The sequence below is a fragment of the Rhinopithecus roxellana genome, chromosome 11, assembly GCF_007565055.1.
Source record: "Rhinopithecus roxellana isolate Shanxi Qingling chromosome 11, ASM756505v1, whole genome shotgun sequence".
Taxonomy (NCBI): Eukaryota; Metazoa; Chordata; class Mammalia; order Primates; family Cercopithecidae; genus Rhinopithecus; species Rhinopithecus roxellana.
Window position 1 is genome coordinate 123,476,256 of NC_044559.1, and position 144,179 is coordinate 123,620,434.

The window sequence follows — 144,179 nt, forward strand, 5'->3', positions numbered from 1 at the left end:
CATTCGCAAATCAATAAACGCAATCCAGCATATAAACAGAACCAAAGACAAGAACCACATGATTATCTCAATAGATGCAGAAAAGGCTTTTGACAAAATTCAACAGCCCTTCATGCTAAAAACGCTCAATAAATTCGGTATTGATGGAACGTACCTCAAAATAATAAGAGCTATTTATGACAAACCCACAGCTAATATCATACTGAATGGGCAAAAACTGGAAAAATTCCCTTTGAAAAATGGCACAAGACAGGGATGCCCTCTCTCACCACTCCTATTCAACATAATGTTGGAAGTTCTGGCTAGGGCAATCAGGCAAGAGAAAGAAATCAAGGGTATCCAGTTAGGAAAAGAAGAAGTCAAATTGTCCCTGTTTGCAGATGACATGATTGTATATTTAGAAAACCCCATTGTCTCAGCCCAAAATCTCCTTAAGCTGATAAGCAACTTCGGCAAAGTCTCAAGATACAAAATTAATGTGCAAAAATCACAAGCATTCTTATACACCAGTAACAGACAAACAGAGAGCCAAATCATGAATGAATTTCCATTCACAATTGCTTCAAAGAGAATAAAATACCTAGGAATCCAACTTACAAGGGATGTAAAGGACCTCTTCAAGGAGAACTACAAACCACTGCTCAGTGAAATCAAAGAGGACACAAACAAATGGAAGAACATACCATGCTCATGGATAGGAAGAATCAATATTGTGAAAATGGCCGTACTGCCCAAGGTAATTTATAGATTCAATGCCATCCCCATCAAGCTACCAATGAGTTTCTTCACAGAATTGGAAAAAACTGCTTTAAAGTTCATATGGAACCAAAAAAGAGCCCGCATTGCCAAGACAATCCTAAGTCAAAAGAACAAAGCTGGAGGCATCACGCTACCTGACTTCAAAGTATACTACAAGGCTACAGTAACCAAAACAGCATGGTACTGGTACCAAAACAGAGATATAGACCAATGGAACAGAACAGACTCCTCAGAAAGAATACCACACATCTACAGCCATCTGATCTTTGACAAACCTGAGAGAAACAAGAAATGGGGAAAGGATTCCCTACTTAATAAATGGTACTGGGAAAATTGGCTAGCCATAAGTAGAAAGCTGAAACTGGATCCTTTCCTTACTCCTTATACGAAAATTAATTCAAGATGGATTAGAGACTTAAATGTTAGACCTAATACCATAAAAACCCTAGAAGAAAACCTAGGTAGTACCATTCAGGACATAGGCATGGGCAAGGACTTCATGTCTAAAACACCAAAAGCAACGGCAGCAAAAGCCAAAATTGACAAATGGGATCTAATTAAACTAAAGAGCTTCTACACAGCAAAAGAAACTACCATCAGAGTGAACAGGCAACCTACAGAATGGGAGAAAATTTTTGCAATCTACTCATCTGACAAAAGGCTAATATCCAGAATCTACAAAGAACTCAAACAAATATACAAGAATAAAACAAACAACCCCATCAAAAAGTGGGCAAAACATATGAACAGACATTTCTCAAAAGAAGACATTCATACAGCCAACAGACACATAAAAAAATGCTCATCATCACTCGCCATCAGAGAAATGCAAATCAAAACCACAATGAGATACCATCTCACACCAGTTAGAACGGCAATCATTAAAAAGTCAGGAAACAATAGGTGCTGGAGAGGATGTGGAGAAATAGGAACACTTTTACACTGTTGGTTGGATTGTAAACTAGTTCAACCATTATGGAAAACAGTATGGCGATTCCTCAAGGATCTAGAACTAGATGTACCATATGACCCAGCCATCCCACTACTGGGTATATACCCAAAGGATTATAAATCATGCTGCTATAAAGACACATGCACACATATGTTTATTGCAGCACTATTCACAATAGCAAAGACTTGGAATCAACCCAAATATCCATCAGCGACAGACTGGATTAAGAAAAGGTGGCACATATACACCATGGAATATTATGCAGCCATAAAAAAGGATGAGTTTGCATCCTTTGTAGGGACATGGATGTAGCTGGAAACCATCATCTTTAGCAAACTATCAGAAGAACAGAAAACCAAACACCGCATGTTCTCACTCATAGGTGGGAACTGAACAATGACATCACTTGGACTCGGGAAGGCGAACATCACACATCGGGGCCTATCATGGGGAGGGCGGAGGGGGGAGGGATTGCATTGGGAGTTATACCTGATATAAATGATGAATTGATGGGTGCTGACGAGTTGATGTGTGCAGCACACCAACATGGCACAAGTATACATATGGAACAAACCTGCACGTTATGCACATGTACCTAGAACTTAAAGTATAATAAAAAAAAATTAATTTAAAAAGAGAATATATACTATCAAGTAATTAAGAGGAAAATATAGACTTGAAAGTTTATCTATTATTTTAACTATTTCTCATGTTCTTCTCTCCTTCAGAAGGATCTGGTATCATTTCCTTTAAGCATGACAAACGTCTTTTAGCACTTTTACAACTGGAATATTTCTTGAAATTTAGCATTGCTAGTTCTGCTGGAAATAAACTCCCTTCATTTCTTTCATCTGAAAATATTTTTGTGTAGTTATTATTCCTATTAAGAACATTTTATCTGGATATAAAATTCTGGGTTGACAGATTTTTTTCGTTTTCTTTCACCACCTTACATATGTTATTTCACTAACTTCTGGACTCTATTGTTTGATGAAGTCATCAGTCATTTGAATAATTGCTTCCTTATATATAATGTATCATTTTTCTCTGTTTTGAAGACTTTCCCTTCAGCTTTGGTTTTCATCAGTTTGACTGTAATGTGCTTAGACATGTCAATTTATTCTACAATTTATTGAAATTCTTGAAACTGTAAATTTGTATCTTTTATCAAATTTGGAAACTTTTCTAGCATTATGATTTTTTTTTTTTTTTTTTTTTTTTTTTTTTTTTTTTTTTTTTTTTTTTTTTTGAGAGAGGCCCTCACTCTGTCACCCAGAGCAATCACAGCTCACTGCAGCCTCGACCTCCCAGGCTCAGGCGATTCTCCCACCTCAGCCTCCTGAGTAGCTGAGACTACAGACATGCGCCACCATGCTTGGCTAATTTTTTGTGTTTTTGGTGGAGATTGTGTCTCGCCATGTTGCCCAGGCTGGTCTTGAACTCCTGAGCTCAAGCAATCCACCCATCTCAGCCTCCCAAAGTTCTGCAATTACAGGTGTGAGCAAACACACCCAGCACATTTTCTTTAAGTAATTTTATCTGCCCATTATCTCTCTCCTATACTTCTGGGACCCCAGTTATGCATATGTTAGACAGCATTATTTCTCCACAGTTCTCTGGGGCTCTGTTCATTTTTTCCTCGTCTTTTTTCTCTCTGTTCTTCATATTGTGTAGTTTCTATTGATCAATCATTAAGATAACTACAATTGCCTGTCATCTCCATTCAATTGTTAAGACTGTCTAGTGAATTTTTAATTTAATATTTTTTTAGTTCTAGAATTTCCGTATTTCTGAATTCTTATTCTTCTGCTGAAATTTTTTCTCCCTTTGTCCATTCTGAGCATATTTTCTTTTACAGCATTGAGCATTTTTATAGCTGCTCCTTTATACAGTTTGCCTGATAATTTCAACAGCCAGTAATGGTCTCTGTTGATTTTCTTTCCCTAGAGAATGGGTCACATATACCTGAATCTTTGCAATCAAATAATATTGGATTTTATCCTGGACATTGTGAATATTATGTTATGGAATCTCTGAGTTTTATCACTAGTCTTTCAAAGAGTATGAATTGTTTGGGTTAGTTTACAAGGCAATTAATATAACTAGACTCAAAATTAAATCTCTGTGTTTCATAGCAATTCAAACCTCAGTTCACTTCTTGTATTGTTAGTTGAGCTTCTCAGAGTCTGCCTCATAGAGAGAGATATATATATATGTATACATGGCTCAAGTGTTAACCAAGATTTGGGCAGAGTTTATACAAACAATTTGGAGATTCCCTTTCTGGCTCTCTGCTGAGATTCCGCCTTAACGCCACAGAGACTGTTGTTGCCTAAATTTTTCCTCTGGTTATTCATGCTAGAAATACTACAGATTTTCTCTTGGAATTTTAGCTGCCTCACATGCTGCAGAATCCCCTCAGTTGCCTAAAAATGAGACGCTCATCTAGAGTCATTGCCTTCTTTCAAGCATCAACTCCTTTTCTTAATAGTCCTGCTTTGGTTCACCTTCCAGTGCCTTCTAGTGTTGCCTTTGTTTTCTCTTTTTGCTTTATTTAATTTTCCTTTTCTTTTGTTTGTCTGTTCAATGTGGATAGTTATTAAAGGTGAAAGCTCAGTCTGATAGGAGCTTACTTGGCTATTAGAAGAAGAACAAATATTTTTAAAAACTTACGAATCGAATGTATAAAAGAGTACAGTAAGGTGCTAGATACAAAGTCAACATCACTTTATTTTATACCAGTAATAGCCACTTAAAACATAATATAAAATATAATTTTTTAAATTCCCACAGAAAATTCCTATCAAAATTAGAAATAGCTGATATTAATCTAACAAACAAAAATATCTAAGAACTTTATAAAAAATAATTATTAACAGACATACAAGAATTTCAGAATAAATGAGAGAGCAACTACATTTATAGATAGAAAAACTCAGAGTAAAGGTACAAGTTCTTTGAAAATTAATCTATAAATGTAAAGCCATTCTGATTAAAAGCCCCAAAGAGGTTTTCATTGACAAGCTGCTCCTTAAACTCATATGGAGAACAAATGTCAAGAGCTAGAACAACAATTTATGATGTAAAATACCAAGACATTTTAGGAAGTTACATGTTCTATAGTAATGAAATCTACAAGCAAACCCATGGAAGACAATAGAGAGTACAGAAAGAGAACCACACATATATGAAAACTAGACATACAGAAAAAGTGACAATGTAAATTAAGGGAAGGATAAAGGATGAAAAACTTAAATGGTACTAGAACGATTGATTATTCATAAGGAAAATAGAGTAAAATTACATCCATACACAAAAATAAATTCAGTTGGATTCAAGACCTAAAAGTGAAGTATCAGACTCTTAAAAATTTAGAAAATAATACGAGAAATATCTTAGGATAACATCTTGGGTAATGATTTTTTAAACTAGACAACGAAAAACACAAACTATAAATGGAAACATGACATTCTTTCACTAAATTAAAAGCTAAAGCTTATTGTATGTCAAAAAACGTCATAAACAAGATAAATCACCAACCTGAAGAAGGTATTTACTGTGCATACATACCTTTGTTTATTACATCGTATAATTTTCATTATGTTTGAAATACAATATTTCAACACAATCACTTTGAAGATCGTTCCATTGCTGTTCGCTTCTCTTAGAAGAAAGACAAAAGCCTCAAGCTGCTCTTCTTCCAGCTGTTTTCTTTCCAGACTCAGTTCCCCACTGTCCGTGATTTTTCTTCTCTCAAGGCCTTCACATAAGTTGAGCTATTCCTTCTAATAAAAACACCTGCCTCTACGCTTCACTTAGTGAACTCCTCTTCCACCATCAAGCTCAAATGTAATCCTGCCATAACGATTTTTCTTGTCCATCCACCATAACACAAGTTAGACCCCTGTTACAAACTCTCATACACTGTGAACTTCTCTTTCATTGTCAAAAATGTTAACCTTAATTATGTGTGTATTTTTTTAATGTCTGCTCTGTAAATTTCAGGAAAGCAAATAAAATGTCTGTATTATTCACCACTTAATCTAGCACAAGGCTTGACACATAGTGTATGCCCAGTTGATGTATTGGGGAATAAAGGGCAATAGAGGAAAGAGAAAGAGGGAGAAGAAGGGAGGGAAGGAGGAGAGAGGGGAAAAGGAAAGAAAGAAGGAAAGAAAGGAGGGAAGAAGAGAGGGAAGAAAGGAAAGAGGGAGGAAGGGAAGTTGAGTTCTGGTCATTATGAACTGGTGGTTGGGGGTGATGAGGTTGAAGTGGGAGTCCAAAAGAAGTGGAAGAGGAGAGACAAAGATGAAGCAAGATTATACCCAAGATAGCTTCAATTTCTTTAAATCTATATTGAAAGGAGCTTGGGGGCTGATTTCTATTGGCATTGGCCTACACTCAATTTTCCAGTGTTCTGTTATCTACAATTTCTGACCTGTAATTGTATACTTCCATCAGCAGCCCAGTTGCAGGAAGTCATGAATAAGAGTTCCTGCTAAATTGGCCCCTTGTGTATTAGTCATTATTTTAACATTCACTGTAACAACATATTCAATAGTGTATCTGTATATTTAAAACGGGGAAAGGAGTCATTCTCTGTTAATACCAGGCATTAGTTCTGCAAATGAAGCAATTAATTTAAGTGGATCAGAGTTTTTAAAGATTGGATCTACCAAAACAAACACTCATCAACACTTTCACACACCAATACTTATGCTCATAGTCACACTCACACACACACACACACACCCCTTTTAATTTGTTACTAATGCAGTAAATACCTATTAGAAGATAAACCTAAAGAACGCTATTCCTGAAGGGTTTAAAATTCGTTTTGTATTTTGAAATAAGAGGACAAAGGTGATAACGGTGATGATGATGATGATGATGATGATAAATGTTGACACAGAATAATGACTAATATTTAGTGCGTGTTTACTATGTGCCAGGCATTACACAAAGTACTTTACATGCAATAATTGTCTTACATAATCCTTACAAGGCCTTATGAAATAAATAATGTTATTACTCCCTTTTACACTTGAGAAAAGTAAAGTATTCTTACCCAAAAGTTATCTAACATTAAAGCCTATGATATGCCTAGCCACTTGGCTGTCTCACCTGCCACCACCACATCCCCAAAATTGTGTCACACATGTCCACATACCACATGGCACAAATATACATGCACACACACACACCTTAAAGTTCATTTTCACAAATATATAGTGGAAGCCAGTTGTAGAAAAACTTTCATTCAAATGCTTAAAAATAAAAGCATTCACAGTAAACACAGATCGTCATACTGAATTCCCCAAACTGCAGAATGATTAATCTAATTTCCTCCTCCACGTTTTAATTCTGAACAGATGGCCACAGAAACTGTTTAGCCTAGTTGGTTAGTATCTATTTTCCAGACAATTCAAAGTCCTGACAGATGCTTGAGCCTAAACATCATGAATTTATAAACGAACCTCCCACTCCCAATTTTTTGGGCATTACAAAACACCATACCTGACATAGTTGGTGTGTTTATTTTAAAATAAATTGAGTTGAGGTTTGTCATAGCAATAACACATTAAATGACAATTTCAGTTATGGTGACCACATGATTGACAAAAATAAATGGAGATCAGCAACCCATATCTGAGAAAGAAAACTAATATGATATATTTCCCATGAGAATTTAGAGGCCTTCCAGATGGAAATAGCTTGTTTTCTAGAACTGGATAAGAGTTCAAGTGCCCCAAGTGAGTACTGAATGTCCAGAATTCTCAAACAACCTTCACTACCTTAGAATGCCCAATTTGAATGGCATCTTGAGCTCAGATGGATTTTAAAAGCAAGACAGGTATCTGTCTTTGCATATTGAAACAGAAAAGCATAATTGAAATATTTGTAACACAAAGAAATAATCAATGATTGAGATGACACATACCCCATTTACCCTGATGTGATTATTACACATTGTATACCTATATCAGAATATGTCATGCACCCCACAAATATATACACCTACTATGCACCCATGAACATTATTTAAAAATTTTTAAAAGAGGGCCAGGTGCAGTGACTTATGCCTGTAATCCCAGCACTTTGGGAGGCCGAGAAGGGTGGATCACGAGGTCAGGAGATAGAGACTATCCTGGCTAACACGGTGAAACCCCATCTCCACTAAAAATACAAAAAATTAGCTGGGTGTGGTGTCAGGTACCTGTAGTCCCAGCAACTTGGGAGGCTGAGGCAGGAGAATGACATGAACCTGGGTGGCAGAGTTGCAGAGAGCTAAGATCGTGCCACTGCAGTCTAGCCTGGGCAACAGTGTGAGACTCTGCCTCAAAAAAAAAAAAAAAGAAAAGAAAAAGAAAAGAAAAAAATGTAAAAGAAATATCGAAGAAAAAATAAACAGAATTTTAGAAGTAAAAGGGAATTTTTTTCTTGCCTTAGGTAGAATTGGAGCAAACAAAAACTGATATTAAATGTGGGACAAAAATAAATAATTAAATGAAAGAAAAATCAAAATATTTCCATGATTATTTTTTTACTTTTTTTAAACTATACTTTAAGTTCTAGGGTACCTGTGCATAATGTGCAGGTTTGTTACATATGTATATTTGTGCCACGTTGGTGTGCTGCACCCATCAACTCGTCAGCACCCATCAATTCATCATTTATATCATGTATAACTCCCCAATGCAATCCCTCCCCCCTCCCCCCTCCCCATGATAGGCCCCAGTGTGTGATGTTCCCCTTCCCGAGTCCAAGTGATCTCATTGTTCACTTCCCACCTATGAGTGAGAACATGCGGTGTCTGGTTTTCTCTTCTTGTGATAGTTTGCTAAGAATGATGGTATCCAGCTGCATCCATGTCCCTACAAAGGACGCAAACTCATCCTTTTTTATGGCTGCATAGTATTCCATGGTGTATATGTGCCACCTTTTCTTAATCCAGTCTGTCACAGATGGACATTTGGGTTGATTCCAAGTCTTTGCTATTGTGAATAGTGCTGCAATAAACATACGTGTGCATGTGTCTTTGTAGTAGAATAATTTATAATCCTTTGGGTATATACCCAGTAGTGGGATGGCTGGGTCATATGGTACATCTAGTTCTAGATCCTTGAGGAATTGCCATACTGTTTTCCATAATGGTTGAACTAGTTTACAATCCCACCAACAGTGTAAAAGTGTTCCTATTTCTCCACATCCTCTCCAACACCTGTTGTTTCCTGACTTCTTAATGATTGCCATTCTAACTGGTGTGAGATGGTATCTCATTGTGGTTTTGATTTGCATTTCTCTGATGGCGAGTGATGATGAGCATTTTTTCATGTGTCTGTTGGCTGTATGAATGTCTTCTTTTGAGAAATGTCTGTTCATATCCTTTCCCCACTTTTTGATGGGGTTGTTTGTTTTTTTCTTGTATATTTGTTTGAGTTCTTTGTAGATTCTGGATATTAGCCCTTTGTCAGATGAGTAGATTGCAAAAATTTTCTTCCATTCTGTAGGTTGCCTGTTCACTCTGATGGTAGTTTCTTTTGCTGTGCAGAAGCTCTTTAGTTTAATTAGATCCCATTTGTCAATTTTGGCTTTTGCTGCCGTTGCTTTTGGTGTTTTAGACATGAAGTCCTTGCCCATGCCTATGTCCTGAATGGTACTACCTAGGTTTTCTTATAGGGTTTTTATGGTATTAGGTCTAACATTTAAGTCTCTAATCCACCTTGAATTAATCTTCGTATAAGGAATAAAGAAAGGATCCAGTTTCAGCTTTCTACTTATGGCTAGCCAATTTTCCCAGTACCATTTATTAAATAGGGAATCCTTTCCCCATTTCTTGTTTCTCTCAGGTTTGTCAAAGATCAGATGGCTGTAGATGTGTGGTATTATTTCTGAGGACTCTGTTCTGTTCTATTGGTCTATAGCTCTGTTTTGGTAGCAGTACCATGCTGTTTTGGTTACTATAGCCTTGTAGTATAGTTTGAAGTCAGGTAGCGTGACACCTCCAGCTTTGTCCTTTTGGCTTAGGATTGTCTTGGCAATGCGGGCTCTTTTTTGGTTCCATATGAACTTTAAAGCAGTTTTTTCCAATTCTGTGAAGAAACTCATTGGTAGCTTGATGGGGATGGCATTGAATCTATAAATAACCTTGGGCAGTATGGCCATTTTCACAATATTGATTCTTCCTATCCATGAGCATGGTATGTTCTTCCATTTGTTTGTGTCCTCTTTGATTTCACTGAGCAGTGGTTTGTAGTTCTCCTTGAAGAGGTCCTTTACATCCCCTGTAAGTTGGATTCCTAGGTATTTTATTCTCTTTGAAACAATTGTGAATGGAAGTTCATTCCTGACTTGGCTCTCTGCTTGTCTGTTACTGGTGTATAAGAATGCTTGTGATTTTTGCACATTAATTTTGTATCCTGAGACTTTGCCGAAGTTGCTTATCAGCTTAAGGAGATTTTGGGCTGAGACAATGGGGTTTTCTAAATATACAATCATGTCATCTGCAAACAGGGACAATTTGACTTCCTCTTTTCCTAACTGAATACCCTTGATTTCTTTCTCTTGCCTGATTGCCCTAGCCAGAACTTCCAACACTATGTTGAAGAGGAGTGGTGAGAGAGGGCATCCCTGTCTTGTACCAGTTTTCAAAGGGAATTTTTCCAGTTTTTGCCCATTCAGAATGATATTAGCTGTGGGTTTGTCATAAATAGCTCTTATTATTTTGAGGTATGTTCCATCAATACCGAATTTATTGAGCGTTTTTAGCATGAAGGGCTGTTGAATTTTCTCAAAAGCCTTTTCTGCATCTATTGAGATAATCATGTGGTTCTTGACTTTGGTTCTGTTTATATGCTGGATTACGTTTATTGATTTGCGAATGTTGAACCAGCCCTGCATCCCAGGGATGAAGCCCACTTGATCATGGTGGATAAGCTTTTTGATGTGCTGCTGAATCCGGTTTGCCAGTATTTTATTGAGGATTTTTGCATCGATGTTCATCAGGGATATTGGTCTAAAATTTTCTTTTTTTGTTGTGTCTCTGCCAGGCTTTGGTATCAGGATGATGTTGGCCTCATAAAATGAGTTAGGGAGGATTCCCTCTTTTTCAATTGATTGGAAGAGTTTCAGAAGGAATGGTACCAGCTCCTCCTTGTACCTCTGGTAGAATTCAGCTTTGAATCCATCTGGTCCTGGACTTTTTTTGGTGGGTAGGCTACTAATAGTTGCCTCAATTTCAGAGCCTGCTATTGGTCTATTCAGGGATTCAACTTCTTCCTGTTTTAGTCTTGGGAGAGTGTAAGTGTCCAGGAAATTATCCATTTCTTCTAGATTTTCTAGTTGATTTGCGTAGAGGTGTTTATAGTCTTCTCTGATGGTAGTTTGTATTTCTGTGGGGTCGGTGGTGATATCCCTTTTATCATTTTTTATTGCGTCTATTTGATTCTTCTCTCTTTTCTTCTTTATTAGTCTTGCTAGCAGTCTGTCAATTTTGTTGATCTTTTCAAAAAACCAACTCCTGGATTCATTGATTTTTTGGAGGGCTTTTTGTGTCTCTATCTCCTTCAGTTCTGCTCTGATCTTAGTTATTTCTTGCCTTCTGCTAGCTTTTGAATGTGTTTGCTCTTGCTTCTCCAGTTCTTTTAATTGTGATGTTAGAGTGTCAATTTTAGATCTTTCCTGCTTTCTCTTGTGGGCATTTAGTGCTATAAATTTCCCTCTACACACTGCTTTAAATGTGTCCCAGAGATTCTGGTATGTTGTATCTTTGTTCTCATTGGTTTCCAAGAACATCTTTATTTCTGCCTTCATTTCGTTATGTACCCAGTAGTCATTCAGGAGCAGATTGTTCAGTTTCCATGTAGTTGAGCAGTTTTGATTGAGTTTCTTAGTCCTGAGTTCTAGTTTGATTGCACTGTGGTCTGAGAGACAGTTTGTTATAATTTCTGTTCTTTTACATTTGCTGAGGAGTGCTTTACTTCCAATTATGTGGTCAATTTTGGAATAAGTGCGATGTGGTGCTGAGAAGAATGTATATTCTGTTGATTTGGAGTGGAGAGTTCTATAGATGTCTATTAGGTCCACTTGGTGCAGAGATGAGTTCAATTCCTGGATATCCTTGTTAACTTTCTGTCTCGTTGATCTGTCTAATGTTGACAGCGGAGTGTTGAAGTCTCCCATTATTATTGTATGGGAGTCTAAGTCTCTTTGTAAGTCTCTAAGGACTTGCTTTATGAATCTGGGTGCTCCTGTATTGGGTGCATATATATTTAGGATAGTTAGCTCTTCCTGTTGAATTGATCCCTTTACCATTATGTAATGGCCTTCTTTGTCTCTTTTGATCTTTGATGGTTTAAAGTCTGTTTTATCAGAGACTAGGATTGCAACCCCTGCTTTTTTTTGTTCTCCATTTGCTTGGTAGATCTTCCTCCATCCCTTTATTTTCAGCCTATGTATGTCTCTGCATGTGAGATGGGTCTCCTGAATACAGCAGACTGATGGGTCTTGACTCTTTATCCAGTTTGCCAGTTTGTGTCTTTTAATTGGAGCATTTAGTCCATTAACATTTAAGGTTAATATTGTTATGTGTGAACTTGATCCTGCCATTATGATATTAACTGGTTATTTTGCTCGTTAGTTGATGCAGTTTCTTCCTAGCCTCGATGGTCTTTACATTTTGGCATGTTTTTGCAATGGCTGGTACCGGTTAGTTCCTTTCCATGTTTAGGGCTTCCTTCAGGGTCTCTTGTAAGGCAGGCCTGGTGTTGACAAAATCTCTAAGCATTTGCTTATCTGTAAAGGATTTTATTTCTCCTTCACTTATGAAACTTAGTTTGGCTGGATATGAAATTCTGGGTTGAAAATTCTTTTCTTTAAGAACGTTGAATATTGGCCCCCACTCTCTTCTGGCTTGTAGAGTTTCTGCCGAGAGGTCTGCTGTTAGTCTGATGGGCTTCCCTTTGTGGGTAACCCAACCTTTCTCTCTGGCTGCCCTTAAGATTTTTTCCTTCATTTCAACTTTGGTGAATCTGGCAATTATGTGTCTTGGAGTTGCTCTTCTGGAGGAGTATCTTTGTGGCGTTCTCTGTATTTCCTGAATTTGAATGTTGGCCTGCCCTACTAGGTTGGGGAAGTTCTCCTGGATGATATCCTGAAGAGTGTTTTCCAACTTGGTTCCATTTTCCCCCTCACTTTCAGGCACCCCAATCAGACGTAGATTTGGTCTTTTTACATAATCCCATACTTCTTGCAGGCTTTGTTCATTTCTTTTTCTTCTTTTTTCTTTTGGTTTCTCTTCTCGCTTCATTTCATTCATTTCATCCTCAATCGCTGATACTCTTTCTTCCAGTTGATCGAGTCGGTTACTGAAGCTTGTGCGTTTGTCACTTATTTCTCGTGTCATGGTGTTCATCTTTGTCATTTCGTTTATGACCTTCTGTGCATTAATTAGTCTAGTTGTCAATTCTTCCACTCTTTTTTCAAGATTTTTAGTTTCTTTGCACTGGGTATGTAATTCCTCCTTTAGCTCTGAGAAGTTTCATGGACTGAAGACTTCTTCTCTCATCTCGTCAAAGTCATTCTCTGACCACCTTCGATCCGTTGCTGGTGATGGGCTGCGCCCCTTTGCAGGGGGAGATGCGCTCTTATTTTTTGAATTTCCAGCTTTTCTGCCCTGCTTTTTCCCCATCTTTGTGGTTTTATCTGTCTCTGGTCTTTGATGATGGTGACGTACTGATGGGGTTTTGGTATAGGTGTCCTTCCTGTTTGATAGTTTTCCTTCTGACAGTCAGGACCCTCAGCTATAGGTCTGTTGGAGATTGCTTGAGGTCCACTCCAGACCCTGTTTGCCTGGGTATCAGCAGCAGAGTTTGCAGAAGATAGAATATTGCTGAACAGCGAGTGTACCTGTCTGATTCTTCCTTTGGAAGCTTCCTCTTAGGGGTATACTCCACCCTGTGAGGTGTGGGGTGTCAGACTGTCCCTAGTGGAGGATGTCTCCCAGTGAGGCTACTCAGGGGTCAGTGACCCACTTGAGCAGGCAGTCTGTCCCGTCTCAGATCTCAACCTCCGTGTTGGGAGATCCACTGCTCTCTTCAAAGCTGTCAGACAGAGTCGTTCGCGTCTGCTCAGGCCTCTGCTGTTTCCCCTGTTGTTTTTTTAGCTGAGCCCTGCCCCCAGAGGTGGAGTCTATAGAGACAGGCAGGTTTCCTTGAGCTGCTGTGAGCTCCACCCAGTTCGAGCTTCCCAGCGGCTTTGTTTACCTACTTAAGCCTCAGCAATGGCGGGCGCCCCTCCCCCAGCCTCGCTGCTGCCTTGCGGTTAGATCGCGGCAGACTGCAGTGTTAACAATGAGGGAGGCTCCGTGGGCGTGGGACCCTCCTGGCCAGGTGAGGGATATATTCTTCTGGTGTGCCCGTTTGCTTAGAGCGCGGTATTGGGGTGGGAGTTACCCGATTTTCCAGGTGTTGTGTGTCTCAGTTCCCCTGGCTAGGAAAAGGGATACCCTTCCCCCTTGCACTTCCCAGGTGAGGCGATGCCTCGCCCTGCTTCAGCTCTCGCTGGTCAGGCTGCAGCAACTGACCAGCACCGATTGTCCGCCACTCCCTAGTGAGATGACCCCAGTACCTCAGTTGAAGATGCAGAAATCACCGGTCTTCTGAGTCGCTCGCGCTGGGAGTTGGAGACTGGAGCTGTTCCTATTCGGCCATCTTGCTCCGCCCCCTTCCATGATTTTTAAATATATCTTTTCTCTTTTTTGTTTCTCTCCCCTCCACACCTTTACCAGAAAAAACAAACTCTTATCTGGAAAGAGGGGCAAGTGGGACCCTAATTAACCACCATCAATTCTTAGATCTCAGATACAGTGATGAATACTTCCAAGCCAGAGGCAGTGACTTTACTGTCAAACAAAGAATGGCATTCCCAGCGTCATTTTCTGGCAGCTTCTGATGCTCATCACTGTAATATGGAACTCTGCAATAGGACAGGAAGAGGTAGACAGAGAGAGACTTAATCTTCCCTAATCTTCCCCTTTGTTAGCTCCTTGATCTTGGACAAGTCACTAATCTGAGTCTCTGCTTCTTTGGCTATAAAATAAGAGCAACCCTACCTATCTGATAACAAATGGAAACACCTAGAATAACACTAGACAGGCACACAGTACACTGTCAGCAACAGTGCATAGTTCATGCAAGTAGAGTCAATTCAAGGAATAGAGTTTTGAGGGTCAACGGAGAATATTGTCACAAAATCAAAGCATTTTAGAATCAGAAAACCTTTAGACCATTCTAGTACAATCCCTTCATGTTTAGGAAGAGGAAACTGAGAATCTTACCATCCGTTAGCATCTTTTAATACTTAATGGAAGCACAGACTTAAAATGATAGCCATTTAAAAAAAAAAAAAAAAAAAAAGCTATTTCTGAAAAAAATGGTCCTAACACACAGTAAAGTCCCCAGTGGACAGGGCCAAGCCAGAGCTCAATATATTTCTAGTGGAAGAATGACTTCATAGAAAGACTTTGCCAATACAAACCTTATAGTCTGCAGTTTCTCAGGAGAACTCAAGGTCAGCCCATTGTTTTTAACATAGGCATCTGGCCACTTGGCTCCCACTTAACTGGCACTAAAATAGGGGTTCTTTTTTCCAGTGGCTGATTTCCAGTCTTTCCCGTCAGAGCCCCAGTTATTACAACTATATATAAAAATGTCACTTATTCCCAGTGCTGAATTTTAATCTTTCTAAGTTGGTCCTGCTCCTGAGAAATTAAGGAGTAGTACATGAAGAGAAGCAATGGACATCCTATTTCCTTCTAGGCATGCCATCGGTCATCAAATAATAGAGTCTATGAGTTGGAGCTTATTCCAACCTCCCAGTCCTTGAAAGAATCCCACCTATAACATGAGCAACTTGGTTATGCCATCCTAGAATATATCTGAGTTCAGGCATTCTTGGTGTCACAAAGACATTCTTTCCACTTTCCGATGGTCCTGTTTCACAGAAAGATTTATTTTTCTTTTTCCCTAAAATCTACCTCTCGAGAGAACTTCTCCCTATAGTTAGTTCCTGGTTCTTCCCCTGGAGCTACAGCTTGTACCCTGATGTATTAATCATAGTTTTTTGTTTTTATATTTTATGATGTTTTGACCTCTTGGGGGAACTAGTTGGGTAAGACAGACTGACCCCCTCCTCTGGGTTAGCTAATTCCTCAGGCGATAAATGACTGACCTGTGTGAGTGCCTTTCATACACAAAGCAACCAATCTAAAGTCTATACCCCAACCACCTCCTGTATCTAACACATACCAGGCCAATATTTTCCCTGTCTGAAATCAATGCAGGGCCAGGTACCAAACAACTAGGGACAGCCCCTCTGCCCCCAAACCCACTGGCGTCATTCAAACTAGCCTATGTTAAGCTTTTTCCCCTGCCCTGCCATGACTATTCCACAGAAAACACAATGAAGATTGGCCCATGCTCTCTCCTCGCTCTTCTCCACCTCCTGTCCAACACTGGCCTTCCCCCATGTGGCCCTGTGTGACCTGCCATGCCCCTCCTCTTGGGAAGTAGAAGCAATGAAAATCTTTCCATGACATAAGCTGCTCAGTGACCTCTATAAATTAAAATCAATGTGTCTTCCAGCACTTTGGGATGCCACGCTGGGAGAATTGCTTGAGTTCGGGAGTTCAAGACCAGCCTGGGCATAACAGCAAGACCCCACCTTTATGAAAATGAACACAGCAAGATCCCACCTCTACAAAAATGAAACACAACTAGCCTGCTGTGGTGCTGTAGGTCTGTGGTCCCAGCTACTTGGGAGACTGAGGCGGGAGGATTCCTTGAGCCTGGGAGGTCAAAGCTGCAGTGAGTCATGACGGAGCCACTGCACTCCAGTCTGGGTGACACAGTGAGATTCTGTCTCAAAAAATAAATAAATACATAAATAAATAAAATTGATTTGTGTGATCAGTGAAATGCCTGAAAACCCATTGAAAGCAGTTACCCAGTTTTTCCAAAGCTTTCTTCTGTGCCCTTAACCCGTATCCTTTATCACCTCCCTCAAGACTCTCGAGTCATCCCTAATCCGTCTATCTCAGAGCTGGCTGTTCAGAACTGAGCCCAGTCCTTCATATAGGATCTGACTATTTTAGAACACTAAGACACTCTCAACTTTGCCAACCTGGGCAATATGCTTTTATTCATTTAGCCATTCTATTTTTCAATAGCTCATTTACACCACTGGTGAAAACGAAGTTGATTTTTAACAAAAACCTTCACTCCGTTTCACATGAACATTTATTTTGCCTAACTTCCCCAATCCTTTCTTGCACTGATTGCTTGAATGTTAAATTCATCATTATCTTGATAAAATGTGCAGTTACCTACAAGGACTAGATATCTCTACTATAGTATTTATTATTAATATTATTATTATTATTATTTGAGAGACAGATTCTCACTTTGTTGCCCAGGCTGATATCGAACTCCTGGCCTCAAGCAATCCTTCTGACTTGGACTCCCAAAGTGCTGAACTGCAGACATGAGCCACCATGCTAGCCGTATTTATTATCCATATTTATTATTCTTAGTAACAACTGTGATGACAGTAATAATAATAATAGCTAAAAGGTGTTGGGTGCTACTATGCTAAGTATCTGACATGGCCTATCCTATTAAATTCTATTATAAGTACTAATATTATCCCATTTTCTAAATAAGAACATTGAGAATTCTAGAGACTAAGTGTAACTAGCTCGAGATTGTACAAATTAGTGTTAGAACAGGGATTCGAATGCAGGCTTAAATGCACATCTTGTTAATTGCATCTTATTTTAGTTGTTGATGTGTGGATCTCCCAGTTAAAATTGTAGAATCCCCAATATATTATGTACCCACTCCCAAGGAGCTAAATTGTGAGTGCTCAGATACGTATTTTCACTGGATTCTATATTAAATATTGATAGTTTCATCAATCTTGTTGGCTATTCCACCTAGATTTCCACAAATGTCTTCTTTGTCTTCATGCAGCCATTAGTAGTATTCGAAAGATATGAAACTCTATAAGATTCCCCTGAGAACCTCTGCTCTTTGGGATAATATTGGTGACTTTTGATATATGGTTGTTCACAAGCTATGGATCTTTCTAACTAGATCCCTTCTTTTGACATTTCTCCCTACATATAACAAGTGTTTCCTGGGTGTCAGCTGTCATTATTGTCATTATTTCCACCTGAACACTCACATTCTACCATGAGAGAATTTTTCCAGTTATTTATTAAATCATGATTACATCAAGTTTACAGCAATCCACTACTCTAACAGTAATCACTTTATCAAAGAATAATGAAAAAAAAAAAAAAAAAAAAAAACAGAGGAAAGGAGTGTGCTTCCTTTTCTTTGTTCACCAATGCAGGCTCACAAGAATCCACCATTTCTATTCTGAGCACTCTCTAATGCATTTAATAATGTATTACAACCTCAGATTGATGCAGATTATGATTAACTTCACAAGAATAATTTTTCCACCATTCTAATGAAGGCACACTCCAATAGTGCTTTGCAATCTATGAAACAGTAAATACTCCAGTAGTGCCTTGCACTATTATATTCCAATAATGCTTTGCAATTTACCCAAAAGAAATCTTGCAGGAAATATGATGGTGCAATGACTCCCCTGCCTGAAGGGGTCATTTACTGTGCCTCCTTGATTCGAAAGATGAAAGCAATAAAATAGATATTTGCATGCACAAGATTTTACATTCTTTTCAATATTCTTATACCTGCAACTTTTGATCTGGAAAATCTCTCCTAAAGATATCTTTTAACTGCAGCATTCAACACGGAAAAGATTGCAGAAAGCCTTCCAAGAGCTATAAAAATAGAATTCGTAACATTTGGCTTGTAGAGAGGGCTGTGTGTTTACCAGCTTTGAGGTAGAGTGGTACGCAGCAGCTCTATGCATTTTCTCACGGGGCATGGTTTCAAAGCCCTTCCTTCCTGTGCGCCCCCAAACCTGTTTGCAGCAGTCTCTCTCCTCCACAGTACTTGCCACAGGTAGTTAAGTGTGAATAATGACAACCAAAAAAAAAGAAAGAAACAAAACTAAATTCCCATTACTAAAGAAAAACTCAAGTTAGCCCTCTGGGGGAGAAGCTCACAAGGATTAATTATATTGTAGGGGTTGATATCTCTCTTCGTTTCCCTTTCCAGCAGTTTTGCAAATACATTTTTCCACAGTTTTAAAGAAATGTTAAGAACTCCCAAGTTCCACAACCAGAAAATCCTGACAGTCTCTGATAGCTGAATAATGGATGAAGCTCCACTGTTTACTTAGCAGGAGAAAAAAAAGAGAGAATGATAGAGAAGTCCAGATAAAGTGCAGGAATCTGACATCCTCTTGTGCTGAACAATGGTGAGAAGAATATCTTAGTTTATTTTTTGTTTTGTTTTTTTTTTTTGTCCACGTGCAAAATGTATATGGAAACAACAGTTCAGTATGGGGTTTATTATTATTTCACGCCTGTACCTAAGAGTTCATCGGGCGATTCTCTTCTGTGTCAATGTGATTGCTTCCTTCAGTAATGGGCTGAGACCTGGAACACAGATTACTAAGCATTTCCATCCCAACAACTCCACTCCATCCCCTACTCCACTGTCACTCCAGAGAACTTTCCCTAAGATACCGCATAATTTTCCCAGCCAGGAAACACTCCAATATTACCACATATTCATTTATTGAAAAGTTGATTAAAACATGAAAGTATAATTAGTAAAGTTGAAGGTTTTCTTTGCAATAACGTTCAGTATTTCACGGCAGATTAATTCACATTCCTACACTCCTTTGTAGGGTCAACCACACCAAGTCAGTCAAGTCAAAAGCTGTGGGGGTGTTTGTCTTCTGAGAGAACCCTCCCCATGAAATCTCCCACAATGCCTGTCACTGGTACCTAAAATTCCACCATTAGAGATTCACTCTTTTGGTTCTGGCGGCATTTTAATCCCTAGGGGTCCTATTAAAATGCAAAAACTCTGAGAAGAATAACAGCATTGAAAGCTATTATTAACTGACAGCAAGGAGGCCCTGGGGAATTGGACACAGGATAGAGCCTGAGGAACAACTCCAGGAAATCGGGACGCGAGCAAGGAAGGTAGGATGGCAGCAAAAAACAAACTTTATCTACTTCGCCATTTTGTAGGGGCAAGGCAGCCCCACTTCTGATATTCTGTACACTAAGGAAATTCCATTCAAGGTGAGATGATGGACACAATGCGAGCAATTTATTTTCGGTTGTGCTAAAGGAGAAAATCAACAGTGACACATAATAGTATTTATGCAGAACTCTGACTTCAGTGCAGCATGTTTAATCAGCATGTTGCCCCTGGACTTTCTCCTCCAGTGCCTTGAAGTAGTCACTTGGGCTTGTCAAGGGTTGTGTCTAAATCATATGATTATAAGCTCATGTTCTTCTATTCCCTCACCCTCTTTAGAGAGAACGATATGGAACTTTTCTTTTTCTGCTTGCTTTTAAAATTGTACATTTCACATACATTGGGAATGTTTCTGTAGAAAACGTGGAAGTGACTTAAACTAATAAGGTGTCTCCAGAAGAGAAGAACTAGGAGTCTACAGAAGCTGACTTTGTGGATTTCAGAAAATCTGCCTGTATCTGATAAGGCGCTGATTGGCAGCAGCAGAAGTTGGTCCCAGAGTCATCTCTCTCCCTTGCAGAGATGCTTCCTACCTTGAAAAGTCATATGGACACTAAAAGCTTTAAAAATGCAAAGAAAAGATTGAATTTCTGTTGTTATTGTGTGGTGGTGATATGTGTATATCTGCATATATGCATATGTACGTGTGTGTATTGAAAAATGAAAATGCACAATGGGAAAAGTTGCACCTTGAATTTCCCCTGGAAAGATAATATAAAGCATTTAAAGGTGTTATGATTTTAGGGAGAAAAGAATAGGTTGAGGCAATAAGTTTCCACACTTTTCTTATGTACCTGAAACAAGAAGTTCCGGAGGTATTTTGGTGTTTTATTATCATTGCCATTGTTGTCATTTTTATGGTATATAGACAGAACGATTTAACCCAAACCTCAAAGAATGTCAAACTCCAAGGCTTCTCAGTGAAGGCTGCCCAGGGTCAAGTCACAGAATCAGGATTACAAATTACTTCTGGCCAGAAGGAGAGAATTATGGTGCAGAAAATAAATTCCTGGGGAAACAAAGTAAGTAGGCCTTTAGAAAATTGCAGATTTGAGAAGAAAGAATAGATGTATTTTTTTAAATCCTGCTTCACCTGGTGTCTTCATCGTACGTGAATAACTGTGTAACTGTACTTCATTAAGGATCAGTTGATGGTTATACTATTTTAACGAAGAGCTATACTTTTGTAGAGAAAGCTTAATCAAGATTATCTTTAATCTGTCACTCATTTCAGTTATCTGAACCTGATTCAGTATCTGTATCTCCACTTGCTGCATTACACCATAACTGGCCTTCATGAAACAGGATGTGCTCCATTTCCAATGCTCCAGAAGCACAAAACTCAAAACTCAGATGTATCTGAGAAAAATCCAGCAAAATTCTAGCCAATATAAGGATTTGGAAGACTGCACACTACAAGAAAAAACAGAAAATGAATATCCTTCAAACCACAGGTCAATAGCTTCATCTACATGCATCTGCAAAACAGCAGCTCATTTTCCCCCTGAACAGCATTTAGTGGCTTTATGTCATGCTCTACTCTTTCCAGGGTAAGGAAGGAGAAGCAAAGACCCAGGAATCTCCTTAAGTTGGCTTCCATAGCCACTTCTGAAAGAAGTAAATAAGGAACGCAGTGTCTGGGGATTGTCAATATTTTGATCACAGATATGAAGGTGCATGAGAATGCACATGCGTATTGGGTGTGTTTTATGATTTTAAAGTCAGTATCACTGGTTGCTGATAACAGTCACAACCATTCCTACAATCAACAAATATTGATTACCTATTAGGTGCTAAGGAATGTGCTAGATATTAGTAAGAAGACAAAAATGAGAGGGAATTTCTGCCATTTAGCCTAGGTGAGGAAATAATTCCATAAAAATAATTACTGGGGCCAGGTGCGGTGGCTCACGTCTGTAATTCCAGCACTTTGGGAAGCTGAGGTGGGTGGATCAGGAGTTTGAGACCAGCCTTGTCAATATGGTAAAACCCCATCTCTACTGAAAATACAAAAATTAGCCAGACTTGGTGGCACACGCCTGTAATCCCAGTTACTTGGGAGGCTGAGGCAGGAGAATCACTTGAACCTGGGAGGCAGAGGTTGCAGTGAGCTGAGATCAAGCCACTGCACTCCAGCCTGGGTGACAAAGCGAGACTCCATCTCAAAAAAAATAACAATAATAATAATAATAATTACTGGCCGGGCATGGTGGCTTACATCTATAATCTCAGTACTCTGGGATGCCCACGCAGGAGAATCACCTGAGGTCAGGAATTTGAGACCTGCCTGGGCAACACAGCAAATCCTCATCTCTACAAAAATTCTTTTAAAAAATTAGCTAGGTGTGGCCAGGAGCGGTGGCTCATGCCTATAATCCCAGCATTTTGGGAGGCCAATGCAGGCAGATCACCTGAGGTCAGGAGTTTGAAACCAGCCTGGCTGATACGGTAAAACCCCATCTCTACTAAAAATACAAAATTCCCTGGGCATGGTGGCAGGTGCCTGTAATCCCAGCTACTTGGGAGGCTGAGGCAGGAGAATCACTTGAATCCAGGAGGTGGAGGCTGCAGTGAGCTGGGATTGCACCACTGCACTCCAGCCTAGGCAACAGAGTGAGACTCTGTCTCAAAAAATAAATAAATAAATAAATAAAAATTAGCTGGGTGTGGTGGTTTGTGCCGATATTCCCAGCTACTTAGGAGGCTGGAGCAGGAGGACTGCTGAAGCCCAGGAGTTCAAGGCTACAGTGACTGTGATCACATCACTGCATTCCAGCCTAGGCAACAGAGCAAGAGACTGTCTTAAAAATAATAAAAATTTAAAATAATTACAGCACAAGGTATTAAGTGTTATAGTAGATGTATGATGGAGTGCAATTTATAAGTTTTGAAAGCTGTCACTATCAAAATTATAACTATACATTGTGGTTAATCTTTTCAATAATATATGAGTAATTACCATTTAATGAAGAGTCACAACGTGACAAGCATGCACATAGTATCTCTCCTACTCTTTGCAGCTCCCCACAAGATAAGTACTACAGTAGAGCTGAGGAAACTGAGGCTCAGGGGTGAGCTAATTTTTCATAATCACACAGCTATTGGTTACCAGAGTCTGGTGGGGTGGGGTGAAATAGGAAAATCTTGGTCGAAAGGGACAATGTTTCCATTAGATCAGAGGAATACATTTTTTGGGGTCTACTGCACGGCATGGTGGCTATAGTTAATCATAATGTGTTGTATATTTCAAAATGCTAATAGAGTAGATTTTAAATGCTCTCATCATAAAAAACAGAGAAGCATATGAGGTGATAGACATGTTAATTAATTTGATTTCGTTATTCCGTAACATTTAAATACGTGAATAAATACATATAACAAAACATCACAGTGTGCACTGTAAATATACAGGCATACCTCACTTTATTGCACTTCACAAGATACTGTGTTTTTTACAAATTGAAGGCTTGTGGTAACCCTGCAACAAGCAAATCCACCAGCACCATTTTTTTTTAAAACATGTGCTTATTTTGTGTCTCTGTTTCAGCATTTTTTGACAACAAAGTATTTTTAAATGAAGGCATGCACATTGCTTTATAAGACATGATGCTATTGCACACTTAATAGACTATAGTGTAAATATAACTTTCACAATGCATTGGGAAGCCAAAAACGTGTGCAACGTGCTTTATTATGATGTTCTTTTTATTGTGGTGATCTGGAACCAACCCTGAAATATCTCCAAGATATGACTATATGCAACTAATACTTGTCAATTAAAAATTAAACAAATTAGATTAAAAATCACATAGCTGTGAAGGAGCTGATATCTAAACCCAAGTCAGCCTGACAATGGCCATGAGCTTAACCACCAGGCCACACTAGTACCAAATCCTAAAACTGAAAATTGCGCCCACTGTCTGTAGCACAAACTTTTTAACCTATTTGAAATGGACGCATTAGATCTCCAAAGAGATGCCTCTGGTACCTCAAAAAGAAAACAATCTTAAGCAACTAAAATAAAAAGTCAGCAAACTTCAGCAAAGTATCCCACTGGAGAGCCATGTGCAGGGAAATATTTTGAGGTCATATAGGAGACAGTAATCTTTGTTTGGGGGCCAAAACACACTTCCCTAGTGAGGCTGCAGGATAGACATAAATAATCCAGCCCGGAGAAAGGTCACCTCTAAGGCTATAGCCGGGGTTAGCAGTGACAGCTTGAAAACCAATTGCTCTGAAAATCTGCAGCAAGTCTGGCCAAGTACCACAGGGAGAGTGGTGCTGAAAGCAGATAAGACTTAACTCCTCTGCAGAAGGCACCAACCTTGAACCTTATTGTTGCCCAGTAAATTTCATTAGGCATCACATACTACTCCCTGCAGCAAGGGAAACGGTGGAGCCGACAAGTGCGCTCCTGGAGGGACAGGAAACACAGGCCATGGGGCACACAGAGAGGTCACAAGACCACGGGGCAGCAGGCAGGAATCAATAGCACCGAGCAGAGTCCAGGGGGATCAGTGACCCCTAGACTTCGTGGCAGCTTAGCAAACTTGATTAACAGTGCACGTGGGATTTGCCCAGGGCTGTGCAGGCAGTCACAGACACCAACTTTTAGAGAAGCAGAAGCATAACAGAGCTGTAGAAGGAATCGTTTCTGAGCCAGGAAGCTTGGCAAGGGCAAACCATTTGGTCACCTACGTATGATGTGAGGGGCCCAGGAAAGCATTCTTCGTGATTCCCCAAGATCTGAAATGACCATTATCTATTCTCTGCGTTAGATTGTTCTTCTGCTCTCTGTTAATCTATCTTTATCTGTTTTATTATGAGAAATTTCAAACATATACAAAATTGGAGAGACTAGTGTAGTAAACCTCCATGTACATATCACCCAGCTTCAACATGTATTAACTAACAGCCAAACTTGATCATCTCAACCTCCACCTATCCTTTCCCTCCCCTGTCCCATGCACACTGTACTGGATAGGTATGAGACAAATCGTAGCTATAGTAGAATTAAATTTGCAATACTTCTGTTTGAATCTATAAAAGGACTTCTTTTTAAAACATGCCATATTATTATCACAGCAAAACTAATTGGACAATGGGCTCATTAGTACACTGGGTTTGACTGAGGGAAAGAGTCTCTGAGCTTGAGGCTATGACAATTGAAATTTCTAAAACTGAAAAGTAAAGAGAAAAAATACTGAAAAGAAGAGAATAGAATATTCTAGAGTTTTGTCACAACCACAAAAGGTGTAGCATGCCCACAATGGGAATACTACCATGCAGGGAAGAATGACAGAAACAGAAAGAAAATATTCAAATCTTTAATGACTAAGAATGTCTCTAAATTAATGTCATGCACCACACCACAGACCCAGGAAATTCAGAGACTACCAAGTAGGATAAATCCCCTTAAAAACTACACATAGGCATATTATATTCAAATTTCCTAAAATCAAAGATATAGAAAAAAATCTTAAAAAAAGAAAGGAAAAAGAAAGTCTTACCTCTGAAGGAAAAAAGATAAGAATTGTATCAATCTCTCCCAAGATAAAAGCAAGCAAGAAGAGAGTGGAGAAAAAAGAAGAAGAGAGTAGAGTGAAATATTTAAAGTGTTGAGAGAAATAAAAAACTATCAATTTAGAATTCTGTACTCTGTGAAATTATCCTTGAAAAGTGAAGGGAGAAATAATTCCTCAAGCAAATAAAAATTGAGAGAATTTGTTGGCAGTAGACCTGCCTTGCAAGGCAACATTAAAATAAGTCCTCCATCTCTTCATCCCTCTCCTCTCTCCAACCTCTAATGGCAACCACTAATCTTTTTACTTTAAAGTAAAATTTTATTTTACTATAAATAATAAATATTTATTACAAATAGGCAGAGCATAGAAACTACAAAAAGAGCAAACTGAATTCAAACTAAGCAGAAGAAAAGACATAATAAAAATTAGAGCAGAAATCAATGAACTTGAAAATAGGAAATCAATAGGGAAAGTCAACAAAACCAGGAGATGAGTCTTTGAAGAAACTGATAAAATTGATAAGCCTCCACCCAGGCTAACTAAAGAAAAAAAAGAGAAAATACAAATTACTAGGATCAGAAATGAATGACAGAGCATCACTACAGATCCCATGAACATTAAAAGAGTAATAAAAGAATACTATGAGCAATTCTATGCCCACAAATTTGATAACCTAGATGAAATGGACCAATTCCTTGAAAGACAAAATTGCCAAAACTCATATAAGAAGAAACAAACAATTTAAATAGGCCTGTATCTGTTAAAGAAATTAAATTGATGATAACTAATCTTACAAAACAGAAAGCACTAGGTTCAAATGGGTTCATTGGTGAGTTCTACCAAACACAGAAGGAAAAAATTTATACCCATATTCCACAATCTCTTCCAGAAGAAACAAAGAAAATAATTCCTAACTCATTCTATGAGATCAGCATTAGCCTATGTTAAAACCAGTCAAAGACATTACAAGAAAAGCCATCACATTACACAGACCAATATCTCCCATTAACATAGAGACAAAAGTCCTCAAAACAATGTTAACAAATCAAATCCAACAAGGTAGAAAAGTAATTTTACACCATGACCAAGTGGAATTTATCTCAGTTATGCAAGGTTGATTCAACAATCAAAAATCAATGAATGTAATCCATTGCATCAATAGGCTAAAGAACAGAAGTCACGTGATGATATTAATAGATGCAGAAAAAGCATTTGACGAGATCCAACACACACTCATGATAGAAACTCTCAGCAAACTAGGAATAGAGGGGAACTCCCCCTTTGTAGACAAATAATATCTACAAAATACCTACAGCTGACATCATATTTAATGGTAATAAACTCGAAGTTTTTCCAGTAAGAACAGGAACAAGGGGAGAATGTCCCCTCTCATTACTCTTTTCAAAATCTGACTGGAAGTCCTAGCTAATGCAATAAGACAAGAAAAGTAAATACAAGTTATATACATTGAGATAGAAGAAATAAAACTGTGTTTGCAGATGACATAATTTTCTATGTAGAAACTCTGAAAGAATTGACAAAGAAGCTTTGAAACCAAGAGTGATTATAGCCAGGTAGCAGGATACAAAGTTAAAATACAAAAGTCAATTACTTTTCTATATACCAGCAATGAACGAATGAAACTTGAAATTACAAATGCATTACCATTTCATTAGCACCTCTCAAAATGAAATACTTAGGTATAAATCTAACAAAATATGTATAATATCTATGTGAGGAAAACTATGAAACCCTGATGAAATATATTAAATATGAACTAAATAAATGGAGAGACATTTCATGTTCACAAATTAGAAGACTCAATACTATCAAATTGTCAGTTCTTTCCAACTTGAGGTATAGATTGAACACAATCCCAGTCAAAGCTTTGTAAGTTATTTTGTGGATACTGACAAACTGATTTTAAGGTCTGTATGGAGCAACAAGAGACCCAGAATAGCCAACTCAATATTGATGGAGAAGAACAAAGTTGGAGGATTGGCAGCATCCAACTTCAACAATTACCATAAAGCTACAGTAATCAAGATAGTTTGGTATTGGCAAAAGAGTAGATAAATAGATCAATGAAACAAAATAGAGGGCCCAAAAATAGATCCATATAGTCAGCTGGTCTTTGACAAGCAAAGGTAACGCAAAAGAGCAAAAATCATCTTTTTGATAAATGGTGCTGTCACAATGGAACAGTCTCATGCAAAATAAACAAATCTAGACACAGACTTAACAGCCCTCACAAACATTAACTCAAAATGTAATATAAACCTAAATGTAAAATACGAAACTATGAAACTCCTAGAAGACAACAAAGGAGAAAATCTGGGTGACCTTGGGTATGGTGATGTGTTTTCACATACAGTAGCAGTCCGATCTAGATTGATAGATACTTGAGTTGTTTCCAGTATTTTGCTACTGCAAATGATGTTTCAGTGAGTAGCCTTATGAATATATTTTCTTTCTTTCCTTTTAAAATTTTTCTTGGATTGTTATTGTCATCATTTCTGGGATACAAATAGCCCTCAGAAAATGCAATCTCTATTAAAATACCAATGACATTCTTCACAGAAATAGAAAGAATAATCCTAAAATTCATACGGAACCACAAAAAAACCAGAATAACTAAAGCCATCCTAAGCAAAAATAACAGAACAGGAAAAAATCACATTACCTGACTTCAAATTATACCACAGAGTTATTTTAACCCAAACAGCAAGGTCCTGGCATAAAAACAGACACACAGACCAATGGAACAGAATAGAGAATTCAGAAATAAATCCATACATCTACAGTGAAGGCACTTTTGACAAAGATACCAAGAACATGCATTGGGGAAACAACAGTCTCTTCAATAAATGGTGCTGGAAAAACTCAATATCTATATGCAGAAGAATGAAACTAAACCCCTATCTCTCACCTTATTCAAAAATCAAATAAAAATAAATTAAACACTTAAATCTATGACCTCAAACTATGACACTACTACAAGAAAACTTTGGGGAAACTCTCCAGGACAGTGGTCTAGGCAAAGATTTCTTGACTAATAACTCAAAAGCACAGGTCACCAAAGCAAACATGGACAAATGAGATTACATAAAGTTAAAAAGTTTCTGCATAGCAAAGGAAACAATCAACAAAGTGAAGAGACAACCCACAGAATGGGAGAGCATATTTGCAAACTATCCATTTTACAAAAACATTAATAACCAGAATATGTAAGGAGCTCAAACAATTCAACAGGAAAAATAATAATCCCATTAAAAATGGGCCAAACATCTGAATAGACATTTCTCAAAAGAAGACATACAAATGGCAAACAGGCATATGCAAAGTTGCTCAACATCATTGATCAGCAGAGAAATGCAAATCAAAACTACAATGAGATATCATCTTACCCCAGTTAAAATGGCTTTTATCCAAAAATAGACAATAGCAAATGCTGTCAAGGGTGTAGAGAAAAGGGAACCTTCATACACTGTTGGTGGAAATGTAAATTACTACAGCCACTAAGGAGAACAGTTTGGCAGTTCCCCTAAAAATTAAAAATAGAGCTACCATAAGATCCAGCAATCCCACTAATAGGTATATACCCAAAAGAAATTAGTATATTGACGAGATATATGCATGTCCATGTTTACTGCAGAACTCTCCACAGTAGCCAAGATTTGGAAACAGCCTAAGTGTCCATCAACAGAAGAATAGATAAAGAAAATGTGGTACATAATGACAATGGAGTACTATAAAAAAAGAATAAAAAGCCATAGAAAAAATGAGATCCTGTCATTTGCAACAACACTGATGGAACTGGAGGACATTACGTTAAGTTAAATAAGCCAAACACAGAAAGTCAAACTCCACATGTTCTCCCCAATTCGTGGGAGCTAAAAATTGAAACAATTAAATTCATGGAGATAGAAAGTAGAATGATGGTTACCAGGGGCTACGAAGGGTAGTGGAGTGGCAGAGGGAGTGAGGATGGTTAATGGGGACAAAAATGTAGTTAGATGGAATTAGTAAGATCTAGTATTTGATAACACAACAGGATGCTTACAATCAACAATAATTTACTGTACATTTTTAAATAACCAAAAGAATATGGACGTGGTGATGTGCACTTGTAGGCCCAGCTACTCAGGAGACTGAGGCAGGGGGATTGCTTGAGCCTAGGATTTGGAGGCAACAGTGAGCTATGATTGCACCATTGCACTCCAGCCTGGGCGACAGAGTGAGACCCTGTCTCGGAAAACATAAACAAAAACAGCTTTTAAGTGAGCAATATGACCAAGCAACTTTTATTCTCGAGGAGGAATAACCCAATTCCTGACCAAAGTCTACCAGATACTGAGTGCCAGGCTGGCTTCGGATCCTTTGTATTCTGTCATGAGAACACTTGTTTATCTTCCAAGACTGACCTGAGCATGAGGTGAGGTTTCTCCCTGATTTCCACTAATTTATAGACACTTGAAACCATAGCTTTTTCTAGCATGGCTGGGTTTAAATTCTATTGCCTATTTCTGCTATGTTGTTGTCATGGCAACCTTCCCATTATAAACCTGGGCACTCAGGGAAGGAGTTGCTTACATCTGGAGGGAGAAGCCTATTAAACTAGACAAGTGAGGAATGACTCTGGCCTGGGCAGAGTGGTGGGGGAAGAAAAGGGGCGGCTAAGGGGCTGGAGGCAGGGAACAGCTGTGAGTATCCTCCCACAGAGAGATGGATGTTTTTAGACTTCCTCTCTTCAGAAAGTCCATTTCTCAGCACTGCCAAGGCTCTCCACCACTCGTCCCATATAACCAACTGCCACAGCTCACCCTTGAACCTCCACAAATACCCCTTCCCTTTCCACTACAGTCATTTCTCTTTAGTCCCTCGGAAACCCTCTGCTTCAGCCAAAGCTATGTTTGGCCCCCAAACGTTGCTTGCCTCTTGCTACAGCCAAGTTTTGGTCCACATTTGACCCAAGTGACTTTCACAGCTTCTCTCTGCCCTTCACTTTCTAAACATAGAGAATAATTCACCCTCTTCAGGAAGCCCAATTCACCTAATCACAACACACCATTGTCCCTCATTGGAGACTATGATGGCAACTGCCACATAAAAGTGTGTTATTTACAGACACCCCATACCCCTTTGTCCTCTTAGGCAGGACCAGAAACTGTGCACAAATCCGAGCTTCCGAATGTCAGTATGCCTGTCCCTATGTGTGAAAATATATCCATCTTCTGGGTATCTTTTGCAATATATTCAAGGACAAATACCACTTTTCAACTAGCCATGACTTTAGAATGCCCACTTCAGGACTTCTCTCCACTGGCTGCCATGCTCTTCCCCAAGGCTTACAGGGCTGTCTCCTTGTCATTCAGGATGATGTTCAAAGAGCATCCCCTTATAAAAGTTTTCTCTTGCTTTCCAGTTTAAAGAAACCTCCCAGTCATTCTAACCGACATCACCCTGTTTTGTTTTTATGATAACACCCATGATTTCTTAGGTACTATTGCATTATTTCTCTCTCTCTTTTTTTTATTTTTTTACTTATTTATTTATTTATTTGAGATGGAGTCTTGCTCTGTCTCCCAGGCTGGAGTGCATTGGTGCTATCTTGGCTCACTGCAACCTCTGCCTCCCAGATTCAAGCAATTCTCCTGTCTCAGCCGCCTGAGTAACTGGGACTACAGGTGCACACCACCACACCTGGTTGATTTTGTATTTTTAGTAGAGACAGTGTTTCACCATATTGGTCAGGCTGGTCTCAAACTCTTGACCTCAGGCGACCCACCCAATTAGGCCTCCCAAAGTGCTGGGATTACGGGCATGAGCCACCGCACCTAGCCCATTATTTCTTTATTATCTCCGTTTCTGCATTGGAATGCAAGACTCATAAGAGAAAGCAGCTTATCTGTCCTGCTTACAACTTGTCCCTGGAATAATGTCTGGTATATATTACATAATCAATAAGTATCTATTGGTAAATCAGTAAGTTCACATTCTAAGAATGCAGTTGTGATTATTCTTTATTTATTCCACTCCTCATTTACAAATAAAAGAACTACCTGGTAGCATGGAAAGTTTTCTAATTTGCTTTTGGAAGGTTCTGCTCCTTTGTCATTGCTGTAGTGATGCCAGGGCAGCAGCGTCCTCAGAGCTCTTGACACAGGCTTTCTTCCATGCACCCTTCGAAACCACCCCCTTGTATAGAGAGTAGCTAATTGATGTACCTCATTGCAAAAGGCAGTGAACTTCAAAATGTTTAATAGCTTTGTGGGTTTTACTGGGGAATAAATGGATATTTACAGGCTATCACAGAGCATTTTCTAATTTAGTCTCCTCAGTGATCATATGAAGTAGAAATAGCATACTCCTGAATGATGGAAAATGGAACCCTCAAAAGGTCTAAATGCTGGGATCAGGCCCAGTATGGTGACTCACACCTGGAATCCCAGCACTTTGGGAGATTGAGGTGGGAGGATCGCTTGAGGTCAGGAGCTCAAGACTAACCTGGGCAATTAGTGAGACTCTGTATGGAAAAAAAAACAACTTTAAAAAATATTTGGCCAGGCGCAGTGGCTCATGCCTGTAATCCCAGCACTTTGGGAGGCCGAGGAGGGTGAATCACCTGAGGTCAGGAATTCAAAACCCGCCTGGCCAGCATGGTGAAACCCCATCTCTACTAAAAATACAAACATTAGCCAGACGTGGTGGTGGGCACCTGTAATCCCAGCTACTCGGAGGCTGAGGCAGGAGAATTGCTTAAACCCAGGAGACAGAGGTTGCAGTGAGCTGAGATCACACCATTGCATTCCGGCCTAGGCAACGAAAGTGAAACTCCTTCTAAAAAAAAACAAAAAAAACGCAGTATTTAAAATTAGCCAGGCGTTTGGCATGCACCTGTAATCTTAGTTACTTGGAGGCTGAGACAAGAGGATCACATGAGCCCAAGAGTTGGAGGCTGCAATGAGCTATAATCATGCCACTGCATACTCCAGTCTATGCAACAGGGTGAGCTCTGTCAAACAAACAAAAAATGTTCAGGTCATATGAGTAGTAAGTGGTCAGAGCTGCATTCAAACCTGGGTCTTTTAATTTCATATTAACCATACATCCTTTCTCATCTCCTAACACCAGTTTCTAAGAGGGAATGTCGTATCGTGAAAACAGGCCTAGACCAGAAGCAGGAAAATCTCTCCTCTTTCAAAGCTCAGCTTGCCATTTGCCGGCCATGCTACCCACAGCAGCTTCTCCTCCTATAAAGTTGGGATAACAAAAAACTTTTCCTCCCTGCCAATCTCCTCTGGTGACTGGGATGAGCACACAAGATGATGTACATCAAGACATGACACTCCCAGCAAACAATATCATCCCAGTAGATCCTTGTGGACTGGCTGCCACGTGACGGCTTTAGCTTCACGTTTACTTTGCTTCACGTTTACTCCCGAATCTGCTAAATCGCCCGCAGGTGAGAAATGCAATGAGGTCATGAGTTTGTTGGCTGAGAGTGGTGGTGAGAGAAGAAACCTCTTCTGGAAGAATAAAAATGTACATAGCAACTAACGCTCAGGGCTTGTTGCCATTTGAAGTGAATATTAGCTTGCATTGTCTTGGCAAGTCCTAGAGAGACATTTCGCCTTGAGCACAGGAGTTAAAGGTGGCATGCTTCAGCTAGCACATTTCAGCAGGTTTAACACAACAAACCCACAGGAAACCAACCAGCCCCAAAGGGGACTGAGCGCACAGCTCTGCATCCCCGTGACTGACAGTTCATACTCACTGTGGCAAACTGCTGGAGGAGACTCAGGGAATCCGTCCCTTCTCCGGCTGAGGATTCGGATCTGACAGGTCCAATGACCCAGGATCACCCTTTCCTCCTCCCTGATCAAGTTTTTCAGAGAAACTATGAGAGAAAAAAAATCCCTAGAATAATTTTTCACAGACTCCATCTCAAAATTGTAACTAAACTAAAACAAAAGCCAATCATAAAAAAGCTAAACATTTTTTTCATTTTGGTTGAATTAGAAGGATTTGTGTTATGACCTAGATAAGAGGCTCTTCTATATTTTTTCCTTTGACTTAAGACACTATTCAAATGAGACTTTTAATATCCTATCCTAAGAAGCCTTGGACACATCTATAATTTATATTATGATTTTTGAGAGGTTTCACCTGAAGGGAGTGTGGAAACCATCAGTGCTCTGTCGAGCTCTCCTTGAAAATGCTTTCCATTACTAATAGATAGAACCTCTTTTTCTTATTATTTATACAAGACTTTCTTTGATTTCCTGCTTGTGACACTTTGGAATGAAAAACTGGTGACTGCATTAATTAAAAACAAAGATGAGATGGCTTATTTTTTTTCTCTCCAGAAAATCCTAGCCAGAGTCCCTGCAAGCAGACCTCAGTGTGAGTCTGCAGCCTGCAGGGCCAAACGTTGAGGTTTCTGTCATTTGATCTGATACAAGCTTAAGTACTGATTACAACCATTTTTGTTGGGGTGTGTGTGTGTGTGTGTGTGTGTGTGTGTGTGTGTGTATGAAAGACAGGGTCTCATTCTATTGCCCAATCCGGAGTGCAGTGGTACCATAATAGCTCACTGCAGCCTTGAACTTCCGGGCTCAGGCGATTCTCCCACCTCACCCTCCCAAGTAACTGGGACTACAGGCTATGCCAGGATCCCAGGCTATTTTCTTTTTAAAATTTTTGTAGGCCAGGCGTGGTAGCTCACATCTGTAATCCCAGCACTTTGGGAGGCCGAGGCGGGCGGATCAAAAGGTCAAGAGATTGAGGCCATCCTGGCCAACATGGTAAAATCCCGTCTCTACTAAAAATACAAAAAATTAGCTGGGTATGGTGGCGGGTGCCTGTAGTCCCAGCTACTTGGGAGGCTGGGGCAGGAGAATCGCTTGAACCCGGGAGGAGGAGATTGCAGTGAGCTGAGATAGTGCCACTGCACTCCAGCCTAGTCACAGAGTGAGTCTCCGTCTCAAAAAAAAAAAAAAAAAAAAAAAAAATTTATAGAAATGTGGGCAACTATGTTGTCCACACTGGTCTCAAACTCCTGGCCCCGAGCATTACTCCCACCTTGGTGTGCTGAAGCACTGGAATTATAGGCGGGAGCCACTGGGCCCGGCAGAACCATTATTAATTGGAGAGTAAGATGAAGCCGAGAAACAGAGGCAGGTGAAGGTGGCAGTTTGATAAGTCATCTCAAAATTCAAAGAGGAAAGGAAATTTTGTCTGCCTCCTTGACCTCCTAGTTCCTTTCGCTCTTCTCCCCTCCCCTACCCTAGTCAAAATGCATGATCAGACGTGAGAAAAAAGAGAGACTTAGAAGAGAACAGGGTGAGGGCTTCTGCAGCAGCAAAGTGACTAAGGAATAGTCTGTGCTCCAGTTTTCACTATGTGAAGGAATAGCCCAGGTGTTTGGGGGACAGCAGCAACTGGATGCAAATCCTGAAACCAGGAGGTCCTGACCAGGGTCGGTGGCTCATGCCTATAATCCCAACATTTTGGGAGGCCAAGGAAAGAAGATCACTTGAGGCCAGGTGTTTGAGAACAGCCTGAGCAACATAGCAAGACCCCATCTCTACAAAAAGTAGAAAAATTTGCTGGGCATGGTGGCATGCTCTGTAGTCCCAGGTATTCGGGAAGCTGAGGTGGGAGGACAGCTCTAGCCCAGAAGTTCAATGCTGCCGTTAACCATGATGGCGTCACTGAACTCTAGCCTGGGCAACAGAGCAAGACTCTATCTCTACTTAAAAAATAAATTAAATTAAATAAAGAAGTCCCATCTCCCTCAGAAAACCACCCACCAGTAAATGATAATACCCACACACAGGAGATGAACAGGAGCTTTCAGCTGTTCAGCTGTATCATCCCACACAAATTCTCCTTCATTCAGTTTGTTCAGTAGGAGACTTTTGCAGTTGCGAGGATAAGGAAATGGTCAGCTTGTGCAAGAATCCCCTGTATGAGAAAGAAAAGACACAATACTAGAATTTGAATTTTCCATCTGAGTCAGATCTCTTTCTTACCTCTCTGACACATTTAACTGAGTAACTGTCATGAAGCAAAAAAAGAAAAGAAAAGAAAAGAAATACTAGACTTGATCTCTATTGTTAAAGAGCCTCCTGATCTGTCAGGGCGTCATCTGGCTGTGAGTTACAGCTGTAATATCTCAGTGCAATGGCTGGGATGTTATGTAAGGGCAATGAGCTTATGCCTGCATTCTAGGGATAATCAGCTCTCACCTGCTCTCTAGAATGCCCAGCCCAGAGGCGGTCAGCAGTACTTAATCAGAAAGGGCCACACACTGGGTGAAGTGCATTGGTTCTGTGTCCCCAGTGAAATCTCATCTCGAATTATAATCCACATGTGTTGGGGGAGGGGTCTGGTGGGAGGTGATTGAATCATGGGGGCTGATTTCCCCCTTGCTGTTCTTGTGATAGTGAGTGAGTTCTCAGGAGACCTGGTTGTTTGAAAGTGTGTGACACTTTCCCCTTCACTCTCTCTCCTGCTCCGCCATGGTAAGATGTGCTTGCTTCCCCATGCCTCCTGCCATTATTGTAAGTTTCCTGAGGCCTCCTAGTCATGCTTCCTATTAAACCTGCAGAACTGTGAGTCAATTAAACCACTTTTCTTCATAAATTACCCAGTCTCGGGTAGTTCTGTATAGCAGTGTGAAAACAGACTAATACACTGGGCCACCAAATATAAGTTCATCTGTTATCATTATCACCATCAAAAATTCACATTTTGCAAGTCAATAGGGCAGTTCCTCAAAAAATTAAAATTAAATTACCACATGACCCAGCCATCCCACTTCTGGATATTTACCCAAATGAATTGAAAACAGTGTCACAAAGAGATATTCAAACACCCGTGTTCATAGCAGCTATATATATAATAAGCCAAAACATAGAGCAACTCAAGTGTCCATCAAAGGATGAGTGGATAAACAAAAGGTGGTATATACAAGTGATGGAATTCAGCATTAAAAAGGTAGAAAATTATAACACCTGCCACAATAGGAATGAACTTTGAGGACATTATCCCAAGTGAAATGGGACAAGCACAAAAGGACAAGTATTGTCTGATTCCACTTAATGAAGTAGTGAAAGTCATCAACTTCATAGACAGAAAGTAGAATGATGATTGTCAGGTGTTCAGGGGAGAGGGAATGGGGAGTTATTGTTTAATGGGAACAGAGTTTTCATTTTGCAAGATGAAAAGAGTTCTGAAGATAGATGGTAGTGATGGTTGCACAACAATGTAAATGTATTCAATGCTATTAAACCACACACTTACAACAATTAAGATGGTACATTTTCCAGCCTGGCCAACATGGCGAAACCCCATCTCTACTAAAAATACAAAATTTAGCTGGGCATGGTGGTATGGGCCTGTAGCCCCAGTTACTTGGGAGGATGAGGCACAGGGTTCGGGAGGTGGAGGCTGCAGTGAGCCGAGATGGTACCACTGCACTCCAGCCTGGATGACAACATAAGACTCTGTCAAAAAAAAAGATAGTAAATTGTATGTTTCATGTATTTAACCTCAATTTTTAAAATTTTTAAAAAGCCCCATAGCAAGGGTATGAAGGAATAGCCATCCCTCACCACTTCCAACATCTTAGGTGGCTCTTGACTAAAATTAAGCTACACACCACACAGAGAGGCAGATTCAATGTGAAGCCAATGACATTTCAAAGCCTCTCCCTAATATGGACCTCTTCTCGGGCTCTGCACTTAATTTTCTAGTCATAGTTTTCTGGTTTTGGTCTTTAGAAGGGCCTCTAAATTAAATGTATTCAAGCCAAACAGTCCCTAGCTAGACCCCTGACTTGAAAATGACTAAAAGCTTATGGTCCCTTCAAAACAGGTCACCTGGAAGGAGCCATTCGGTTGTTCTCAGCGTATTTCCTTCCCACCTCTTCTCTCTTCCTTCTCTGCACCCCAGGGTCTGTTTTTCCCTTCCCAACATGTGAGAGGACAAGTGGGGAAATGCAACCTCATTCCAGGCAAGATCCTCTGCACCATGTTGCTAGACAAGATGTCCCCTCCAGGATGAGACAGGAGGTGAACAGAAGGCCCTGCAGAGGAAGAACCCTGGAGAGGAGTGCTGGGTTCTCCAGAAGAGAGAGAAGATGAAATCTGCCAGCACAAGACAGGGAGTGCAACCGAAGGAGTCAAAGGAGAAAGCCGTCTTGTGGCATGGAAACCCGCGCCCCCAGTGATGACCAGCATAGGTGCCTTGCCCCGGCTCAGGGGGGGGAGCTTGGGCGCCTTGTGAGGCAATGAGGGATGTAGGGAGAACCTGACCATGGTGAACACAGATTCAACTTATAAAGTGTTTCCCTAAGTGTCAGACATGGCATTGCCACTTTACATGTAGATCAAAATAGTAAAGAATACTTCAAAGTAGCATCCCTTGGTGTAATAAAGAAATCAACCCAAATGCCCATCAATCAATGAGTGGATAAAAAAAAAACTGTAGATAAAAAAACTGGCCTGTAGTCCCAGCTACTCAGGAGGTTGAGGTGGGAGGATCACTTGAGCCCAGGAGTTCAAGGATGCAGTGAGCTGTGATCATACCACTGCATGCCAGTCTGGGTGACAGAGCAAGAGCTTATTGGAAAAAAAAAAAAAGAGAGAGAGGGAGAGCAAGAAGAAAGAGAAAGAGAGAAAGAGAGAGAGGGAAGAAAAGAAAGGAGAAAGAAAGAAAGAGAGAAAGAGAGAGGGAGAGAGGGAGGAATGGAGGGAGGGAGGGAGGGAGGAAGGAGGGAGGGAGGGAGGGAGGGAGGGAAGGAAGGAAGGAAGGAAGGAAGGAAGGAAGGAAGGAAGGAAGGAAGGAAGGAAGGAAGGAAGGAAGGAAGGAAGGAAGGAAGGAAGGAAATGAAATGAAAGGACTAGCAGAAATCCAGGCTTTGTAAGCAGGTCTGTAAACTCCCCTCCTGTTGCTTACTAGCTGTGGTATCTGGAGAAAGTGGTCAAAATTTCAGAGCTTCAGTTTATCTTCCACAAACGGAGGAAACAGTTATTATTTTTAGGATTGTTTTATGTCTTAAGTGGGAATAATACATATGATGTGTCTGCCCGTAGCGGCTACATGGTACCAGTCATTACTACTAATATTCCAATAGTCTAGAATATTCTGCTTCTGGAAGCAGCACCAGCAGAAACTGATCAGGGTAAGGAAGGTCATGGTAGCAGAAAAGAGCATTTTACTCTCCACAGTTGAGTCATTCAATCTTTCCATTAGGCATTATTTCATTATATCACAAGCCCAGAACCTTTTTACGGGGCTAGGAAAACTCTATTAAGTATTTTTAGGTAAAAAGCAGACTTGTGTTCTTCTAATATTAGATTGCCATAATCAGTCTCTGGAACCAAATGTGTGTCTTTTCCCACCAGGCAGCTTCATTTCAGCTTTTGCAGGCTAGGACCTGCCCAAGGCTCCTGGCCATCCTCACTTACAACCCTGGTCTCTGGTGGGTGTCGATTTTATGCTAGAAATTCTTCATACACTACGCCTTTCCCATCCTCTGTGTGGGCTTGGCCGCCTGGGATTCCACAAACAGTTGTCTGGGCCTAGGTTATGACCAGGAAACAACACACCAGACAGAAGAGTAAAGGCAACTTCTCACCTCCCTGCCAGCCCAGGAAGGTGGAGACAAGTCCCACCAAGAGTCCCCCAGCCCTAAGGCCAGTCTACCTTATCCCACCCCCATGTTCTCCCGGAGGTAGAAAATGAAAGCATGGACTGTGGGTGACAGGTCTGGGTTCAAGCCCTAGGTGCTCCGTTAAAACTATTTAAAGCTATGTGATTTTCGCCAAACAGCATAAGCTCTCTGATACCCATTTACCTCGTTGTAAAATGAAAAAAAAAAAAAAAAAGAAAAACCGATACATATGCCATTGGGTTCCAGCAAGGATTAAAAAATCTGTAATATGCTTGATAAATACTAGGTATCTAGAAAACATGGTATCCATGGTAGCATTTATTATAAAGAGTGTTCCATACTCTTCCACAAGCGATGCTTGACTTCTCAGTTCCTTCTAATGTGGTTTTCACACCAAGCAAGGCATCACAATGCAGATGTGTGAGGCACTGCCAGGGACAAGATGGGGCCAGCCAGGGAGCCACGTACCATGAGCACCGCATGGGGGATTAGAGAACTGGCATGGGAGTGGGAGTGCAGGAAGGATGACAAGAAGAGCAGAGGGCGCCTTTTGTCTGGGGTTGGTTACAGTCACTGTCACCACATGCAATCCTGCTGGAACAGCACAGACTGAAATACCAAGTATTTCCATTTCAGCTTGACAAGCAATAGTTGCACAACTAGCAAAACTGGCTTCATAATGTGGCCTGTGGAGAAAGAACTGTTCTCTCTTTTTCTGCTCTGTAAAAATGTGTTGTGTGTTATTTACCAACTCCAGGCAGCACAACCAGCATTGCAGAGCTCTGACAGTCCCTGTCAAGGCTGCCTATTCTATGGCAGCATCATCTTATTCTTTTTCTCCCTTTTGTGCCCAAACTTGCATCTCAAACTCAAGGTAAAAGCCTAACCGCCTATATTCTACCAGAGGCAGCCGCAGTAATGGGAATCTGCCTTGCTCACTTTTAATATTTTCTCAAGTTCAAGGCAACACTCTTTTTTTCTGGCTACTTCTCTGAAATAATTTGAAAATTGATTTCTTTTCCTTTTGCCTTTCCCAGGGTCAGCCTTTTCCCAGCATCCGTGCATATTGAAGAGGATAGGGATGTTCCTGGCTTGTCCTCTCTTGCCTTTGTGATTTCTTTCTGCTTGGGCCACAGAGAGCTTTGCAGGAGAGCAAAGATGGAATCATTTTCTCCCTTTTTTTTTTCAACTTCACCCACTGAATATTCATTAGGTGATGGATTCTACCTCAACCATTAGCCAAGGGAATATAAATAGTTTGCAGCCAGCTCTCTGCCACGGATAGGTTTCCAAACCATTGTGAGGTAGAGTTTTTCCTACCGGGTGAGGTTCAGACAAGCAGCTGTGATTTCCCCATAGTCCCGTGCTCAGAGCAGATGCCTGTCAAACCAGCCCCCAGTAAGCAGCAAGAGTGATCTCACTTCCTTTCCCTAAAGGTAACTGTCCTCATTACTCTTATTACTGAGCTGAATGAACCTTGGGTGCATAATAGAATTTTCTTTAAAATATTCATCATCTGACAGCTGATATTTCAGCCATATTCCACTTGAAGACTACATTGGGGGAAGGAAGCTGAGCAGCAGTGCTCAATTAACTCGGTATTTTGCTCACTTTCTGAAACTACTTTTCAAGTCCAAGCCATTAAAAATGCATGGGACTGTGCAATGTGGTACTCTCCTGTGAGCTCCCAGAGCAGGACAGAGGTGGCCACCAAAGCCGCTGCTCTGCCTACGTAGGCAGCAGTGGCTCGAGGAATCAGGGGTTTCTCCCGCCAGGGAAAAATGGAAAATGCCCCACTGCCTCCGCTTTCCTGACCTCCCCAAGTACCTTGCTGTGTGCAAAAAGAATGAATGCATATTCCTTAGCCCCTTATGGGTCTTCCGATTGGGTAGGCCAGTTTTTTGTGTGGTTTCCAGGTTGAAAGGAAGCGGTGAGCAGGTATGCAAGCACACACTGGAAACATGGCAAGTGGGAAACAGTGAAGACAGACACACTTGGACTCAATCCCAGTGTTGCCACTTACTTCATGATCCTCAGTTTCCTCATCTGTCAGATACACTGATGTGGTTTAGATCTGTGTCTCCACCAAATGTCATGTCAAATTGTAATCCCCAGTGTTGGAGATGGGGCCTGGTGGGAGGTGATTGGATCATAAGGGCGGATATTTCCCTTGACACTGTGCCCCAGTAGTGAGTGAATTCTTGTGAGATCTGGTTGTTTAAAAATATGTAGTGCCTCCCCAGTTTTTCGCTCCAGCCATGTAAGATGTGCCTGTTTTCCCCTTCTCTTTCTATCATGATTGTAAGTTTCCTAAGGCCTCCCAAGAAGCAGAAGCCACCATGCTTCCTGTACAGCCTGCAGAACCATGAGCCAATTAAGGCACTTTTCTTTATAAATTACCCTGTCTCAGGTATGTCTTTCTAGCAATGTGAGAATGAACTAATACATCCACACAGAGTGACAGTGCAAGGATTGGGAAGAGCATAGATAATCTGTATTGAGCAGCCTCTGTCACATTATTGATGCTAAATAATTGGCCTCCAATACCCCATCATGGGGAGGGTTCTCAGCCACATCTGAGACCTCATGCTTTAGGCTGCACTGCCATAGGCTGCATCCCCTATTACAGTTGTAGCCCCCTGAGGGCAAGGCCCAGGTCCTGTCTTATTCATGTCTATCCTCAGTATTTGACCTGTATCTGGTACATAATAGATGTTCAATAAGACTTCTATGAGATAATTACATTACATGTGATTGTAATTACTCTATTGGAATGTGATATGGTTTGGCTGTGTCCCCACTCAAATCTCATCTTGAATTGTAGCTCCCACAATTCCCACATATTGTGGGAGAGGCCTGCTGGGAGATAATTGAATCATGGGGGCCGTTTCCCCTCTACTGTTCTCATGGTAGTGAATAAGTCTCACGAGATCTGATGGTTTTATAAGAGGAAATCACTTTTGATTGACTCTCATTCTCTTCTCTTGTGTGCCACCATGTGAGATGTGCCTTTCACCTTCCACCATGATTTTAAGACCTCTTCAGCCACATGGAACTGTGAGTCCATTAAATCTCTTTCTTTTGTAAATTGCCCTGTCTCAGGTATGTCTTTATCAGCAGCGTGAAAATGACTAGTGCAGAATCATTCTTAATTCACATGCTATTATAGTGATATATTATAATTAATCACTAATAACTTCTTAATTGTTTTAACTTTTGAATGTATAAGAATTATTAGGAAGTGAGCAGAAGTGCTAACATAATCATTTTTCAGCAAAATTTCAAGAGGAAACTCACAAAAATAAGTTGGCCTTTTAATTACAATTGCTGCCAGGCAAGCAGGAATTGCACTTCAGAGGAGAGCAATGGAAAACAAAAACTGAACCTTTGGACATGGGCTAAAAACAAGCTTGATAATTGCATCCTTGGTACCCATGGACATTTGCCCGTAGCCCCTAAACCATTCCGTAATTTGAAAATGTTCGGTTTGTTTGCCATTTCTCAGTTTGCTGAGGTTGATTTTGTCTCCACATCCAAATGTTCAGAATCTTATTCAACCTGATCCAAACCACTCTGGTCTAGAAATAGGTCTTGATATCCAGCCAGCCTGGGTTTTTATGCAATATTTCCAGTACTTCTGCTTTCAAAACAAGGTGATGGAAAGAAAACACCAGACAAGCCCTACTGTTGTATTCCAGAACTTTCCCAGTTCAGTCTGGAAACTTTGGGCCTTCTTCAGAGAATTGTTGTGAGATACAACCAAGAAAAATAAAAATAATATGACCTTATCCTTGTATAACACCCAATGGTTTATGTATAGCTGACATTTACTCAGCTCATTGTTTTCACACACATTGACACCTCCAAAGAGGGAAATTATAGTAAGTTCCAAGCTGAGGGTCTTGGTTTTCTTGGGACTTCCACATTGCTGTCTTACTCATCTAGGGCCTGGGAACAACAGGTAAGGGGAGCTTCGCCATGCGGAAGCTGGGGCAAGGATGGCAGCACTCCTAGGCTCACACAGTCCACAAGCAACAGAGCTGGGACTAGAACCCATCAGGTCTGGACTCCTTCCATGTACCATGTGAATTCTATATCTGCTGTGAACATCATCATGCAATAAATAACATCACAATACTCAGTGTTTGTTAACATTAATTATGGAAGCATAGGTGTACCATATGTCACTAAAATAGGTAGCCTGCTTATGTCAACTTCTAGTGTATTTCTAAACCATTACAGTAGCATTTTCTTTTTTTTTTTTTTTTTTTTTTTTGAGGCAGGGTCTCTGTCACCCAGGTTGGAGTGCAGTGACAGAACAGCTCACTACAGCCTTGACCTCCAGGGCTCAGGCAATCCTCTCACGTCAGCTTCCTGAGTACCTGGGACTGTAGGCATGCACCACCACACCTGGCTAATTTTTTAATTTTTTGTAGAGACAGGGTCTCACTGTGTTGCCCAGGCTGGTCTCAAACTCCTGAGGTCAAGGAATCCTCCTGCCTAAGCCTCCCAAAGTACTGGGATTACAGGCATGAGCCACCATGTCTGGCCTACAGTTGCATTTTGTGAGCACCATGTAGTGAAACTGAAGTTCCACAGTGTTGATGCTATGTCTGCATCCTTGCACTAGATAATAACTAACAATTTATTAATATATTGACTACAAATTAAGCAAGTGAATGAGGATGAAAAGAGTTGATTTATTCAAGGCCTTGAGAAGTCTAAACGATTATCTGAGAGGCAGCATAATATGGTGGATCATCATAGCCTCCAGAGCCAGACTGTCTGGGTTTCCACCTTTCATTTACTGGCTGGTTGTAGCAGTTACTTAAACCCTCTGTGTGCCTGTTTCCTCATTTGTAAGACAGAGATACTAACCTACTCATCTCTAGTAGCAGAGATAGCCTACTTCATGTAGGTGCTATATTAATTGAATTAACCTATGTAAAGACTTGAAATAGTCCTTGGCACCCAGCAAGCACAATATAAGCCTTTGCTATTGTTATTGACTACATTGATCATCTAAATGACTAACTGCTGCCTTCTCATTTTATGCCATGTAGATATAATGCTCGTGTGTATATATTTTGTGTCCCCAGTGAGACTATACATTCCCTGAGGGCAGGGGAAGCTTGTTATTAAATTGGTCACCCACAATACTTCATAGGTGGTAGACTCATTAGTAGCTGGTCAATAAACACTAATGGAAACTGTAAACCCATTTTAAATTCTTATGCTGCCCCAAAACAACTCAAAAATCTCTGATGATTTCTGTTGCCTAGGGATCAAGTCTGATCTCAGCCAGGCAGCCAACTCTGTCTTCAAGTTCATGACCTGATGCTTCTTCAGGCCCCACTGTCATTGTGTCCCAACTGATTCTCTTGCCACACCCCAAGCAGGGGTGGGAATGCCCACCTTGACACCTTTGCTTGTTTTTATTCATTTTCAGGAACACCCTTCCTTTTGTGCTTCGCTCATCCACATCACGTACCCTCTTCAAAGCCCACTTGACCTCTCTGCTCACAGAGGATGCTTCCCAACTCCCCAAGTCAAGTGGTCATCTTCCTCATTTCTTGACTCCTCTAGATTATAACTGCAACCCATTGGAAATGTCTCATATCCAGGCTTAACTATTGGTCAAAATCTTATGTATGGCCTCATCGTATTTATTCATAGCTGATTACCTCCTTGATTCGTTATAAACTCTGGGAGGTCACAGATGCTGCTGATCTGCCTCATCCTCTTGAATCCCCAGCACAGCATCTGACACATGCTGGGTTGTCAGTATATTCCTTATCTCTTGTGTAACAAATCACCCCCAAACTGGGCTGCTGAGAACAAACATAATCACTCACGACCTCTCCCAGCGTCTGTGTGTCGGGAGCTCAGAAGCAGCTCGTCTGGTGGTGGTTCTGGCCCAGTGACTCTCTTGAGGTTGCAACAGATGTCAGCCAGGGCCACAGGGACCTGGAGACGCCACTCGGGCTGGAGGAGCCGCTTCCGAGGTAGCTCACACACCCCGCTGGCTGGCAAGTCAGTGCTGGCTGTTGGCAGGAGCCTCTGTGTTTCCCACGTGGGCCTCCCCAGAGGGCTGCTGGAGAGTTCTCTGAGCAGAAGGCTGGCTGGCTACCTCCCTTCCCCTCCCACCCCAGAGTGAGGAATGCAAAAAAACACCGAGGCCAAAGCTGAGATGCCTTTTATGACCTTACTTTGTAAGTCACACGTGTCTAGGTGTCTGGCTTTTAGAGTCAAGAGATAATTGCTTTTTGTTAAGTGTCATCTTCATGAGTTCATATGCTCTTTGAAGGAAAAAAACGACATCCCCTTCTTCCAGTATCTAGCACTGTGCTTTGTATCCAATAAGCACTCAGATGTTGAATATATTTGCAATTAATGAAAGGATATTTGCTGGTAAATACCATCAATATCTTCATAATCAATCAAATCATGACTTAGTCTTTAGGTTTTCATCAGACAATTATTGTAGTCAGATGAATAATGTTTAAGGAAACGAATTCCAGTCTTCAAAATTCTTTAAACAAGCTGAGAAATGTGACAGACACCACCAGGAACAATTAGAAGATAATCTCCTGTAGCTACTGAGCATAACGCTTTGTGATTTTCTGATTTAAGTGTTATGTCTACATGTTTGAGGTTTTCATTTGCTTTTCTTGGCATAGCCTCACTGTTTCTAGACCACCAGTGCTCCTAAAGACCAAAATTAATTGCTAGTTTTATAGTTTTATATGTCTAAATGATAGGGATGCCAGATTGTGTCAAAATGAAAACACATCCAAATTTAATGAAGTTCAAAGGAAGAAATGTTTATTTATGGATTAAAGTCTAAAATGATCTGTTGCTTGTAGTTACTGAAATAGTGACAGCTCTTCTTAGCAGGGGGAGGGAGGGTGAGCAGAAAAGAGCCACGGAGAAAGCTCTTCTGTGAGCCTGAGAGTGGAATCCACAACAACCCACGTTCCTGGGTCTTTTCACACCAGCTGAGACCACATATGATATACAAATGAAGTCATGAAGAAAAGGGGAACCTCTGGAAAGGAGGCAGAGGTTTTATTATCTCAGCTCATCACAATATCTGCACAGCCGTGTCCGGACATGTCTTCAGGAGCAGAGCATACTTAACCTCCTTGGGGCACAGTTTTGCTGGTTGTTGAACCTCAGTGGTATCATTAGACATCCTCAGAGTTGTTGGAATAAAGGGCACAAAGAATCTATCCTACTAGGTCACCAAAGAGACTTATTTCCACGTCCTTTATGACCACCAAGTCCCTGTGCACATGTTGCCTGAGATAAAACCACTGGGTACCATGTTTGCTGGGGCAGAAAGAACTGACCAGCTTTTGTATTTGAGCAGAAGTTTTAGAACTCATCTCTACAGCTTTTCATTGTTTCCAAGGACTTAAGTGCATCTTAACAAATATTTCTTCCATCACAAGATAGATCAACATCTAATTACAGTGATTTTATTCAGTAAGATACTTCAATTACATTCGTCGTTTTTGTTCAATCTAAAAGGGCTCTAATTCTAGAAGTTGTGAATATGGCACAATGATTTGTCATTTAACAGTTAGATGGATATTTTGTAACAGAAAATATCTGTTACTTTTCAATTCATCCAAACTCTACATCAGCTTTCTTTGAAATAAACTGCAGTTTGGATACAGTAGAAAGAACATTAGCTCTGGAGTCAGAAAATCCAAGTCTAAACCCCAAGTTTCCTACTTATTTTCTGTGTGATCATGATTTATTCATTAACTTCTCAGAGTTTCATCTCAGTTTTATAATATGTAAAGCAAAGATAATCTCATTGCCCTCTGTACTTCACAAGGTTGCTGTGAAAATCAAAATCTTTGCTGTACGTATGTGAAAGCCCCTAGTAAACAGAAGAGTTTTACAAGAAGGAGGTATATTAATATTTTTATCTTGCACATAAAAATACTAAAGTACAGTACTTCCACTCACAGCCAGCATGTCCTCTGTTTCACCTTCTACCACTACCAGCAGCAGTGCCAAAAAACTAAGTCTTCGTGTTAACTAATCTGTTATAAACATCTGATTTCATGGACAGAAATTGTCTGTGGGTCAAATCGTGTGTCCTGGTATTGATTGTCGGCTACTGACACCCCTTCAAAACCTGCCCATAACACCACTAACCATCTGAAAAAGCAGGAATGCTTTGTCTCGCAGCTCCAATTATAATCCCAAGTGGTGTGAGATGAAGCTTCTTCTAGCCCCCTTTTTCCTCCATATCTCAATATCCTCCATATCTCAATAATTTCATGCAGCTTTTAGATGGATTTTACTATGGTAAAGACAAAATGGTTTTAAGAGAAAAATGGACCTGATGTCTACCAACAAAAAGGACAGCTTAACCAAAAACAATACTAGGATCAAAAGTCAGGTTTTAGGCTGTACCATGTTCATTGTCTGAATTCAAGAAATTCAATAACTCCACCCCAGTGGTTAGTTGGGTTACTTGACGGCACATTGTGTAGCTAATTCCCAGCACAGGAAGGCAGGAGTGCTCAGGATCAAATGTTCCGCAGGAATCATGGCGAGATTCTTTCATGATTAAGCTGGCCAACTGGCAATGCTTACCATTAACATTTTCCAGGGCCAAGTCATCTCTTCCACAATCTATGGCATGAACAGTGGGGTTTTAACTAAAGAGGCAGATCCAAAGTCAATGTCACCCAGCCCTGTTCCATACTGGGATGACAAGGGCTTCTGAAGCAAGAAAGTATTCGGCTAGGGTTCCTCATCTTTCACAAAGAAATATCAGCTTTGCTACCTGTGTGTCTGGTGTCTGATAAATTAAGATACCCCTTCAATCAACAGCAGAGGCTCTGCCCACTAGGCATTTGCCAAAGAAATCTTGCCAAGCTTGAAATCTCCACTCTTGGTATTGCTAAAAGCCCATGGAGACAACCATAATTCAGAGAGGAACTGCTCCAAGTCTCTTAAACAGTGATCCACATAATACATTCCTTTTAAAATTTAGTACCAAGAAAAAGTCTGCTTCTCCTGACAAATTTTCTTGTTTTTTTAATCAAGCAAATAGAAGTAAAACCACATTTCCGTCTTTTATACTTCTATAAATTTTTATTTTAATTCCATTCTACCTTCTCTGTGGTGTTTAGTTTTCATTAAGTTTTCCTAATGGGTGTAAACATACACACACACACACACACACACACACACACATATAAACACAGACACACATATAAACATAAACACATAAACACAGATACACACACGCATACATAAACATACACATACACACACACATAAACACACACACATACATAAACACACACATACACATACATAAACACACACACATGCATAAACACACACATACATACACACATATAAACACAAACATACACACGTATATATAAACATACACATACACACAGGCATACATACACATATACATACAAACAGACATACACATACACACAGACATACACATACATAACCACACACACACACATACATACATACACACATACACACACATATCATGATCATCATTTAAGTCAAGTAATTTTTAGAAGTAAAAGATAAATTACAAATAAATGGATCTTACCAATTCTAAACCTTTGCCAAACATGGTATAGCAAGGCCTGAACACATAAAACCAACGCATACGTTATCAGGTTAAAAACATCCTCTATATCTTCTTAAAGCAAACTCTTAGCCCTAGAATCTGAGGAATTCCTGTTCGTCACTCAGAAATCATGTCTGGAGTTTTCATCTCCGAGGAGCTCTTCAGCTCCCCAGAACTCCAGGCTCAGCTGGAGCCCTGCCCTATAGTCAGTGGAGTCTCATAACCCTGACTGCTCCTTGCTACGACCCGTGAGCCTCCTGAGATCAGAAATCATTTCTCATCTCTGAAGTCCTACCATCTAGCATAAGGTCTTGCATATCATAAAAATATTTAAAACATTTATGGAATAAATGGGAAAATGCACCACTTCTCTTAACAAGAAGAAGCCACTTTACAGAGAATATAATAGATCAAAAGCTGAAAATCTGGTTTTAAAACTTAAATTTTATTTTCTTCTTGATAATGTTTGCAAAAAATGTGTATTGAGTATATTTAAGGTATACAACATGATGTTAAGGGATACACATAGGTAGTAAAAAGGCTAATAAAGTGAAGCAAATTAATACCTCCATGATCTCACATAGTTACTCTTTTTATTGTTTTTGTGGCAAGAGCCGCTAAAATCTACTCATTTGGCATGAATCCCCTCCACGGTGCAATTGTATTACCTATTGTCCTCGTGTTGTACATTAGATCTGTAGACTTGTTCATCCTACAGATATGCTACGTCATATCCTCTGACCCACATCTCCCCACTTCCTACCTCCTCTACCATCACCAAAAGAGTCTCCTTATCTCCACACCCTCCCAACACTTGCTATATTCTGATGTTTGATTATAGCCATCCTAACAGGTATGAGGCAGTGTCTTATGGTGGTCTTGATTTGCATTTCCCTGATGATTAATGCAAATCAAATGTTGAGCACTTTTTCATATACTACTGACAATTTGTATGTTTTCTTTAGAAAAATGTCTACTCAGGTCTTTCACTTACATTGTAATTGGGTTGTTTCTCCACTGTTGAGTTGTATGAGTTTTTTCATAAATTTTGAATATTAAACCCTTATCAGATACATGGTGTATTAGTTCATTTTCACACTGTTATAAAAAACTGCCTGAGACTGGGTAATTTATCAAGAAAAGAGGTTTAATTGACTCACAGATCTGCATGACTGGGGAGGCCTCAGGAAATTTACAGTCATGGCAGAAGGGGAAGCAGGCACATCTTACATGGTGGCCGGTGAGAGAGGGAGAGAGATAGAGAACATGAGAAAGGGGAAGGGTCCCTAATAAAACCACCAGATCTAGTGAGAATTCACTATCATGAGAACAGTTTGGGGGAAACCACCCCCATGATCCAGTCATGCCCCCAACTCGACACCTGGGAATTACAATTTGAGATGAGATTTGGGTGGGGACACAGAACCAAACCATATCACATGGTTTACAAATATTTTTTCCCAATTCATAGGTTGTCATTTCATTTTGCTGATTGTTTCGTTTGCTATGCAGAAGCTTTTTAGTTTAAAATATTCTGATTATTTATTTTTGTTTTTGTGACCTGAGTTTTTGGTATGATATCCAAAATATTATTGTCAAGTTCAATGTCTAGGAGATTTTCCCCTATATTCTCTTCTAAGAGTTTTATAGTTTCTTGCTTTGTATTTAGGTATTTTGTCCATAAGTTGATTTTTGGTACAGTAGAAGATAAGGGTCCAATTTTATTCTTTTGCATTCAGAAATCCAGTTTAACTGGCACCATTTATTGAAGAAACTATTCTTTCTCATTGTGTCCTCTTAGTGCCCATGTCAAAAACTGGTTGGTTGTATATGTTTGGATTTATTTCTAGGCTTTCTATTTTCTTCCACTGGGCTTTCTATTTTCTTCCACTGGTCTTTGTGTCTATTTTATGCCAGCACCATACTGTTTTGATTACCATAGCTTCAAAATATAATTTTAAATCCAGAATTATGATGCCTCCAACTTTGTCTTTCTTTTTTAGATTTTTTTTTTTTTTTTTTTTTGCCATTCAGAGTCTTTCATAACATATCAGACTGGTTCAACATACACAACTCAATCAATGTGATACATCACATTAACAGAATGGAAGGAAAAAACACATGATTATCTCATTAGACATAGAAAAAGTATTTGACAAAGTCCAACATCCTTTCTTGGTAAAAATTCTCAACAATGTAGGTATGAAAGGAAAATCCCTCAACACAATAGAGGCCATTTGTTTAAAAACCCACAGCTTACATCATAATCAATGGCTAAAAACTGAAAACTTTTTCACTAAGATCTGGTACAAGGGAAAATTAGCCAGTTCTACTGAACATGGTACTGGAAGTACTAGCAAGAGAAATTAGAAAACCAAAAGAAATAAAAGGCATCCAAATCAGAAATCCTATATACATATATATATATAGAGAGAGAGAGAGAGAGTGAGAGAGAGAGAGAGAAAGAGAGAGAGACAGAGAGAGAGAGAGAGAGAGAGAGAGAGAGAGAGAGAGAGAGAGATTCCACACAAAAAAAAAACTATTAGAACTGGTAAGTGAATTCAGTAAACTTGCAGGATACAAAATCAACATACAAAACTCAGTAGTGTTTTAATACACAAATGATGATTAACTAAAAGAAAACCAAGAAAACAATCTCATATATAATAGTATTAAAAAATACCTAAGAATAAATTTACCCCAAAAATGAAAGATTTGTATGCTGAAACTATAAAACATTGATGAGAGAAATTGAAGAAGACAGAAATAAATGAAAAGATATTCAGTGCTCATGAATCAGAAAAATTAATATTAAAATTTCCATACTACCCAAAGCAATACACAGGTTTACCACAATCCTTATCAAAATCCCAATGACATTCTTCACGGAAATAGAAAACACAATGCTAAAATTAGTATTGAAGCTTAAACTATTAAATTAACTTAAAATTTAATGAAATAAGCCCTGTTGTGTAATGTTCAAACATCAATCTCAATATTAAGTGGTACACTCTTGAAATATTTTGAAACTGACACTATCACTACACCTACCTGCATTAGTAAAAGATATAAGGTAAGAGCTCTCTAACTAGAAAACAATGCATTTTTAAACAGATTGTCCTTTTAATTTGGGAAATATTCCAAAAATTACAGAATATTACAACAGTACTGCAGAAACTAAATAAAATTTTTCTTTGAGACAGATTTAACCTCACCTCAATGAAAATTTAAAGACCTAATGTTGGACAAATGTAGTCTAAACTGCAATATAGAATTACCCAGGTGATCATAATATTAACCAGAAAAAATAGAAGAAATTTGGATCATAAGGAAGGACAAACGAGGAGCAAATGGGCCATGGGAGAAGAGTGAGATGGGTCATAAAATGAGAAGGTGAGATGCTAAGATTCTGCTTCTTTTCCCAAGCTTTGATATTAGGTTGGTACAAAAGTAATTGTGGTTTTTGCATTACTTTCTTTTTTTTTTTCTTTTTTTAAATTATACTTTAAGTTCTAGTGTACATGTGCACAAAGTGCAGGTTTGTTACATATGTATACATGTGCCACGTTGGTGTGCTGCACCCATTAACTCATCATTTACATTAGATATATCTCCTAATGCTATCCCTCCCCCCTCCCCCAACCCCAAGACAGGCCCTGGTGTGTGATGTTCCCCATCTTGTGTCCAAGTGTTCTCATTGTTCAGTCCCCACCTACGAGTGAGAACATGTGGTGTTTGGTTTTCTGTCCTTGCGACCGTTTGCTCAGAATGATGGTTTCCAGCTTCATCCATGTCCCTAATAGTATTCCATGGTATATATGTACCACCTTTTCTTAATCCAGTCTATCATTGATGGACATTTGGGTTGTGAATAGCACCACAATAAACATACATGTGCATGTGTCTTTATAGCAGCATGATTTATAATCCTTGGGGTATATACCCAGTAATGGCATCACTGGGTCAAATGGTATTTCTAGTTCTAGATCCTTGAGGAATCGCCACACTATCTTCCACAATGGTTGAACTAGTTTACAGTCCCACCAACAGTGTAAAAGTGTTCCTGTTTGTCCACATGCTCTCCAGCACCTGTTGTTTCCTGATTTTTTAATGATTGCCATTCTAACTGGTGTGAGATGGTATCTCATTGTGGTTTTGATTTGCATTTCTCTGATGGTCAGTGATGATGAGCATTTTTTCATGTGTCTGTTGGCTGCATAAATGTCTTCTTTTGAGAAGTGACTGTTCATATCTTTCAAGCCCACTTTTTGATGGTGTTGTTTGATTTTTCTTGTACCTTTGTTTAAGTTATTTGTAGGTTCTGGATATTAGCCCTTTGTCAGATGGATAGATTGTAAAAATGTTCTCCCATTCTGTAGGTTGCCTGTTACTCTGATGGTAGTTTCTTTTGCTGTGCAGAAGCTCCTTAGTTTAATTAGATACCACTTGTCAATTTTGGCTTTTGTTGCCATTGTTTTTGGTGTTTTAGTCATGAACTCCTTGCCCATGCCTATGGCATGAATGGTATTGCCTCAGTTTTCTTCTAGGGTTTTTATGGTTTTAGGTCTAATATTTAAGTCTTTAATCCATCTTGAATTAATTTTTGCATAAGGTGTAAGAAAGTTTCAGCTTTCTACATATGGCTAGTCAATTTTCCCAGCACCATTTATTAAATAGGGAATCCTTTCCCCATTTCTTGTGTTTGTCAGGTTTGTCAAAGATCAGACGGTTGTAGATGTGTGGTATTATTTCTGAGGGCTCTGTTCTGTTCCATTGGTCTATATCTCTGTTTTGGTGCCAGTACCATGTTGTTTTGGTTACTATAGCCTTGTAGTATAGTTTGAAGTCAGGCAGCGTGATGCCTCCAGCTTTGTTCTTTTAGCTTAGAATTGTCTTGGCAATATGGGCTCTTTTTTGGTTCCATATGAACTTTAAAGTAGTTTTTTCCACTTCTGTGAAGAAAGTCAGTGGTAGCTTGATGGGGATGGCATTGAATCTATAAATTACCTAGGACAGTATGGCCATTTCACTATATGGATTCTTCCTATCTATGAACATGGAATGTTCTTCCATTTGTTTGTGTCCTCTTTTATTTCATTGAGCAGTAGTTTGTAGTTCTCCTTGAAGTCCTTCATGCTAAAAACCCTCAATAAACTAGGTATTGATAGGACATATCTCAAAATAATAAGAGCTATTTATGACAAACCCACAGCCAATATCATACTGAATGGGCAAAAACTGGAAGCATTCCCTTTGAAAACTGGCACAAGACAGGGATGCCCACTTTAACCACTCCTATCAACACAGTGTTGGAAGTGCCGGCCAGGGCAATCAGGCAGGACAAAGAAATAAAGGGTATTCAGTTAGGAAAAGAGGAAGTCAAATTGTCCCTGTTTGCAGATGACACGACTGTATATTTAGAAAACCCCATCATCTCGGCCCAAAATCTCCTTAAGCTAATAAGCAACTTCAGCAAAGTCTCAGGATACAAAATAAATGTGCAAAAATCACAAGCATTCCTATACACCAATAACAGAGAGCCAAGTCATGAGTGAACTCCCATTCACAATTGCTTCAAAGAGAATAAAATACTTAGGAATCCAACTTACAAGGGATGTGAAGGTTTTTGCCATTACTTTAATGACAAAAACCGCAGTCACTTTTGCACCAACTTTGATATTAAGAGCATCAACAGACGCATCTATACACATCCACAAAAGCACGCTTCCTCACATCTCCTTGCTCATGAAAGCTCACTTTGCCTTTTTGAGATTTAGTTGCTATTCTCACAACTTCAGTGTTCCTGAAGTTCAAGTCTACATCATGAGATAAATGGAAGAGATGAATTTTCTGCCACTTTATTCACTGTGTTGTTATCAATGTGTCCTTCAAGTGCGCCACTTTTGTGGAGGGAGTCAAGGGAACTGAAATCGAACCTGTCTGGAGTCTGCTAAGGGTGTGGAGTCAGAGCTCAGAGGCTGAGAACTGCCACTTATCAACAGAAAGGGTGGTAACTGGAAGTGGGTGGGCTCAGAGACCACCGCACATGGTGTATCACAATGTCTTCCAGAGCAGATGACTGCAGACAGCTGAGATCCAAATTACACACTCTTTTAGATATTTTGTGCAATTATGCACAGCCTTTCATACATGTACGTATGTCTACTTATATGTGTGAGGTGAGAAAGAGCCTTTAAAGTTTCATTTTTCTTTAGCTGAACTGAATTTATATAAAAGAAGACGTAGAAGCTGGCAAAAAGATGAAGTGGGAAACGTTGACCATATTAATGGCAGAGGAGTTTTTCCTGCTGAATTTGATTAGCTGCACTGAATTGATGTAAAAGAAGACCTAGAAACTGACAAAAAGATGAGACGGGAAAAGTTGACAATGTTAGTGGCACAGGAGTTTTCCTCCAGAATTTAAGCTCTTATCCCTGAAATAAAATAGGGAAAACACCATACCGCTTATATATCTGGCTCTGAAAGCATTGCCTTTTCTCTTTCTTTCTCTTGCTACATCTACTTGCTTTCCCTTTCTGCCCTGCTCATACACTATCACCACCAACACCACACACACACACACACACACACATTTTACCAAAATCTTCCTGATTTTCTTTGTTGGTCCATTGAGTGTCCTATAAACAGCATGCAGCTGCTTGAGAAAAATGCACACAGCTTTGGAGAGTGAAACTAGAAGGAACAAACTGTGTGGGGTGTGTGTGTGTAGATGTATATGCTGTGTGTGCATGTGTTTGTGTGTGTATTTGTGCATTGTGTAAATGCCCGTGTGCACATTTATGTGTGTGCATGCATGTGTGTATATGAATGTGTGTGTCTATGCATGTGTGTACATGTATGCATGAATACATGTGTGTATGTGCATGTGTTCAGGCAGCATAATCAGAAGACAGGGAGAAAAAGGGAAGCAAGAGAAAGAGATTGCCTACATACCTAAGGAATTACTGACTTAAATGGAATCAGCTCTTTCAATAACCCATCTACCCACTCCCCACAACAAAAGCAAAGTCAAATACAATTAGGGATGGAGGAATGCCTTTTTATCTAAGGGAGGAAGCATAAAACAAAAAGTAAGCAAGCTAAGAAAAATAGACCTCTACCTCAATTTTTTTTCACCAAATCCAAAACATACTGCCTATAACATTGGCAGTTTACAATGGCAATTAACATCAATCCTAGGGTCTAATTAACCTCAATCAACAAGTCTAAGTAGGTTAATTAAATAGGATTTGGCTAAGCATGAAGCACAAAAATACAGCTGTCTCATTTAAATGTGATTTACTAAGGAAAGTCATCATTTACCAAAGTTTTTCTCTTTCTTTTCACACAGCAAAGCATAATGGGTGGTGGGGTTGTGGACAAGTGGGGAAGTCATACAGAGACTGATTCTTTGGGGGTTTCTTTGGTAATAGCCAGTCCCACATAACTTAAATATTATCTCCTGGTTATCTGCACTCATCTCAAGCTCATCTTCTTTATGAAGCATCAACTCATCCCTTTGTTGTTTCACTCATGTCCCACCCACCCCCACCTCCTTATGTTATAAATTCCCTCAGGATACAGAGCCTATGTGATTCATCCTTGTCTTCTTAAAATCATCAAGCGTAGTGCTTTGTGAGTAGTAAGTACCCAATTAATAGTTCCTTTAATTGGATTTTCAGCAAAATGCACTTTTTTCTCACCACAACCCCAATCATAATTTGGATTTCTGGGTTTTAGGATAAGACTGTCCAGGCCAGCTAGGCATAGTGGCTCATGTCTATAATCCCAGCATTTTGGGAGGCAGAGACAGGAGCATTGCTGGAGGCCAGCAGTTCAAGACCAGCCTGGACAACAAAGTGAGACCCGTCATCTCCTCAAAAAATAATATTAACAAATTAGCTGGGTGTGGGGGCATAAGCCTATAGTCCCAGCTACTTGGGAGGCTGAGGTGGGAGGATAGATTGACCCCAGGAGTTTGAGGTTATAGTGAGCCATGATGGTGCTACTGCACTGTACTCCAGCCTGGGTGACAAAGCAAGACTCTGTGTCTAAAAAAAAAGCAAAGAAGTAAACAAAGACTGCCCAGGCCCTCCATGGAGGGTGGCATCCCAATCACACGATGTAGCCTTTCTCATCCTTTCCTTTCCTCAGTGCCCTTTTCACTACCCTGCAATTGTCCCCTCTGCATAATCCATCTTTCACCATGGTGTGGTCCAGGCCAACTTCATCGATTGTTGTATCAAAAGCCCTGAATGTGCTACTTTCAAAAGTACTCAACCGTGTCCACATTAGGACTATCATGCACAGAGGCCACCACTTGGGTCCTGTATTAGTTCATTCTCATGCTGCTAATAAAGACATACCAGAGACTGGATAATTTATAAAAGAAAGACGTTTAATTGACTCACAGTTTCGCAGGGCTGGTGAGGCCTCAGGAAACTTACAATCATGGTGGAAGAGGAAGCAAACACGTCCTTCTTCACATGATGGCAGGAAGGAAAAGTGCAGAGCGAAGTCAGGGAAGCCCCTTATGAAACCGTCAGAGCTCATGAGAACTCACTCACTATCATGAGAACAGTGTGAAAGTAACTGCCCCATGATTCAATTACCTCCCACAGGGTCCCTCTCACAACACGTGGGAATTATGGGAACTAGAGTTCAAGATGAGATTTGGGTGGAGACACAGCCAAACCATATCAGGTCCCAAGGCCACACTGGCCAATTCTCATTCCACATCCATTCCATGATTATTCAATGTCTACTGGAAAAGTGTGCCTAGATGAATACATGATTTTTTTAAAGTATTTCAAGTTGCATAAGCATAGCTACCTTCTCAATCTCAGACCCAAGTCTGACAGGTGACAGTCTGAGAGGTGACAATCTATAGAAGATCCCTCCTGGGCCTGAGTGCTGAGATCACAGAATCGAGATTGGAAAGAACCTTTGAAATCTGCCGGTTCAACTTTCTCATTTTACACATGTGGAATAATCCTGTGACCCGGTCACACCACTGGGGAGACAGAAGTCAGAGTCACTGACAATAGCCCAGAGCTCCTTCTCTGCCCTTGTTGATCCTCGGTTGACAGGGAGCTGCCATCACCCCATCAGGAATGAGAGCTCAGTGTCACACAGCTAGCTATGGCTCCATTGGATACACACAACTGCAGAGTCCAGCTGAATTATGAGGCATTCATCAGGGATTTGCTGTTATCTATTCCCAGGCTAGAAAGGGGGAGCACCACTCTATATGGAGACCACCATCCTATATGAATCACCAACTCAGGACCAGAGATGGTGCTAGGCACTTATTTGCATGTCTAATCTGTTTTTGTTTTTGTTTTTCAGAAACAGTATCTCACTTTGTTGCTCAGCTGGTCTTGAACTCCTGGCTTCAAGTGATCCTCCTGCCTCAGTCTCCCAAAGTGCTGGGATTATAGGTATGAGCCACCACGTCTGGCCCATTATCATATTTAATCTTAATGAGAAATTTTTTTTTAAATCATTTAAATTCTTAGTTTTAGGCTTGAAAGCTAAGGCTCAATTTTGGTTTTCAAAACACAGACTTTCAAATTATACATTTTTCACACCAGTTGAGCTAGAAAATCAGGCAAGTTAGGTTAAAGATGATATGGGCAGTCCTGTCTAGAACTTTGGCTGACTAACTCATGAGCTACTTATCTTAGACAAAATAGCTGCACACTCTCTCTCTCTCTCCAATCTCATCTTCCACTGCCTGCTACACATTGATACTTGCTTTTTCCTTTGTTTTTAAGCAGACCCTGTCTAAAACTGCTCTTATCATATGGTGCCTAGAACTGCTTCTCTTCTTAATTCTTCCATGTCTGGTCACTCAGGTGACCCCACCCTCTGGTCACTCAGGAGGGAAGCTCAGAGTCATCGCCAACTACTGCCCTCACCTGCAATTCTGCTGCCACCTGCAAGATCCATCTCCTATTCTACAGTCACTGCCTGGGGAAGACCCCACCCTAGGTCAAGCATATCTTCCCCAACTCCAGCCTGTCAACCAAGACCAGTTCTTCATTTCATAGACAGTTTTCAACCTAAATATTACATCCCTGGCCAGCAATGTCTAACAAAACTTTCTGTGATGATAGAAATGTTCTATATCTGTTCAGTTCAATATGGTAGCCACTGGACATATGTGGTTGTTGAGTACTTGAAATGTGACTTGTGTGACTATAGAACCGAATTTTTGGTTCCTTTTTTGTTTGTTTGTTTTTGTTTTTGCTATTTTATCTTGGGTTTAATGGATTTAAATCTAAGTAGCCCCAAGTGGCTAGTTGCAGCTATATTGGATAGCACCATTCTAGGCAAAGGTATCACTCTCTGGAACATGCCTTGCTTGTTCTCTATCCTTACATTTCCATAAAAGCAGGAACGGTGCCATTTTGTTCACTGCTGCAACCCCAGGGCTTAGATAAGGGCTTGACATGTGGTAGGCGCCCAAGACATATTTTTAATGAACAAATTTAATCTGTCTCTTCCACCTGTCCAACTCTTTCCAATGTTCAAACTTTGATACTGTTTACATTTTGCAAAAAAATCAAAAGCATGTGACATTATGTAGCTCATTTGGCTTATGAAATAGTGGTATGTTTGATGTATTCTCACATGCTCATTTGCTTTATATTTTCTCATTTATTGAGGGAAGAGGTCAGGTCATGTGGCCTTTGGATCCCACCACACCAAATGCTGGACATCATAGATAGCTGGGCTTGCTCACCCTCGGATGCATGAACAGACTGCTTCTCTCATTTAGTTCCCTCACTGAGGTCTAAGGGCACCAACACCGCACTTTCTTCCCACCTCAGGCTTATCCTAATCCCCTGATCCTGTGGACTCTGCAGATACTTCTTCCAGGTCTGATTTCTCAGATGACAAAGGTGAACCTTAGCTGGTCTCAGTGTAGCAGTGGCTTCTCTTTTATAGCAGCTAGAGACATTCTTGGCCATACTTTGTCCTGATGCCCAAGAAAGCAGAAGAATGGTATACAGAGAAGTCCAGCAATGTGCACGTTACAAGAGCCATGGCCCCTCTCTTATTAATGGTGTGACCTTGACTGAGTTTCTCCAGCTTCAGAATCTAAATCATCAGAGTTGCCATCCCTGACTCCCAGGGCTGATGCAACAAATGTCTGTGAAAGTATCTTTAAAGTATAAAATCCTGGACAAATGCAAAATAGTTAAGTTGGCACACAGCTGAGTCACTGAGATTTTAGGCAAATTATGAGTGTAATGCATCTAGTTCATTCATTCAATATTTACTGAGCAAAAGCATCATCCTGGTCAGTGGGTTAACCTCATTGAGTAAGACCAATGCGGTTCTAGACTCAAAGAGCATCATTCCAGTACTGGAGACAATTTTAAACCATACGCATAAGAAAGCGTGTCACACTGTGGCATGAAAGGCAATGCAGGGTCGTCCATGCAAGGATGAGTGCTGGAGGAGGCATGAACTAGATGCAGCTGGTGGGGCAAATAGGACGGTAGGTGCAAAGGCCCTGAGGTGGGAAGGAAGCTGGACACTTGAAGCAGAAGTCAGGGTGGTGGATGCAAGAGAGGCAGGTCTGGGGATAGGTGGCAGGTGAGGCTGAAGGGAAGGCCAGGACCAGGCCAGGGGAGCTCTTTAGATGGAGATTTTATCCCACGAGCAATGGAAACCACTGGAGAGTTCGAAGAAGGCAATGGTATATGCAGATTGACATCTCTAAGATTCCCCTGTGAGCACTGTGGAGAGCAGATTGGGAGTGAGCAAGAGAAAACAGAGAGAACAGCTAGGTGGCTCTCACAGTGCCCTGGGCAAGAGATGGTCTCGATTCAACCAGCAGAGACAATAGAGTGTAGAGATGGATGTATAGATTCAACAGCTACTTAATGAGTAAAATCAACACTCCTTGATTGATTGCCTGTGAATGAAAGTGAAAGAAAGAAATAATAATAGCCATAATAAAGCCCAAAGCAACATATCACCTACCATGGGTGTGTATTGTTCAGTTATCACTACCTCCATGTTACAGATGAAGGCATGAGAGATTAATTAACTCACCCCTGTCCCAGAAGGAGTAAGTTGTAGAGCTGAGATTGGAATCCACACAGGTTGGCTTCAGAGTGTCTGAAGACTGTACAAGCCTCTTGTAACAAGGATGATGCCTGACTTTCTCCCTTCCAGTGCTAGGCACTGTGATAGGAACATCGTAGGGAGATGAGATATGAGGGTCTGAAGGGAAGACCATCCTAAGTACATCTTTGGAGGTGCAATCCCTGTAAGATGTTCGGTAAGCAGCTGGACACACCAGTCCAGCTGGAGTGCAGAAAAATATTCTGGACTGAGGATACAGAGAGTTGTCTACATCTGGATAATTGAAGACCTTGTATTAGATTGGGGTTCGGCAAACAATGGCCCAGAGGCCATATTCAGCCTATCACCTGTTCTTGTAAATAAAGTTTTATTGGAACACAGCTAAGACCATTTTTGTACCTACCATCTATAGCTGCTTTCTTCCTACAATGGCAGAGGTGAAGAGTGGCAACACGGACCACATGACCCACATATTTTCAATACTTACTGTCTGACCATTTACAAAAATTACTGGCCAACCCTGGTTTAGATGAAGTCACGCAGACAGAGGGAGACAATATATGAAAAGGGAATTTAACCACCACAGTTAAAGGCAAGATAGGAAAGAAATAACTGCAAAGGGGGAGTGGGAAGGACGGAGAAGTATAAAAAAGAAAAAAGGAGCAAAGACGGAAGACAGGAAATGGCATCAGAGGAGGCAAGGAAAGAGTGTTACAGAAAGAGGGAGTGGTCCACTGCATTAAATGCCTCTCAAAGGTCAGGAAAGATTATTGGAAACTCCCCAAAAGATTCACCAACATGGTGATTACAGGTAAATCTGGTGTTTCAGTTCAGGGCACTGTTGGGGCTGGAGGCTGGATTGAGGCAGGTGGAGGAGAAAGAAGAAAGTGAGATCGCAGCAGCACCATGCGTATGTGATGTGGGTGCTGAGCCAGAGGAAGAGGCAAGGCAGTGGCTAAGAGATGAGGGCATGGTGGGTATTCAGTTGAATCAAAATAGTTTTGTTCTTAAGCTTAAAATGGATCTGATTAACTCTCTTACAATCAAAGTAAGCTTGTCAGTTTTTAGATGGTCATTAAGTCAACACCAGATGCAGAGAATTTTCCACTTTGTAATCAGTGTGCAGTACTCAGTTTCACTTGATCGAGTGCAAATAGAGAATTTCACTAAATGAATATGAAATCATAGCTTATAATTATACCTACAGATGGTAAGTTTCAAGTTGCTGGTGCTTACTCTGTGTTTGCACCATCCCAAGTGCGTACATTTATTTACATCTCACAATAACTCCGTGAAGTCTATATCATCACCTTCCTCACTGTATCAATAAAGGATCTGAGGCACAGAGAGGTCAGTCAGGTGACTTACCCAAGGTCAAACAGTATTTAGTAAAGGAGTGAGAGGTCAAGTCCAGTCCATCTATAATATACTTTTCTGGTAAAAGAATGGGACAAATTTTACATCTTCAGCTGCATTTAAATTAAACCTACATGTGCATAACATATTACGGTTCTCAGGGTGCATGCATATTGGACCTTCTTATAGTTTTGTGGAGGCAAACTGCATCAATATTGCTACGCTCTTACTATGATCGTGCACAGATGCAGAAACTGAGGCTCACAAAGGCCAATTATCCCAACTAAGATCACAGGTCAGTCAGTGACACCGCCTGGACCAGAAGCTAAGTTTTCTGACCAGTGGTCTGGTTCCCTGTCTACAGCTCATTGTCTTCAGGGAAAGGTATCAATGTTCCAATATTTGCAAACTAACAAAACATCTCTGCACCTTCAATGCTCTAATTCCAGGGACCAAGTATACTGCTTCATTCACTTTCCCAAGATCTTTCAAGAAAAAATATAGTCTGAATTTTCAGATTGCTTGACACTGGCAGAGTGAAATGGTTTGCTAAGCTCTTCTAAAAATGACTCACCAGTAGCTAGTTTAAGTACTGTAACTTTATGTGCTACTCTTATGAGATATTTTTTCTTCTCAGTATATAAAATGTTTACTTAAGGGTATGTTGTTTTCTTCTTCTTCTTCTTCTTCTTCTCCTCCTCTTCCTCCTCTTCCTCCTCCTCCTCCTCCTTCTCCTCCTTCTTCTGTTTTTTTGGTTTGGTTTGTTTTGGGGGTGCTTTTTTTTTGAGACAGAATCTCTTTGTGTTGACCAGGCTGGAGTGCAGTGGCACCATCATGGCTAACTGTGGCCTCGACCTCCCAGGCTCAAGTGATCTTCCTGCCTTGGCCTCCTAAAGTGCTGGGATTACAAGAGTGAGTCACTGCACTCAGCCCCTTTAAATATGATACTAACAAAATATCTTCAAATTACAACTTCCAAGTCAGTGATCTTGAATAAAGCTATAGTGACATTTTCATTTTGTTAGTAACATGTTTTCCTCTGTTTTAACATTTTGCCTATGTAGGCAAGAGCTAAGTGTCTCATATATCTCCAAAGGCAATTTACCATGCAATTCCTTTTTATCTTCGCCCAAACTCAGCCAGAATGAAAAGATGTTTTCTCAGAATAATTCTGGGGTTCTACAAGAGTATGTGAGGAAGGCCTCTTAGCTTGGCCCTATTCCACAGCTTGCTCAACATGGTACTAACCTGGTTTTCCCGGTCCTCCTGAAGCACGTTCCAGGCCCATGTTCTGGGAAATGCAAGAAGGTAGAGTGCTACTTCAACCACGGCAGTGCTTCAAAAGCTTGTATTATCAAGCATTGCTGCCTGCTCCCAAATTAAAGGTAAGGAGTCCCTCAATACAGGAATGCTTGTGCAATCTATACCTTGCGGCTTCTCTGCAATGTTTCAGGTTCATACATTAACAGTCTTCCCTTTTTTTTTTTTTTCTGAGACAGAGTCTAACTGTCACCCAGGCTGGAGTGCAGTGGCACGATCTTGGCTCACTGCAACTTCCTGCCTCAGCCTCCTGAGTAGCTGCGATTACAGGCACCTGACACCATGCCTGGCTAATTTTTGTATTTTTAGTAGAGACAGGATTTCACCATGTTGGCCAGGCTGGTCTCGAACTCCTGACCTCAGATGATCCACTCTCTTCAGCCTCCCAAAGTGCTGGGATTACAGGCGTGAGCTACCACGCCCAGCCAACAGTCTTCACTTTAAACTTCAGTGTGCAAAGACCTATGGTGCAAAGACCAAAAAAGTGTGAAAGACCTTCATGAAAAGACTGTTCACACTTTATGGAAAGATCTGAAATTAAACCGAAGAACAATAAGAAGATATCAGGCTCCACACAAGAAGATTAATACTTTAAATGTATCTCTTCTGTCAAAGTCCACATATTAAAATAAATGCTAAATGATACCTGTAGGCACATAGCACTTTATAGTTCTCAAAGCAGATGCTTGTTTGAGCTGCAAACACTTTGGGAAGAGTAGGTTTTCCACAGATAGATGCTGTTATCATCTTACTATCTTCATTTCACCAATGAAGAAACAGGCTGTGAATGCTATTTTATTTGCCAGAAATCAGTGGGTGAGTAAGTAATACAGCCAAAATAAAATCAGAGTATTGATCAAAGTTCCAAAATTGTGTTATTACTTTTGTTTGATTGGTTTGATTTTACTTGAATAGTGATTATAAAATTCATCTAGTAAAACAACTGGCCAAAAAATTTCTGGTAAAAAATGAGGAGGACTTTTCAAAACATAAAAGAAAGCTACAAATTATTGCTACAAATTAAAACAGTGTGGAGGCTGGCTGTGGTGGCTCATGCCTGTAAGCCTAGCACTCTGGGAGGCTGAGACAGCTTGAGCCCTGGGGTTCAAGGCTGCAGTGAGCTATGATCATGCCACTGCACTCCAGCCTGGGCAACAGAGGAAGACCCTATCTCTAAATAAATAGATAGATAAAACAGTGTGGAAATGGTTTCAGAATACCTAAATCATTTTAGGTTTACCATGGATGTGGTGGTGCATGAAGTAGAATAGAAAGTCCAAAAACAGTTAATTTTGAAATTTTTGTAGCATAATAGCCTTATTTAGAATTAGTGGCAAAATGTTGAATTAATTGTTCAATAATTAGGTTTGGGACAATGCAATAATCATATTTTTTAAGTTAGATTATTATCCACACAATACAGAATACATTCAAAATAAATTAAAGATTTTAATGTAAAACACAAAATTACAGGAGTACTAGAAAAATTTTAAGTGGAATACATTATAGCCTTTGGGTGCAAAGAACCTTTCTTAGCATGACATCAAAGCTAGAAGTCACGAGAAAAAATATTCTTATAGGAATAATTGTACAATTGTTACATTTGTACTATTTGATATCAGTTGCCAAATTGTTTTAATGTTAATGACATGTAAAATGCTTAACATATTGTTTTGCATGATTTTTTTTTTTTTTTTTTTTTTTTTTTTGAGACCAACTCTCGCTCTGTCACCAGGCTGGAGTGCAGTAGCATGATCTCAGCTCACTGCAACCTCCGCTTCCTGGGTTCAAGCTATTCCCCTGCCTCAGCCTCCTGAGTAGCTGGGACTACAGGCACGTGCCACCTCGCCCAGCTAATTTTTTTTTTTTTTTTTTTTTGTATTTTAGTAGACAGGGGATTTCACCATGTTGGCCAGGATGGTCTCGATCTCCTGACCTCATGATCCGCCCACCTCGGCCTCCCAGAGTGCTAGGATTACAGGTATGACCCCCCCGTGCCCGGTCTTTGCATGATTTTTTAAAAGCAGCATACAAAACTGTTTACTTCGTATTTTATGTTATTTTGAGAATGTAAATTAAAATACCTACAAGAAGAAACTATGAAAAATATCAGTAGTTACCTCTGGGTAGTAAGATTGTGACTCGTTTTTATTCTGTTATCTGTATGTAGTTTTTAAATATTTCTTATATTTGTAATTTTTATAGACAAAGAAGAATAAAATAAATACAATGAAATTAATAATTGTGTAAAATTTGCTATTTATTTCAGAGTTTTCTTGCCTATTAAATACTTATTTTTGTAAATAATAATGAGTTATCCTCAGCCAAATATGTAGTACCCAACTTTGACATCCTTCTCCTCTCTGTCTTGCCACTTTGGCCCCTCTTTAAGCCAGCTGTTAGTAAACATTCATTTTCTGTTAGACTGTAGATCAATGTTCAAATGCAGTAAGCCCTGAGTATCTGTGAGTCCTAAGAAAGGTTTGGTGTTACCTGTACCTTCCCCTATCAGGGGCAAACAAAGCTTTCTTTGTAGCCATCAGCATCAGCTAAGTGCTCTTACACGTTCTGACTTAAGACAGCGTGGAGCTTTCTGAAGGGTAAAGACAATGCGTAGCCTTTAGAGGCTTATGTCTTCACCTTCTGCAAAGTCCAATAAAACGAAAACGGGAGAATGAAAATGGTACCATTCAAACTAAAGCAGGAAAGGGGACATCAGTGGGTGTGAAATTTCAGCAAAATTTAGATGAAATACTGGACAGAACAGGGAAACTTGCCTCTGTGAAATGCCTGCCTATGGAGACCAATGGGAGCCAAAACTAGCAGGCAGGCAGTTAGCAGACCACTTAGAAAAGAGCTATCTTGTTCAGCAGAATACCAGACAGACTCAGGAATTGGCAGCATCAAAAACAAGCAGCATCAAGCCATGTTGGGACCCGGCCTCCACTCTCCTCCCAGAACACTGTTATTCAAGTGCCCAATCCACCCCCTCCCACCCAAGTAGGAAGATGCTGTGTTTTGTTTTTATTTTCTCATGGAAAAGTTAAATGAGAGAAGCTAGGGATTTGGAAGTCCCAGCCTTAGCTTAAAGCCAAGGTGAATCATGAGACTGGAAACAGAGGTGTTTATTCAAACTGTGCATATAGCGTGATTACATCCTTGGCCCTTGGCAAAAACAGCCTCCTGGTCACCCAGACATTTCTGCAGAAACTGACTAGCTGCCGAGAAGGACCTCCACATTCTGATTTGTGGAATTCTTCCAACAAAACAGCCAGCTCCCCACCACTTAACCCAAAATGAAGTTTTCTAGTTGGTAATCCCCATCCAAGTTCACAGAAGATATTAAGAAAAAGAAAACAACATGAGGAAGAGCCCAAAATAAAGAAAAAATGAAGTCAAAAGAGATCACAGTAATGCAGGAGCTAAAAGAAGAAACACAACACATTCTATTGCACCCATAAAACAAGAACAAGTTGTTATAGTAAAAGAAAAATCAGAAAACAAAGAATTCCTGAAAAGTAGAAATATCGAAGACATTTTAAAAATCCAAAATGTGGTTGGGATATAGGATAGAAGAAATCTACACACAGAGAACAGAAAATGAATATTCAATAAATATTAACTGCAAACATCTCACGTTCCAGGCAGTGTTTCAGGTGGTGGGAATACAAAGTGAACAAAATGGAAAGAAATCTCTGCCCTCATGGAAGTGACATTCCATGAAAAGAAGTGAAATATATGAGAAAAATAAGGTAGTAAAGGACAAATACAGGTGACCCAATACCCTGGAAAATATGAATTCCAGAAAAAACAGAGAACAGAGAGATGGAATGAAACTGTCAAAGAAATAGTACAAGAAAATTTTCAGAACAAAAGCATACAATTCACTAAATTGAAAGAATTAAACAAATGTCTGTCACAACCAAAGAAAAAAGATACACATAACAACAGATCAGAAATCCAAAGATGGACATACCTAAACAACACACCTAAAGATCTAGATCTAAACATAAGTTACATGCAAAGAAAAAGAATTAGAATTCTCAGTAGAAATAGCAAACACTGTAAGATGCCAGATTGAGGCCCAATATATTATGGAGAAAATTTTTTTAACCTAGATACCTATAACTAGTCAAATTGTTAAGTCAATTGTGAGAACAGAATAAAGACATATTCAGATGTTCGAGTACTCAAACAATTTAGCTTCCATTAACTCTTTGTACATTGCTACTGGAGAATATTGTCCAGGATATTAGACAAGAAATATCCTTGTCTAGCTTTCCTATAGGAGAGCTTCAAAATAAGTTCAAGGCTAATGGTGGTGTGGAAGTCCAGAATTACAAAGAATCTAAATTAAAATAAGGTGAAGGGTCCAAGTCATATAATTGTGGATGTTATAATACAGACTTGAATGTGAATGAAGCTCCAGACAATGTAGTCATAAATTTGCAGCAATAATCCATATGGCACGTCAAAAGCCCAGACCTGCTCTGAAGAGGACAAATCCATTAAAAAGATCATTATTATGTAACAATCTTGAAAATGCCAAGCTAAGAAGTCATCTTCCCGGCCAAGTGTGATATATATATATATGTGTGTGTGTGTGTGTGTGTGTATATATATATATATATCAGAGACTCTAGTGTTAAAAAGAAAGAGGTGGATTGACATGTATGTATGGAACAATCTCCAGACATATTGGTACGTGAAAAAAAGCAAAGTGTAGAATCCTTGCTTAGAACACCAACATTCATGCTATAAAAGTGAAAGGCACATTTAGAAATATGTTTGTAACTACAGAGAATACCACTGAAGAAAATTCAAGAAACATGGTAGTTTTCTCTGAGGAAGAGAACCAGGAAACTGGGAGACAGAAGTGGAAGAATTATTTAGTCTCATGGAATTTCTTTACCATACACATGTTTATCTAATCAAAAATTGATTCATTAAATTTATAAACAAAGTTAATGTCTACACTATAAACAGAGTTCAGGAGACTAAGAGAGAAACAGTCTTAGATAATCCCATCATACATCCTAAGAATTTTTAAAAATTTCTCTCCCACCTCAGAATTACTCAAAAAGTCTCATGTATTTTCTCCAAGTCATTTTCTATTTAGTTACTAAAAATCTGGTTTACAAAACGATGTGTACATGTAACTTAACGATGTGCACATGTAACTTAACGATGTGTACATGTAACTTAACGATGTGCACATGTAACTTAACGATGTGTACATGTAACTTAACGATGTGCACATGTAACTTAACGATGTGTACATGTAACTTAACGATGTGTACATGTAACTTAAAAGTGCAACTTTTAACCTTATCGCTTCCACATCATTACTAGCTGGTTTATTTTATCAGTCTCAATTAATATTACCTGCATTTAGATACATGTTTATACTTACATTTGCTTGCAAATTTTATTTATTCATTATTCTTCAAAACACTCTCATGGGTTACTTTATTACTATCTATGTTAAAGAGAAGAAAATAAGATATTAGACAGTAAGTTAATTTCCCATTATGATGAATGAAGTCAGGACAATGAAGCACTTAATTGGGATCTAGAAATGTTGGGTTTTGTCGTATCATTAAATTGCATAGCCTTGAAAATGAGCCAGACTTTCCAAATATCAGGCTCCTGGCAAATGTTCAGCAGCATCTACTGCACAGAACACAGAATAGAAAAACATGAGAAAAACGTTTGTAGCTTGGTTTCTTCCTCCCTAAGAAAAATGTCTTTGGGGAGAAATAAGACCCATGGAAGTAATTACGTGAAATGAAGCTCCATGCAATTAGTTTCAACTAAATAATATGGTAAAAAATGTAAAAAGAACTTAAAAAAATTTGCCAGTTGCAGTGCTTAGAAAAGGTTTTGTTGGGGGCGGAGCAAGATGGCTGAATAGGAACAGCTCCAGTCTCCAACTCCCAGCGCGAGCGACACAGAAGACCGGTGATTTCTGCATTTTCAACTGAGGTACTGGGGTCATCTCACTAGGGAGTGCCGGACAATCGGTGCTGGTCAGCTGCTACAGCCTGACCAGCGAGAGCTGAAGCAGGGCGAGGCATCGCCTCACCTGGAAGTGCAAGGGGGAAGGGAATTCGTTTTCCTAGCCAGGGGAACTGACACACAACACCTGGAAAATCGGGTAACTCCCACCCCAATAAGGCGCTTTAAGCAAAGAGGCACACCAGGAGAATATATCCCACGCCTGGCCGGGAGGGTCCCACGCCCACGGAGCCTCCCTCACTGCTAACACAGCAGTCTGCGGCAATCTATCCGCAAGGCAGCAGCGAGGCTGGGGGAGGGGCGCCCGCCATTGCTGAGGCTTAAGTAGGTAAACAAAGCCGCTGGGAAGCTCGAACTGGGTGGAGCTCACAGCAGCTCAAGGAAGCCTGCCTGTCTCTGTAGACTCCAGCTCTGGGGACAGCGCACAGCTGAAGACCAACAGGGGAAACAGCGGGGGCGGTGCAGACACGAATGACTCTGTCTGACAGCTTTGGGGAGAGCTGTGGATCTCCCAACTCGGAGGTTGAGATCTGAGAACAGACAGACTGCCTGCTCAGGTGTGTCCCTGACCCCTGAGTAGCCTGGCTGGGAGAAATCCCCCACTAAGGGCAGTCTGACACCCCACACCTCACAGGGTGGAGGACACCCCTGAGAGGAAACTTCCAAAGGAAGAATCAGACAGGTACACTCGCTGTTCAGCAATATTCTATCTTCGGCAACCTCTGCTGCTGATACCCAGGCAAACAGGGTCGGGAGTGGACCTCAAGCAATCTCCAACAGACCAACAGACAGTCCTTCTGACTGTCAGAAGGAAAACTATCAAACAGGAAGGACACCTATACCAAAACCCCATCAGTACGTCACCACCATCAAAGACCAGAGACAGATAAAACCACAAAGATGGGGAAGAAGCAGGGCAGAAAAGCTGGAAATTCAAAAAATAAGAGCGCATCTCCCCCTACAAAGGAGCGCAGCCCATCGTCAGCAACGGATCAAAGCTGGTCAGAGAATGACTTTGACGAGATGAGAGAAGAAGGCTTCAGTCCATCAAACTTATCAGAGCTAAAGGAGGAATTACGTACCCAGCGCAAAGAAACTAAAAATCTTGAAAAAAGAGTGGAAGAATTGACAGCTAGACTAATTAATGCAGAGAAGATCATAAACGAAATGACAAAGATGAAAACCATGACACGAGAAATATGTGACAAATGCACAAGCTTCAGTAACCGACTCGATCAACTGGAAGAAAGAGTATCAGCGATTGAAGATCAAATGAATGAAATGAAGCGAGAAGAGAAACCAAAAGAAAAAAGAAGAAAAAGAAATGAACAAAGCCTGCAAGAAGTATGGGATTATGTAAAAAGACCAAATCTACGTCTGATTGGGGTGCCTGAAAGTGAGGGGGAAAATGGAACCAAGTTGGAAAACACTCTTCAGGATATCATCCAGGAGAACTTCCCCAACCTAGTAGGGCAGGCCAACATTCAAATTCAGGAAATACAGAGAACGCCACAAAGATACTCCTCCAGAAGAGCAACTCCAAGACACATAATTGCCAGATTCACCAAAGTTGAAATGAAGGAAAAAATCTTAAGGGCAGCCAGAGAGAAAGGTCGGGTTACCCACAAAGGGAAGCCCATCAGACTAACAGCAGATCTCTCGGCAGAAACTCTACAAGCCAGAAGAGAGTGGGGGCCAATATTCAACGTTCTTAAAGAAAAGAATTTTCAACCCAGAATTTCATATCCAGCCAAACTAAGTTTCATCAGTGAAGGAGAAATAAAATCCTTTACAGATAAGCAAATGCTTAGAGATTTTGTCACCACCAGGCCTGCCTTACAAGAGACCCTGAAGGAAGCCCTAAACATGGAAAGGAACAACCGGTACCAGCCATTGCAAAAACATGCCAAAATGTAAAGACCATCGAGGCTAGGAAGAAACTGCATCAACTAACGAGCAAAATAACCAGTTAATATCATAATGGCAGGATCAAGTTCACACATAACAATATTAACCTTATATGTTAATGGACTAAATGCTCCAATTAAAAGACACAGACTGGCAAACTGGATAAAGAGTCAAGACCCATCAGTCTGCTGTATTCAGGAGACCCATCTCACATGCAGAGACATACATAGGCTGAAAATAAAAGGATGGAGGAAGATCTACCAAGCAAATGGAGAACAAAAAAAAGCAGGGGTTGCAATCCTAGTCTCTGATAAAACAGACTTTAAACCATCAAAGATCAAAAGAGACAAAGAAGGCCATTACATAATGGTAAAGGGATCAATTCAACAGGAAGAGCTAACTATCCTAAATATATATGCACCAAATACAGGGGCACCCAGATTCATAAAGCAAGTCCTTAGAGACTTACAAAGAGACTTAGACTCCCATACAATAATAATGGGAGACTTCAACACTCCGCTGTCAACATTAGACAGATCAACGAGACAGAAAGTTAACAAGGATATCCAGGAATTGAACTCATCTCTGCACCAAGCGGACCTAATAGACATCTATAGAACTCTCCACCCCAAATCAACAGAATATACATTCTTCTCAGCACCACATCGCACTTATTCCAAAATTGACCACATAATTGGAAGTAAAGCACTCCTCAGCAAATGTAAAAGAACAGAAATTATAACAAACTGTCTCTCAGACCACAGTGCAATCAAACTAGAACTCAGGACTAAGAAACTCAATCAAAACCTTTCAACTACATGGAAACTGAACAACCTGCTCCTGAATGACTACTGGGTACATAACAAAATGAAAGCAGAAATAAAGATGTTCTTTGAAACCAATGAGAACAAAGATACAACATACCAGAATCTCTGGGACACATTTAAAGCAGTGTGTAGAGGGAAATTTATAGCACTAAATGCCCACAAGAGAAAGCAGGAAAGATCTAAAATTGACACTCTAACATCACAATTAAAAGAACTAGAGAGGCAAGAGCAAACACATTCAAAAGCTAGCAGAAGGCAAGAAATAACTAAGATCAGAGCCGAACTGAAGGAGATAGAGACACAAAAAACCCTCCAAAAAATCAATGAATCCAGGAGTTGGTTTTTTGAAAAGATCAACAAAATTGACAGACCGCTAGCAAGGCTAATAAAGAAGAAAAGAGAGAGGAATCAAATAGATGCAATAAAAAATGATAAAGGGGATATCACCACTGACCCCACAGAAATACAAACTACCATCAGAGAATACTATAAATGCCTCTACGCAAATCAACTAGAAAATCTAGAAGAAATGGATAATTTCCTGGACACTTACACTCTCCCAAGGCTAAACCAGGAAGAAGTTGAATCCCTGAATAGACCAATAGCAGACTCTGAAATTGAGGCAACAATTAATAGCCTACCCACCAAAAAAAGTCCAGGACCAGATGGATTCACAGCTGAATTCTACCAGAGGTACAAGGAGGAGCTGGTACCATTCCTTCTGAAACTATTCCAATCAATAGAAAAAGAGGGAATCCTCCCTAACTCATTTTATGAGGCCAACATCATCCTGATACCAAAGCCTGGCAGAGACACAACAAAAAAACAGAATTTTAGACCAATATCCCTGATGAACATTGATGCAAAAATTCTCAATAAAATACTGGCAAACCGGATTCAGCAGCACATCAAAAAGCTTATCCAGCATAATCAAGTGGGCTTCATCCCTGGGATGCAGGGCTGGTTCAACATTCGCAAATCAATAAACGTAATCCAGCATATAAACAGAACCAAAGACAAGAACCACATGATTGTCTCAATAGATGCAGAAAAGGCTTTTGACAAAATTCAACAGCCCTTCATGCTAAAAACGCTCAATAAATTCGGTATTGATGGAACGTACCTCAAAATAATAAGAGCTATTTATGACAAACCCACAGCTAATATCATTCTGAATGGGCAAAAACTGGAAAAATTCCCTTTGAAAACTGGCACAAGACAGGGATGCCCTCTCTCACCACTCCTATTCAACATAGTGTTGGAAGTTCTGGCTAGGGCAATCAGGCAAGAGAAAGAAATCAAGGGTATCCAGTTAGGAAAAGAAGAAGTCAAATTGTCCCTGTTTGCAGATGACATGATTGTATATTTAGAAAACCCCATCGTCTCAGCCCAAAATCTCCTTAAGCTGATAAGCAACTTCAGCAAAGTCTCAGGATACAAAATTAATGTGCAAAACTCACAAGCATTCTTATACACCAGTAACAGACAAGCAGAGAGCCAAATCAGGAATGAACTTCCATTCACAATTGCTTCAAAGAGAATAAAATACCTAGGAATCCAGCTTACAAGGGATGTAAAGGACCTCTTCAAGGAGAACTACAAACCACTGCTCAGTGAAATCAAAGAGGACACAAACAAATGGAAGAACATACCATGCTCATGGATAGGAAGAATCAATATCGTGAAAATGGCCATACTGCCCAAGGTTATTTATAGATTCAATGCCATCCCCATCAAGCTACCAATGAGTTTCTTCACAGAATTGGAAAAAACTGCTTTAAAGTTCATATGGAACCAAAAAAGAGCCCGCATTGCCAAGACAATCCTAAGTCAAAAGGACAAAGCTGGAGGCGTCACGCTACCTGACTTCGAACTATACTACAAGGCTACAGTAACCAAAACAGCATGGTACTGGTACCAAAACAGAGATATAGACCAATGGAACAGAACAGAGTCCTCAGAAATAATACCGCACATCTACAGCCATCTGATCTTTGACAAACCTGAGAGAAACAAGAAATGGGGAAAGGATTCCCTATTTAATAAATGGTGCTGGGAAAACTGGCTAGCCATAAGTAGAAAGCTGAAACTGGATCCTTTCCTTACCCCTTATACGAAGATTAATTCAAGATGGATTAGAGACTTAAATGTTAGACCTAATACCATAAAAACCCTAGAAGAAAATCTAGGTAGTACCATTCAGGACATAGGCATGGGCAAGGACTTCATGTCTAAAACACCAAAAGCAACGGCAGCAAAAGCCAAAATTGACAAATGGGATCTAATTAAAGAGCTTTTGCACAGCAAAAGAAACTACCATCAGAGTGAACAGGCAACCTACAGAATGGGAGAAAATTTTTGCAACCTACTCATCTGACAAAGGGCTAATATCCAGAATCTACAAAGAACTCAAACAAATATACAAGAAAAAAACAAACAACCCCATCAAAAAGTGGGGAAAGGATATGAACAGACATTTCTCAAAAGAAGATATTCATACAGCCAACAGACAAATGAAAAAATGCTCATCATCACTCGCCATCAGAGAAATGCAAATCAAAACCACAATGAGATACCATCTCACACCAGTTAGAATGGCAATCATTAAGAAGTCAGGAAACAACAGGTGTTGGAGAGGATGTGGAGAAATAGGAACACTTTTACACTGTTGGTGGGATTGTAAACTAGTTCAACCATTATGGAAAACAGTATGGCAATTCCTCAAGGATCTAGAACTAGATGTACCATATGACCCAGCCATCCCACTACTGGGTATATACCCAAAGGATTATAAATTATTCTACTACAAAGACACATGTACACGTATGTTTATTGCGGCACTATTCACAATAGCAAAGACTTGGAATCAACCCAAATGTCCATCTGTGACAGACTGGATTAAGAAAATGTGGCACATATACACCATGGAATACTATGCAGCCATAAAAAAAGGATGAGTTTGCGTCCTTTGTAGGGACATGGATGCAGCTGGAAACCATCATTCTTAGCAAACTATCACAAGAAGAGAAAACCAAACACCGCATGTTCTCACTCATAGGTGGGAAGTGAACAATGAGATCACTTGGACTCGGGAAGGGGAACATCACGCACTGGGGCCTATTATGGGGAGTGGGGAGGGGGGAGGAAGGAGGGATTGCATTGGGGAGTTATACATGATATAAGTGATGAATTGATGGGTGCTGACGAGTTGATGGGTACAGCACACCAACATGGCATAAGTATACATATGTAACAAACCTGCACATTATGCACATGTACCCTAGAACTTAAAGTATAATAAAAAAAATAAAAAAATAAAGAAAAGAAAAGGTTTTGTTAAGGGGAGAGGATGTAAGCCAATATGGAAGAGTGGATGAGATTTTTTATTAAACAGATGATCTAAGTATCCAATGTAATTTAAATAAGAAACAGTTTACATAAGTTTACCTTGGCCATATTGTTTCATCCACTTAATGACCTAATTAGATCATTCGCCATCACTCATCATTTTGTGGCAAGGAGTTGTTAGAAAATTCCTTCTATTCCCCTTCACTCATCACTCTTCTCTTTCCCTGCTCTCACTCTCTTTCCCATTCTTTTTTCTGTCCCCTTACCTCCCCTTGACAAAATAAATGGATCAACTGTAAAGTTATTTTTGAAAAATTTGAGGATGTTATCCTTGCACATTCTATTACAGGCTTTTGCGTGGACAGAGACAGAAGTAAAGGTCCAACTACAAGTTCCACAGGTCTTCCACGTTCCATTATCCATTTCAACGGACTTTTTTCACCCTGAATTTCACATGGTGTGTCAGCTTGAATTCTTCCAAGTTTATGGTGGAGAGCACGTGGAACCATGACATGGGGAAGGACCTTTCCTTCCCTGGCCTGCAAATGTGTTCAGAATTTCCTGCTTGATTCAGGGACCTGCATTAACATATTCCATCTGCCCAAAGCGAGCCCTTTGTGGAAGCATGAAGACATCAGTTACCCAACTTACCTCGGCTTCCACCTGTCCAGGGGGCCTAATTGAGAGAAAGCCATTGACAGCATCATCAAGGGTGCTGGTGTGTCAGGCAGGACATCACAAATCCCTCAACTCTCAGACAGGTTTTGCTCTCTCCTTCTGGCTATGGTCCTGCATCCTGCTCTCCTAAAGCAAACACTCTCTTTACTTAAACAGATTCATTCTACATCTAGTTGCTGCCTGTCTCAGTAGCCATTTTCCATGACGTACAGCTGTGCTTCATCAGACCCCATGGCATTTCTGCCCCAACCCAATCACATCAATTCACCACTAGATTCCTAGTCCTCACATGTTGTTAGAGCTGTCTAGGGAGACACAGCATCCTACTGTTGAGAAGTTACTCCAGAAAGTTCTTGGTGTTTTTCTCCTGCCTTTCTTTGTATATGACAATATACCTCTGCCTAATGCTGAAGACGCTTTTTCCAGAAATTCATCTGCTATATGTGACAATTCTTAAACAAACAGTCTTTTGATTGTCTCAATACTACCACTGCTTTCTTAATGATTCCTGGTACTGGGGGTGATTTGGGAGATGGATATTAGGGCCAAGGGTGAGAAATGCTGAAATTCTGCCCTCTCAATGTTATGACAGCATTTCCAAGGAAGCACTCTCACAAGGAACTCCAGCCCGTGGGAAGACAGGGTGCTCCTTTATTGCCATCTGGGCTTGAAACCCACACCCAAGGCTGGGCCTCTTTGCAACCTCAGGCTGGAGCTCTCAGCTTAGGCTCAGGCTCCAAGCAGGGTCTTTCCTTTCTCTTCCAAATCCCAGTCCTGAAAGGGACAGACCACAGCTACCAGCAGCATTCCCAGACCTCAAACCCACACTCGAGAAATGAGAGGAGGGCCAGAGGCTGGCAACTTCCAACAAAGAGAGGTGGCTTACGGGGCCTTGCCTTTTAAAGCATGGTAACCTTGTCTACTTGTAAAATAGCCAATCATGGTCTTGGGGTGTGACAAATTAGTCAGTGACCCTCCATTCAGGGAAGGGAATTGGGAGGCAGGAGGAGACTCAGAACTTGCCTCTCCCTTTTGCAACTTTGAATCACTTTACAATACGTGGTATGTGTGTGATCAGTTTCTCCCCAGCAATCGCAAGCCTCCTGAGAGCAAGAGCGCACATATGTCCTTTGGAGGTTTTGTTTTTTGGGTTTTGGTGTTTTTTTGTTTTTTGTGGGTTTTTTTTTGTGAGACCGAATTTCACTCTTGTTGCCCAGGCGAGAGTGCAGTGGCGTGGCTCACTGTAACCTCCACCTCCTGGGTTCAAACAATGCTCCTGCCTCAGACTCCCAAATGCTGGGATTACAGGTGCATGCCACCACGCCCGGCTGATTTTTTTTTTTTTTTTTTTTTTTTAGTGGAGACGGGGTTTCACCATGTTGGCCAGGCTGGTCTCAAACTCCTAACCTCAGGTGATCCACCCACCTGGGCCTTCCAAAGTGCTAGGATTATAGGCGTTAGCCACCGCACCCAGCCTCCTTGGAGTGTTTGAATTCTCGGAAGCTACTTTGGCCTTCCTGATCTCAGCTCCCCTTCTTTGAGTCAACGTCTCATTTGGTAACATCCTGCTGCAGCAGCAGGATCCTGTGGCAGTTTTGCCTGGATGGTCTCGGGCTAAAGGAGACTTCCTGAAAATAATTCAGAACACAGCCGCCCTCCTCATCAGGCTCCTGCTGGTACGTGGAGCCCCAGCAAAGTTGTAAATCCTCTGGTTCCCATGAAACCCAGCACTGGTCATCTCCTGTTGCCTTCAACAAGCAAAAGAATACAAAATTTAATGGGCCAGTAATTTGAGATATCCTTGAATTTAAAAATCACAATAAAAACAAATTAAGACAAGAAAGCAAGCATCATTTCACCCAAAATGATCACAACCTGAATATATTTAGCAGTTGGCAGAAAGATGGCTCATTTGTGGGGCAGAGATCCACGTTCAAGTTCTAGTTCTAGTTCATCTACTAATTAGCTATTTGATCTCAGGCAACTTGGTTCACTTGGACGTCCATCTCTTCATCTGTAAATGAGGACGTGCAAAGTCTAAGGCCACTTTCATTCTCATAAATTTACTAAGTTTAGAAACATTTAAGACTTTTAGCTAGAAGTGTGATAAAACAATTGATTTGCACATTTGTGCATTTATAAAAGTAAATTGGTCTTTAAGGTGCACAGTCTTGGCTATCAGGAGTAAAACAGTCCCTTCATCACTTTACTCAGATAACGTTAAAAATATTCAAAGTGTACAAGGGGCATTTTTGTGTGAATAATTTTGATTTAGTTTTCTTTTTTAAAATAGGAAAGTCAAGTGGTGGGAAACACTGGTAATGTGAAACTAAGATCAAGGCCAATAACAACATTATGATTCTGACTGTAACCTTAAGTCACCCACAAGCCACGTCAGTGCTCACTGGAGTACAGTATCTAAGAAGCACACATTTCACACAATGATGGAAATTCACACAAGTGCACACATATGAACTTCTGCATTTCTGCCCTTGTTAAGGTTATTTAACATAGTTAATCTATTCTATAATTCAGAGGAAGTTGCATTTGACAAATGTACTTGTGCAACATACGTCTGGAGAGGTTCATTTGGAAGAGAGAGGGAAACGCCTTTCTACCTAAATATTGCACCAACCCAGAATAACTTGTTATATTTTCTCCCAAAGAATGATAGGTTATCAAGTTTAATCTATAATAAAAGTATCCAGCTTCTATCAAAAACAGTTACCTGATTCAAAAAATATATATTTCATCCGCTTTAAACATTGTCCAGGCAAATCATCGGTGGAAAGCGGGGTATGGTTAGGGGTCACCGACTTTACCATGAAGCTGCTTTATTCTTAGCTGCCTTCTGCTGCCAGAGCCTTTGACAGCTGACATATTTCCATCATTGCTGCAGGGAGAAATCATGAAGTGCCATCCAAAGAGACTCGAGGAAGTGCAAAGTGACAGCAGGGAGAGCAAACATTGTCACACAGGCTCATAGAGGCAACGGCTCTGCAGGAGTGGAGGAGTTCTAGCAACTTCTCTGCGTTTCAGTGGCACGCACGCAGCGAGTTAGAGGTATGGACTGTATTAGGAATTAAATTGTTCCCACCGCTGCTCTGCTCCTCTAGGCCACAATCACGTTGGAGGATTATTTTGAAATTTTACTTCCACAGCAAGCTCTATCTGGGGAAGGCAAATGTGCAGAAGAGAGAGGCTTCATTCAAAATCTGCACAATCAGTAAGAAAAACAGAGAGCAGAATCTGAGACTAGCTCAGGGAAATGTGCAGTTAAACAATATGAAAATAGAGGCTGGGTGAGATGGCTCATGCCTGTAATCCCAGAACTTCGGGAGACCAGAGCAAGGGGAGTGCTTGGGGCTAGGAGATTGAGGCCAGCCTGGGCAACACAGTGAGACCCCATCTTTACCAAAAAGACAAAAATAAGCCAGGTGTGGTGACAAGCACCTGTAGTCCCAGCTACTCAGGAGGCTGAGGCAGGAGGACCATTTGAGCTCAGGAGTTTGAGGCTGCAGTGGGCTGTGATTATGTCACTGCACTCCAGCCTGGGTGACAGAGCAAAACTCTGTCTCTGAAGAAAAAACAGAGAGTATGGAAATAGGGTAGGAAATATTTCACCTCTGATGAGATTTCAGGACAAATGACTGGAAAGTAACAAGAAGATTACAGTTTGGGTGAAGGGAACCAGTGGAGGTGGCTGGGAGTTCCAGCACAGTCACCGTGTGACCCAAATGTCTCTTGAGAACTCCAATTCTAAAAAAAACAAAGGCTGTAACGGACACATAGATCTCAAATTTTAGAACAACGTAAAGCATAATATGGTGGAGAAAAACAGAAGAGCTTTGTTAGACCTACCTGTGTTCAAATCTTTTTCCAAGCTTGTGCAAACCCAGACAAGTCCTGAAAACTCCCTGAGCCTCAGTTTCCTCATCTACAAAATGGTGGTGATCATCCTGCCTTTTAGGTCTGACGGGCATTGAAGATGATGCAACATGCAGGGCTTTGAGTTAGCTCTCAGGAAAGAGCAGTGATTATTATTTTATTGCAGAAACCACCAGGGGACGGCAAATGCTTAGCGAGGAAGGTGGTGTTTGCCTCGGCTGATGCTCTGTGGTGACGTGAACAAGACTCTGGGATTTGAGGGAGGCCACCTGACGCCTGGCAGACATCGAAACCACTCCCAAGGCCCATGTGTCTGGCAAACTCTTTTCCCCTCTCAGCATTGAAAATGGTATTGTTCCCTGGTCCAGCACAACCCACAGCTATACATCAGTTTCCTGCAAGGTGAGTCATGGTAATGTGAGAGCGTGGGGCACACAGCCCATGACAGAAATTATGTCAACTGCATTTCCTTCTCCAAAACAGATTAGGAGTCTCGGTGGCACTGATCCATTCAAACTCATTCTTCATGCTGGATGTCACGCACACACTGATGGCCCCTGAGACGCAGAGCCAAGCCCAGGGAGCCACTGGCTTTGTCATTTGCACAACTGACCTACCTCGGCCCTTGGAGGAGGGGTGTGGCCAGGGGTGTTGTTCTCTGAGGGATCTGTTGATTTTCTATCCAGTCAGGGACTGCTGTTCTAGGCTTCCTACCACTTAATCTCAGTTTAGTCTCTCAAGGATTTTTACTCTATGGACATCCCTGTGGAACTAGCCTTCATGGGAATCAGAGTTGCTGCATAGCGACGGATAGACAAGCCTCCCTGAAAAGCTGCCAGCCCAGGCTGGGGCTTTGATAGCAGAAGAGGAGGCTGGAGACCGAGAGCCTGGGAGCCAGGCTCCGCTCCCTCCACCATGAAGGGCCTCTGTCCAATCTATGTGAATTTGAGAACAGCAGCCATTCAGGCAACCAGGAGTTTACATCCAAATGAGTCTTTCCACGACCTCAATAGCATCCCCAGGCACAGTCCTGCAGCAGCACCATTCAGAGGCCAAGGGTCCTACACCCTGGGCTGAGAGTCCCCAGACACGGACTTTGCTTCCTGCTGCCCTCCTTCCTAGACCAGGCTCCAGCAGGGAGAGCTGTGCTGTTGTCCACGCTTGGGCCTCAGCTCGCCAACAGGAAACTGTCTGGTTTTAGAGGAATGCAGTCACAATAGGCCACCGCCTGACCAGCTTCTTCCCAGATGAGACTTTCAACAGCTACCTCTTGTAGCGGTGGCAACTGCCCCCCTTTAAGGCTTTCATGTCACCTTCCCCTGTACTCCTGCCCTTCACAGACAGGTCTTACCCAGGTAAGCCTTTCCACGTCACCCCCAAACAAGCCCAACCCCTGGTCTGTTTCCCTGGAGGCTTTCTCACATCCCTCCTGTATCACCTGGCTCCTGCTAGACAACGTGTTCCTGGAGGGCAAGGTCTGAATCATGATTTTTCTGTGAGCCTTTACACGTGGCATAGTCCCCAAATTAAAAGTTAAAATTTCTTTGTTAACTTTTTTTTTCGGAGACTGGATCTCACTCTGTCACCCAGGCTGATGTACAGTGGTGCCGTCATAGCTCACTGTAGCCTCCAACTCCAGGGTTCAAGCAATCCTCTGACCTCAGCCTCCCAGGTAGCTGGGACTACAGGTGTAACCCATCACAACTGGCTGTAGGTATTTTAATTTGCATTCTCAAAATAGCGTAGAATATGGAGTGAACAGTTTTGTATGCTGCTTTTGCATGATTTTTATCATGTAAAATTATATACTAAGCATTTTACATGTCATTAACAGTAAAACTATTTGGCAACTGACATCTTTGAATGACTATCTGTGTACAATCATTCCTATAAGAATATTTTTTCTCACAATTTCTAGCTTTGATGTAATGCTAAGAAAGGCCCTTTGTACCCAAAGGCTATAACGTATTTCTCTTAAAATTTTCCTAGTACTCCTATAGTTTTGTGTTTTACATTAAAATCAGCCTCCAAAAGTGCCGGAATTACAGGCATGAGCCACTGTGCCTGGCCAAAATTTAAAATGTATTAAGGATCTAATATGTAGTTGACATTCTACACATTTGAAAGATGCCATTCTCATGATAATCATTTAAATTTCATCATCAGCATTTTACAACTCTGCTTTTAGGGAAGACCTAGAGCCATTAAGTAATTTGAGATTTTGTGGATAATAATCTAACTTTAAAAATATGATTATCCCATTGTTCCAAACCTAATTATTGAGTAATTAATTCATCATTTTGTCACTAATTCTAAATAGGGCTATTATCATATGAAAATTTAAAAGTCAACTATGTTGCCCAGGCTGGTCTTGAGCTCCTGTACTCAAGCAGTCCTCCCTCCTCAGTCTCCAAAACTGCTGGCATTACAGACATGAGCCAGTGTGCCTGGCCAAAATTTAAAATTTATTAAGCATCTAGTATTTAGTTGACATTCTACATATTTCAAAGATGCCATTGTTATGATGATCATTTAAATATCATCATCCCCATTTTACAAAATCACTTTTAGGGAAAACCTAGAAGGAGTAAGAAACTTGTGCAAGGCTAGGCGCCGTGGCTCATGCCAGTAATCCCAGCATGTTGGGAGGTTGAGGTGGCTGGATCAGCTGAGGTCAGGAGTTCAAGATCAGCCTGGCCAACATGGTGAAACCCCCCTCTACCAAAAATACAAAAATTAGCCTGACTTGGTGGCAGGTGCCTGTAATCCCAGCTACTGGAGAGACTGAGGCAGGAGAAACGCTTGAACCTGGGAGGTGGAGGTTGCAGTGAGCTGAGATCATGCCATTGCACTCCAACCTGGGCAACAAGAGCAAAACTTTCTCTCAAAAATATTAAAAAAAAAAAAAAAAAAAAAAAAAACTTGTGCAAAATCACATTCGTGATCAACTGATTCCAGAGAAGGATGTTGCCATTAACAGCCTTAATTACACATAGTAGGTGCTCAGTAAGTGGCTAAGTTGAGAATTGGATGCAAAAATACATTCAAACGTTATCTCCCTGCCATACACTCTGCATCTCATTTAATATAAATTTTCTCAATTTTAGAGAAATATGCAAAGGGACTGAAATGGCTGAGATATGGTTACATAATGACTTTTCAACAATGTCAGGTACAAGGTTTTTCTTAATGTTGATGAACAGCTTTCTCTCTCACAGAGGAATAAACAAGTGGGAACAGTTGTTCATTGAAGCAGGAAAAAATCACTCTCAAGGAGCTTGACCACTGAAGTGAGATGTGAGATTTTGGAGTCTCCATCTCCCGAGATTTTTGTAACACAGAGTGGAGAAACCAGCAGTCCTGAATGGATGAGTCATCCAGCAGGTCCTGGTGTCCATGGGGCTTAAGCTGTGTGCTCATAAGCGGCCGCCTATGAGAGGCATCCTTCATCCTTCATCTTAGGTGTCCCCAGGCCTGGAGTAGCGGGCCTCTCTTTTGAAAACACTTGGGCTAATTGCAAAAATGGAATTTCACACTCAAGCATAGAAAATGCCTGGTAGCCATCAGGTTGGCTCCAGACAAAATCGAGAGGTAGTATTTCACATTTGTCTTAAATTGTTCATCTTCCCTTTTCTCTAAGCCTGTTCCCATACCCTCCTTTTCTCACTCCTCCCTTTTGCTTCTCATTTTTTTGTTTGATCAAATTCTTCCCCACAAGCAGTTTTTGCTCCTTCTGCATGCGTACTGTGCACACAATAACTGCCTTTGAAGTATCTGCCCTCCAGAGCCCCTCTGGCCTTGTGGTCACACAAAACACACATCCTGGTCCTGATGCAGGTAGGTGGGCATGACACCCTCCCCGACACCCACCAGCCTCATCTGTGACATGGGATTCCTACCGTGAACCCATCTCCATGGATGCTTTTAGTCCTTTTAACGTTGGCTTCCGTGGGATGACAGCAGTGCCAGGGAACTGACCTCAGCACCACGTCCCACACGTGCAGCATCAAGCACCCTTGTTACACCCAAGGAAAATGAAAATACACACCTTTCTCTCTCTGGTAACAATTTTATTTCAAGGCAATTGTTATTCATTTAATCTCTACTTTTATGAGTAGTGTCTTACATGAATTGGTAATCAAATTTATAAGAGAATATACAAAGACTTCATCAGAAGCTTTTATCTTGCACTGAGATCATAATTAAATACTGTCACAAAAATGAATAGTTTGAGACTGATCTGGTAACGACTGTGCTCACATTTTAAAGTGAGTTTGTCTAATGATGAATGGTTACGTTTTTTAAAGCAGGGCAGATGAGAGGTGTGTCTGCTACTACAAGCAGGCGCCAGGCTCCTAAAAGACGGCCCATTTTTCCCCACCCATATCACTGTGGCATGTTCTAAAATTAATGCAGAGTGGATGCATTTCTTCAGATGGTGAGGGATCTTCCTGAAATAGCAATTGAAGTTAGCTATGAAAAGTCTCACTCTAACATAGGCATGCGTGGATCCAGTTATGAGAAACCACCACTGAGATTGTTACTCTGGTTTCTTGTGTCTCTCTGTCTCCCGCCATGAAGCTTTGTGGACACAAATGACCCTAGGACTCAGCAATGAGCCAGATGGGTAGAAACACAAAGCCAGAAGCTGGGAGTTGTTAGGCTTCGCAATGATAAATCATTGTTCTACCCTCCCTGTTATGACTCTGAATTTGTAACATCTTTATACAGGCAAGTCCCAGCTAGGAGAAGTTTAATTATTTATAGCTGCTGCTAGATTCAATTTTTATAAGACTTGATCGCTTGTATAAGTACTCTGTAGTCAATAAAGCGAATAAGGTAATATCAGGATGAATGTGATGTAAAAGGACTTTATTATAGTTTAGAGAGAAAGGCATTCTTCATATTTAACCAAAGTCCACTGTCTGCTGTGAACTGAGTCTCTGAAAGCTCATCTTCCCAGCAGAGCAACAACCCAACATGAAACAGAGTTAGAACAAGCATCTAGTGGCACAAGCGAAATGCAGACTTAGAGCAAAGCAAAGTACAGAATTTTAAGTACAGCAAAACTGGTAATCCCTTCCTGGGTCACAGCTATTGTCTGAATTGATGATACCAATTCTTTCAACCAAGTTTATCTGTACATCCCAAAGTCTAAATGATGGTTTCTTGCTTTTTGATTATTTATTAATGTGTTGCAAAACATTGCTATTGGAATCTTTGATATTATTTTCAGTGATATTGAGCCCTTCTGATTAAGCACTTTATATATTCTCCTATTTCTGAAAACAAATTTTTTTAAATGGTCAGCATCGTTTGATTTGGAAGTTCTACTTTGAAAATGAGAGGGAGAAAGTGATGACTTAGACTTATACACCATTTCTAAATCTTGGGAGTGAAATTAGTCAGCAACTTAACTTTAAAATGTTAGTTAAGTTGCTGTTATTACATGTTCTCTTTGTTTGTTTACTATTCACTTTTTAAAAATTGCTCCATTTTGTATCTCTACAATCAGTGACTAGCTGAAGACCTAGATAAAGGCAAAAATCCTGCCCATTCATCCATTTTTGCCTTCAAACAAACAAACATTGAACATTTACTATGTGCAGGACACTGTGCTAGACACTGGTGGTTTCATGAGCCAGGACAGGTCCCTACCCTGGGGGAGAGGGTGAGTAAGACACAAAAATAAAGGTCTCAAATAAATCATTGTATACATGGTCACAGAGGCATATGGACAAGGTACCATAAGGGACCTGTGTTTATCAGTTTTGCGTTGCTATAAAGGAACATCTGAGACTGTGAAATTTATGAAGAAAAGATTATTTGGCTCCCAGTTCTGCAGGTTGTGCAAGCACAACCAGACGTCAGCATCTGCTTGGCTTCTGGTAAGGCCTCAGAAAGCTTTTAGTTATGGTGGGAGGGAAGGTAGCCAGCATGTCATGTGTTGAGAAAGGGAGCATGAAAGAGAAAGCAAGAGAGAGATGAGGTGCCAGGCTCCTTTAAACAACCAACTCCTGAGTGAACAGAGCAAGAACTCACTCATTACCATGGGAAAGACATCAAGCCATTCATGAAGGATTCACTCCCATGACCCAACACTTCCCACCAGGCCCCACTTCCAACACTGGGGATCACATTTCAACATGAGATTTGGAGGGGACTGACATTCAAACTATGTCAGGGACCAAAGGGAAGATAGCTAGCTCCATCCAGGGTATTCATGGAAACTTGCCCCCAGAGGTAACCCACTGGATTGGCCCTGAGGTATGGGTAGGGGACCATTTGGCAGACAAAAGTGAGGTAAGCCCAACAGAAGGAGCCACATGAGGGCAGGCACAGAAGGCTGGAGGCCAGGGCATACACTTAGGGACTGAGAGGCATGCTCCAAAGTCTCCCATGCAGTACATTACAGAGAAGCAGCAAGAAGTGAGGTAGGCAGAGCCAGCTACGCAGGGCATGGCATGCGGTGACAGAGATTTGGCCTTAACCATGAACATGGAGGAGAGATTTCCCTGTTAATCATTGCATGATGATCTTGCTTTCTATTTAACTGAGAAAGCGAAGGTAATCAGAAGAGAACTTTCACATGCTCTCCTCACTTGTCTGCCCACCTATTTGCATCTGGATCACTATATCATGTCTTTCCTTCTATTTCAAAAAAGCAATTGGCCAAGACTCCAATTATCCAGAGGCAAGTAGCAGTGGGACAGCTCAACCAGATGGGACCAGGGGATGAGACATGATGAGCAGCACCCCAGCAGAGGCAGCAAACGGGCTGCAAATGTGTGTATCTTAACACCTCCAGCTTCTGCCAAGAGGAGCTCCCTCTCATCCACCCAGAGCCTACCTGGGAGAGTTAAAAGATTTTTTTCCATATTCTCATAACTTTTATTACAGCACACTGTTGTAATTGTTATATTTTATTACTAGTTATTGTTTTTAATTTCTTCCTGTGCTTAATTTATAAATAAAACCTTTTCATAGCTCTGTATATATAGGAAAAGAACACAACACGGCCAGCTCTCCATGTCCATGGGTTCCACATCTGCAAATTCAACCAACCTTGGATCAAAAATATTTTTAAAAAAATAAAAATAACCATACAACAATAAAAAATAATACAAATAAAAGCCAATATAATATAATAACTATGTACGTAGTATTTACATCATATTAGGTATTATAAGTATATTAGTCTGTTTTCACGCTGCTGATGAAGTCATACCTGAGACTGGGCAATTTATAAAGAAAAAGAGGTTTAATGGACTCACAGTTCCATGTGGCTGGGAGGGCTCACGGTCATGGCAGAAGGCAAAAGGCACATCTTACATGGCAGCAGACAAGACAGAATGACAGCCAAGCAAAGAGGGTTTCCCCTTTGTAAAACCATCAGATCTCATGGGACTTATTCACTACCATGAGAACAGTACAGGGGAAACCACCCCTGTGATTCAATTGTCTCCCACCAGGTCCCTCCCACAACATGGGGGAATTATGGGAGCAACAGTACAAGATGAGATTTGGGTAGGAACACAGCCAAACCATATCAATAAATAATCTAGAGAAGATTGAAAGTATACAGGAGGTGTAGATTATATGCAAATATTAACTATTTTATATAAGGAACTTTTGAACACCTGTGGGTTTTGGTATCTGCCAGAGACGCTGGAACCAATCCCCTGCAGACACTAAGGACAACAGTACACATAGGCTTCCATACTATCCAGGGTTTCAGGCATCCACTGTGGTCTTGAAACATACCCCCTGTAGATAAGAGGGGACTACTGTATTTAGATTGCTGCATACTTTAAGAAGCACAGTCTACCTCCTCTTTCTCTTGGAGGGTCTATTTGCAATTGAACAGAACGGATTGCCTAGGAGTGCCCAAAACTACTTGTAGGAAACTTTCACCTTTAAGACTCAAGCATACACATGTCAGCACCTAGATTTTGAACAGACTGAATATTTATCCAAAGGGATGAAGTTACCTAAGACAGGTTGCTGGATTGTAGACAAGGGAATAGTGCTATGATCTGAATGTTTGTGTTCCCTTCCAAATCCATGTATAGAAACCTAATCATCCATGTGCTTGTATAGAAAGCAGGCCCACTGGGAGGTGACTCAATCATGAGGACAAAACCTTCATGAATGGAATAAGTGCCATTATCAAAGAGAACTAGTTAGCCTCTTCCGCCACATGAGGATACAGAAGGTGCTGTCTGTGAGGAAGGTGGCCTCACCAGACACTGAATCTACCATTACCTTGATCTTGGACTTCCCAGACTCCAGAACTATGAGGAATAAATATCTATCATTTATTAGCTACTCAATTGATGGCATTTTGTCATAGCTGCCCAAACAGACTAAATCAAGCCATACTCATGTGCACTCTATGAAGGTTGACGGTAGTGTGCAAGGTGCATTAGAAGGGGTGAAAGCAGAAAGGAAGACAGCATCTCATCACAATGACTGGTATGGTTTGATTGTGTCCCCACCCAAATCTCATCTTGAATTCCCACATGTTGTGGGAGAAACCCAGTTGGAGGTAATTGAATGATGGGGGCAGGTCTTTCTTGTGCTGTTCTCATGATAGTGAATAAGTCTCATGAGATCTGATGGCTTTATAAGGCAGAGTTTCCCTGCACAAGCTCTCTCTCTCTTTGCCTGCTGCCATTCATGTAAGATGAGATTTGCTCCTCCTTGCTTTCCACCATGATTGTGAGGTTTTCCCCAGGCATGTGGAACTGTAAATCCAATTAAATCTCTTTCTTTTGTAAATTGGCCAGTCTTGGGTATGGATGAAAATATGAGCAGCATGAAAACAGACTAGTACAGTAAATTGGTACCAGTAGAGTGGGGCACTGCTGAAAAGATACCTGAAAATGTGGAAGTGACTTTGAAACTGGGGAACAGGCAAAGGTTGGAACAATTTGGAGGGCTCAGAAGAAGATGGGAAAATGTGGGAAAGTTTGGAACTCCCTAGAGACTTGTTGAATGACTTTGACCAAAATGCTGATAGTGATATGGATAATAAAATTCAGTCCGAGGTGGTCTCAGATGGAGATGAGTAACTCGTTGGGAACTGGTGCAAGGGTGACTCTTGTTATGTTTCAGCAAAGAGACTGGCAACATTTTGCCCCTGCCTAGATATTTGTGGAACTTTGAACTTGAGAGAGATGATTTAGGGTATGTGGTGAAAGAAATTTCTAAGCAGCAAAGCATTCAAGAAGTGACCTGGGTGCTGTTAAAGGCATTCGGTTTTAAAAGGGAAACAGAGCATAAAAGTGCAACAAATTTGTAGCCTGACCATGCAATAGAACAGAAAATCTCATTTTCTGAGGAGAAATTCAAGAAAACTGCAAAAATTTTTATAAGTAATGAGAAGCCAAATGTTAATCCTCAAGACAAAGTGGGAAAATGTCTCCAGGGCACGTCAGAGGTCCCCGCGGCAGCCCCTCCCATCACAGGCCCTGAGGCCTAGGAGGAAAAAGTGGTTTCATAGGCTGGGCCCAGGGTCCCCATCCTGTGTGCAGCCTAGGGACTTGGTATCCTTTGTGCCAGCTGCTCCAGCTCTGGCTGAAAAGGGCCAGCATAGAATTCAGGCTGTGGCTTCAGAAGATGCAAGCTTTAAGCCTTGGCAGCTTGCATGTGGTGTTGAGCCTTCAGCTGCAGGGAGTCAAGCATTGAGATTTCGGAAACTCCACCTAGATTTCAGATAGGTGAGCAGAAAAAAATGAGGAGAGCAGGTGGAAGTTCTCTTCTGATCACCTTTGCTTTCTCTGTTAGATAGGAAGGAAGGAAGATCATCAACTGAATGAAGAAGGTGCAAGAGTACAGAAAGGACAGTGAGTCCTGGCAAGGGCCAGGAGCACTGAGTGGACCATAGAGATGAAGCCTGGCTGCTACGTGCACTCAAGTCCCCCTGGAAGCTCAGGGTCATGAAAGAACTTAGAGTAGCAAGCCTGGGCATGTGATTTTCTCTGGACACAGTTAGTTAAGGGGTGCAGGCAGGTCAAAGCATCATTGCGGACAGGGCAGTGAAGGAAGTAAGTGACAGAGGAAGAAGGCTGCAGTTGGAGCCCAGGATGTTTGCAATGGAAATATGAACTTTCTAGCTATTCCAGGATGTGACTGTGGAATGGGGAACTGAAGTGGTGTCTAGAATGAGATCTTTGGAGAATAAGTCAGGGAATAGAGAGACCAGCTTATGTACAGTATGTGGGTATTTAACTCACCAAGAGTTAAGGCAATGGTCATATTGAAAAAACCAACAGAGAGCAGGGGAAGGGCCCTGGGGTTGTAGATGACTGTAACAGTGACTGGTCAGTCTAAGATGCAATTCAAATGCAGGGATTCCAGAAGAGGAGGGGAGCAAAGTGAGAGTCTCTGTGGAAGTGGCCATGCAGAGAACATGGCGGGTCCCCACCCACCCAGAGGCTCAATACTGGGAGGAATACAGGTGATGAGATGCTGTTTTTGGAGAAGGCAGCAGGGAAATGAAGCATTAACCTAGGTAGCAAGAAACTTGGTATCTGAGACATTTCTTCTCTTTTTAATTGATAACTAATAGTTGTGTGCGTATTAGGAGTACCTGTGCTATTTTGATACCTGTATACAATGTGTGATGATTAAATCAGAGTAACTGGGATCTCCATCACCTCAAACATTTATCTGTTCTTTGTGTTGGGAACATTATTCTTCTTCTCTTCCCTCTCTTATTCTTCTCTTATTCACTATGCATATTTGTAAAAATATAAAAAAGAGTGATGATATTGAGGCTAAAAGATAAAATGTGTTCAACGTTGGCTTTATCGGGGAAGGACATCATCCTAGCTCATAGAAAACATGTATCTGTTAATACTGAACTGTGCCTACTGTGTTTGGCTGGAGAGGCAGGAAATCCACTGTGACAGCTCTGAGCACTCCCTGACCAGTTACTTTGGTCTTTGTCCTGAGGAAATATAATAGGCAGCTTGCAACAGTGCACCATTGTTCACATTACATGAGTGGGAAGATTAAGCTCTTAATTAACAGGGAATGGGTAATTGATCATTGATAAATGCCTGAAAGTAGTCACGATTACATATGGGGCCATGAAATTGATCATTGTCTTTTTCTCCGGAAATGATCATCATTGCTTATGAATAACTTTATAATGAACACTGAGCTCCACCAAATCACTAATCACCTGGGAATGAGAGTTGTGATTCGGTAGAGTGCAGGGTTTTCTCATTGTGGGAGTCTTCCCACTCTTCATATCAGCCCCTTTGAGAGGAAGATTTCCATATTTAAATACACCCAGAAGAAAAAGGAGCAATAGAGGGAAAAAATAACAAAAAGAAAACCAATGTTTTTAAACAAAAGTGATTTGAATTCAACACCCAAGGAAACCTGGTAGCAAAGTGACTTTAAAGATAATAACTCAAAATCACAATATTAAACCTTGTTCCCAGCTCTACTCCCACTGGCACCATCTTTGTAGCGGGGGGAAAGAAAGGATGGGAAGGAAGGGAAGTAATTACAGGTATAAAGACAGAATAACAGCCAACAAGATTTAAAATTCACCTCCATTTCCTGGCTGTAATGGTCTCAAGTTGAAGATTAACTTTATCCATGTTCTTCATGTTACTGTTTCTCAAAAAAACCTTCTTGCTTAGCTATGTTCAGGCAAAGAAAGAAACAATGGGGTTCTTTCAAGTCACGGCATCTGTGGTATGTCTTCAGCAGAAAAGTTCCTCTCCTGTCAAACCTGCTGTTGCCCTGGTGCTAAGAGCATCTATATAAATAAACATGAATGGATGCAAGCATGTAGCTGTATTTTGCAAACACAAACAGTACTTCCTAGTAATGTCATAGCGTGAACTGCAAAAATGAAAGGTTCACCAGGAGAATCTTCACGAAGAGGTTGTATAAATTGTCAGCACCGGACGTGATAGTTAACACACAGAGCCTTGATCAGCCGTTGTGCAAATGTTTATTCAGACAGATTTGGAAGGGGAATTATGATGTATTCCTCCCACTGCACTTGCCTGTTTGGTCAGGCAGCAGTTAGCTCAGATTGTATGAGAAACTCGAGAGCTGTTTCAGATGACTCTGACCTGCTGGAGTAGAACTTGGGCTGACTGCGCACAGCACATTCACCATGCACAATAAGGGTCCGTGCAGGTGGACTCACTCAGCACACCAGACCTCAGGCAATCGAGATGTGTGGAGCAGAAGCAGGAAAGTGATTACTCACTTAACTGCAATGCAATGACAAAAGCGTGTGTGCTTCATCAAAACTCCACTCACCGTAACATTTATTTGAATGTCTCCCAAAGTAATTAAAAAATTGGTTTTTATTGAGAAGAGTATGTGAACTACTGTGCAATGAATATTTGCACTGTTCATATTGTGCAAAATGAAACACCCCTACAAATAAGAATCAGTCTGCCTTGACACCTCGAGTTCCACCTCACCTGATTGGCATCACAGGAAGTTAAAACAAAGGCTGACTTTCTTTGTCTCCCTTTCTGCAAACACACAAGCATTCTTCATTCGTACAAATACTGACCAAGTTAAGACTGTGTAATCATTTCTCACAGGATTTGTTCAAGCGTGTTTCTTTTTTTGTTTGTTTGTTTGTTTTTGTTTTTGTTTTTGACAGTGTCTTGCTCTGTCACTCAGGCTGGAGTGCAGTGGCATGATCATGGCTCACTGCAGCCTCAACCTCCTAGGCTCAAGTTATGCTCCCACCTCAGCCTCCTGAGTAGCTAGGACTACAGGTGTGTGCCACCACACCTGGATAATTTTTTAAGTTTTTTGTAGACAGAGGTCTCTCTATGTTGCCCAGGCTTGTCTCAAACTCCTGGCTTCAAGTGACCCTCTCTTCTCAGCCTTCCAAAGTGCAGGGATTGCAGGCATAAGTAACAGTGCCTGACCAAAGCAAACATTTTAATAGAGGAAACATTTGGTTTTTTGTTTCCTCTGCCTCTCTTTTTTTGCTCTCCTTCGTTTTGTCACGCCCTCTTCATCTCTCAGAGCTCTCCTAATGCCTCCTCCCAACGAACAAGGACTTCCACAGGTCTGCCCCACCTGGCAGGACCCATGCGTACCAGTTGTCCGGTTCTTTCTCCCAGCTCCAGAGTCCATGGGTCTCATTTTGGAAACAAATTCATGTCTACCTATTAATAATAGATAATTTTTCATAACATTACCTCTTTCATGTAATGTATTTGCACCAAAATTTGACTTCAAGCCAAAGAATTAAAAATCCAAATCCCTGTCCCCAACTCAATCTTTCTTCTCCCAGCACAGATGAAGAATCTCCTATCACTAACCCAGGAGAACACTTATGAGTTGTGAGCTCCAAAGAAAAATCTGAAGCAGCCAGGCACGTTTCATAAGCCCCGTGCAGTGAATTCATGGCTCCTGCCTTCACTGATGCCAACTGAACTAAAATAGAATAAAGAGTCACACCATCGTCTTTATCAGACTTGTTAATTTTATAGGAAGTAGCCACCCCAAGCCTCCCCAAAACAGATTCTCATATTCTCTAACCCTAGAATGGAGGCTTAGAGGATTAGAAGTTCAGAACAATTCCAGAGAGTTTGATTTTTTTAATGCTTATGAGGATAACTTGAATGGAAAACTATTAAGTAGTGTTATAGAGGAATCTGATCAAGGTGCTTCTGCGTAGAATTAAGGAGATGTTGTAAGACAGAGCCCAGGTGGAAGTCAAAATGAGACGCCCACCAGAGGGCATTCCCTGGAGGACTTCCAATACTAGAAACAGGAGGTTGAGAAGTTTGTCCAGAACATGTGCTGGGATGGCCAGGGAAATAGTGTTCTCTTTTCTCTAGGAATATGAGTTGCAAGCAAAATGCAAAGCATCCCCACAAAAAAGAAACTATACTTCTAAAGTTCATGAGAATGGCAATGCCCTGAAAATGAGCTTTCGTTAATATGTTAAACTGAATGTTCAATGGATACTAAAATTGAATAATGGGAGGTGTCTTAGTCCATTCCAGCTGCTATAGCTAAATACCTTAGACTGGGCAATACATAACAGAAATTTATTGTTCACAGTTCTGGAGGCTGGGAAGTCCAAGATCAAGGCACCGGCAGATTCTGTGTTTGACAAGGTTTTCTTGCTTCATAGATGGCACCTTCTTGCTATGGCACCCTCACATGCCAGAAGGGGCAAACAGGTTTCCTAAAGTTTCTTTTATAAAGGCATTGATCCCATCCATGAGAGTGGAACCCTTATGACCTAATCCCCTCCCAAAGGCTGCACCTCTTAATACTATTGCATGGAAGACTAGGCAATGTATTAATTTTGGGGGGGGGGGGACATAAATTTTAAGCTCATAGCAGGGAGTACGATTCTTCTTTCTTACTAATTTTCACTGCAGAAGATGGACCTCCACTGGCTGACACTCCTCACTTCTCTGTAAGTCTTGCCTCACTTGGTTCCTAGGAAAAATGGTACATTTAACTGATGGTGAAATCTGAGGTAGAGTTTCAGGAGGATTGGTACCAGTTCTTCTTTGTATGTTTGGTAGAATTCGTCTGTAAACTCACCTGCTCTTGAGCTTTTTGTTGTTGCTGGGAGACTTTTTATTGATTCAAGCTCACTATTTGTTACTGGTCTCTTCAGGATTTCTATTTCTTCCTGGTTTAATGTTGGGAAGTTGTATGTTTCCAGGAATTTATTATTATTATCTTTTTTTGTTTGTTTTTTTGAGATGGAGTCTCACTCTGTCGCCCAGGCTGGTGTGCAGTGGCTGGATCTCAGCTCACTGCAAGCTCCGCCTCCCAAGTTTACATCATTCTCCTGCCTCAGCCTCCCGAGTAGCTGGGACTACAGGCACCCGCCACCTCACCCGGCTAGCTTTTTGTATTTTTTAGTAGAGACGGGGTTTCACCGTGTTAGCCAGGATGGTCTCGATCTCCTGACCTCATGATCCGCCCGTCTCGGCCTCCCAAAGTGCTGGGATTACAGGCTTGAGCCACCGTGACTGGCCCGTTTCCAGGAATTTATCCATTTCCTCTATGTTTTCTAGTTTGTGGGCATATTGTTGTTTCTAGTAGTCTCTGATGATCTGTTGCATTTCTGTGGTAACATTTGTAATATCTCCCTTTGAATTTCCGCTCATGTTTATTTGGACATTTTCTTTTCATAGTCAAGCTAGGAATCCATCAATTGTCTTCATCTGTTTCATTTTGTTCCTCATTTGTATTGTTCTTTTTTCTCAATCTCATTGAGTTCTCCTCCTATCTTTGAAGTAAATAACTCCATATGCATGACTCTTTGTCTTAGGGAAAAAGCTGTGCTCAGAGAGCCGGTGTTCTCTGTGACCAGTGCTGTGAGCTGCACAAAGTCTCACAGTTGTGAGGTGAATTGTGTCCCGGCCCCACCACCCAGTAGACATATTGAAGTCCAAATCCCAGTGAGAGATGAAGCCAGCTGGACTTCCTGGGTCAAGTGGGGACTTGGAGAACTTTTCTGTCTTACAAGAGGATTGTAAAATGCATCAATCAGCACTCTGTAGTTAGGATTGTAAAATGCACCAATCGGCGCTCTGTGGTGAGCTAGAGGTTTGTAAAATGGACCAACCAGCACTTTGTAAAATGGACCAATCAGCAGGACGTGGTCAGGGTCAAATAAGGGAGTAAAAGCTTGTCACCTCAGCCAGCAGCAGTAACCTGCTTGGGTCCCCTTCCATGCTGTGGAATCTTTGTTATTTTGCTCTCCACAAAAAAATCTTGCTGTTGCTCACACTTTGGGTCCACACCACCTTTAAGAGCTGTAACACGTACTGCCAAGGTCCGTGGTTTCGTTCCTGAAGTCAGTGAGACCATGAACCCACCAGAAGGAACACTCACGACACACCTGGACCTCAAAATGTGACCTTATTTGTAAATAGAGTCTTTGTAGATGAAATTGTTAAGGTGAAGTCATAAGCGCAGGCTCTAAATCCGACATGAATAGTGTTGTTATAAGAAGAAAATTTGGCCGGCCACAGTGACTCACAGCTGTAATCCCAGCACTTTGGGAGGCTGAGGTGGGCAGATCACCTGAAGTCAAGAGTTAGAGACCAGCCTGGCCAACATGGTGAAACCCCATCGCTACTAAAAATAGAAAAATTAACCAGGCATGTTGATGCATGCCTATAATCCCAGCTACTCAGGAGACTGAAACAGGCGAAATGCTTGAACCTGGGAGGTAGAAGTTGCAGTGAGCCGAGATCATGTCACTACAATCCAACGTGGGTGACAGAGCAAGACTCCATCTCAAAAAAGAAGAAGGAGAAGAAGAAAAAAAAATTGGACACAGACTGAGATAAATAGGGAGAAGGCCATGAAAGTGCAGAAGTGGAGATCTAAGTGATGCAGCCGCAAGCCAAGGATTGACAGCTCCACCAAAAGCTAGGAAGAGATAAGGAAGGACTCCCACTTATGGGGTTTGGAGGGAAGAAGACCCTGCCAACACCTTAATCTTGTACTTCTAGCCTTCAGAACTATGAGACAACAAATTCCTATTGCTTTAAGCCATCTAATTTGTGGTACTTTATTATGGCACCTGTAGCAAACCAGCACACCCGTCCCAACACGTGGCCTCCCTGATCCCTGAGACACAACAATATTGAAACTGGGCCAATGAAGAACCTTATATTGGCTTCTAAGTGTTCAAGTAAAAGGAATAGTTGCACATGTCTCACTTTAAATCAAACGCTAGAAATGATTAAGCTTGGTGGGGAAGGCCAGCGCTGTGCTGCCTGGTAGTGGAGAGGGGCCTGCTTCTGGGCTCGGTATTCACAAGCACGCTTGGCTGTCAGCCCTAAGGCCACATTCTCCAACTTTGCTCTTTTTAACTTGATATTTTGCCCCTATCTGTCTCTCCTGGTTTAAATTTTCAAATTCTTTAGATCCCCAGCAGAGTTGAGAATGACATTTATGGGGAGCCCTTCAAAAACACAAACCTCACACAGCTAAATAAGGTATACCACACAACCCTCCACAATGGGGGCAATCTCTTAGGAGACAAAAACTATCTTTCCAAGTACGTATTTCTTGTCCTATAACCTCCCTCGGTATTCCATACGTTTTTCTAACAACATAGCTAAATGGAAAGTTGTTGAAAGAAATAAAGTTAATAAAATCAAGAAGTTGTTGAAATAAAGAATGTTGACCACAACTGTCATACTATGATATAAATCTTAATTTTTAGGTTAAACATAGTACTATAACTGGCCTTAGGATAGAAAGAACTGGGAGTTTTAAAATGAGAGGCCAATGTTCAGCGCACTATGGCAACCACAGAGCGGAAGACAACCCTGGCCAGACAGCTGCCACTCCAGCAACTTAACGTAACATCCACATTTGGAGACGAGGAGGTGGGGTCCCAAAAGCAGCAAAGTGCAGAGCTCATTTTCCATTTCGAAGTCCAGATAGTTTTCCAGGATTCCAAATTGTTATCATGAAAGTGCTTCACTCACTGCCAAGGAAATCATTTCCATTTGACACGGTGCATGTCTTATTTGCAAAGGTATGCTTCCCTGATCTTGCTGCACCCTTGGGAGATGAAAAGTGCACAGCTCGGGCTCCTGATTGGGCCAAAGCTTCAGGACAGAATCAGGGACATTTACCAGGAACAAACAGCCCAGCTTATACACTAGCCACAGTGAAGGTAATCAGTGGGGAAATGAGAGTCCATTGCATTCTGCTGATTTTTAAGTTGACCTCCACTCGTTCTTCAGAGGCATCTTCCTTCACAAACTGGATTATACCATAGTTCATTGCTTTGCTTACAGAAGCCTCTTGCATCTCCTCATCTCTGATCCTGGAAACAAGTTCTCCAGCTTTTTACATCTGGCCACAGACTGGGTGAAGTGTGAGCAGCTGGAGGACAATTCTATTATCTCCAGAAGCTGCTCCTCTACCCACAGAATGATCCTGAAGCCTCTAGGGAGGCATAGCAAATGCACTTCCCTACTCCTCTATTTCCATCATAAATCACAATGGGCAGCACCACATGCACACTATACTTCACTTTCGGAGCTCCATGGAGTTCCAAGTCAGCTAAGGGCATATCTTCTGTGTTGTGCATACTTTATTTACTTATTTTCATTTTATTTTATTTGAGACAGAGTCTCACTCTGTCATTGAGGCTGGAGTACAGTGGTATAATCTCAGCTCACTGCAGCCTCCACCTCTCGGGTTCAAGCGATTCTCCTGCCTCAGCCTCCCAAGTAGCTGGGATTACAGGTGTACGCCACCATACCCAGCCAATTTTTGTATTTTTAGTAGAGACAGGGTTTCACTACTAAAACCTGTTGGCCAGGCTGGTCTTGGTCTACTGACCTCAGGTGATCCACCCTCCTCAGCCTCCCAAAGTGCTGGGATTACAGGCGTGAGCCACCATGCCTGGCCCATAATTTAGCTTTTAAGAGTAGATACACTTCCAAGAAAACAATTATTTGCTCAGCTACAAGCATGCCTCGTTTTATTGTGCATTGCTTATTGCTCTTTGCAGATGGCACGCTCTTTACAAATTGAAGGTTTGGGGCAACCCTGCATCAAGCAAGCATCTTGACACCATTTTTCCAACAGCGTGTGCTCACTTAGTGCCTGTGGGTCACATTTTGATAATTCTCACAATTTCAGACTTTTTCATTATTATAATATCTATTATGGTGACCTATGGTTAGTGGTATTGCACATTACTACTGTAATTGTTTTGCCTATGTAAGGTAGCAAACTTAATCTGTAAATGTTGTATGCGTGTCTTTGGTTTTGCTGACCAGCCATTCTCCCATCTCTCCCTCTCCTCAGGCCTTCCAGTTATGTGAGACGCAAGAATATTGAAAGTAGGCCAATGAATAACTCTACAATGGCCTCTGAGTGTTCAAGTGAAAGGAAGAGTCACACATCTCTCACTTGAAATCAAAAGCTAGAAATGATTAAGCTTAGTGAGGAAGGCAAGTTGAAAGCTGAGACAGGCTGAAAGCTAGGCAGGCCTCTTGCACCAGCCAAACCGTGAATGTAAAGGAAAAGTTCTCAAAGCAAATTAAAAGTGCTACTCCAGTGCACACAGGAATGATAAGAAAGTGAAACAGGCTTGTTGCTGATAGGGAGAAAGTGTGAGTGGTCTGGATAGATCAAACCAGCCATGACATTCCCTTAAGCCAAAGCCTAATCCAGAGCAAGATCCTAACTCTCTTCAACTCTATGAAGGCTGAGAGAGGTGAGAAAGTTACAGAAGAAAAATGTGGAGCCAAATTGGTTCATAAGATTGAGAGAAAGAAGTTATCTCCACAACATAAAAGTGCAAGGTTCTGAAGTGCCAAGTGTTGATGGAGAAGCTGCAGCAAGTTATCCAGAAGATGCAGCTAAGATCATTGATAAAGGTGGCTACACTAAACAACAGATTTTCAATGTAAACAAAACAGCTTTCTATTGCAAGAACATACCATCTAGATCTTTCTTAGCTAGAAGGAAGGGTGAAGACAATGACAGACTTCATAGCTTCAAAGAGTTTTGAGGCTGACTCAAAGTTAAGTGAAGGGTTAATGCAGCTGGTGACATTAAGTTAAAGCCAATACTCATTTACCATTCCAAAAATCCTAGGGCCATTAAGAACGATGCTAAATCTACTCTACCTGTGCTCTAGAAATGGAACAACAAAGCCCGGATGACGGCACATCTGTTTACAGCATGGTTTACTGAATATTTTAAGCCCACTGTTGAAACTTGCTCAGAAAAAAATATATTCTGTTCAAAATATTACTGCATGTTGACAATGCAACTGGTCACCCAAGAGCTCAAGAGATGCACAAGGAGATTGTACAAGGAGATGAATGTTGTTTTCTTGCCTGCTAACACAGCATCCATGCTGCAGCCCATGGATCAAGGAGTCATTTCAACTCTCAAGTCTTATTATTTAAGAAACACATTTCATAAGGCTGTAACTGCCACAGACAGTGATTCCTCTGGAGGATCTGGGCAAAGTAAATTGAAAACTTTCTGGGAAGGATTCACCATTCTAAATGCCATTAAAAACATTCACAACTCGTGAGAGGAGGTCAAAATACCAACATTAACAGGAATTTGGAAGAAGTTGATTCCAACCTTCATGGATGACTGAGGGATTCAAGACTTCAGTGGAGGAAGTCACTGCAGATGTGGTGGAAATAGTAATAGAACTAGAATGAGAAGTGGAGCCTGAAGATGTGACTGAATTGCTTCAATTTCATGACAAAAATCTAATTGAATTGAGCAAAGAAAGTAGCTTCTTGAGATGGAATCTACTCCTGGTGGAGATGCTGTGAACACTGTGGAAATGACAACAAATTACTGAGAATATTCCATAAACTTGGCCAGTAAAGCAACAACAGGGTTTGAGAGACTTGCCTCCAATTTTGGAAGTTCTACTGTGGGGAAAATGCTATCCAACAGCATTGCATGCTACAAATGAATCTTTCCTGAAAGAGTTCATCAATGCAGCAAACTTCGTTGTTTTACCTTAAGAAATTTTCACAACCACCCCAGCCTTCAGCAGCCAACACCCTGATCAATCAGTAGACATCAGTGAGGTAACACACTCTACCAGCAAAAAGATTACAACTTGCTGAAGGCTGATGATTAGCGGCATTTTTTAGCAATAAAATATTTTCAATTAAGGTATGTCCATGTTTTTACACATAATGCTACTGCAGTTGTACAGTGTAGTAGAAACATAACTATGACGTGCACTGGGAAATTTGCATAACTGTCTTTGTTGCAATATTTGCTTTATTGCAGTGGTCTGGAACTAAACCTGCAATATCTTTGAGGTATGCCTGTATTTGGGAATAGTTTTCCCTACAAAGGGAAAAAATGCATCTGTAATTAAAGTTAAAAATGCATATAGCATTATTCTCTCTGCTCCCATCATTCTCTAAAATCAGCAGAGATCTGGGAGAGCCAAATGCTTCTTACAACAAGCCCATGACCAGAACCCCTTAATTGTCAGCTGGCTCCATATAGAGCTCATAATAGTCAATAGTTTGTCTTCAAGCAGATCTTAGATGAGAGGGAGCACAGACTTTGAATTCAGACACTTCTAGGTTTGAATCCAGCCTCTACTCATTGTGAACTGCTTGATGAGATATTTAACCTTTCTGATTTTCAAATTTTTTATCTCTAAAATGCAAATAGTAATATGTTTTTCCAGGAAATTATTGTGAAATTAAATAGCATGTGTGCAATGTACCTACCCTCTGTAAGTGATTCTGCCAAATGTAACATTTATTTGCCCAATCAAGAACGGAGACTGGGTGCGGTGGCCCACACCTGTAATCCCAGCACTTTGGGACACCAAGGTGGAAGGATCACTTGAGGCCAGGAGTTCAAGACCAGCTTGAGCAAAATAGCAAAATCCCATCTCTGCAAAAAATTACAAAATTAGCCAGGCATGGTAGTATGCCTGGAGATTGAGGTGGGAGGATCACTTGAGCCCAGGAGTTCAAGACTGCCATGATCTTGCCACTGCACTCCAGCCTAAGCAAAATAGCATGACCTCATCTCTTATTAAAAAAAAAAAAAAAAAGAATGAGATGATAATGATGATGATAATGATGACAGTAAATGCTTATGTGGCATTTAAAACATGTCAGGCACTGTTCTAAACTCTCAATATTGATTCACGTAATCTGCACATGGACCTACAAAGTGTTCTACAGATAATGAAATCAAGACCCAGGGAGGTTAAGTAATGTGTCCAAGGTCACACAGCAAGTAAACAGTTGAGCCAGGACTCTGTTCCAGACAATCGCTCTTCAGTCCATGTTCCTAATCATTCCTCTGGATTGCCTTTTGCTGCATAGTGATAATTACAGTGGTCCTGACTCCCAATTTTCCCTTCTAAAGGCAGCTCTTTAATCTCCCTTTTCCTGTTGCCTTGAAAAGGTGCTGCTGAAATTTCCCACACGTCTGGCAATCACTGGTTTTTCTCCAAGGCTCTGAGTGGTCTCTCCTGCCTTTCTCTCCCCCTTATAGGACACCCCCATCTCCTTCTCCATGCTGCAGCCATGCGGGCCTCCTTTCAGTTCCTCATGCTCACCATACTTCCTTTTGTGTATGGAGCACTCTTTGCTCCCCATTTCTCCCAGAATGCCCTTCAAATCTCAACCCAACTGTTATCTCCCCCGGGAGGCCTTGCAGGACCTCCCTGATCAGGTGGTTTTCCCCATATGCATGGCTCCAAGGACTCTCCCACTCAGCTTCTGCCTGTAGAGTGGGGACTATGTGGCCCTTTTTGCTCACCCTGTGCCCATAGAGCCTGGTCTAGTGCCACACACATTAGGAGCTCGAAAAATATTTGCAAAACGAACGAGTGAGCTTTGCTCTGTGTTTGGAAGTGGCTGGCGGTGTCTTCTTCCCACAGGTTCTCTTAACTCACTTCTGCTGCTCCCCACAGGCTTGGGAAAATCTTCAGGAAGTCTTTGCAGATACAGAAAATGTCCTTCTATTGGAGTAGAGGACTCAGGGATCACCTTTCTTTCATCATTCAAAATATAACTCAAAATATTATTCATTGGGAAATGCAAATGAAAACAATAATGAAATGTTGCTACATACCTATTAAAATGGCCAAAATCCAAAAGACTGACAACATCAAATACTGGCCAGGTTGTGGAGCAACATGAACTCTCATTCACTGCAGGTGGGAGTGCAAAATGGCATAGCCACTTTGGAAGGCAGTTCGGCAGTTTCCTACAAAACTAAACATACTTGGCTGGGCATGGTGGTTCACGTGTGTAATCCCAACACTTTGGGAGGCTGAGGCAGTGGATCACCTGAGATCAGGAGTTTGAGACCAGCCTGGCCAACATGGTGAAACCCTGTCTCTACTAAAAATACAAAAATTAGCCAGGTGTGGTGGCACACACTTGTAATCCTCACTACTTGGGAGGCTGAGGTAGGAGAATCACTTGAGCCTGGGAGGTGGAGGTTGCAGTGAGCCAAGATCCCACCACTGCACTCCATCTTAAAACAGAGACAGAGTGAGACTCCATCTTAAAAAAACCACAATGAGATACCATCTCACATCAGTTAGAATGGCAATCATTAAAAAGTCAGGAAACAACAGGTGCTGGAGAAGATGTGGTGAAATAGGACACTTTTACACTCTTGGTGGGACTATAAACTAGTTCAACCATTGTGGAAGACAGTGTGGTGATTCCTCAAGGATCTAGAACTAGAAATACCATTTGACCCAGCCATCCCATTACTGGGTATATACCCAAAGGATTATAAATCATGCTGCTATAAAGACACATGCACACATATCTTTACTGCGGCACTATTCACAATAGCAAAGACTGGGAACCAACCCAAATGTCCATCAATGATAGAGTGAATTAAGAAAATGTGGCACATATACACCATGGAATACTATGCAGCCATAAAAACGGATGTATTCACGTCTTTTGTAGAGACATGGATTAAGCTGGAAACCATCATTTTCAGCAAACTATCACAAGGACAGAAAACCAAACACTGCATGTTCTCACTCATAGGTGGGAATTGAACAATGGGAACTCTTGGACACAGGATGGGGAACATCACACACCGGGGCCTGCCATTAGTGGGGGGAGGGGGGAGGGATAGCATTAGGAGATATACCTAATGTAAATGACGAGTTAATGGGTGCAACACACCAACATGGCACATGTATACATATGTAACAAACCTGCACGTTGTGCACATGTACCCTAGAACTTAAAGTATAATAAAAAACAAACAAACAACAACAAAAAAACTAAACATACCTTTAACATACAATCTGACAATCACAATCTTTGCTATTTACCTAAAAGAGTTGAAAACATGTCCACACCAAAAATTCATATAGATGTTTACAGTAGCTTTTTTCATAATTGCTAAAGCTTGGAAACAACCAAGATGGAATATCATTCAGTGCTAGAAAGACATCAGTTCTTAGTCCATGCAAAGACATGGAGGAAATTTAAATGCATATCACTAAGAAAAAGAAGCCAATATGAAAAGGCTACCTACTGTATGATTCCAACCATATGATATTTTGAATATTGCAAAACTATGAGGACAGTGAAAAGAGTAGTGGTTGCCAGGGGTTGGAGGTTGGATGGTGCAAACAACAGTCAGAACACAGAGAATTTTCAGGGCAATGAAAGTACTCTGTATGATACTATCATGATAGATACATGTCATTAGACAAATGTAGTATATGTGCCTAAACTCATAGCATGCACAACACCAAGAGTGAGCCCTAATGTAAACCATGGACTTTGGTGATAATGATGTGTCAGTGTGGGTTCATCCATTGTAACAAATACACCCCTTGGTGGGTGACATTGTTAACTGGGGAGGCTGTGCAGGTGTAGAGGGAGGAGATAGATGGAATATCTCTGTACCTTCCTCTGAATTTTGCTATGAACCTAAAACTGCACTAAAAAAATGAAGCCCCAAAAAATACTATTAGTTGCAACCTTAAAAGCATGATAAGGATATTGAAAAGGCAATAGAGTATACACACGAGGCTGTATCCACGGTTACCTGTGACTGCACTGTAATCAACAAATCCTTGCCCAACGCCCAATAACAATTGTTCTGATTCAAAATGAGTGGAATATTTGCAAATCCTTTACAAGAGAGTTCCCTGCAGGGTCTTCGTTTCCCCCAACTTGCAACAGAACACTTGGATTTCAAATCTGAGTATGGTTTAGCTTGTGGCAGCCAGCAGCTTTCCATTTTGGGGCAATTTCCTATGTATGGTGAGAAAGAGATGGAATTCCAGTGAAGGAAGTGACAGGAACTCTTTGCCTTCCTGTATTTACTGTTCTCTTAACTTGGGCATCTTCAACTCAAAATACTTGGCAAGCAGTTTTTTTCTTTTTTTTTTCTTTTTTTTTTTTTTTTTGAGACAGAGTCTCGTTCTGTCGCCCAGGTGTGGCGCGATCTCGGCTCACTGCAAGCTCCGCCTCCCGGGTTTACGCCATTCTCCTGCCTCAGCCTCCCGTGTAGCTGGGACTACAGGCGCCCGCCACCTCGCCCGGCTAGTTTTTTGTATTTTTTTAGTAGAGACGGGGTTTCACCGTGTTCGCCAGGATGGTCTCGATCTCTTGACCTCGTGATCCGCCCGTCTCGGCCTCCCAAAGTGCTGGGATTACAGGCTTGAGCCACCGCGCCCGGCCAGCAGTTTTTTTCTTAAGAGGTATTTTTTATTTTATTTTACTCTTTGAGACTCATATTCCTGACCATGGTAAGTACTCTTTTATTCAATCACAGAGAATGTGGCATACAAATATTTTAGCATTTTAACTAATTGCATTTTCATTATGCTTGTCCTGAGGCTTCCTGGGCTGAGTAAAATGTATTAAATCTCAAAGAGAAAAACCATGACTGCAATTAGCTCCTAAGTGGGATCGGTTTCAGTTTTAGATGGAAGAAGCATTTTAATATGACCTTAGTAGCACAGATAGTCTCTGGAGGGCTTATTCTAATGACTGTCCAGGCTCCTGGCCCCAAAATTAGCAATATCTCCCCAACACACACACACACACACACACACACACACACACACACACACACACTTAATGCCTATTATTACTCCACTATTTCTTTAGCTCTTGAAGGCTTCCTGGCCTTTTAAAATACCACTCCAAGGTATTAAGCCTTATCAGTTCATAGCTTTGTTATCAGCTAACACCTTAGTTGACAACCAGCTGCGAGTGAAAGTGTGCCAGGAATGTGACCTGGATAGGTGCTGGGCCTGGGGGAGGGGAAGGGAGTTGTCTTGGGGAGAAGAAAAAGGCTGTGTGGGAAAGGGAGAGTCTAGTGACAGCCTGGGACAGCAGGATGCTGGCCTTGCTGCCAATAGGCATGTTTCGCTCAATGCTAGAGTTCAGCTTCCCAGACAGAAATGCCCCTGTCCAGGGAGCTAAGGAGCTGAAGGAGCCAGAAAGGGCTCCACTCCCCTCATCCCTTCTTCATTCTCTGCTCAGCCTGCAACAGAGCTAAGGGGGTTCTGCAGACCCTGCTGCAGTCACCAGACACATGTCTCCTCCCACTTCTCAGAGGATGAAATCAGCCTCATCCATATTGACCATGTAGCTCTTCTATATTACCAGCACAAGCTAGCTAAAAGTGCTGGAATATTTACTGCATCTCAAACAGCATTCTGAATGCTTTGTGCCCGTCTTCTGATTTAATCCTCACTGCAGCTATGTAAGTAGATGACAGACCACAGTTGACCCTTTAAGAATATGGGTCTGAACTGCAGGGGATCACTTACATGTAGATTTTCTTCCACCTCTGCCACCAGAGACAGCAAGACAATCCCCTCCTCTTCCTCCTCCTCAGCCTACTCAAAGTGAAGATGATGAGGATAAAGACCCTTATGGTGACCACTTCCACTTCATGAATAGTAAATACATTTTCTCTTCCTTATGGTTTTCTTAATAATATTTTCTTTTCTCTAGCTTACTTTAAGAAAACAGTAGGCCGGGTGCTGTGGCTCACGCCTGTAATCCCAGCACTTTGGGAGGCCAAGGCGGGTGGATCACGAGGTCAGGAGATCGAGACCATCCTGGCTAACACAGTGAAACCCCATCTCTACTAAAAATACAAAAAAATTAGCTGGGCATGGTGGTGGGCATCTGTAGTCCCGGCTAGTTGGGAGGCTGAGGCAGGAGAATGGCATGAACCCAGGAGGAGGAGTTTGCAGTTAGCCGAGATTGCGCCACTGCACTCCAGCCTAGGAGACAGAGCAAGACTCCGACTAAAAAAAAAAAAAAGAATACTGTATAGAATACATATGTTATACAAATGTGTGTTAATTGACAATTTATGTAATGGGTAAGGTTCTGGCCGAACAGTAGACCGTTAGTAGTTAAGTTTTTGGTCAGTCAAAAGTTATACAAGAATTTTCAACTGTGAAGTGGGTCAGTGCCTCTAACCCTCACATTGTTCAGGGTTTAACTGTTTGTGATTCACCATCATCTACAAATTAGAACTGAGGTTTAAAAAAAAGTAAAGCAACTTGGCCGAGAGCACATAGTTAGTATACAGGAGAAATACTATTAAAAAGGATTCAAACTCAGGTTTGTCTAACTCCAGAGCCTGGAATTTTAGCCACTATACCTTTTAACTTCTTTATGTTTATAAAGTGCTTTTTAAAAGCTAGTATTTTACCTGCTGTCAAAAAATTCTGGGAAATACAGAGGCTGTGCATGTTCTGTTATTTCCATTCTAGACATTTAAAAGTGAGGACAGAAACTTAGTGGCCCTGGGTCCTCAGTCAATTACAGAGCATGGACAGAAATATCCCCTAGGTCCCATCCAAGACTTCCTGTAGGAAGAACCTATCTTATCTCCTTCAATAATACAAGTCATATTTTCATTTGTTTGCTGATTTTAGCATTTGTTCTATACAGTTGTCTCTCAATATCTGAAAGGGATTGGCTCCAGGGCTTTCTGCAGATACTGAAACACAAAGATGTTCAAGTCCCAGATATAAAATTGTGTGGTATTTGCATATAACATTCACATATCCTTTGACATGCTTGAAATCATCTCTAGATTACTTATAATACCTAATATAATACAAATGCTATGTAAACTATTATTATACTGTATTATTTGGGGAATAATGACAAGACGTAAAAGTCTATATATGTTCAATACAGACCTAATCATCCTTTTTTAAAAAATATTTTTGATCCACATTGGTTGCATCTTCAGATGTGGGACCCACAGATCCCAAGGGCCCACTGTATCTACCACCGAGAATACGTCTTTGACAGAGATAAACACAGCAAAACTTGATCTGTTCAATCCATTCATGGACCCAACTGTGTGTTTCTGGGTACCATTAAGGTAAAAATTATGACATTAGGAAGCTCTAATCAGAGTGAATGGCATCCGCCATGATTATCCTAAGTGTTCCCTAAGGCCTCCCTCAAGCTCAGGACAGTCCCCTGAAGAAACAGAGCAGAGGGGCCACAAAGTGGCTGCCAGCGAAGAAATTTTAACAACCAACCCCAGGTTTTTATTGACTTAAAGGAAAATAGACTCAAGAGAGAAATTCCAATGAAACTCCAGGTAAGTCAAAGGTTTGTTTTTGTTTCTACAGATTAGTTCTCACACATTTCCTGTTACTAGACTTAATTTTGGTAATGTGTAATTATAACCACAAACCTACCATTAAGCAATGAATATTTAAAGTCTATTTCCTGATGAACTCAAGAAAGGGCAGAGGTTAATTGGGCCGTTCCTAGTTAAAATGTCATAAACATAAAGATATAGCTTCTCACCTTCACATAGGGCCTTGCGACATTATCAGAACCAGGGACGGTTCCACAGTTTAGCAAAAGGTAGACACGTGAATGTCTTAGTTTCAGAGAAACCCGTCTCATGTGTCTTAACTATGCTGCACTAAATAAACGACTCAAACTTCCTGAAATCTTAAGAAAACACAAAAGGCCCTTAGTCTTAGAGTCTGGGCCTCACCAATATGACCTTACATCCCTGCCCTTGCTGCAAAGAACAGAAGCAACTGAAATTTATACTCATCATCAATTACACAGAATCAGATCTGTCACCAGGCTCCAGAGCTGAATTTTCCTAAGGAAAATGAATAGCATATATTAACCAAAAGTCTAAAGGGGATTTAGAAGAGGGGGAGAGGGAATTCCAGAAAAGAGTTACAAAAGGGCCTGTGTGTAACCACAGATATGCACTGAAAAGTGAGTTCCAAATCACTTAGCTTTGCTGCCTGGAAATTCAATCAATGCATCCAAAGAATAAAAAAATTATATATATAACAGTTTTTCCAAAACACAATTATGGATTTCCATTTAGAATTTCAGTGAAAAATGATGAGGATGATCATCGGTAGCAGAAATAAAATGAAGAGAACAGCTCAATGCCTAGGTATTTTCTTTCCAAGATTTTTTATCTTGAATCAGCAAAACAGATTGGCAAATGCTGAAAGAGTCATGTGAAAGTTGCACTAGAATCCACATCATAATAGGCAAATAACTGCTAGGATAGGGTATTTACAAATAATTTTCAAGTAGAGTAAGCCAGGACAACTGCTATAAAGACTTCAAATCATATTCCTCTTTTTAATTAATTGCCTAAATTATTTATTTCAACTTTTATTAAAACAAAGAAACAAACTTGTCCCGAGCTGCTGAGGACTTTGAAACCTTTCTAGAATCAGCTCAGCATATTTCTGGAACCCACATTCCTGGGACAAGAGAAGAATGTGTCAACAGAAAAGACTTGTGAACTAATTTCTCACAGGGACAAGCTAAGAAATGTCTTTATCAGAAGACACCCATAGCTGAAGGAAGATTTTTATGTTGCTGGCACATTCTCTGACTACTCATTCAGAGCTTTGGAGACAGTCTTTCCAATAGAATATCTTACTTTACTTACTGAAAGAGAGTCTGATATTTTAAATTATTTGAATCATCTAGTCTAAAAAGAAATTCCATTTTAATTGAAGAAGTTCAAGAATGCTACTAGGAAGGGGAAAGTAGTGGTGGTTTTCATATTTGAGAAGATAAACCGAAAGATACAAAACAAAAATTTTCTGGATTTGTATCTTCACATATTTTTACTCTAAGAATATAAATCTCAGACTGGGAAAGGCAGTACAGTGCTTAAAATGTTGCCCTTGTGTCTCATATGCAAGAGTGAGTTCTACGAAGGAATATATTCAGCCAGATTCTCTTAGTAAGTGAAAGACTGAGAAAGGTCACTTCAGGAGGCCACGGCCACAGTCCTTGACACTTTCTGAAAAAGCATTGGGTTTTGGTTATGCACAAACTAAGAAAGATGAGATTGCCCAGGCCATCTGAACTCTCAGGATTATCCCACGATGAACACGTAACCTGCTCTGCAACTTCCTTCAAAGAAAAAAAAGATTTCCCTCTCTGATAGAATATATTTAAATAGAAATTTATTAAAATAAACAAGAAAAAAAAAAACAGAATATGTCCTTTAGGATAAGCCAAAAAACAGGCCAGACACAGTGACTCACACCTGTAATCTCAGCACTTTGGGATGCCAAGGCAGGTGGATCACTGAGGCCAGTTCAAGACAGCCGCCTGGCCAACATGGTGAAACCAAAAATACAAAATTACGAACCCTACTAAAAATAGTAAAAATACAAAAATTAGCCAGGTATGGTGGCATGCAACTGTAGTCCCAGCTACTCTGGAGGCCAAGGCATGAGAATCACTTGAATATGTGAGGCAAAGGTTGCAGTGAGCCAAAATCACGCCACTACACTCCAGCCTGGGCGAGACTCTATATCAAAAAAAAAAAAAAACCCTGAAAAACAGAATGCAAAAATGCATCTTTAAAAAAGAACAAATATATACTGAAAAATCAAATAGGCAAGAAGAAAATATGCCAAAACTTTATCAGTAATTGCCCTAGGAATGGGCAATTTTTCCTGGACACTTTTTTCAAACTCCCGAATTTCATACAGTGAGTAAGTATTACTTCAAAAGCCATTTAAAAAGCACAAAATAGGAAACAAAACCAAGAACTTCTAGTGAAGATGGCACTGTAAGGCCATGATTTGTCAAACTCCTTGGGTCCATAGATATGCCAATCACACGTACAATTTTTAAAAAGAGAAAATTACTCCCAAAGAATAAAAGATTAGTAATGATAATATATAAAGAACCCCAGACAACAGGAAAACAGTTGAAGAATGCAAACAGGAAATTCACAAAAAGATACCCAAACTGTGTCATCACGAGGTCATTGGAAATTAAAAGATGCCATTCCATATCCATAATACTGGAAAAACTTTGAAGTATGAAAATTCCAGGTATTGGCAAGGATGTGGGGAAATGGAAGCTCCCATGATGCCAATGGTTGCATCAGTTGATATACCACTTTGGAGACAGTTTGGTAACATCTAGTAAAGTGTCCATAGCCGTGCTCTATGACCTGTGAACACTGTTACAAAGTGTGCCTTTACCATGTGGACACAAGAGGCATGGCGCTAGAATTTTTATTGCAGCATTGCTTGAAATATTGAACAGCTGGGAACAATCTGCAGTTCTGTCCATGGAGAAAAGGATCAAGGAAACCGCAGGATCTCATAAAATAGAACCACTTTCAAAAAATTAAAATAAACAAGATATAGCTTTAGGAATACGGATAAATGTTGAAAACATTGATTTGAATAAGAAAAGCAAGTTAGAGAATAATGTGCTGCATATAGCATTTTGGAACTTTGTGTTCCAGAACTGCAGTGAACCAAGATGGTGTCACTGCACTCCAGCCTGGGCAACAGAGCGAGACTACCTCAAAAAAAAAAAAAAAAAAAGGATAAACAAACAATACTCAGTGCATTACCATTTGTGTGCATTTTTAAAACACATAAAATAACACTGCTTCTTAAATAAATGCCAATTTCATAATCACTGAAGAAAAAAAAACTTTACATTTTATTGCTAAAAAAAAAACCACTTTACACACCTTAAGCAAAATACAGGGTTTTTATATCTGACTATTGGGCACATGAGAGTATATCCTATTATGATCTGTATTTTTCAAAATGCTTGATCTATTTCATAATTTTAAAAATTAAGTATCCACAGGATTTATCAATCAACAGCCACTGTTGATTTTAGCCAGAGTAAACTGCGGGAGTGGCAGAGGAGAGTCTTTATTTCCTGAGTGGGAGGTGGGTGTGGGAGGCGAGGGGGCAATGAGTGAGTCCTGCGCTTCTGATGAGAGCCGACCTCAAGGCTGACAGGGAGGACAGAAGGTCCCTAGAGGGCAGCGAGCGACAGGCGTGGCGTCCAGGCTGCACGGTGGGAAGATGGAGGTGTGGAGAAGCTGCTGGAAACAGAGGCAGAACTGCTGAGCGCCCTGGGAGGTCCTAGGGTGAGGCTGAGACAGCGGTGGGAGGGCAGGCGGCGGGGGTCACAAGGAGAAGCCTGGCGCTGACTGGCCCAGAGGAAGCCCTGGCTGAGTGAAAGAGGCTGGGCCCGGCATGGTCAGGGCGAGGGAGGAAATGACCTGGAAGTCACCAGGACTGAGCTAGGACCTACAGGCAGCAAGGACGCAGAGGGAACAGGGCTGTGAGCTGAAATGCCCAGCACCTGAAGGCACTGATGGAGGGGACACGGAGGGGGACACGGATTACCTTCCTGAAGAAGACTGTCTCACATTCCTTTTGCCAAAAAAAAAAAAAAAAGGTCATTTAGGAAAAACAGACATCATTAGCAGAGGTGGCTTCACCGTGGTTTAGATTCCTCATTCCCAGGCCCTGGGAGAAGGCCTGGCAGTCCATTCACAAGGGCACACTTTTTTGGGATTTCAACTCTTGTTTTAGATACAGAGTGTACATGTGCAAGTTTGTTATGTGGGAATACTGGATGATCCGAGGTTTGGAGTACGGATCCCATCACGCAGGTATTGAGCGTAGTACCCAATAGGCAGTTTTTATTATTATTATTATTTGAGATGGAGTATCGCTCTGTCACCCCAGCTGGAGTGCAACAGCGTGATCGCAGCTATCTGCAACCTCCGTCCCCAGGTTGAAGCAGTTCTCCTGCCTCAGTCTCCTGAGTAGCTGGGCTTGCAGGCACGTGCCACCATGCCCAGCTAATTTTTGCGTTTTTTTTAGTAGAGTTGGGGTTTCACTCTTTTAAGTGAGTCGGGTGATTTAAGTGAGTCAGGTGACCATCATTTACTGAGGCCATTTCCATTTTCTGTTGAAGAATGTGCAGAACTAGGTGGTTTCCTATTATTTCTGAGATTTGCAGCCACTTTCTGCCTTTCTGTGTGATAAAATTAATTTCCCCACGTTGGCCAGTTTGGTCAGGTTGGTCAGTTTGGTCCCAAACTCCTGACCTTAAGTGATCCGCCTGCCTCAGGCTCCCAAAGTGCTGGGATTACAGATATGAGGCACTCTGCCCGGCCCCAATAGGCAGTTTTTAAATCCACCCTCCCCTTCCTCCACCCTCTAGGAGTCCAAGGTGTCTACTGCTCCCATCTATGTGTCCATGTGTGCTCAATGCTTAGCTCTTGCAGGTAAGTAAGAACATGTGGTATTTAGTTTTCTGTTCCTGCATTAATTTGCTCAGGATTTGGCCCCTCTAGCTCCATCTGTGTTACTGCAAAGGATACGATTTCATCCTTTTTTGTGGCCACATAGTATTCCGTGGTATATATGTGCCACATTTTCTTCATGCAACCTACCATTGCTGGGCACCTGGGATGGTTCCATGTCTTTGCTATTGTGACTAGCACAGCAATGAACATACAAGAGACTACATGTTTTCTGTGTAATTTGCAGAGGTAGGTATTTTAACCACAGTCCATTGAGACTCATGTCTCTTTGCACCTCAGCTTCTCCGCTGTTACCCTTACCACAGTGTCAGGCAGAGATGTGGGGCTAGTTTTGGATGCTGGTTAAAGAGATAAATTGAAGGTACTTTTAATTTAGATCTAGAAGGACATATTTATATAGTTTGCATCACTTCTGTGGATAGGTATTACTAGCCATCCAAGGTAGGAATGGCTTCCAGGAATAATCCTGCCCACCCTGCCAACTCACTTGCCATCCTGACACAGATCAGGGCCAGAAGTTTCATTGTTAGGAGAATGAGTCCCATGTTGTTCAGTGATAGGAGAAAGTGTTTGAAACAAATAGAAGTGGAAGCTAGTCTGTGGAAAATCCTTCAACCATCTAACAAGTACAATAAAAATCAAGGAAATATCAGGGAAAAGTATTTTAGCAGCATATTATGGATTAGTCTAAAAGGACATTGTTGCCTATGGTAATGTCTGTGGAATTTCTAAGTTTGTGATGCAATATGATTTTTCTTCATCCTAAACAAACATTCAGCCCTGTGCAGTGGTGAGCACCTGTAATCCCATATACCCACGTGGCTGAGGTGAGAGAATGCTTGAGCCCAGGAATTCCAGGCTGCAGAGTGCGATAATTGTGCCTGTAAATAGAGAGACACAGGGCAGCATAGAGAGGCCCCATCACTATAAAAATAATTAATAAATAAATGTTCAATTTCCTACCTAACTTTATATTCACAATTTAAAGAGCGTCCTTCAAAGTCGTGTAAGCTTCTGCCCCCCCACCAAAATCTGGATCCATTTTTGGTAATTAAAAGTTGGATTCAAAACAGTAATAAAGAGTAATAAGGAATTAAGTGTGCTTCTCCATCTTAAATTCACAAGGTTTTGCCTTTTCCCCAAAGAAATACATAAGATTTAGCCAAACATCATTTATTTTATTAAAATTTATGTAATCACTGTTTTTTTAATGTAATCCGAAGACCAGGGAATGAGACCAAAATTTTGAATGTAGCAATTCTTGCCAAGTTTAATGACCTCTTAATGGTATGAGAGTTTCCATGATTTTATATTTCTAATTGCTTTTTTATTATTGTTGAACAAAACTCTTCAAAACAAGAAAAAATACTACTAATGATAATCATAACCTTTTTTTAAAAAAATGAAGATACTGGAATTCTACTCATTGTATAATGACTCAAACAATTAATTCCATAGAGCACTCTGTCATTTGAAAACAATCCAAAAGTGGTAGTCACCAGAATCCCACAGAGTCCACCTAGCCTATCCATGGGGAAATTAATTCCATCCACACAGAAAAGGAGAAAGTGGCTGCAAACCCCAGAAATAATGGGAAACCACCCAGCCCTGCACATTTTTCAGCAGAAAATGGGAATGGCCTTAGTAAATGATGGGTGCCTGACTCGTGCAAACATTCTTTTACTTGATACGGTTTTTAAATGACCTGGCCAATCCAACTGGAAACTTATATTAAAATGTTCCATTCAACAATACCTTCAGAGGATTAACTAGGTGGGTGCAAAGGTAATTGCAGTTTGGGGCTGATCATTTTGTCTTTCCAGTAGACATCCCCTTTAGATTTTAAAGGGACCTTTTGAGACAGATTGGCCTTTCTTCTTAAAATGTCTTTAATTCTGGCAAGGTGCAGTGGCTCATGCCTGTAATTCCAACACTTTGGGAGGCCAAGGTGGGTGGATCATGAGGTCAGGAGTTTGAGACCAGCCTGACCAACATGGTGAAACTCCGTCTCTACTAAAAATACAAAAATTAGCCAGGCATGGTGGCGGGTGCCTGTAGTCCCAGCTACTCAGGAGGCTGAGGCAGGAGAATCGCTTGAACCTGGGAGGTGGAGGTTCCAGTGAGCCCAGATCGTGCCACTGCACTCCAACCTAGACGAGACTCCATCTCAAAAAGAAAAGAAAAAAAGTCTTTAATTCTGTTTTGTTTCTTGGGAGGAAGTAACGACTTGCCCACTCAATAAAGGTGTGCACTGTTGTGTTCATTCTCAAATTCTCGGGTGCCTTCCTGGAAAGCACATTGAAACATGAAGCTCATCAGAGCCTTGCCTAAGACCTGCCATTCATGCTCTGCCCTCAGGGCTCTCAGTGAAGCTCCCCTGGCTGCCACAGATGGAATTGGAGTACCACCCAACAAAAGCTGCTCCAAGGCAGGGAGGATTTGCTGGACAGAATGCTTCTCACTGCTGTCTACCACCCATTGGTATTTGAGGATTGAGATGTCTCTTTTGTCAGAATTTACTAATGACTGGGAGAATGTTTATCAAATGGGTTTTTGTTTTCTCTGGGCTCACCTGCCTGTTTCTTTTTTCTTTCTTCCTTTTTTTCAATACAGAGATAAAAGCAGAAATCAGTCACTCCGATTTCTCCAAATGATGAGCCCTGTGCTTTCCAAATGATGAGCACTGTGCTTTCCAAAAATGGTCCACTTGTGGGACAATGCACCACTTCACCCAGGATATTTGACAGGGAGCAAAGAGGCTTGAAGATCTCAGGGCTGGATGTGGCCTGAGTGGCTATTCATTCCTGTGCTTTTGCCCAGGGAGAATGGGATTTGCTGTGGACCAGCTGACAGCCATGAACTCCAAGGCCTCTCATTGCCAATTTTTCGGTGTTTTCATGATACGAGGCTATGCCTGCAAGTTAATAGAAAAATTAAAATTATACGGTTTAAAGGAGAAACTTACTTCTACTTTTTTTGACTTGTGTGCCCTTTAAGACACAGATAATCTAATTTCACCTCTCCAGTCTGGCCCCAGAGTATCTTCCATTCTCACCTCCCACCTCTTCCCCTCTATATATACCCTATGCAGCTGGCTCACTCATTACCCCAGTCTATCCTGGGCATTTTCTGGTCTTTAGACTTTCGCTCAAGCTGAGAATTCTCCCTTAATACCTTCCCTCCTCCTCTATAGACCAGGCAAACCCTGCTAACCCCTCCAAATGTTACCTCAATTCCTGCCCCCCAAGTCCTGCAGTGGTCCCAAAGGTGTGCAGAGACCTGTTCCCCTGAGTGTCTCTTGGCACGATTCCTTTAACACTGGATCTGCAACACCATGGAGAAACCTTCCCCTGCCACTTTCAGCCATTCTTACCACTCATACTCTTATTATTTTGCATATATATGTCTTAATTTCTCAACTACATTGGAAAACTCTTAAAGGCAGAGCTCTTTTTGACGTAAATTATCTGTACTCCCCAGAAAAAATATTAGGTACAATTCTTTATAACAGGTACTCAATAAATATTCATAAATGCAATCTAATTTGTAGGATGGGCAGATGGATGATAAGTAAACAAATGCACACCCATGTGTAAATCATTGAGTTTAGGTCTGTAAATTTGAAAACAATGTTGTTATCTGCAGTGTGTCCAAACAGAATTCTACTTATCTAGTTTTTCCCACCCCAGTGCTGACTCTATAGATCAGATATATTGCACTCACTCATTATATGTATATTTAGCTGTATCTTGAGGGATTCTTTGACTCAGAATGTTATGGATTTGTTGAGAATGGCTGAACACATGGCCTACAAGGAGAATCCTGACCATTTGCTGGACACACTTTTGTAGAATGACCTCTAAGGAAAATGCAGTTGTTCTGATAAGAATCCCAGTTCCTCCTGACCAACCCACTGCTGATAATCTGGTAACCGCAGCCAAGCCAAGGATGTCATTCTGTCTGTCTGGATCTTCTGAAGGCCTCACATTTCTCTCGTGCCGCATCTCTCGTATGGGGTCATTTCCTCTAAGGACCACCGTAATTGAGTGTGTCTTTGTTCATGCACTAAATTTAAGAAGAGAGGTAAATACTAAATCCTCACCAACTTTACCAACTACAAAAGATTCTAGAAAGGCAGATCAAAGCTGACTGTGGCTGGCCGAGATCACAGGTGCCTCTCCATGCTGACTGGCCTGGGTCTGTGATCTTCTTCATGACTGCTGTCTCTCCATGGATCAGATTTCTCTCCTGTGTGGTAACCATGGGAAAAAGACCTGAACACAAAACCTCAAAATGCTTGAATTAAATTTTCTCTTTTGTTGTGAAAACTTGATGAAAATGTCAAGGAAAACCAAATCTCCCTGGACTGTGTAGGAGTGTTTTCCTATCCAAAGAGTCACTTAAAGACATTTTTAAAGATTCCAAGGTAAATGATCTCCATGAGAAAGTCAAGATCAGTTCAAATTATGAATGAAAAGTCTCCAAATAGGTCTTTTATAATATCAGAAATATACACTTCATTAAATGAAAAATGAAAAAAGTTACCTCTTCGTAAGTGAGTACATCAAAATTGCCTCCTTCTCATCTCCTTATAATGAATCATGGACCACGTTTTAAGGGCCTATTCAAATATCTAGGGTGCATATCTTTTGTGGTTCCCAACACTCTTCACCTAGGTGATGGTTATTTGTAGCAACACATTTCTCTACTGGGTATTCCTTGAGGACCATATGTGTTTCACATTTGTCTGTGTGTCTCACATAGTGACCAGTACTGAGCTTTTTGCATTGCAGATACTCAATAAATATTGCTTATATAGAGAAGTGAATCAATGCTTTCTTATATTTGGCAAGGCCAAAAATTTTGGTGTCAGAAGTAGGATGCCCAGGTCCAATAATCACCAACAGTGTCACTGTCTAATTCCTACAAAGGAGGGTCACACATCTAAACAACTTATGCATGCTCAAAATGTGCCAGAGCCCAACAGCAGGCTAAGGACACACAACCAATGAGTCCACCTCTACTGCAGAGAAGGGTGTTCTGTTAGCAACCTTCATCAATTCACTTAGACATTCGATCAGCCAGTAATTTGCTGGGAACATGAAAAAATGTCAGGCACTATGCAAGATACTAAATACATAATACGGAGGTAAGTAAAGCACAGACTTTGTCTTCAAGAAGCTCACAGTCTATTGGAAAAGAGAGACATGCTGAAAATAAATATAATTCAAGTGACAGATCAAAAAAAGACCAAGTGCTAAGGGTTTCCAATAAAGGGAGCATAAAAATGGAGTTTTTCTTCATTTTTTAGAGAAGAAAGAACAGGCTTTGAAGAAGAGATGGTGTTTGAGCAATATTTTCTACAAGTGAAAGTGTGCCCGAATGAAAAGTAAGGAAATAATAGTTTAGGACAAGAAAATACCCAATGTGTGCTTGCAGGAAGGTCAGAGTGAAAATGACAGTATGAGGAAGAAGATCCAACTATTGTGGCTGAATATATTGAGCAGGACAGAGGGGCAAAGGCTAAAGATGAAGCGACAAGAAATAAGTCAGGGCCAGATTACGACAAACACATGACAGCAATATTCAAAAGTTTGGAAGCTGCCAAAAAAAAATCATTGAAGTGCAAGAAAAACTCAATGAAAGGAAGAAAAGATATGAAAATAATAAACAGGAGGGAAAGATATCAAAAAGAGGCAGCCTATGCACATCCGCAATGTTTCTTTGATTGCTTAAGTTTCCGAGAACGAGCTCTGGTTCTTAAGTCCAGAGGGAAGCTACTGGCAGGAGCCAGGGAGCTCACTGCATCATCCAAGCAAGGCTAGAGATCCAGGCTGGGACAGAGCAGAATGCTTGCCCGGGTCAGGGGAGCAGGGACTACTCAACAGTCTCATCCAGACACAATCGTGGAAGAAAACGAACTCCAGCCACAGTTAGACTTTTTATCACTCTGCTGGAAATTCAAATTCCAGGGTGAAGACTCACATTCCTTAGTGAGGAGAGGGCAGGACTCCCAGATAACCAGTCCCAACAGAATGCACCCAAGGAGGGAAATGCAATTCCCCAAAAAGAAATCAAGCTGGGGTCAATGATGGGCAGCCAAAAACTCAAAGATGAAGACGGAAAGTTCACTGCAACAAGCAATACTGCAGAAGGGAAGACCAGCACAGAAAGAGAAGTCATCAGAGTTGAGAAGATCTTTCTTCCTAGACTGGAGAAAGCCCTAAACCTGGACATCCGTAGTTCACAACAAGTAGCTCGGAACATTAATGAAAAGAGTGCAATACCCACGTATATCCCAGCAAAATGTTCCTGGTGCCTCAGATCTTGCTCTGCACAAGGGGAGAAATGAAGGCATCTGTTAATTCCTGTTATGCTTAGAGAGATGGATGGGGAGGGAAGGAGCCGTGCCCACAATTTGAGCTGAACTTAAGTGAAGAGAAATGAAAGTTCCCCTGCCCATTCTTGAGGTATCTAATGTTCATGACTGGAGCAGACTGATGTTGAATTGGAAAGGCACAGGGTAGGCACCACTTGTATGAAAAAGGCGTGATCTGGAGCCAGGAGGGTGACAAGGGGACCCTGACAACAGCTTTCAATAACAATCTGAAACACCGTCTTCACCAGGAGCAGAGAAACCCTGAACATGTTGCCTTTAGGAAAACAGTTCTCTGGGTTGATTTTAAGAGATTTTAAAAGATTCTCTCTCTGCAAATTATCATCTGATTTTGGGAAGGTTGAATGTGTGTTGCCCGAGACTTTCCCACAGACCAGCAGGCCCCACGAAGATGGAGGAAGCACATCTTCACCCCAGCGCTGATAGGGACCTGGAAAGGAGCTCATCCATGGAGTGCACAGTACACCCTGCACTATTTCGCTTGACTCAGAAGCCAGAACCCACCAAAGTCTACTATGCCCAAGCTCTGCTTACTAGCTGGACCACATATACCATGCTTTGGGAAATGCGAGGCTATGAATTAGTGGGACCTCCAAAATGTCCTGGGGAAATGGGCTACACTATAAAAATTCACCTATCTGGACCCCTAAGATTGGTTTAGTATATGCACGTTGTACCTCAGTTGAAGAATGGCTGCAGGGGCCAGAGCATGAGATGTTCTTTAACTGTGTGGTGAGGCTCACTGTGAAGGACTGAAGGAGGGTGGGCCCACCCAGGAGAATGGAGGGTGGGGACTCAAGGCAGAGAAGCAAGGCCCAGAAACAGGGTGAAGCCAGGAAGGGATCCCAATCAAACATTGATATTCTTCCATTCTTTTTCCCTTAGCCTCTATGGAATATTCTACTGGGCATTGTGCTTAAGAACTTTTTTCTAGCTGGTGCAGTGGCTCATGCCTGTAATCCCAGTACTTTGGGGAGCCGAGGCAGTAAGATCACTTGAGCCCAGGAGTTTGAAGCCAGCCTAGGCAACATAGTGAGACCCTGTCTCTACAAAAAAAAAAAAAATTTAATTAGTCAGGAGTGGTAGCTTGCGCCCCTGGTCCCAGCTACTCAGGAGACTGAGGTGGGAAGATCACCTGGGCCCAAGTCAAGGCTGCAATGAGCTATGATTGCACCTCTGCACTCCAGACTGGACAGCAGAGTGAGACCCTGTCTCAGAAAATAAAAAAGAATATATTCTTATTTTATAATATCCTCCAGTTCCTTTCAAATTTTCAGTTTAAAACAGTTGGAAGAAAAAAGAGGAAATTTCTGAAAGATGTAATCTGAAGAGATGAATAAAATTAAGTAACTCAAGGTTGGAAATTTTGTAGTAAAAATTATCGGCAAAAAAATGTACCTCAACAGGACACAAAACCAATTCTAAATCATTGTTCATGTGATTACAGAATTCAAGGTCAAAGGTAATTATTGACATATAAGATGTGAAAGATAAGTAGATAATAATTATCTGGATCTATAATTCCAGTTTTGTCAAAAAGAACTAGAAAATAGAGTGAAGAGTAAGGGAGGAATTAGCTCATTCTGAATTTATCCTCTTATAATAAAGGAGTAGGTAGTTGCTATTTCATTCATGGAATTGATCATTAGAGAAAACTGCATTAAATAGAGTTTTAAATTTAACAGTAAAAGGAGGGGAAATAGCTTTTAAAGCCACCAAATCATTAGAGGGAAAAAATAACTACAAGGAAACATAATCCTCATAGTAAAAGACCCAAGTTTTAAATAACAGCACATCTTTGCAATTTTTAATTTAATGTTTTTCATCTAAAGCATTTTCACTCGTATCAACTTACAAGAGTAATGTGTGAAGATCTTTGCTTCTTAGCAGCAAAGTTGTTGCTGGGAAGTAATAAGACTTTCAAGATGGAAACATTAATATCCCATAGAATTCTGTTTGTCTAGTAAGCCTCTGAATTGAAGTTCTGGCAAATAGAATGAACATTTCACCATCAGGGATGGCAAACAAGATTCCTAGAAGTTCTTGTTTTCCCCAGTACTAAGATGTTTTGTGTCTTGCATTTTCCTATTTGTATATTTTCCTTTTCCAACTCTCACAACTGAGACTAAGTTTTCTTGACCTTCTGTAAGAGTCAGTTTTTGTCTATGATTTCCAAGCTGTGAAATATGATTATATAGGAAATTATACAAAAACTCCTAATATCAGCTATTATAAAAATATTTTTATAGTTATAAAATTATAATCTCATACCAATGGCATTGCTGTCAGCTATGAATTTTATAGTATCTGTGGTATTTCTACACTACCTATGAAATGCAGTTAGGTAGATGCCTTCTCATTTTTGCTTTTTGCAAGCTAAGTCATTTGGTTTTGGGGTCCTAGTCATTAAAAGAAGGATATGTATACCTCTGTTAAGTGACAATCACTGAAAGTACCTTATACACTCAAACCTTGAATTGGGTCAAGAATTGTTCTTAAATTTCTATCATCATTCTCAGTGGGGGAAAACTGCTTGCAAATGTTTTAGATTCTTCTTAATATTCTATAGATATATTGGGCAAGAAAGCTTTCTAAACTAGCAAAAAAAAAAAGCATTTTGAATTAAGTAAAGTTAAATTGGCTTTTATTCTAAACTGCTTGAAGTCTAAAAAATGTTTGATCTAATGGTGATTTGTGAAGTGGGCTGAAATTTGGAAGTAATTCTTGAAAACTAAGCAAGACTTCTGCTTTCTGACAAATTATCCAGGAAAGAGTCATTCCAGTTTTTATTTAGGCCCCAGCCTTTATCGACATAGTTTGATGTTGCTATCTTGGAGCTAAAAGAACAAAAGCAATAGGTCTACAGAATTTATTCCCCACTAAGCATTTAAGCAACTTATTCTGTTACACTTCTTTCAATTACTTCATTGTTTCCGTTGCGGCCAGCCAGAATTTAACAGACATGAATTAGGACTTCGCATGTCTTTCCTGTGTATTCAGGTCTAGGTCCTGCAGCCCATCAGACACAGGGCTAACCATATGACTTGCTGCATTGTTAAGTCTGTTGGTACAATTAGCAGGCTAGCAGCCACAGGGACCTGGTCATGTAAATATGACCATCACCATTTAGATAAAAAACATAACCAAAGCTCACTAGTGAGCAGAGTGCTGTGCTGCCTGAACTCTTCTGATTCATGTCTCAGGATGTTGGGAGTGAAATGATTCAGGCCAGTCTTGGAGAAATGTGGAAATGATGTGAACTTTATTTCATAAGAATACCTTTTAATACTTGATCTCTTGGATTTATTGATTAATACTGATTACCTATTTTTTAATTTTTATTTTTAATTAATACATGATAATTATATATATTTATAGCATACATAGCAATGTTTCCATACATATAATATATAGAGATCACATCAGAGTAATTAGCATATCCATCAATTCTATCATTTATCATTTCTTTATTTTGGGAACATTCAGTATTCTCCTTCTAGAATATAAACTGTTTTACGATAAAGACATACACACACATATGTTCACTGCAGCACTATTCACAATAGCAAAACCATGGAATCAACCTAAATGCCCATCAACAGTAGACTGGATAAACAAAAAGTGGTTCATAAACACCATGGAATACTATGCAGCCATGAAAAAGAATGAGATGACGCCCTTGGCAGCAACATGGATGGAGCCAGAGGTAATTATCCTCAGCAAATTAACACAGAAACAGAAAATCAAATACCCTATGTTCTCACTAATAAGTGGGAACAATGAGAACACATGGACACTAAGAGAAAAATAGACACTGGGGGCTACTTGAGGGTAGAGGGTGGGAGAGGGGAGAGGATCAGCAAAAAAGATTCTTAGGTACTATCCTTATTACCTGGGTAATGAAATAACCTGTACAGCAAACCCTCGTGAGATCCAGCTCAGCTATGAAACAAACCTGTGCATTTACTCCTGAGCCTAAAATATCAGTTAAAAAAATCCTTCTAGCTATCTAAAAATATATACTATTGTAACTATAGTCACCCTACAGTGGTCTAGAGAACTGGAACTTTTTCCTCCTGTCTAGCTGTGATTACCCATTATTTCATATTCATTTCTCCTCCCTGGAAAGACTGCCTGTCTCAGCCCCTGACACTTACTGAGCATGTGCTGTATGGTGACTTTATGCTGAGCACCTGACTTCGATGATCTCGTTTGACATGCTTGAGGCTTAGGGCTCTTTCTTTCTTAAAGGGGTGTCATTTCATGGAGTTTCCCCTTAGTCATGTGCCTTGATCACTTTCACTGTCACAGACATGTTGCCCAAAGATGAAGGGTGGTGCATCTTTAAAAAAAAAAAAATCACAGCTTAGTATTAAACAGAGTTTATTGTTCATTTATCAGCAACTAAAATGCCAAGAGAAGCTTCCCACGACCTGTTCCAGTTCAGTTAGATCCAAACCGAGAAAGCTGGAACTCAGTTTCATCATCGTTCAACAGCCAGGAAACACTCATTTCAATGTAGTTCCTTGGTCATAAGAAGCAGGGAGCTGAAATCAATGTGGGGACGTGGAATTATCCTCAATTAGAATTAGATGCCATGCATTTTAAGCACTGAAGCTCAGATTCAGACTCTGCCAAAGAGCAATCAGACACGAGTCCCCCAGGAGTTACTCAACAATTAGAGGACTAGGCTGGCAGTGTTCACTGGGATATGTGTCAGTATCTTCCCACCAGGGAGTGTGGCTGACCTTGGTTTCTGAAGTGGAACTGCCCCAACCCCACTGCCTGCACCAGCCCCTACAGCACCTGTGCGTAATTGAAAAGCTCCTCCCACTCCAAATCCTTTTAAATTAAGCAAAGTTAAATTCTTTCTGTGATTACTGTAAGTCTGGAAAACAAAAAAACAAATAAAAAACAAAAACAGAAGCAATAGGTTTGCAGAATTCCTTGCAGAGATGAACATGGCCTGAGCCAGAGTCCACAGCTCTTTAGAAAGCACACAGAGGGGGAAGTTCCAGCCCCAGCTGGCCCGCATGGCCTGGTGCTCTGATGCCCACGTGGTTTGATGCTCTGGGCTCTGGCACCAGCATAGCCCCTACCTTCCCTGACTAACCGGTGCCTATGAGAACCAGAAAGTGCTGGAACACAGAAGGATCCTACCAGACACTGTTTACTTTTTGGATTATTATTCTATTAAGATTTCATGGATATTCTGTCTCCTGATACAATCCAAAATCAAATTGTACTGAAAAGCCTAGATCTATGTCAAAAATGTTACTTATGTTTCATAGTCTTCGAAAAAGACTATAGCAAACTGCTAAACTAGAAAATGTTACCAGTGTGGAATGATCCATTTGGTCTACAGTGCAGATTAAGCCCAATGTTTTCTTGTTGATTTTCTGTCTGGACGGTTTTCCCAGTGCTGAAAGTGGGGCATTGAGGTCTTCTCTGATTACTATGCACTGTATGCCTGTATCAAAATGTCACATTCACCCCATAAATATGTACAACTATTATGTATCCATAATATAAAAAATAAAATGTTTTATTTATTATCACAGCACCACCACTCCCCTCCACAGACACCCATACACACGAGCCCTTTATATCCTAAGCCTTGGTCAAATTTCCAACTATGATTGGACTCGGCAGACAAGATTATAGAATCTGATGATAAGCGAACGACCCTGCTCCAGTGCCCCTGGAGTTTGGAAAGGCAGAGAGAACAAATTAAGGTGGCCCAGAGAACAGAAACGACACTGGATATTCTGAACAGAGGGAATTTAACACAGCGACCTGCTTACAGAACTACTGGAAGCATTGAGGAAACAAAAAAGAACAGGTCAATTAACCCAGAAAATAGCAATTTTAGAAAGCTTGCTGGTGTGTTGAAGGCCATGGCGTTGGTTACTCTGTCCTTCTAACAGGACCTCATGCTTGTTGACAGAGAGTTCCTTTGAGGAATGTCCAGCAATGTCTCCTCACTGACAGACTCTCAGAGCAGCTGTGACCTTCGCACCACAATTCTCTGTCCTCCTGGGACCTCTGTCCAACTTAAGTAAGCACAGGAGATATGGCAGAACGAGGGGCCAATGTGAGAGAAATGTGATCGGTTCAGTGCAGGATGAGGTTCCCCAGGGGAAAAGCAAGAAACCCAAAGAGAACAGGCAACTGAAAAATAGATGACTTTTCAGCTGAGAAGACATGAAACAGAACATGATCACATTAGCAACACTTTTTGTTGGGATAGCTACATCATCTAAATATTTTCACAAATATCACCTCATTTAATGTTCAAAAAAGCTGGAGGGCACTCGAAGGGAGCTGGGCAGCAAAGAGGGAGCAAAGGATGATGGAACTGCTCAGAAACACAGGAGGATGGCGCAGTTTCCCTGCAGTGAAGAAAGACAGCTTCCAGGAGGAAGCGGTGGTGAAATGCTATCAAGACGTTAAGAAGAATGAGGCTAAACTGGATACAGTGGCTCGCACCTGCAATCCCAGGATTTTGGAGCCCAAGATGGAAGGATCACTTGAAGCCAGGAGTTTGAGACCCCATCTCTTCAAAAAATAATTTTTAAAAATTAGCTGGGAATGGTAGTACATGCCTGTAGTCTCAGCTACTTAGGAAGCTGAGGGAGGAGGATCCCTCAAGCCCAGGAGTCAGAGGCTGCAGAGAGCTATTACTGCACCACTGCACCCCAGCGTGAGTGACAGAGCAAGACCCTGACTCCGGAAAAAGAACAGAAGAAGAATGAGGCTGTGGAAAGGTAGAAAAGGAAGCCACTGAAAACCCCGAAGAGTTCATTCAAGTGACTAGAGAGGACAGCAGCTCGATGACAGAGGCCGAAAGACATGGAGGTAATGGTTCTTACAGATTTTGCCATGGAAAAGGCAGAACGTAAGATAGTATTTCACCTGAGTGTTTTCTTTTTGTTACTTGTTTTTTAGTGAAACCTCCTTACTGCCTCACATTATAATAACACTGACATTTTGAGGTTCTCAGAGTGAGACTCAAATTCTCTCTGTCTATCCCTCTCTGTCCCTCCCACCAGCCTTGGAGGGAAGAGGCACTAGGGACGGGAGGAGAATGTGTTGGATCCAGCCAGACACCATGCTTTTGTTCTTCTTTTGACTTTTTAGACTTTTTCATAAAGAGGAAATTCGCCAGCAAATTTAACCTTTTAATTGCCAAAGGGATTCAAGTCTTACTGTCATAAGTCATCATTATCTGATTTCTTTCACTGTTGAAGTTCTCAGAGTTCCTATTAGTATCTCACATGCAGAGGCATGGATTCTGCTCTGAGCATCCACTCTAGAGAATCATTGCAGACATCACTACCGCTCTGGTTAAACAAACAAAAAAAAAGTTTAAACCAAAAAGAGAGCATTTGGGCCAGACGCAGTGACTCCCGCCTGTAATCCCAGCACTTTGGGAGGCCAAGGTGGGTGGATCACCTGAGGTCAGGAGTTCGAGACCAGCCTGGCCAATATGGTGAAACCCAGTCTCTACTAAATATTCAAAAATTAGCCGGACTTGGTGGTGGGCACCTGTAATCCCAGCTACTCAGGAGGTTAAGACAGAAGAATCGCTTGAACCTGGGAGGTGGAGGTTGCAGTGAGCCAAGATTGTGCCATTGCACTCCAGCCTTGGCGACAAAAACAAGACTCTGTTTCAAAAAAGGGGGGAGGGGCATTTAAATGGACTGCAGTTTTCTTTTGCTTATTTTTAAAGTGGGTTGGGGAAAGACAGTCTTCAGATGGGCAGGACAGGAGGCCTGAAGAGGCCTGGATTGCTCTTGCTGGGGTCTTTGAATCCCTGCAGATTCAGAGGGCCTTGCCCAGCAGCTGAGGGGCGCACTTCCCAAGCACTACAGCCTGGGAGCTCAGTTTCACCTGTTCACCAGGCTCCAGGCCATGGTGCTGGGGCAGCTTCTAACTTCAAATAGATAGAGTTCCTGCCACAGCAACATTTTGTCACCAGAATCTGCTCCTCCTCCCTGAGGGATATTTTCCCATTGCTCTTGGTGGACAGCACTGCCCAAGGTAAGTTTCCTGTTCCCACTGGGTAATTCAGTCCAAACAGATCAATGAATTTGCCCCTGTTTGTTTTGCTTGAGAAATACAGTTGCTGCTATAGACAAGTCCCTTTTATGTGACCTCAAGCATTAAAATATCCCACAAGCCACATCAGAGGTTTGCTAAGACATTTAGAACTGGCTTAATCTTCATTTTTACGCAACAGACCAGACAGAACTAAATCAGTCATGGACTAAGACCTTTGGGAGATGAATTGTAGAACACACTTACTATGTTCTGGTATTATGTGGAATCCATCCGGTTTCATCAGCCCCAACAAGTCTTATTAGCCATGTTAGCCTGTATCACACCATACTCACTATTGCCCTAAAAGGGGGAAACCACAAACTAGAGATAGAAAAGGGTGAAGTTTGTGGTCCTGAGTTCTAAATTATCCTCAGAGACTTCCCTCCAATGATTTCCTCTTTCTTTTTTTTTTTTTTTTTTTTTTTTTTGAGAGACACCGGGGTGGGGGGGGGGGGGCTCTGCCACCCAGGTTAGAGTGCAGTGGCAACTGTAGCCCACTCACTGCAGCCTTGAATTGCTGGGCTCAAGGACCCTCCTACCTCAACCTCCTGAGTAGCTGGGATAACAGGTGCATGCCACCATGCCTGGCTAATATTTGTTTATTTATTTTGTAGAGACAGAGTCTCCTCATGTTGTCCAGAATGGTCTTGAACTCTTGGGCTCCAGTGATCCTCCTGCCTCAGCCTCCTGGAGCACTGGGATTACAGCCATGATTTTCTAGAGCCGATGTTCTCCGAATCGTTAAACTGTACTGTTACTTCAAGAATCAATTTCAAATGCTACTTCTTTGATGAAACTTTGATCCTTTGCACTAAGTCACAGTAATGTCTCCCACCTTGGATTTCCAGTAGCTTTTCATCTGTCCTACTCAGTAGGGATGAAGTATAAATATATACATATTTGGAGACAGGGTCTCACTGTGTTTCCCAGGCTGCCAGCAGAATGCACTGCAGCCTCCAACTCCTGGGCTCAAGCAATCCTCCTGCCTCAACCTCCCAAGCAGGTGGGACTACAGCTGTGCACCACCACCCTCCAGCTAATGTGTTAAATTTCTGTAGAGGTAGGTCTTGCTATGTTGCCCAGGCTGGTCTCAAACTCCTGGCCTCAAGCGATCCTTCTTCCTCGGCCTCCCGAAGTGCTGGGATTCCCAAAGGTGAGCCACTGTGCCTGGTGCTCTATTTTCATATACTGCTTCCACGCTCAGATTCTAAACACTTTGAGGCTGGGGCTGTCTCCTCTGTATTTACTGTGGGTGCTGCATGTGGTAGCTACTCAGCAACTATGTGGATGACTCCAGGTTGACCACACTGCATCGGTCTGTGCCTGCAGTTCCTCGGCATGTGTGATTTGGGTCTTTTACCAGAACCGTTGTCCTGTCCTCCTTGGTGATATTCATAGTGCTTAAGACATACTGAATGCTATCCATGAAAAGATATCACCAGGCTGACTGATTAAGTGGTATAGCCGTCTTCAGCCTCTGATCAATTTTGGTTGTCCTGAGGATGTACTGGTTCATAGTAGAGCATGATTTGAGCAGACTCAACTTGTCTGTTTTCTTATTTTGGACCTCTGAAGGGTCTAAGATCAAACATACTCATCACAAAACCAGGTGGCCATGATCTGACTCAGGGCCTGGAGGAACTTGTGAAGCTGCACATTTCTCTATTGGAAACCAGCATCCATCCAGAAGATTGAACTACAAATAGCCCGAGCCTATGCCTTTTGTACTTCAATCAGCATTTTAGAAAAAAATATAAATATACTAATTCTAACAAGTTTTAGGGGGTGAGGGGATGGGAAGATGCAAATATTTGAAGTAAATAACTTTAAACTTTAACTATGGATACTGTGAAAACAGTTCTCTAATTACATATATAATAAATCATTTTCCCCTCAGCAAGATAACTAATTAATGAGCAAAACACAGGCAGACTCTCACCAGCTCTTAACAGATGCTTATGTAGAATTGTCAGGATACCAGAAAAGATCGTTTTCAAAAGAAGCAAGTTCCAATTCTTTCCATTTCCAGTCTTCCTGCTCTAGGTAACAATTGCTGTACTTAAAGTCACAGCTCTCCTGAAGGAGGAGAATCAGTGCACAGGGCAGCTGAGAAGCCCAGGTACCAGTGAATAAATCAGGAGCAGTAAGCTATCCCGTTGCTCTCCTGTACTTTCTCCACAGAAATTTTTTTTGAGGGGGAAAGGATCCCTGGGAGCGATTTCCTTCATTTCCACCACAGAAAAGACCAGGCAAGGAGGAAACGCCAAACCCAGAGACTGCAGACCTCACAAAACAGAGACCGTACTCAAGGATTTTCCTTCTCTTTCGTTGACTAGCCAGCCTCCAGCCTCAAAAAAAGAAAAAAAAAGGCATGTTACCCGTCTTGAATTCATTTGTTTTCCTTTTGTTCCTTTCTTTTTTTTTTTAGACAGTCTCACTTTTGTTGCCCAGGCTGGAGTGTAGCAGCTTGACCTTAGCTCACTGCAACCTCCACCTCCTGGGTTCAAGCAATTCTCCTGCCTCAGCCTCCCAAGTAACTGGGACTACAGGCATGTGCCACCACGCCCAGCTAATTTTTTTGTATTTTTAGTAGAGACAGCGTTTCTCCATGTTGGCCAGGCTGCTCTCAAACTCCTGACCTCAGGTGATCCACCCACCTTGGCCTCCCAAAGTGCTGGGATTACAGGTGTGAGCCACTGCATTTGTTTTATTTTTGGGGACAGAGTCTCACTCTGTTGCCCAGGCTGGAGTGCAGTGGCACAATCACGACTCACTGCAGCCTTAACCTCCCAGGCTCAAGCCATCCTCCCACCTCAGCCTCCCAAGTAGCTTGGACTACAGGTGCACACCACCACACCAGGCTAATTGTTTTTATTTTTATGTAGAGACAGGGTCTCACTTTGTTGGCCAGGCTGGTCGTGAACTCCTGGGGTCAAGCGATTCTCCCACTTTGGCCTCCCAAAGTGCTGGGGTTACAGGTGTGAGTCACTATGCCCAGCCTCATTCTTTAATTTGGAAAATAAATACTTTTCACACCTGCCTAGGCTCTTAAATATTCACAAGAGACTTACAAGGACTGAGTGACTGATTCCTCCCAACCTCTAAGCCACCCCGCCTGGGGCTGGTCTCAGGGATCTGTAAACGCCGCCACCACCCCGGCCTCAGCATCCACCGTGCAGCTCAACAACTCTACAGCAACTCCCAGCTCCTTGTGGCTGTCTCCTTTGCCCTCCTGCTGTTAGTGAATTCTGCAGGGTCACACAGCTATTCATGCCTGTTATGACTTCTTGGCTCCTTAACTAGACTGAAGACTCAGTAGGCAGGTATTATCTGAGTGGGTCTACTCATCAGCATCCGTTTCTTCAGACTAGCTTCTAAGAAATTAGCCCCTTTTTCCCATGGGCAGGCTCTAGCCTCTCCTGGATAATTCACAGCAAACGGGATTCTGTGCAACTAACAAGAGAATGCAAGTGCATGCAGGGTGTTCTAGATGGACAGGAATTGCAACCCCGGTACTGTAAAAAGAACTTGTGTCTAAGGGTAAGAAGTGTGAGTTCAGATTCCTCTAAAAGTTCCCTGCCTAAGTCTTTGTTCTAGCCAACATTCCCAGACATCAGTTAATACAAAAAAAGATCTACTTGTAAAAAAAAATCATTAACTAGCTAACACTGACTGCATACCCACCAGGAGCTCAGCACTGTTCTGAGTGCCTCATGGGTATCATCTTAGTTTGTTCTCAGTGACCCTATCGACAGGCACAGCCGTCTGTTTCTATAATCACCTCTGTTTCACAGAAGAGGTAAGTGAACGTCCAGCCATGAAGCAGGTGCCCACACTCATGGATGCTGTGCCAGGAAGTCCTCCCCGCACAGTCCACTCCTCACCTCTGCACTGCACCAGGCCACCTTTCCTCCACCTGCGTCAGCACAAAAGGCTCTTTTCCTCATCCTAATGTACCTTCTGGTATATTCACCACAGGATTGATGAAACCTATCAAAATTTCCTGGGTGAAAGAGTAGAATTTTTTTCAGTCACCCCTTTTTACCCTAATAATTCCCAGTTGTGATGCCATACACCTCCCGGAGCACCTGGTCTTTATACAAATAGCATCCTCTGGATTGGAGCAAGGTTACAACCCAAGCTCCTGGCCCCCTGCTTTTGCCTTTCCTGTTCAAGGATCAGTATGTGTTATTCACTTGCCCATTGTAGAAGCACAAAAATGTTTGAGATCCTGTGTTCCCTAAGTCCTATGTGACTTAGAATTTTTCAGGTAGTAAGTAGCAGAAACGAACTCCAATAAGCCTCAGCACAAAAAACAAAAATTTACTTATTCACCTAGCAAGAAGGCATCCAAGGCGTACACCTGCTTCAGCCACAGTGTGATCCAGACACTCAAACAATGTCCTCAAGTTTTGATCCTTTAGTTTGCTCTGGTTTCTTGTGTGTTGACCTCATTCTCTTAAGATGGTCATCAGATATTTTAGGCTTAATACTAGCAATTATAGAAGACAGAGAGTATCATGTTTATATAGCTCCAGCAGTGGGATTGGGGAGGGCTCTGATGGACCAGACAAGGTTACTACCCACCCCTGAACCAGTCATGTGGCCTGAAGAGTATGAAATTCCAATTGACCAAGCTACTGTGTTTTGGCCACCTGTGGGGAAGTCACTCCCACATGAACCCATATGAAATGGGTTCTTCATAAAGAGAAAAGGAATGGCGAACAGAAAAAAAAAACAACAAATTCTAATAGAGATCCTGTCAACGCACATATCAACACACATTTGAAAGGCAATCCCAAATTGCAACATTCTCTGCATGCAATATTTATTCTTTGCAGAATCCAGTAGACCAGGCAAACTAAGAAGGTGTTTAAGCAGGTTTGTGGCCATGGATAAGTCAAATACGATCTCTGAGCCTCAGTTTCAAGTGAGTAAACTGGCCTAAATAACCATTAAGAACCTTCCTTCCCTTAAAAAAAAAATACACAATTTAAATAGTGTTCTCAATTATTAAAATACCAACTCAAGAAATTATTATATTGTACTGCCAATCAAAACTATGTTTTGTCCCAGCTGCTAGATCACAGAATTATGTATAATTTTTTAATGACTTTAATAATCTGAATCACAAGTTAACACAATAACTTTCCAAGCAAAATACTGCACTTGCTCACTGCAAAGGTTTTATTGGTAGAAGATCACACACGCAGCAGCTGTATTTACAACCTGACTTTGAAATTTGGGAAACGTACATGTTTCCTGGAAAGCTATTTGGATTTTAGGGCATGATAATTTTTGCTTTGTGGATCCACTCATCAAATGAAATCATCTTCTTTGGAATGTTATTTTCTGGTAAGAAAAATAATGACATGCACCACATTATGTTCAAAAAATGTTCCATTTAGACCACATTTCCAATCTGTAGCTCTATGAATTCTAACGAGGTAGACAGACTCACATTGTGAGATAAAAGGCGTTATGTACTCAACTGAAGTCAAATGCAAGAATGAGCCATGTGCAGTAAGGAGAGTCACATCTTTGTTGATTTTGACCTAAATTGTTGAAATACTGTTTTTAAGAAATTAAGCAGTCAGATGATTTTTTCCATAAATAGCCATTCACATGTGAACATCTTTACCATAACCCAACCACATTTGAAGAATAAATTATAAAGCTCTCATTTTGTCTCCTAAGTTTTCATTATACCATTTTAAAGACAACTTTCATCCTTGCTTAAAAGGCATGGATTCCAGATGTATGTTTGTTAAGTCCAGTAAGAACACACAACAATATCTGAGTAAAACATAAAACTATCAGTCAGGTATCCAGATGATCTATTTCTTCTACAAGCACTAATGACAATGTGTGGAAACTTCCAGAAGTTCAGGACCATATAGCTGGAGTATAAATTCAATCAAACTTGCTTTCTCCCCTTGGCCTATAAACCCCTTCAAGTCTCCAACTCTTCTTCTTCAACTCTCCTGTGGTTTTGTTTTTCACATCAGTTATAATTTTATCACATAACACTTAAATTTTGAATTTGACTCTATATTTCCATTTTCTGAATATTACTTCATTTAATATTCTTAAATGAAAAAGGTAGCCAGGCACAGTGGCTCACGCCTGTAATCCCAGAACTTTGGGAGGCTAAGGCGGGCAGATCACCTGAGGTCAGGAGTTCAACACCAGCCTGGCCAACGTGGTGAAAACTCGTCTCCACTAAAAATACAAAAATTAGCCAAGTGTGGTGGTGCACACCTGTAATCCCAGCCACTTGGGAGGCTGAGGCATGATAATTGCTTGAGCCTGGGAGGCAGAGGCTGCAGTGAGGCGAGATCGCACCACTGCACTCCAGCCTGGGCAACAGAGAAAGACTTTGTCTCAAAAAAAAGAAAAAAAGAAGAAGAAGAAAAAGAAAAAGATTTGGGGACACATAATTTTTTAATCTTCTTGAAGGATTCAAACTGGTAGCATTCAGCTCTTGCACTCATTCTCAAGCACGTTAATTAATATTTGGCTACTTTGTTCTGTGGTCAATAGAAAATATGCGACTTCCCATTGACCTACAGCTGAAATATGTTGGCATTTCAAATGACAGCTCAGAAGGAGTAGCCTTCTCTCAAACCTAGAAATTCAACCTTTTCTTAACTGTTTGGGTCAAAAGAATGTCACAGAGGCATAGATCTTGCTTGGGCTGCGATGATGGTTATTTTATCTGCTGCATTTAGGAAACACACTGACCATCATTAGCAGTATGGAGTCTGAGGTCTAAGGATGAGTAAAACGCTCCAAATAAGAACAGTGTCATTACATAAACTTGGTTGTGAGTTTTAAAACAGCAGTTATTTTTAAAACATTCATTTACATGTAGTACTTCAAGTCCAAATTCCTACCAAAGAGATATATTATTCTCACCATGTTTCCAGCTCAATTTTCACCATGTCCGAAGCCCTTATGTAGCATACCCTCTTCAAACATGCCAGACAACTCTTTGTCTTATTAACCTCTGAAATTTGAGGCTGACTCATACCTCTTCCTTCTACTCTTATTTAAAATACAGAACTAAGTAAAATTTTTAAAAATAAATAAATAAAATGGAATGAAATAAAATACATAACTGCGATTCTTCCCCAATGCTGAAAGACAAAAGGTTTAGATTTTTTACAACTAATCCAAATCTAACTGTAAAATAAAATTGAGATTATTTTTGGTTTTGTGATTGTCATTAAATGTATCCATTCCAACTCCTAATCATTTAAATCCTGCCTCTACCTCTTAGCCATAATTGCCACTGCCCTAGTTCAGAACCATTTCTTGCCTAGATTCCTGCATCAGTGTGTTAACTAGTCTATCTGTCAGCAGCCTCACTGATCTACAATCTGTCCTCCTCAACTTCATCATTTGGAAAATCCCTTCAAAATCCTTCCAGAGGGGTCCTTTTCTATCAAATAAGTGTTGGGAGTCAGACACAATCTACAATTTGCCTACCCATTTTCCATTTCCCTCCATCCTTACTAATAGAACTCTTAATTTGTATAGGGTGGCAATGTGTCTAGCTGAAAATAATTTATTTCCCCAGACCCACTGTGACCAGTTCTGGCCAATGAGATGTAAGTAGAAATCCTTGCATGGCACTTCTAGAAAGCTTTATTTTTCTGATCAAATGGGATAGTTAACACAGGCTTTTGCCCTTTTCCCTTCCTTCTAATTCCTACCTGGAATGCAGCAACAATGGCAGGAGGCATGGCAGCTGTCTTAGTCCTTCAGGAAGAAAAACACCAACCAAAGAGCAGGAGCAGAACACTAGAAGTGGGTCCCCATCAGCACCTTTTGGATGTCACATTAACCCTGGCTACACTGAGCATCGCTGGCCTTCTCCCTTATAGGAGAAAGATAACCTTTATTTCATTTCACTGTAACTTAGATTTCTTTCCTGGAGGACAAACACAATCTAACTGACAAAGTGGGTCAGAATAAAAGCTTTATGAAATTTCTTCCAGGTCAAATGTTCCATGGTTCCAGAATTCAATGCAAATTCATGTCATCAATGGTATTTAATCAAAGAAAACTTATGCCAGATTATCTTACTTCTAAAACCATAATATCTATTTCTTCACTGTAGGGTAACATCTAGAGGCTGTTTCCCTAAGTACAGCTCATAAATACCTCTCCTTTATCTAGAATAATCAATGCAACAGAAATACAAGGACCATTTATTCCATGCAAAGCTTTATTCTGTGCATTGTAGAATAATAAAGGAAGTAAAATATAGAGCCCTTACACTTAAGAAACTCACAATCTAGTCGAAAAGATAAGAAATAAGGATAAAAATAGAATTGTAATGAAAAAGATCAGGATAAGAATACAAAAGATATCCTCAAACATAACACAGATTGATTTTTTTAAAAACTATACAGACAATAAGAATATGAAAGAAGTTTAAATCAAGAAGTATCCCTTTAGCTGAATGTTGAAAGAAATATAGGCATTAGAAGTTGTTTCTTAAATTTTAAATCTACCAGACATGGTAGTGTGGTGAATTCATACTTTGAAGTACCCTCTGTCTTTCAAACACATGGCAATTATAAATAAAATATAGGCCAGGTGCAGTGGCTCACACATGTAATCCTAACATTTTGGGAGGCCAAGGCAGGAGGATTGCTTGAGCCCAGGAGTTTAAGACCAGTCTGGGCAACATAGTGAGACCCCCCCCCTACAAAAAATTAAGAAAAACCCAAAAAGCCAGGTATGGTGACAGGCACCTGTAGTTCCAGCTACTTGGGAGGTTGAGGAGGGAGGATTGCTTAAGCGCAGGAGTTGGGGACTGCAGTGAGCTATGATTGTACCACTGTATTCCGGCCTGTGTGACAGAGCAAGACCCTTTCTCAAAAAGTAAATAAACAAAACAAAATATAGAAATTAAAACAAAAATTAGTTTCAAAAACAAAAGATGAATACCCACAGAAGAAGGAAATGAAACAGCAAGTTGAATGAAAACACAAGCCTGCTGGAGGTGGTAGCCAGAGTTTGGTTCCTGTGAGTCAGAGGACACCAGGCATTCTCTAAGTCACATAGTCAAGCAGGGATCGGCTTGAAATCAGAAGCTGTGATGGTGCTTTATACTGGAATTTAAGGGAACAGTACCAAACGCCCCCTTTAAAACAGATTTGAACAAGCTGCACACCTACAAAAGTAGACAAGCTCAGACACTGCTTCATGTCCAAAACTTAAGTAAGCTACCTGCTGGCCTAGGGACAAAATCTGTGCTGCCCCTACTATAACTTGGGATAGGAACCCCAAAAATAACATCAAAAAACCTGGTCTGGACTGGGCCCAGAGATCTCAGGAGAGAAAATTTAAAAACCCATAGGCAAAGGGAAGTAAGAACAGAGAGAAATAGAAAAAAAAATTAAACGTAAAACTTACCATTTAAAATGAACCTGAAAATCTAAATTTGAAAAACTATGGGGGAAAAAAATCTAAGACAAATAGAATAGTCATAAAATTTTTACATGGAGGTACCATAAATGTTTGCATGTCCCAAAAATTCATATGTTAAAATCCTAACCCCTAATGTGATGGTATTTGAAGATAAGGTCTTTGAGAGGTAATTAGGTCATGAAGGCAGAACCCTCATGAATGGAAATGGCACCCTTATAAGACCTCAGAGAGCTCCCACCCCTTCTACCATGTAAGGTTATAGCAAGAAAACACTCTCCTAGAAAGCCAGAAGCAGGCCTTGCTGGACACCCTATCTGCTGGTGCCTTGGTCTTGGACTTTCCAGCCTCCAGAACTGTCAGAAATAAATGTTTATTATTTATCAGCTGCCTGGTAACGGAGTTCTGTTATAGTGCCCAGACAAACTAACAGAAATTGGTACCAGGAAGAGGGGGTGCTACTGTAACAAATACCTAAAAATATGCCAGTGGCTTTGAAACTGGGCAATGGATAGAGGCAGAGAGAATTTGGGTGTTCATGCTAGAAAAAGCCTACCTCACCACAAGTGATTGTGATGAAGACTCAGGAAGAAAATAAGACAGGTGTAGAAAAAGGTTCAATCTTCTCAGAGAATATCTGAGTAATCCAAAAGAGAAAGTTGATGGAAATATGGACACTTAAGGGCCATTCTGATGAGGCCTGGCAAAGAAGTAGAAGGAAAGATCTTTGTTATAAAGTGCAAAACCTTGACTAAATTGGTTCTTGTCCTAGTGTTTTGTGAAAGGTAGAACATGAGAGTGATGAGATTGGAGATTTTGCTTAGGAAACTCTAGGCAAAATGTTGAAGGAACAACCTGGCTCCTCCTGACTGCTTACAGTCAGATGAGAAAAGAGAGAAATGGTGTAAAGGTGGAATTGTTAATCAAAACAAAAAAAGAACTTAGAGATGTGGGAAATTCCCAGCCTGCTCATGTTGCAAAAAATGAGAAAGTGTATTCAGAAGAAACACTAAGGGTGTGGCCACATGACCATTTGATAAGATCAGTCAGCAGCCTCAACCAGGTACTATTGTTCAAGACAATGGACGAATGCAAAGGAGGGGACTCCACTGCCTGTGGGACATTGGTGCACACTGCCCAGCACCACCTAACATCACAGACTGCATTCCCCATGTTCCAGCACCAAGTTCTTCAGCCACCTCAATTATGGCTCTGGTAGACCCAGGTGTGGCACAGGTTATGATGGTCATCCCTCTGGAGGACACAGGCAGCAAACGCTGGTAGCAGACAAAGAATGCCCAAGGGACATGAATGCCTCCACCTAGATTTCAGGGGACAGGAGAAATATCCCTTGGAGTCATGGGGGTGGAGTCCAGGCAGGGGGTCACCATTAGGAAAGAGCCTACCAAATCCATGGGGCAGACCAACCAAGAGCATTGGGGGCTCAGCTTCTTCCTGAGAAAGCTGTATGGGCAGGATCATAGCCCCAGTGTGTCCAGAAGACAGGATCTGGAAGGTGGGACGTCCACCCCATGGAGCCTGAAACGCAGAATATCAGGCCTAAGAAGAATGGTCTCAAGGCTTCAGGCCTAATGGAATTTGTCCTGGTCGGTTTTAGCTTAGAACCTATCACTTCTCTTTTCTCTCTGTTTTGGAAGGAGAATGTCTGCCCTCTGCCTGACCCGCCATTGTGTTTTGGAATCAGGTAACTTGTTTGACTCCAGAGGCTTATAACTTGGGGGAAATTTGACTCAGGATGAATTGAAGCCTGAGTCACACCCAAATCTGATTTAGATAATATCCAGATGAGATGTTGAACTTTAAACTTTTGAGTTGATGCTGGAACAAGTTGAGATTGGGGCAGGGGGAGGAGGGCACAGTTGGGCTGGAATAAATGTATTTTGCATGTGAGAACATGAATTCTGAGGGGCAAAAAGCAAATGCTATGGACTGAATGCTCATGTGCCCCTAAACTTCGTATGTTGAAACCTAACTTCCAATGTAATGATATTAGGAGATGGAGCCTTTGGGAAGTGATTAGGTCATGAGAGTGGAACCCTCATGAATGGGATTAGTGTCCTTATAAAAGAGGCCCCAGACAATTTCCTTCTGCCTCCTGCCATGTGAGGACACAGCAAGAAGCCAACCATCTATGAACCAGGAGGTCAATACTCACCAGACACAAAATCTCCTGGCACCTTGATGTTGGACTTCTCAGCCTCCAGAGCTGTGAGAAATAAATATCTGTTGTTTACAAGTCACCTTGTCTATGGTATATTTGTTACAGCAGCCTGAATAGTCAAAAACAAGGAGATAAATATATTCCAGGTAAAAACAATGTGATGAAACAATATAATATAGACTTTAATGTAAGTATGTTTAGATGCTGAAAGAGAGAAATGAAATAACTTCCATTAAAAGAAAGTAAGAAATTATTGGTGGTGAAAGACATAGACAAAAGAAAAACAAAACCAAAATAAGTTATAAAGAATCATCCAAATATCTTGAAATGACAAATAAAATCTACCAAATTTTAGAAAAAAACTCAACTGGATAAATGTTAAAATGAAAACAGAAACCAAATGAGAGAATAGAGAACACTGCTGAGGAAGTCACCTAAAATACAGTATAAAGAAACAGTGTTTTTTTAAAAAAAAAAAAAAAGATGAAAAAATACTTTAAGATTTGAGAGTGGTTTTCAGGTAATGTCCTCAGCCAGGGGCTGTTGGTGTTTGGAGAAGGAAAATTCTTTGTTGTGTTTTGGGAGTGGGACACTGTCCTATGCTTCGTAGAATGTTTAACAGCATCCCTGGCCTCAGCACACTAGAAATCAGTAGCATCCCCAAGTTGTCAGAACCAATCATGTTTCTGGACTTTGCCAGATATCCCTTGGGGGGCAAAATTGCTTCCTGCTGAGAACAGTGATTCTAATATATGTCTAAAGTGAGTTATGGCAAAATGCAGTGGCTCATGCCTGTAATCCCAGCATTTTGAGAGACTGAGGCAGGAAGACTGCTTGAGGCCAGGAGTTCAAGACAAGCCTAGGCAACACAACAAGACTCCAGCTCTACAAACGTGATAATAAATAAATAGAGTGACAGAAAAGACAATGGAAAGAATGGACAGATTAAAAGAGATAACTGGAAACTTTTCAGAAATGGATGCTCAAATCAAAAATGCATTCTAACTACTCAACACAATAAAGTCAAGAAAACTTACACACAGTCACACTAATATAAACACTAATGCTAAAGAAAAATCTAAGAATCCACTAGAGAGAAAAGACAAATCATCTATAGAGTAAAAATGATTAGACTGACATCAACAACAGATTCAAAAGATGATTATGTAAATGAGAGGAGATAAAGCAACTCTCAATCGAGAATTTTATACCAAACAATTCCTCCAAGGTGAGAATAAAATGCAGATATTTCCAGATATTCAAAAACCAAAAGCGCTTATTTTCTGAGATCTCAACTTAATGAACTCTTAAAGGATATAAGAAATTATTTTGAGCACAGCAAATGATCAAATGTTGGTTAACTTAATTAGAAAGCGATTTAGTTCTTTTTGTATTAAAAGAACACATCAAGACAAAACTCTAGATGGCAATCAAAAAAGGAGAAATAGAAAGTGGAGTTAATGGAACAGAATGCCAAGATTCATGTCATATTTAGGAAGGAGAAAAACTAACTAACTTTAAGCTTTGTCAAAAAATATGATTTAGGATATATTTTTTAATTAGATAAAAACTAGCAATAAATCTATAACTTCTAAATCAGCAGACATAACATAAACAATGATTTTTTAGCAATTTTCATTTTGCAGTAGGACCTGCAAATCTTATAGCCAAACCTGGTGAACAGAGAGGGCTAGTGGCTCTGCTAACCTGAGAATGCAGTCATGGTGAAGGCAAGTAATTAACCAGTGGTCTATTCAGGGATTTGATGAGGAGTTCTAGGAGGTGAGACAGCCAGGAGGGAGCTCATAAGGTCTTCTGCATATTCCAAGTTGTTCCAAGCCTTGTGCATGAGCAACACAGACCAGGGAGGTCCAACCCATCCATACATTCCTAGTTGATGGAGCCCTGCACATGCTCAGAGGAGATGCAAGAGGCCTGGCATAAAATAAGGCCTGGAGTGGACTCAAAAGTGGACCAAGACTGAACGTGCTCCCTGACTCACATGTAGATCCAGCAGCACAAAATAGAGAAGCCTTACTGACCTAAGGCATTTGAGCTCAGCCTCTGACTAATCTTTGACTGAATACCAAGACAGGCAAACATGGAAACAAACCCTAGGAAACAAGGCTTAAAAATAAAAAGTTAACTGAGCAGAGATATCAACATGTACACATTGTGGGGAGACAAACTTCTCAGATTTAATCCAGGCAAGTAATTAAACAACAGACAAACCTCAGGGAGGAAAAACAGAATCTGTGGTTAAAACAACATATTATCTAAATATCCAGAATTCAACAAGAACAACAAAAATTAGTAGACATAGAAAGAAACAAGAAAGTGTTTCTCAAGAAAAAAAAAAAAAAAAAAAGCAGTTAACAGAAACTGTCTGAGTGTTTCCAGATGTTGGATTTAGTAGTCAAAGACTTCACAGCAGCTATTATAAATATATCTTAAAAGTTAAAGAACACCATATTTAAAGGTTAAAAGAAACTGTGACAATAATGACTCAACACATAATCTGAATACACAAAAATTATTTTTAAAAAGAACCAAATGGAAATTCTGAAATTACAATAACTGGTATGAAATATTCATTAGGAGAATATTTGGTTGGCAGATTTAAAATGCAGAAAAAAGCATCAGTAAATGTAAATACAGATCAATAAAAGTTATCCAATCTGATGAACAGAGAAAAAAGATTAAAATAAAAAGTTATCAAAGCATTAGAGACCTGTGGAACAACATCAAGGGTACCAATACACTTGTAATGGTATTCCCAGAAGAAAAGGAAAAAGAAGCAGAAAATATTTGGAGAAATAATGGCCTAAAATTTTCTAAACTTGATAAAAAGAGAAGATAATCTACAGATCCAAGAAGCTCAAGACTAAGCACAAACAAATCACATCACAGTCAAACTTTTGACAGTTCTTCCCAAATTGATCTATAGATTAAATGTAATTTCTATTAAAAATCTAATCGTCTTGTCTGTAGAAAATCAACAAGTTAATCCTAAAATGTGGATGAGGATGCAAAGGATCTACAGAATCAACGTAATTTTGAAAAAGAAGAACAAGTTTGAAGACACACACTACCCAATTTTCAAACTTACTATTAAGCTACAATCATTAATGATTTGATGTTTGTGTAAAATAGGCAGGGATCAATAGAACAGAAGAGAGAATTCAGAAAGAAACACTTACATTTACATTCAATTGATTCTTGACAAATTACTAAGATAATTCAGTGGAGAAAGGATAGTTCTTCCAACAAATAGTGCTGAGACCACTGGATGTCTATAGGCAAAAAATGAAAAAAGAAAAACTTAGACTCTTACCTCACAACATACACAAAATAACTCAAATAGGATCCCAGAATCGTCAATTAAGAGTTCAAAGTATAAAAATTTCTGAAACAAAATACAGGGGAAAATCTTTATGATCTAGAATCAGGCAAAGAGTTTTTAGATACAACAGTATAAGCACAAATCATTTTTTTAATTATTAAATTGAGCTTCATTAAAGTTAAAAATGTTTTGCTTCTAAAGACACAATTAAGTAATTGAAAAGACAAGCAATAAACTAGGGGTATTTCCAAATCATGTAGAATATATAAAGAACTCTCAACTCAAAATAAAAAGACAAAACACTCAATTTTTTAAATGGCCAAAACAGACATCTTACCAAAGAAGATATATAAATGACTATTAAGCACGTGAAAAGATGCTCAACAACATTAAACATTAGGGAAATCCACCTTAAAACCACAATGAGAATATCACTATACATCTACAAGAATGACAATATTCAAAAAGACAGACAATGCAAAGTGTTGGTAAGAATATGGAGAAACTGAAACCCTCATTCATTGCTGATGAGAATGTAAAATAGCATAGACATTTTGGAAAACTGCTGGGCAGTTTCTTAAAAAGTGAAATAGAAAATTACCATACAACTCAGCAATTCTACTCTTAGAAACTTATCCAAAAGAAATGGAAATATATAATCACACAAAAACTTGTATAATGTTCATAGCAGTGCTAGTCATAATAACTAAACACTGGAAACAACAGTAAATAGATACATAAAATATTGTATATCTATACCACAGAATATTAGCAGTAAAAAAGAACAAGATATGAATACATGGTATAATATGGATGAACCTCAAAAACGTTTTGCAAAATGAAACATGCGAGACCCCCAAAATTACATATTGTATTATTCTATTTACAGCCAATGTCCAGAAAAGGCAAATTTATTAGACACAGAAGATAGATCAGTGGTTTCTTAGGGCTTGTGGGAGGAAGAATGGGAGCAAAGACTGAAAACAGGCTCAAGAGAAATTTTGGGAATAATGGAAAAGTTCCAGAACTAAATTGTACTGATAATTGCACAACTCTATAAATCTGCTAATACTCATTTAATTATATACTTAACAATCATGAACTTTATGTTATGTAAATTACAACTCAATAATACAATACAAATTTTGTATGAATAAACGGAACCAAAAAAAGACCACAGATAAATCTGAAGGACATAGATAGAAGGAAATAATAAAGATCCATATAGCAATCAATTAAAAAGACAAAAAATCAATGAAAAGAAACAATACAAGCAAAAGTAGGTTCTTAGGGGAAAAAAATTCAAAATGAATAAACTATTGGCAAAACTGATCAGGCAAAAGAGAAATTAAACAACACTAGGAATAACAAAATAACATAGGCACAGTTGA